Below are 144,179 nucleotides of genomic sequence, written 5' to 3' on the forward strand. Positions count from 1 at the left end.
AAGGGAGTTCATCACCCCCACACTCCTCATCTTATAGGAGCTCATCACCCACACAGTCCCCACCTTATAGAAGGGAGTTCATCACCCACACACTCCCCACCTTATAGGGTGATTTTGATGAAAGCTGTTTGTAAACTCTAAAATGCCAAAGGAAGATATCTAATAATAACTATTGTTAATTTAGGGCCTTCCTCACTGAATTGACAGAGATAATAAACTGATGCCTCATCTGATGGCCTCTTTTTACTATTAAAAAGAGCATGTCAGTTGTTTAGGAAGAATTAGTGTCTCTTTTTGCCTGGAACAAGTATCAAACCTGAAACTCAGAAGGAAGAATAGTGGCGTTTATGATGGTATGTATGATGCCATTTAAAATGTTAGAGAACTCGAAAATGGAGGTTGTTGGTTTCCAGTCATTTCAGTTACATCTGACTCTTTGTGAGTCCATTTGTTTCTTTGTCTGCTTTTTAACAAAATACTGGAGTGGTTTGCCATTTCTTTCTTTAACTCATTTTACAGATGAGAAGACTGAGGCAAACAGGGTTAAGTGATTAAATGCCCGAAGTCACATTTGAACTCAGGAAGAGGAGTCCTCCTGATGCCAGGCCCAGCACTCTAAATGTCCTGGCTATATTTTGAGAGTGAGGGATTAATAGATGGAGAAGAGAAACATTACCTTGGTATCTACAAAATATTAAAAGACAATGAGAGAACCACCTCCTCCCAAGGATCCAGGTTCCATTCTAGGTGTCCCTACTCCTCATTCTCTCACTTCACCATATCCAATCTTTTGCTAATTCTTATTGATTCTATTTTCATAAAGTCTCTCAAATACTCCCTCCCCTTCTCTGACACTGTTACCAACTTGTTGCAGACTCTTATACCTAGACTATTGCTAGAGCCTGTTCTTTGGTCTCCTTGCCTCAAGTGTAACCTCATTCCAATTCATTCTTGGATTGATCTGATCATATTCCATAAACTCTGGTGGCTCCCTATTACTTCTAAAATGAAACATAAAATCTCCTGTTTGATTTTTAAACTCCTACTTTCTCAATCTTCTTATACCTTTCTCTTCTCCATCTATTCTGTTATTAAGTGATTCCCACCCACCTCCTTGCTTTTCCTCCAATAAGAAACTCCACCTCCAGACTCTAAGATTTTTCATTAGCTGTCCCCTATGCCTAAAATGCTGTTTCCGTTTTTTCCCACCTCCTAATTTCTTACAAGTCATCAGATATAGTTCCAGCTTCTTCTCACAACCTTGCCTTGTCCTCCTTAATATCAATGCCTTCTCCCTTCCCCTCCCCCCGAAGACCACCTCTAATTTTATCTTAAATATAACTTCTTTGCCTATTTTCATCAATTCCCCCATTAAACCATGTGCTATTTGAAGACAGGGCCTATTTATTTAGTTGGCTTTTCTTTGTATCCCCTGCATTTAGCATAGTGCCTGAAAGATAGTAGATATTTAAAAAATGCTAGTTGATTGAAAACATCCAGAATGTTGGGTAGATCTGCTATGAAAAATTGACAGATGGCAGGACAAGGAAAAGAGAAACTCACTTTGAGAAAGTTTGACTGGGTTAGCACAATGGATTGAGAACCCACATTGATGAGATCCCAGACTCAAAGGACTAGCAAGGAATATGGGAGCTTGAGGAAATCTACTTGGTTGACATGGCTATTATTTTCTTTGCTACTCCTTTACAATGTAACACTGGGCAATGCCATTGGCTGTCTCTTAATTACCATGTGATAATTCTGGGAGTATTCAGAGCCTCTTAGAGAAATGCTGCTTTGAACAAATCATGTAACTGTTCTGGGCCTCGGTTTCCTAACTGGAAAAATGAAGAATGATTAGATTAAATTCTCTCTAAGGTACCTTCCTGCTCTCTATCTGAGACTCTGTCATCTTAATGTGACATTCTTTTAGGTAAGTATCACCTGTTTAATTAATAGCTAGCATTTATACAACATGTTAAGGTTTGTGAAGCACTTTACAGATATTATTTTACTTGATCCTAACAACCACCTTGGAAGGTAGGTACAATTATTATCTCCATTTTAGAGATGAAGAAACTAAAATAAAGAGAAGTTAATTGATTTGCCCAATCATATAGCTGTGAGATATCTTTGACCCGATTTAAATACGAGTTTTCCTGACTCTGAGTTCAGTGCTATATCCATTTAAAGGATTCCTGAAGATGGGACACTATATCAGAATCTTTCAATAAGCTTTTAAAATGTAATGTACATATGGGTATGTACATATATCTACATATATACACTCATGTATATATTGTTAATTTCAAGGATAATTTTCTTCTCTTTCAATACAAAGAGTGAATAGTGTTGTTTGACTTGGAGTCAGGAAATCCTGAGTTCAAATTCGGCCTCAGGTACTTACTAGCTATTTGATTCTGGGCCAGAAATTAACCTCTGTTTACCTCAGTTTCCTCAGGTGTAAAATGGGTATCATAATGGTACTTATGAGGGCATTGTGAGAATCAAATAGATAATAATTATAAAATACTTAGCACAGTGCCTGTCACATACTAGGTGCTTAATAAATGCTGGTTTTTTTCTTTCCATATATCTCTGACCATAGTCAGAACTTTGCTATTTTAGAATCCAAGAGCAGTGTTACAGATGTAGGAAGAAGTTTTTGATGTAATGGAAAAGGGTCACACCTGGGTTCAAATCTCAGCTTCATTACTTGTGTGATCAGGGACAAATTCCATAACTTTTGAGTTTCACTTCTTCATTTGTAAAATGAGAGGATGGGATCAGATCTTCTCTAGAGCTTTAAATTCCATGAAATCCAAGCTCTACAGGGCTTTTTAGCATTAACTGGTCTTTGTGTAGGTTGCTCAGAGGAGGGAGCAAGGATTCTGAGTTTTCTTAACTTCCTCTCCTGGAGCCTCGCCCCAAGGGCACTCCCTGTTGTTTTGCTGAGGAAACAGTATAATGTGAATGCTGGACCACTTTGGGAACTGAAATTGCTGTTGCTAGCCATCTGGCCTCCTTCACTGGTGTGAAATTCCCTGAAAGAAAAGACCAAGATCTTGTTTTTTCCCCCTCAAATTTCTCAACATTATTTAAGATTTTTAATTCCTGGAAAGGGATTTCTCTTGGGAACTCACCACAAGAGAGTTGACTGCCATTTGTTCTTTCCTCCCACACAGTCTGTTGCCAGCTCTCTACCCAGCTGCACCTCCCTTTCTCTTGTCTCCCCCCCACTCAAAAAAAAAAATCTCTTGTGGTGCTTTCTATCCAAGAGTTTCCTTTGATAAGGTCTTTCAAGTTTGTTTCTGAATCAAGAAGAAAAGACTTATTCTTAATAGATCAGATGAAATCCATTTTCACTGGGGAATGAGCTCTGTATTTTCCACCCTCTTCAGGTTACCTATGATATTCCTTCCATAGAAAAATGACAATTCATTGATGGTCCCATTGTGTTTCACTGGCCCTTAGGTTTAAGCCTGTATTAGGTCAATTAAATGATGCCTTCTTAGTCATCACTCTAAGTCTGATCTCTCAGTGTTTGACTCATTTCTCTCTATTTTACTAACTCACAGGAGGTGAGGGGGCTGGGGAATGGGAGAAATTTTCCACTGCAGAGGAGTCAATCCAGATAGAGGAGATCTAAACTGAGGTCTGCTCTGCTTCATTTGTCCAATCATTTACTATGTTCCATCTGGAGATACTTTTTCACTGACTGATGATGCAAGAATTAGGGAAAAAAACCACAGCTGGCCTTTTGCCGTTAGAAGACGTAATCATTTTTAAAAATTTAAATATAAATATATATGTTTACATATATGTGCATATACAGGCATATATAAGTCTATATGAACTTACATACCAATACATATATAGAAACATATACATTTCCTTTGGTTGTGCATGGATGTATATATGTGTATTATATATACATATACACAATATACACATGCATACACATATATACACTCATATATATCTATATGTGTGTGTGTGTATCCATGCAAAATTAAACATTGGCATTTCACCTTCTTGGTGTTTCAGCATGTTAAATTTCCATTTCTAGCACTTAGAGCATAAGCATAACTGGTGCTCAGCAAAAGCCAAACAGGAATAATGATGTTGGATTATTATTGATGCTGTTTCAGTCTTCCAAGTCCCTCTTGTGCCTGTCAGTACAATTAAGAAACTATATGAGGGACTTAATAAAACATTACACAAAACGAAGGAGCAAAGAAGAGAATAAGAATTTAATGTATGTAGTCCAACTTTGTGTCAGGAACTATGCTAAGTACTTTTCTCAAATATTATCTCAGTTGAGTTTCACAAAACCCCCGTGAAGTACATTCTATAAGTACCCTAATTCTATATTTGAGGAAACTGAGGCAAACAGGGTAAATGGGTCACAGAGGTAATATCCTAGGCAAAATTCAAATTCAGGTTTTCTTGAGTCTTGGCTCTATGTTCTAGCCTCTGTGCCACAAATCTAAATTGTGTGTGTGTTGGTCATATGGATATCATAAGAGCAAATGTTCAGAGCATGGAGGAATTAGTCTAACATCCTTATTTTATAGACAAGAAACTGAGGCCCAGAGAAATTACTCGTTAATTATTCAAGTCACCCAGGTAGCAAGTAGCAGAGCTGGAATTTAAATCCAGATTGTTGTTTTTGCTTAGTTGTGTTCAGTTCTTTGTGACTTCATGTGATTAGTTTGTTTTTGAAAAAGATATTGGTCTTTTCTTTCTCATTTTACAGATGAGGAAAATGAGGCAAATAGGGGTCACCCCAGCTAGTAAGTGTCTGAAGCTGGATTTGAACTCAGGAAGATAAGTCTTCCTGACTCTAGTCCTGATGCTCTGTGCACTATGGCGCCACCTAGCTGCCCCTTAGTTCAGAGTGTCCAACAGCAAATCCAGTGTCCTTTCTACTTTAGCACCCTGTCTCAATAGAGAGCTTGAGAATAATTCTTTTTTTAAATCTCAAAATATGATTTATTGTGATCTTAATAACTAAAAAAACCAAATATTTCAACATAAAAAGAAAAACAAGAAAGAGGATTATGGAATAGACTATGGACTTCCATTATGGGCAGTTTTGTTTTTTAAATAAGTATATATTAACTTTGATAAGTTAATTGTAAAATTGTCCTATTATGTGTCCTTTTGCTCTTCTTTTTGCTTCCTTATTTGCACACTAAAAATTATTGCTGATGCTTTTTTTATACTTTAACCCAATAGCTCTCTCAAATAGAAACCCTCCTTTGTAATAATTTTATATCATCATCAACATATCTCATATCTCAAGCATATCTCAATTGATACCTCTAATCAAAATGGAATTCTTTATCTTTCCTCTTCCCTCTTCTGCCACACTTCCTGGGAGGCCCCCTTACACCTGAAAATAATTCTTAATGAATTTTTTGTATTATTAGACTCAGGTTAGCAGGAAGCTTTACTGTAACTAAATAGAGGCTCTCCTGGAAAGAATGTTGACTTTTTGAGTCAAGGAGCCTGGGTTTGCATCCCACTTAACACATCTTTGGGTCTCAGCATCCAGAATGTAGATGGGGGTGGGGTGGGGTTGGACTAGATGGTTTCTGAGCTTTCAGCTCTAAAATTGTGGTCTTAACACATGGATGCTGATTATGCAGGCTGGCAGGTATAGATCAGATATTTCTAATTCCGATCATTACAGATAAAGCCAGGGAATGTTGTATGAATTAGTCAATCTCAGAAAGTCAGATGTTCTCAGACTCCAGTGTACTATTGGGAATCTTGTTGGGAATCTATTGTACAGGCATATTCTGTGAGGAAGTAAAAAGGGGAAAACAGAAAGAGTGTGTGTGTGTGTGTGTGTGTGTGTGTGTGTGTGTGTGTGTGTGTGCTGCTCATCACAATTCAGGAACAAAGCTGAGTCCTGAGTCTTCTTTCCTTGGTTTCTATGGTATAACATTAGCTGACTTTTCAGTTACAGTGCCATGGTTATCCATCAGTAGTCAAGAACTTTTAATCATCAAAAGAATGATTAATATGTCCATCATAACCTAGTACTAGACAACAATCATGTTGCCTTGGTAAATCATTAAAAAATTATAGCTCTTCACTTATTTTACTTTTTTTTTTCAATTAAAAAGCATTTTTTCTTATCTACTCCCCTCACCTTTACTGTATCTGGAAAAGAGAAAAATAAAACCTTTGTAACAAATACACATAGTAAAAAACAAACAACAACCCCCCCCCAACTTTCTATGTATGCCATAAACACAATTGTGAATCTCAAGCTACATCTTGAGTACACCCTCTTTTTAGCATGAGGTAGATACATGCTTCTTTACTGGCTCTCTAGAATCACAGTTGGTCATTATAGTCATCAGAATTCTTAATCTTTTAAAGTTGTTTGTCTTTATAAAGTTGTTTGTCTTATTGTATAAAGTCCTCTCCTAGTTCTACTTACTTCACTCTGTATCAATCCATACAAATCTTCCCAAGTTTCTTTGAAACTATTCTTTTCATAATTTCTTATGGTGTCATAATATTGCATTACATTAATATATCATTATTTGTTTGGTCATGCTCTCATTGGTGAGCATCCTTTTATTTTCTAGGTCTTTGTGACTACCAAAAGAGCTGCTATAAATATTTTTAGTTCATCTGGATCCTTTTCCTCTTTTTTTTTTTTTTTTTTTTTGATATCTTTGATGTATAAGCCTAGTAGTGCTATCACTGGGTTGACTTTTGGGTCACAGTTCCTAATTGCTTTCCAAAATGGTTGTATCATTTCACATCTCAAGCAACAATGCATTAATGTGTCTCCAACAGTTGTCATTGTCTTTTTTTTGTTATCTTTGCCAATCTGATGGATGTGATATAGAACCTCAAATTTGCTTTAATTAGCACTTCTCAAATTATTAGATTATGAGCATTATTTTTTCCCTTATGGCTGTTAATAGTTGGATTTCTTCCTCTGAAAATTGCCTTTTCACATCGGTTGACCATTAATCAATTGGATAATTTTTCTAAGTTATTGCTAGGATTCATAGACTCAATCCAGCCCAATGAACAGTGTCCTCTCACCATGCCTTCCTCCATCCAAACTGTATGAGTGAAAGAACACATGGCATATGGAAAGGGACTTTTTGTACCAAATTTAAGGAGGTGTGGGTAGGTATAACACACACTGGGTAACCCAGCATGTATTTAGCATAATTTGTTTCTTTCTTATACAGGGAGAATATAGTAGCCTTGTTGTGAATACTTCCCTTTCCCTTTCCACATGTGACATATGAGGTAATTATACTGAACTTTCTAGATGAGATAATTTATTTCATGTCACTGAGATCAGAGATCATAAGTTCAGAGCCAGAAGTAAATTCAGAATTTATTTAGTCCAATCCCAACACTTTATAGATGAGGAAACTGAACTTCAGAGATATTTTAAGTGACTTGTCCAAAATAATTAAAACAGTAATAGAGGCAGAATTTGAATCCAAGTCTTCTATCTTCAAATCTTGTGATGGTTCCATTATATCATGATTCCTCTCTTATAAAACTATATAGGACACTCAGATGATAGGTATAACAAATTCACTTGAAATAAATGAAACACAATTTAATCATTCTATAGATTGGTTAACATAAGTTATACAGAGCACATACTAACGGTGGCAAATTTGGGATCATACTAGTGCCCATATTTCCTCCAGTGGTATAAATGACTAGCATTCCATACCTTTCATTTTAGATGGTTGTTCATTCCCTTCCTCATATCCTTGCACGATGACAGACCTGGCCTGTTAGAGGGCTTCTTTTTTTTTTTTTTTTTAATTATCTTGAGGGAACCAATATAGATCTTGAGTTGTCCATTTGTTTTATTCTTATTCTTATTCTTAATTTGATTATGATTTCACACATATTTTTCACATGGATACAAAATATATATCTAAGCTGATTTTAATTTAATTTAAACTTGATTTATATCATGCAGCTAAGTAGCATAATAGAGTACTATATAGAGAGCCAGGAAGACTTGGCTTAAAATCTGGCCCCAGATACTTATTAACTATATCATCCTGGGTCAGTTATTTAATCTTTTCTTGCCTCAATTTCCTCATCTGTATAATGAAGATAATGATAACATCTACCTCCTGGGGTTCTGAGATAATATTTGTATTATCTTTACCTTAAACCTTAAAATGCTATGTATATATTAAGTATTATTATTATCTTTTTTTTTTCATTCTATAGTAAAAAAAAAAGAAAAAAAGAGTAATCAGATTAAAAGAAAAAACTCTTGGGGTGAAAAATAGGAAAAAGTCAGACTCTTAATCTGCCTTTATGCATAAACATATATATACACTTATACAAATGAATTGCCAAAAATTCAGATGTTAAATAAACTAAATTCCCATCTCATTATTTCCTTATTTCTTCTAGGCACATAGGCAGAAATGTCTTCCAAAGATAAAATAACATTCATCTGAGTATTAGAACATGAGGGAAAGGAGCTGAGAAATACTACCTAGTATATTATATCAAGTCATATGATCACAGATTTAGAATTAGATGGAATGTTATTGCTTGTCTAATCCAATCCTGTCATTTTAGAAGAGGAAACTCACACTTGCCCAATGTCCCATAGTTAATAAATGGTAAAGCCAGTATTTAAACCCATGTCTTCTGGCTACAAATTCTTTTCACTCTTTTCATTATTCTACCCTACCACATTCCTACTCTGATTTTACTTTGAAATCCCTGTGTTCAAAATAAACATGGGACCAGTCTTTTCCTGCCACAATTCTAATCTGCACAGTTGCTATTATTCTAACATTGAGTTTCTCAGTGTGTTGCTTTCCCCCAAATTCCACGTCCTTTACAGTGAAATGAGAATCTAAATGGATTCTGTGAGTATAGTGAAATTGCCAGTTCTTAGTTCTCTATTTTAGCTGTGGTCCCCAGAATAGCAAGTTCAGCCTAGGTCAGGTCCCTGCTTACCCTGTCATTGTTTTCCAGGGTGTCCTGCTCTATTTCTTCCTACTATACCAGCAGTCCATTTCCTGTTGGGGGTCTTTCCTCTTTAGTGCTGTTTCCTCTATTTGAATCAGTCATCAAGAACAGGGGATCAGCAGGAACAAGATAGTATAGTGTTTCATAGATTCTTAGATCATCAGAGGTCAGAGTTCAGAGATCATCCAGACCATTCTTTTCATTTTACAGAGAAGGAAACTGAGATCTATAAATGCTATGTGCCTTACCTCATGTGCTAGGTAATAAATAACTGAACGAGAATGAGAACCTGTATCCTTTTGAATTCAATACTCTTTCCGCTGAGCCAAGTTGCTTTTATTTACACATCCATCTTTTATCTCTGGTGGTGGATTTTCGTTCTCATGACAATTGATTTAGCTTTTTAAATAGAGATTGAGAATGACAGAGAAGATTCCATAATTTTCTTAATTAAAAACACAAAGCACAATTTCAAGGAACATCTGGTTGAAGTTTGACGTCTTTGTACCTCAAGAGAAAAGCAAGCTGAGATCAGATGAGGTCCTGAGCCATCTAATGGGAGTAAACCACCTGCAGTATGGAGTTTGGGCCAAGCTTGTTCTCCTCCTAAGGGACTGGAGCTCTTTAAACTTAGCTTATGACTTGTAGGATATAGTTCCCTGTTTGTGGTGTTGGATACCACATTATCAGTCTTCCTATCTTATATGTTAGTAGCATGCACATTCTCCTCCAAAATCCTAATTCAATTCAATTCAATTAACATTTTTTAATTGGAGCCATATATAAGACATAGTCTGCTTAGCGTAGAAGCTGGATTCAATGATCCCAGGGGTCAATAGAACATATTTTGCAATAGCCTGTTGGGTAACCTGTACTCTTAACTCTTTTCATGGATGGGAGGGAGCATGAATCGCTTGTCATCTGAGGAAAACCTATTCAGTCTGTTCAGCACTAGCTATATGTTCAGTCTGCTTTACAGATAATCTGATATTAGATTGGAAGGAAACCTGTGGGTCTCTGTCAGTCAAGGTTACAGTCTTTGTTTAATGGATGCCCTTGTTTTTTGGTCAGGGCATTTTTATTCATTGCAAAAGTAAAAAGTTGTGTCTGAGCTAGAAGATTTTCAAATGCTGCTTGGACTAGGGATTAGGCAGATCCACCCCACATTGTTGGGACTGCAGATGTAGTTGAATGGCTCATAATTATAGTCAAAAGAATCTGCAGACAGCAACAGAGGCAGTCCAGACCTTCCTTCTCAAGTGTATGCTCTGCTCCTTCCTTCCCTCTACAAATGGCCGTGTGGGTGTCATGAATTATGCTCACCAAAGACAGCATGTACAGTGCAGAGAAGCTTGCTAGGTTTCTATAAATTGAGAGTCTGATCATCTTTCTCTTTCTATGTAAATCATATCCTGCTCCTTGTTTCAATCCTGCCTAGTAACAGACTTAACTGAAAGACAGTAGTTCTTGATGTGCCAATGCTTTCTTCAGAATAGAATAATGTAAATAATAGCATTTTAAAGTCTGAAAAGTTCTTTACACACACACACACACACACACACACACACACACACACACACTATATATATATATATATATATATATATATATATATATATATATATATATATAATGTGTGTGTGTATTTATATGTCTTCATTTGATTCTCACAAGCACTCTGTGAGATAAGTTCTGTTGTTACCCTTCCTCTGACAAGATTCCATTATTACCCCCAATTTATAGAAAAGGAAACTGAGATGGAGAAGTTAAATGACTTGCCCAGGAACATAAAGCCTATTGATAATTGAGGCAGCATGTTTAATTTGAGCTTCCTGATTCCAAGTCTGGCATTCTATTTACCATACATTCTCAAGACCTGAAACAGCTGGCTTCTAATCACAGCTCTTCTAATTACATGACCACTTCAGTTCTACAGTTCTCACTTTACTCACCCATAAAATTAGGAGTTTGTAAAAGATGATCTTTAAGGCACCTTGGTTTGTGCACTAGATAGAAAGTTGGACAGTCAGGAAGATCTGAGTTCAAATTTGACTTTAGAAATGAGCTGTGTGATCCTGAGTCAGTCACTTAACTTCTGCTAGTTTCAGTTTTTTCACCTGTAAAATGGGGACAATAGCAGCACCTATCTCCCAAGGTTATTGCGATGATCAAATGATATAATATTTGTAAAAAGTACCTGGCACAGAAGAGGTATTATATGAGTATTGCATTTTTCCCTTTAAGGTTTCTTCCTGAGCTAGGAAGTTACAACCCAAGAACAAGGCTCCAAGAGGCAAAAACTCAATGGACTAGAATAATCAGGCAAAACTCAAACAACTTCTTTTTTCTTTAAAAAACAAATATTGCTGACTTTTAAAGAAGCATCTTGATAACCCTCTGATTCTAGGCGAGGAATCCTGAAATTCCTCGTGAGGCTGTCTGTTGGGGGGATGCTTCTAGGAAGCCAGGACTAAACCATAAGCCATATGAAGCTCACAAAAGAAAGGCACAGATTATACTCTGGATAAAGACCCTTGTTTCCTGCACAGAGAGGGCCAAATAACAATTTAGATATGTGATAGATCTAGCTTCTTTTTGGGAGGATAGCCACAAAGGTCGGTGTGAGTGAGCCCTTGGTGATTTAACCGGTGCTTCATTCTTTTTATTAGTAATAGTTTGGAAAAAGAAATGGCCTCTGCTTCTCCACAAACCATCTTATACTTCTTATGCTACCTTCCAAATAAACATGGTAAAGAGAGGCAAATGCTATCATTTCTGAAGCAGAGATGAAGTTAGGACTTCAGAAGGTAAAGTAATTCTGACTCACACATTTGTCTTAACCCTTAGGCTGTGTGCATGTGTGTATTTTGGCAGCTCCACTTAAGATTTATTTTAATTCTCTTTCCTCTCCTGTAGAATCTCCATTTTGTTGTTGCCTGACAATTGTAGATATTTAAACCCCATGCATTTTTTCTTCCATAATGTGCTTAGTTAATTGACCACACCTGTCATATGGAAACAACTCACTTTAAACTCAAAGCTCTGAACACTTTTTCTGTGCATGATAGGGACTGTTGTGTCTTCTCAGAGAAAGACAACCACAAATGTAGCAACTCGGCTTGGACAGGTTGTTAATAAGACTTTTTTTTTTTTTTTATCTTGTGCTTATACCAGTAAATTGACATCTGTGAGTCATAATAAGCTCATTTTGGATCAACCGTTAGTGGTCTAATTTTTTTTTTTTTTGCACCTATTTACAATAATATGCTAAATTTTAAGCTAAAACTTAGAGATTTTCCAGTTTGGTAAAGTTCAAGCCCTAGGCAGGATCAAAGAACTTAATATAGATGCTTTTTTTTCCCCTTGGGAAGGAAGAATCCATCTTAAATGACCTTTTGAAATAAGTTTTTATATTAAATCTTCTAAAAGAACTATTTAGGAGAGTGGATGAAGTATTGAAGAAAATATATATCATTTATAATCTTTATGTACTTAATGTTTTTAAAGATGCATTTTTTTAATGGAAGTTGTTTTCTAGACACCATTAGCATTTCTTCTCTGGCATCCTTTTCCTGACCTTGTCAGACATGATGTTATGACTCTAGAGAGTTTCTGTACTTGGCTAGATTTCACTGCTTCTGCATGCATTTGACTCTCTTGCTCATCAGTTTTAAAGAATGTTAAAAATATAGCCTTACTTCCCCTATTAGTTTTTTTTTTCCCTCTGTGTATTTTCTAGAATATAAATTCTATTTTAAATCTAAACCATTCTTGGGACATCCATTTGAGGTAGATAGAAAGCAAGATAAAATTGTCTCTATTTTGCAAGGAATGTAGTCATGTCCTACAGTGAAACCTGACTGAGTTTGATAGAATAGAACAGTTCCTACACAAGAGGGGAAGCTAGGTGGTGAAGTAAATAGTACTGGATCTGAAGTCAAGAAGACTCACCTTCCTGAGTTCAAATTTAGAGTCAGATACTTACTATCTTCATGACTCTGGGCAAGTCAATTAACTATGTTTGACTCAATTTTCTCATCTGTAAAAATGAGTTGGAGAAGGAAACCTCTCAAGTATCTTTGCCATGAAAACTCCAAATCCAGTCAAGAAGAGTCAGACAAGATTGAAACAACTGAGCAATTCAGATTTACTTTTCAAGTATAGAGACCTCCTTTTAACATTAACAGTTTTCACAGACCTTAACATGTTTATGGCTGCAGTAACATTGAAAATTTTGTTGACATTAAATGTAGATTAAAATAGTACTTAGTGTGTTTATGGATACCTATATCCCTTATCATATCCTCATGAGGTCCACAGGTTGGGAAGCAATAAACTGGACATAACTTAAGATTCTGATCTGTTTCAACTAGCAGGAAAGAGCCCAGGGGGAAAAAAAAGCTAACATTTATACTGTGCTTTAAGGTTTGTAAAACATTTTTACATGTTTTCTCATTTGATTCTCATAATTCTGTGAAGTACATGCTATCATTATCCTTGTTTTACAGATAAGAAAATTGAGTCTGAAAGAGGTTCAATGACTTGCCCTTTAGTAAGGCAATTCTGAAACAGAATTCAAATTTGTCTTCTTTGCTCCAGGTCATGTATTCAATCTACTAGGCCATCTAGCTACCAATAGTTGAAGCTATTGTGAAATTCTGTACATGACACCCTAATCTATAGGTAGGCTTTTATGGAGCAATTTCATCATTGATTGATCCTAGTGACAGAGGTAGAGACAGAACTAAGGAGTGTATTCCTTGGTAAGGTATGGTTTGGCCTAGATGGCCTCTGAGGACTCTTCAAGTTCTTATATTCCATGATTTTCTATGACACCTAGTTTGCCATAAGATACAAAAAATTAACCTGCTTTATTGATTTTCCAAAGACATAAATATCATTGAAAATTCTTGTGAGAATTTAGAATAGTTCAGCTAGATTTTTAGAGAAGAGAAGTGGTTTTTAATTGTTCAGTCCAGCCAATTTGAATTGGCAATTGTATATCATAATAGTATAAATTTTATTTGTCAAGAATGTTATAATAATGTACTATTGGGATAGCATCTCTTGGTTAAATGATAAACTAAACTATTTCTGCCTCAGTTAATGATATGTATAGTTTATGAAAGGAGAGGACATTTATTTTTAATCTGATTGATTTCCATCTAAAATAGGAGTTGCTTAACAAAAGATGGGTTGTAATTCATACCTATTCCCTCAATATAACCTCTTTGCTTGCATAGTCACAAATGTAAAACTTTACTTCAGGAACTGGTGACAGAAAAGGTAGTCTGATTCTCTAACTACTATTATTTATACCTCCTATTGAGCAATTAGTGAGAGCCTTACATAATGAATAGAGTATTAGTCTTGGAGTCAGAAAGCCTGGTATTCAAATGTGAGTTATTAATTGTATGGCCAAATGTATAGTCCTTTAACCTCTCAGCTTCAGTTTCCTCATATATTAAAAGGAGATAATACCTATAATATCTATATCACAAGGCTGTTATAAGACTGAAATAAGATAATGCATGCACTTTGCAAAATTTAGAGTTCTACAGAACTGTTAACTCTTAAAAATACAGATCTTCCCCTCCAGAAAAAGAGGTGTTCAAAATTTAAATAGGGTAGCGTTTTACTGAATTGTTTTACCAGGATTTTTTTGTTGTTATTTTTAACCTTAAATTTCTCAAGAAATCTCTGATCAGGGAAACTCTCTTAGGAATTTAAAAGTTTATTAGGAAATTAGAAAAAAAAAAAGATAGGTTTCAGGAAATTTTGTTTGACAGTAAGTAGAAAAGTAAAAATCCACATATGGATATAAGCATCCCAGCATTTATTCTGATTACTAGTACCATTCTTATAAATGGGTGAAAGATGAAAAAATTTCTCCTTAGGGTAGTGTGCTCCTCAGCTTTTGTATTCTGTTAGTAAGTCAATGTTGCTTCTGGGCTGTTTTCCATATAGCACATTCCACCCTGTTCATGTCCAATTCATTCATCAGCTGCTTTTCCCATATTTTCCCAGGATGAGAAAGTGTCTGTTCTTGTCATCTGGGGACCAGCATTGTTTTTTCATACCTTTTGGAAACCCAGATGAATTGCAATGGACTTTGTCCTTTAAAAAACAGGATTTCCACATGCAAATATCTCTCCCTGGTCATTGGAGGGGGCGTAATCTAGTGGTGAGAATAGGGGTCAGCAGAGATTTGTTTTCTGTTCCTGATTCCACCACTGATTTGCTGTGGGAAACCGGCAAATTATTGATGATTTGAGGAGACCAGACTGGTTTCAGATCAAGGTAAAGGAGGTATGTTTCTTATCAGAGACAGAGAAAAAGTTACAGTTGTCAAATGGTTGATAGTCACACAATATGCATAGAAATCAGGAAATAGTTTTTAAAATAGTTCTCTCTGAGTTGTTCAGGGAAACTTAAAAACAACTTTTAGTTAAACAAAGATTGATCTTTCTATTTATATATTTATAAAAAGGCCTAACTACCCATTGTTCAAGTGGAATGAATGCTTTGGGATGTTGTCCTTGGAGTTCGATGAAAGATCACTTCAGATCTGATAGTTATATCATCTTGGAAAAGTCATTTATCCTTTTCTCTTCTCTGTAAAATAGGGATATTACTATTAAGCATTAGACGTGTAATTTATTAATAATAAACATGTAAAATTATGATAACCTTAAAACAGTGTCCAATCTTGAATTAAATGGACTGTTATCTTATCAAGTGCCTGCAGGTTTCTAATTAAAAGGTGATGCATATTGTGATTGCTAAAAGTCTGTGACTGATTTGCCCCGGAAATGCAAATATCTCCAAGCTTTGGAGTTTTCATAGCTTGCCTACTAAAAGGAGATAGAAAAACCTAACATAAGGGAGATGGGTTTGTGAAGAGAAAGTTGAAATTGAGGAAAATAATGTAATGATTAGAAACCAGAACAATTTTAGAAAAATAGCCCATGACCTTCCACAGGACAATTTGGAGGTAATATATTTTAATGAAGAAAAAGGGCTAGACTGCCACTTCGGAGCCTGTTTCTTCCATTCATGACTTGGAGGCTATTTCTTGTGTTTATTTGATACTAAAATTAAACACCACCGAGCTGTTTCTGGATTTGCCTTTACTGGAAAAGGTGAATTCAAGGGCTTTGCTCTGGGTAAAGGGTGCATTGCATATGTGAATTTTCCCAAAGAATGAACTCACCTTCCGAATTAATACTCTAAATCTTGACTCACCAGAAGGCTGGAGTTCATGTTTGTAAAGTTCTCTGAGGATATTGGAGCCGGGGTCTGTAGTCTGAATGCACTGTCCTTCAACCACATGCACTCACGTCCTGTGAGTAGTCTTTATGAATGACTGATTGATCAACACACATTGTTAAAGTATGTGTAGCGTTTAGGGGCAATCCCTGGCGTGCGTCTGCTGCTGGTGACAAAGCCTTTAAAGAATGCATGCAGGGAATGAAATGTACTTTCCTGAAATGAGGTGAAATCACCTCCCCACCCTGAGGTTCTCCGCGAACAGCTCATCCCCGCTTTTTCAATAGGGATTGTATTGATCCGGGGCTTTCTCGCTCCTGGAGGGAGCTTCCCACGCGTCGAATTTAGGAACGCAGGTTCTTTAGTGCAGCAAAGAAGCCGGGAGCCGGGAACCGGATCCGCGGCTGGCTGGCGGGATTGAGAGCGCGCGGGCCAGCCCAGCCCAGCCCAACCCAGCCCAGCCCAGCCGGACTCTCCCGGGGCTGGCCTTGATCCACAACCTTTCCTTTCGCTTTTGGCCGCCCTGGGGGGATTGGTTGGCCGACCATGCGGGCCCAGCCCCCTGCTCTGCTCCGCCCCTCGGTCCCTCCCTCCTCCCTCCCTTGCAGCCTGGGAGAGCTCTCCTGGCTGGCTCTGAGCTTCGGGACGGACGGAGCCGCCGCTACGACCAAGAGCGCTACCCGGAGGAGGAACGCCCTAAAGAGGAGGGGAGGGAGGAGAGAGAAAGAGAGAGAGGGAGAGACTGAGAGAACAGGAGAGGCAAGCCAGCTAGCCAGCCAGCCGGGCCGCCGGAGGCGGAGAGGAGAGGGAGAAAGGGAACGCGAGAGAGGGACTGGGAGCGAAAGCAAGCCAGAGACACCGAGAGGGGCGCGCTCACTTCTCTGCCAAGTGCCAACTTTCCCTGGAGAGTGTTCAGAAGCGCGGACCTTCCTCTGGGGAGAAAGCTAGCCCAACTTGAGATTGGAGAAAAACGGGTTAGCTCCCTTTCCCTCCCCCTTGATTTTAACCCCCTCCCCCAATAAAGAGGGGGGGAAAATCATCTTCTTTACAACTCAATCTGTCCCCACTCCCTGGCACCATGAAGGCGGCGGTAGATCTCAAACCGACTCTCACCATCATCAAGACAGAGAAAGTGGACCTGGAACTTCTCCCTTCCCCCGGTGAGTGGTGGCTGGCCAGGCCCCCATATGCTCCTAACCTCAGCTAGGGGAGGTGGGGTAGCTTCGTTGCACGTCTGTCAATTCTTTTTTTTTTTTTTTTTTTTTTTTTCATTTACCCCACCAATCCTACCCCTTTCCAACTCCCTTCCCCTTTCAGCCCATGTGTTTCTGCAAAAGCTTAGGATGCTGATCTAAGGGACAGGGAGGAGAAGAGAGATAGTGGGCCTGGGACCCGGTATTTCTCCCTAGGGACATTTATTTTCACAGCTGTGTTTGTATGTGTGTGTATGCAGGGGGGCATCTTATATGATTCCCAGTCCACCCCCAATCCCTATTTAGTTCTCCGGAAGTGTGTCCCTGTTCCTTAAACTTTTGTGAGAAATGGAATCTGTAATAAGGAGTTACCCCTTCTCTGACATTGCCTGTTGGGGAATACAGGGATGGTGGAGGGGCTACCATTGAAGACCCTAGGGAGCAGGGTAGAAAGACAATCTGGCCTACTTTAAAGAAAGAAAAAATCAGATTTTTTCTCCTGTCTTCATGATGGCCTCTGTCACATCTCTCTTCTATTTAGTTACTCCACCTCCCTCCCCCCCCCCCCCCCCCCATACACACACACCCTTTCTTTTTCCTTTTGGAATGAGAATAAGGAGATGGGAGGAACTTTTGAAAGTATTCTGACCCCTCACTTGAGGTCACACATTTTTACCAACTCTCCTAATACATCACCTAATTTTGTGTCCCTAGAAAGCCTTCCTGGCACCAAACTGTTATAGCTATTGGGACTAAAAATGCATTGGGTAAAGAGAAGGAAAAAAAACAAGAGAGTCATTTTGGTTCTTTGATTTGATGTTGTCCAGCTTCTTGCTTTGTAAACTATTTGAAATGGAGTGGGAGAGGAAGGGAATTTAATTTTCTTTTGGACATGTAAGTTTGGGCATTAATAGATTTTAACTAACTACAACCCATTACTGGACTTCTGGAAAAGACAGTTTGAGAGAGAAAAATGCTTTCTTTGAAGAAGCAGAGGATTTGATTACCACTTGGGAATTAATGGTTTGGATGTGGGAAGAGAAAAGAAATGGGGAGGTGATGCTTTAAAAAAAAAATGATTACCATAATATGCTATTGATGTTTTGGGTTGTTAATAATAAACTGAACTGCTTACTTGTCTATGTAGATAACATGTCTTTCTTTTGTCATAAGAAAAGTGTTACCATTTCTCTAGATTTAAGCTTGTAACCCCAAGCCAAGTTGATTAACTGTGATGTTTTTGTTATGTAGAGATTCCCCCAGAAAGAAAAATAAAATGACCAGTATTCCATACCAGGAGGTATACTGACTGCAGCAGTACTGAGATTAACTGGAACAGGGAAGGCACACTGATGCAGACACAATTAGAAAGTGAAGTTTCTTTGATAGCTGCATTTTTTTTTTTACTTTGTTATCAAGTTCTGAAGGAGCTAGAGTAGGTTCAACTAATGATAATTGACATAAATGAGAGAGTACAAAGTAAAATGGCAGATGACAGTTTGAATACAAATCCTCCTAATCATTTTGTATGTGTATTTGAGAGACAGACAAGAGATGGAAGGGATAGACTAAGAGATAGAGACAGAACAAGAATTGGAACACAATATTGATCAATCAAGGGGAACATACTTGTATTGTTTTGTAGGGACCAGCAATGGAAATAGTACAGCAAATATCACACTTAGAGGAAAGACCTGAAAAAATAAATTTCAGTTTATGAATTATAAATAGTAAACATTTATAATATGTTTATAATAGATAAAATTGGGATCAAATTCCATTATATTTTATGTAATTACAATGACAATTTCTCTTAAGAAGATTTCTAAGCTACAGTCTCTTTTATTTCTAAAAAATATTCAATGCAGCAAAATTCTAAACTCTCCCTCCCAAAAGTTTGATTTGGACAGCCTTTGGAATTTATCATAATGGGATTTGATTTCTACTAATGTCTTGCATAAAAGTACAACAAATATTGTACAAAATATAACAATCATTATATGTGAATGGTGCCTTCCATTTTGACCTTAGAATGGCTTTTTTAATGACCACTCACCTCATACTACAGAAAGTAAAGAAATATAGAAAAGGTGTCACTTACCCAAAGCCACTCAATAAACCAGTAAATGTGGAAGAGCCTAAGTTTTCTGAGTTCCTGATACTTAACCCCTAACCTCTTCTGGAGCTTGTTCACTACAAGTCCCTAGCATTAGATTCACACCTGAGAATCTCTCAGGTTTTACTTTTACTCAGATTTGGCCTTCCAAGTACAAATAGTGGAAGAAACTCTGTGAATGCCTGTCTGGTGTGTGTGTGTGTGTGTGTGTGTGTGTGTGTGTGTGTGTGTGTGTGTATTTTGATGGTGGGGGTTGGGAGGTGGGGAAGAAGCATTGCATGAGCAAGGATTTGCTTTGCCCATCAGACCATATAGGACTTTGGTTTAAAGTTTAACTTCTCTTCTCACAGTAGTAGCAAGGCTAGACAAGCTTCTTTGTATCCACAGCAGTGGTTTAAATATTTATCAGAAAAACTTTGTGTCATTGCTTTTTTCAAATATGGAGATATACTTAGGTTGGAGGCTTTATCTGGTTTAATTTATTCAACAAAAACTGTCTTAGGATACAGTTATACATGAAGAGAGATAGTGTGGTGAGCTGGGTAGGGTCCTGGGATTGGTCAGAAAGTCTGAGCTCTATTTCTGCCTCCTCTGCTGGAACCTTCCCTAGTATTATTAACAGACATTCTTTTTTCACTTTCCTGGTGCCTCAACTTCTCCATCCTTGTTGAATTCTCATAGGGTTTTTGAGAATTCAAAATATAAATTCCAAGTATAATGACTAAAACTGGTAGACTTAGATTTACTTGATAAATATAAAGAAGACCTTTTATTTTTTCCCTTCAGATTGCAACATATTAGTTGTGACTTGCTTGAGGATTTCATGTAATGAAAAGGAGATGTTTCTTTTAAGTTTGCATATAGTTCCTCTTTAGAGTGATTACTACAGAAAGGGTAATAAAGATAATCAGAAATGAATACATTTCTATGACATTATGACAATTCACCCTACTTTTCTTTCTCCTTTATCTCTATGCCTTAGCTCTTACCCTTCTTCTCCCTCCCTTCCCTGCCCCCCCCCCCCTCAAGTTACTTTCTTGGTAAGATGACTATGTACTTAAAGAAGAACCAAACTTCTAATTTTAGGCTTTTGAGTTATTTTAATCACTTTAAAAATGAACAGAAGAGTCTCAGAGAAAAGTTTTTCTTTTTTCTCTGTCTTTCCCTTCCCCTCCTCTCTCCTCTTCTTTTTTCCTCTCCTTTCCTCTTACCTCTCCCTTCTGCTTCTTTCCTCTTCCCTCTTCTTTTCTCTTCCCTTCCTTTCTTTCTGCTTTCCTCTTCTCTTCTCCTCTCCCCTCCTCTTCTCTTTTCTCTCTTTTCTTCTCCTCTCCCTTCCCTTTGTCTCCTCTCCTTCCTTCTCTTTTCTCTCCTCTTCTTCCCTTCCTTCTCCTCCCCCTTCTCTCCTTCTTTCCTCTCCTCTCCTTTTCTTTCCTTTCCCTTTTATTGCTTCCCAAGCCTACTTAGTCCTGTCCTTTTTCTGGAAATGCAAGATGCCTTGCTTTCTGTGGTACTGAACCCCTATTCATAGTAATTAGATGGTAACACTTCACCTGTTTCATCAGAGGCCATTGGTCCTGGGAAGCACAGTGAAACAGTGTTGGTGCTGGAGTCAGTAGAACCTTGGGTTTGAATGCCATCTATTACTAGTTTTATGATCCTTGAATAAGTCACTTAATCTGTTCTGCTAAATGCCAATCTCTACTTCAAGATAATGGTTATGAGGAAAGTGCTTTACTAACCCTGAAGCTCTTTTTAAATGAGAGTTGTTATTAATAACATCCTATTTATAAAGCTCTATGTTAGGTATTGAGAGAGGTACGAAACTCAGATAAGACAATCTTATTGTGGAGCTTACTTTCCACTAGCAGAAGATATATATATGTAACAAAATTTTATGTAAAAATTCCTTAGTTAAGGGAATTTTGGCATTATTCTTCAAAGAAGGCTTGATGAAGAAAAGCTTGTCTTGGGCTTTTAAGGATAAGTAAGAATTCAACATTCAAAATGTGAAAAGCTTGAAGATTGACGTTCCTTGTATAGGGTCTCAGTTGTCTTTTATCCTCTGCTTTCCCAAGATCTCTTCTATTTTAGAAGTGTCAAAGTAGATAAAGCATTGAACCTGGAGCCAGGAAGATTTAGGTTCAAATGTTGCCTCTGATATTTGCTAGCTTTGGGTTCTTAACATCTCTGTGACCCAGTTTCTTGAAATGTAAAATGAGGATGAAAATGATATCTACCTCCCAGGGTTGTTTGTTGTGAGGGTAAAATGGGATAGTATTTGTAAAGTGCTTTGCAAACCTTAAAGCATTATATAATTGCTATCAAGAATGATGATAGCATTATTATTATATTTTAGGTGGTTCTATTGGGACTCTCTTTTATTTATTCCTATTTGAAAGAGAGGGAAGGATAAACTATGGTGACTTTTTATCATCTTTGGTTCTCTCCTTGTAGAGCTTTACTTGTTTTAGCTCACCTGAGCAAATGCTATTAATCTGAGAGAGTCTCAGCTATACCTCAAGATGCTCTAATTGTTATGGCTAAAAAACTACCTGAGCTAGACACATCATTTCTAATAGATGTGGTTGCTTGGGAAAGGAATAGATTAATTAAACTAGGGTATTTGAGTTTCACAAGGTTGAGAAATGCACCATGTCCAGTTATTATAAGGCATCTCATTTTATTTATTTATTTGGTTGGCAGAACTTGCATTCCTGGCATTTTTGGTTGGTTTGTATTGCTGTTTTTTGTCTATGTAAGTTATTTTTTTTCTCCCTTTAAAGAGGCCAGACCACCCTTGCAGGAGCATCATATCCCACCAAGAAATAATCTAAGCCCCTTGGTCAGACAACCAGAGTCCACTCAGACCATCCCCCCCCAGCAGCTTTCTCTGTACCTCATCAATCTCCCATCCCCCTTGGCCCTCCAAACTATGGGGGCAGTGGAGGTGAGTGAGAGCTGCTGCTTTGTTTATGTCAGAAGTTAGAGAGTCAGGGAGTTTCTGTTACTTTACAGGTCCCAGATAAATCCACTCTGGCTAGAGTTATAACAGAATTTTTGAGGGTCTTCTAATTCGACATAAATAACCTAGGCAATTTCTTCCCTTTCTATGCTACTTAGATTACAATTAAAAACCTTACTATCCAAAATCTTGTACAGCTGAATATATTATATAGCTGAGATTGGCTGCTGAAAAAGAGAGAGAGAGAGAGAGAGAGAGAGAGAGAGAGAGAGAGAGATGAATATTTATTAGAATTAAGCAATAGAGTCATTGCCCATGATGAGATGGCTCCTGGAATCTCCCATTTTGGACATCTCAAAACCTCTATGAAGATCTTTCCCCTCTTCTTATTTATGAAAGGCAGGAAGCCCTAGATATATACTCTAAACAGAAGGGTTACCTTAATCTCAGTGATTCTGAAAATCAGTATGAGGAAGGGGGTGGTTGTGAAGAGTGGTAACAGGGATGGAGGTAATGATGCCTGCGGTAATGATGCCTGCTTGGTGCTTCAGGGGATTAGGGAATGTGTAGGAATTCCCTTCCATCCTAAATGCTTCCTGTGACAACTTGGCCCCATTTAGCCAAATTTGATTTCCTTATTATTACTCGAGTGTTGCTGAAGGCTTGGTGAGGTGACATGTTCCTTGTGCTGTACCAGAGCTGTGGAAACCAGATGTGTTGCATTAAGAAGATACTTAAAAGTCCAAACAGCACTTCCCTGGGATCACAAGGCAGGGAACCAATGCTCATGTTCTCTCAATGACTTCCAGATGCAGTTTGCTGTCTCACAGGTGGAAAGGTGATGCCGTGTACTTCCAGGGCTGCATGTGTATGTCTCCTGAGGCTTGAGAATCTTCATATTCTGATGTCCCTCACCATGGATTCAGACATGTACACTCAGTAAAGAAAGACTTTTGATGGCTGGAGAGGTAGATGAGGTTCTCCATCATTTTGCTCATCAGACGACCTTTGGTTCCTCTTTAAAAATTTTGTCCTTCTTAGGATTTGTAGGAGGATGAATATAGCTGTATTTGTTATTTCTCTCTGTTTTTCTTTCTGGAAATTAGACTCAAAAATATCTATCTCATCTATAAAGGCAAATATTTGGGGTTAAGGCAGCAGTAGTTGAAAAGGGGAAGTCCCTCAACACTTATTTTGCTAGCAGTAACTGACATTTATGTGTATCTCTAGCATTTATATCAGGTTTTAAACTTTGCAAAATATTTTGTGTTTGAGCCTTAAAATACTCAGCTATTGTAGGCCCTAAGGTATTATTATTCCCATTATACAAATGAGGAAACTGAGGATTAGAGAGGTGAATTGCTTATTCATAATTGCAGTTAATAATTGTTGGGATTTTGTATTTTGTCTCCTTTAATAGAATTTAAACTTGAAAAAGGGAGTTCCTTCTTTCCTTCCTTCCTTCCTTCCTTCCTTCCTTCCTTCCTTCCTTCCTTCCTTCCTTCCTTCCTTCCTTCCTTCCTTCTTTCCTTCTTTCTTTCCTTTCTTCTTTTCTTCCTTCCTTCCTTCCTTCCTTCCTTCCTTCCTTCCTTCCTTCCTTCCTTCCTTCCTTCCTTCCTTCCTTCCTTCCTTCCTTCCTTCCTTCCTTCTTGATTAATTGAGGTAGGATTCAAACCTAAGCTTTCTTGACTCTATGTTTAGCATGCTATTCTATATATAATTGTGCATGTGCAAATAAATACTAGATATGTCACATAAATGCATAATATAACATATAAGGACTGATAAAACTCTTTTAAGAATTATTCTGTACTTAGGTACCCAAAAAATTGGCATTTCCATACATTTGGTAGCACAGGAAAAAAAAAAAAAAGAATTATACATGAACCTGTAGATCTCTATTATGAACACCTTGGTTTTCCTTAAAAGCATGCAATAACTTCAGTCTATAATTTTCAAAACTGCTATGCTGGTTTATAGTTCTTTCTGGCTTTTTTTCTTTCTTTTCATGAAAGAGAAAGATGCTTCAATCACTCCTCCTTCTTCCCTAGTCCTACCTCTATTCTTTACTCTTTAACCTCAATCCCTCACTAGAAATTAAGAGAAAAGAAAAACAAAGACACAAGGGCTAGTAGAATAAAAAGGGATCTGCTTAATACTTTTCGTAGGAGATTTAGGATCATAGCTTCTTGTTAATCTTATATTTAAATATAGAAGGAATCTCAAAATCATTTAGCTCAATCCTCTCATTTTATTGTTGAGGAAACCAAAGTCTACAAGAGTTAAATGATTTGCCTCAGGTCACACAAGGAGTATCAGGTACAAGATTCAAACACCATCTTCTAACTCTAGAACTCATTTCCACAGCACCATATTATCTCCTTTTTTGAACTGGTTCTTGCTGGGGAAGTGAACCTTTCTCATTCTAGAATAATTTGACTAAGTGCTGGTAGAAAAAAAGCTTTCATCATTTCCATCTTAAATTTCCAAAGAGTTACAAATTTTGTGGGCTATGCAATCATCATAAGAGAGAAGTTCGTTAATCTCAGACACCCAAAGGAATTGCACCTTTGTTTCATTCACTAGAAATGGAATAATTCTCAAGAGGACCAATATTTGTGTCCATAGTCATCCAAGCCTGTTGACATTATTTCAAATCTAAAGGGATAAAAAAAAAAAAAAGACAATCTTAAATCTAGAATTTATCCTTACCATAGTTCTCTAGTCACTTTTTTTTCCCACTTTGGATGAAAATAAATTCCTTTTAAAAACTCAAAAGAAATTTTTTCAAGTTGAATTTTTCTCCTCAGAGAAGGGCACAAAGGTGACAAGAGTAACCACTTTGCCTATGTATTTGCGACTAGCTGCTTTGCTGCTTTCTAAAATCATTGTATAGTTCCTAATCTTCATGCAGATAAATGAAATAGAGTCTGAAGCCATTCCCGTTTTATTGGCAAGGAGCCATGTTTACAGCCTAACTTAAAATATTGTTGTTTGAACAATAAATATTTATTGATTCTTTGGCCCATTCCTACATTTTCCCCAGGTTCTTTCCAATTTTTTTCTATTTGGGTTCAAAGCTCACCACTTAACCCAGAAGGAAATTATTGCTGCTCTGTTATCTTCCCCAGTTGTCCTTTTCTGTCATTAGGAATTGTGAACTATTGTCGTTGATACAGCTTCTAGGACCAAAGCAGCATTGTTAACTTTTAGGTTAAAGGGTTTCAGATCTCTGAGACCCATTGATCTAGCTTAAGAACTTCTCCCCATTGCTTCTGTTCTGGTAGATTCATATAGGCAAAATTGAGATGCTGAGACAGTTGAAATAAGAGGGTGGTTTCTTCTCCCTCCCCCACTCCCTGATCATGAGTTATTTTTTTAAGTATACTGCTGTTCAATATAATATCTATCAACACCTGAATACATTTTTCGAAAAAGAAACGGCTAAAAATTAACCTCAAGAAAGTTCACTTCAAGCATTTGAAACCTTGGCAGCTTTGTGGAGCTGTGTAAAACCGTTGATATTTACTCTGCAAGTTTCTGTGGGTGAACAGTAAACTCTTTGCATGCCTCGTGTGTGAAAATGAAGAGTGTTAAGTAAGGGGAAATATAATTATTACATTAGTGAAGGCAACTAGATTTTTTTTTTCCTTGCTGTTATGGAGAACACTGAAGGAATGTCACTTCTAGAAGTATAGAAACAGTTTTGTATTTAAAAAGATTTTTTTAAAAAGTCATCAATTACTGCCCCATCATCAATTACTGCCCCACCCTCCCAAACTTTTCTTTTTATTGTAAAATGGAAGATTTGGAGGCAGGATTGCAAGACTTCAAATCTAAGTCTCTGGACAGTTTCTGGGAGCTCAGCATTACACTTAGCTTTGAGTTCTAATATTAGCTAAGTGGATCTTTGGAAACTAAATGTTTTAAATGTTCTTGTCTATAATTACCTTCCCCAAATCCCTCACCATAGGGAAGCTTGTGATCAGGAAAATTGATAAGACACGGTCCTTGTCCTCCAGGTATTTCCATTGATAAAAATATACTAGAAGTGTGTGGGGGGATGGATATCTATATTTTCATAGATATTTAGGTAGAAATTTAGGGAAAACAAATGTGGATGCAGACTATTTGTAATTTATTAAGGGACTTGTTTGCTTCTCACCTCTTTACTTCCACCTCTGATGTGTGAATTCAGGTTTCTTTAATGGTATAGTTTCATGGAAGAAGCAAGATTTTCCAGGAAGCTTTTGAAGGAGGTCAGTTGGCAAAGAAGGAAAGGGAGGGAGTCATGGGGTAAGAATGCTTTCAGTTAGGAGGCTGGACTAAATAATCTCTTATGTTTCTCCCAGTTCTAGCATTCCATGATGATAAATAAGTGTGGGATATAATTTGATAACAGAGAGGAAAAGGTGATTTCTTTCAAGTCCCAGAGAAAATCTCATCTCTATAAAAAGCATTTCCTGGTCCCCCTTAATGCTAGGGCCTTCCCTTTGTTCATTACCTCTAGATTATCCTGTACATATATATTTGGTTTGCATATATTTCTTAGCATATTGTTTCACCCATTATACTGTAAGCTTCTTGACAGTAGGAACTGTGGGGCAGCTAAGTGGCATAGTGGATAGAGCACCAGCCCTGAAGTCAGAAGGACTTGAGTTCAAATCTGCCCTTAGACACTTCCTGGTTATGTGACCCTGGACAAATCACTTAACCCCAATTGCCTCAGGAAAAAAAAAAAGTAGGGACTATGTTTTGCTTGTGTGTTAATTAGCATAGTTTTTGTCACATAGCCGGAGCTAATAAATGCTTATTGATTGGCTGATTGACTATACTAATAAACAGTGAACATTGATAGGGCAAAACAGGAGTGGAAGGGAAATTAAGGGACTGCCTCAGTACAGAAAACTCTTCAAGTTAAAAATGAATTCAAGTTTTATGAGGATAATTGAAGAAATTTTAAGAGTGGGTTACATGTTAAATCAGTAGATAACAAGAATATCTAAGCCTATTTTTCAGATTATCAGAGGACCACTAAATTTAGTGGAACATCACTAATTTCAGCAAGTGGTGTCAAGGCACAAATGGGGAAATGGATCTTAGATAAGGAAATAGAAAATCTAAATGTTATTGTGTGCTAATGTAATTCATGCATTATTAGGTGGCAGCATTCAGCATTTCCCTTTTTAGTTTTTTGGAGAAAAAATGAGTTATTAAATTGGATTTTTTTTAATGAAAAAACCCAATAAATCATTTCATATGATTTTGTAAGGAAGGGCTTACATGAATTTCTATCCATTCAATTTAGAATTAATACAACAGAAACATAGGCTTGAAACATAGACTTAAAACCCAACGGGGGCTTAAAGTTGTTTACTTCAGCCCCTTCATTTTGTAAATGAGGAAACTCGGGTCCTGAGAGACTAAAATTGACTTGACACTATCTAACAGGTAGTAAATGACAGAAAATGGATTCAAACCTGTACTTTATTTTAACTCTAAATTCAATGGGTCCTGCACTGTGTGATGCTTAATATCTTTTCTTAGTAAATGAATATTATGCATTCATGTTCCAAGAACTTTATGTGCCCCCCAAATTATATGTTATTAACTATTTTGTTGTACATCATAGGTTCCATTTTGAATAATCAGGGATTAAAGGAAACATAGAATTAGGTGGATTTTTTCTCCTTGATTATTATCAATTTATGGTTAAAAAAATATATATATATATGTATATATATATATTGATCATGGTGCATTTATTGAGACGTTTCCAAATTCTTTGTAAAATTTTAACCTATCCCCACAGGTTAATAGGATCAGATGAAAGTTGGAAGAAATAGTCATTGTCATTTATTGTTTCATTTTATGGATAGGAAAAGTAGGAAGTTCCTTTTTTTTTAGTAAGAGGCTAAGGGATGTGTTTTCTTGAGATGTTCCTTACATATCCTTCCCAATAGGTTTGGTATATCAAACTGATTGCGGGGGAGGAAGAGGGTTATGAGGAAATTCCCTGTGAGTGACTGCTATCTTCTCTTCTTCCTCCCTTGCCCGCAATTTCAATTTTCCATTAATCTTGAAAAAGCAAATGGTATACCAATTGAAACTCTGCAGGCCTCCCCTCCCCAAACAGTATAAGGCCCTGAATATAGTGCTCTTTTAAATGTAGATGCTGATAATATGTTGCTTGTGTGTCACCCTTTTCCTACTTCTTTGAACATTTATTTTCTCCCTTTCACTTTCCCCTCCCCCCCAAAAAAAAGTTGCATCCTTTCCCTCCATAAACCCCTTGGCCACAGTAGCTTTAGGGGATGAATTATTAGAAAGCTGAGCTTTCAAACTGAGGAGCAAAGGACTCAACTGCTGTGTCTGGTCTGGAGGAGGAAGGAGCTCTAGTTGGGGGTCCAGAAAGGTAATGCAGCCAACCCAGCTGCATGCTTAAGGCTGGCCATGTGATCTGGCTAATTAGCTTATTTCATGCAAGCTGTATTCCTTCCTATCCATAGTCCCATTCATAAACATTTCCCTGCTACAATGAGAATGCACTCTGGTCTAAATCAATCCTGCTAGCTGCTTCCCTGGAAAAATGCAGTGAGTTGGGGACATCTTGGACTATTAGCAGAAAGATATACCTGAGTTTATAGATATAGATATATCTGTGCTGGCTAGTGTTGGCAGTGTTCTATGGGGTGGGATCAATCTAGCCCCCATTCTTTTGGAAAAGGCTGTCTGTCTTGAGGAAGCTGTTCTGTTTGCCTTGATTTTGCCCCATCTGTGTGGATGTGTGATGCACACATAACATTGCTCTTCGTAATGGCTGCCTACTGTTACAGCCTGATTCATACACAGGACTGGTATAGGATTTTGTTTTAATGTGGAGAGAGTCAAGTCAGTATCCTTTTCCTTTAGAAGTGCTTAACTTAAGCAGTGATAGAGAAGTGCTCGATAAGAAGTTGCATTTTTCAGAGGCAGTTTGTGGTAACAGTCAGAAAATGGTGTGCTTAGAGTTAAATGAATGGGTTCAGCTTCTTCCTGTGACCAGGGGCAAGTCATCTGACTTATATCAGTTTCCTTATTTGTAAAATAGGGTACCACCATAGAGATATTGTGAAGAAAATGCTTTATGAACCTTAAAGTAGCACAGAAATGAGAGTCATCTTGTTATGTTCCCCTGTGTCTAGCATAGGATATTTATTGTGCACCCTCCAAGAGCCTCCATTTTGAGGAAGTTCCCAAGCCAGCCATGCTCATCTTTTTACTTCCCCCTCCTTTGTTTTGCACCTGACTCTGGACTTCTCCTTGTTGTACCAGTGTTCTTACCATTAAAGATGCTTCCACTATTGGGGGTGCTTTGTCGATTCCTCCTCCCCTCTTTCTGCCTTTTCAGCCCTTTTGTGTGCTCTCTTCCTCCATAAAAATGTAAGTTCTTTTTTTTTTCTTTTTCTTTTTTCAGTGAACCACTCCAACAACTTTTTTTTTTAATTTATAAGATATATCATGGGTATTTTTTCAGCATTGACCCTTGCAAAACCTTCTGTTCCAACTTTTTCCTTCCTTCCTTCCCTCTACCACCTCCCCCAGATGACAGGTAGACCAACACATATTAAATATGTTAAAGTATATGTTCAATACAATATATGTATATATCTATACAGTTATTTTGCTGCACAAGAAGAATCAGACTTTAAAATAATGTACAATTAACCTGTGAAGGAAATAAAAAATGCAAGCAGACAAAAACAGAGAGAGTAGAAATGCTATGTAGTGGTTCACACTCATTTCCCAGAGTTCTTTCGCTGGGTGTAGCTGGTTCTCTTCATTATTGAACAAATGGAACTGATTTGGTTCATCTCATTGTTGAAGAGAGCAAGAATGTAAGTTCTTTAAGGGTAGAACCTGTATCCTTTTTACTTATTTTGATATTTCCAGTGTTTAACACAGTTTTTGGCACATGGCAAGTCCTTAATATATGCTTATTGATTTGAATACTGAATTCATTATGAATATTAAATAATGAATATGAATAACTAGTTGTCTAAAATCAGCCAACAAGATTATATCCATGAGATTTATCAATTAGTAAGTAGATACATTTCATTTCTTCCTTACATTTCATTTAACTGATAACTAATGAGGCAGCTAGATAGTAGTTGCTGTCGTTCATTCTCAAAGAGGATCAAAATGACATCACTATGTTAGAGTTGAATTACAGGCTGATCAGACAGCTGATCATAAGCACAATATGAGCTCAGAATGCTCTGCCACAGATTGGACACAAACAGTCCCCATGAAAAATTGGGAAGGTTTCTCTAATTTTGCGCATCTCAAGTTTCCTTTGGGCTAATTTAATTCTGCTTTGCTCATAGAACACTATACCTCCTCTCATGCCATACAATCCTTTCTAAATTTCTTAAGAGATATCTTGAGAGTATCCTTGTATTGCTTTTTCTGACTACCTTGTGTGAAATCTCTATAAAATATTTTTTTTGAGGTCCTTTCTCAAATTAAACTGCTATGCATTCCAACTCTATTGCAGAGAGCACAACTTTGTTGGGCTGTCCACATTGTTTGGATGCCAAAAGTACACTTGCCAAAACAAACAAATAAATAAATAAATGGATGAATTATGCAGTTAGGTGGTTGCGGATAGAGTTAAGGCCTGGAGTCCAGAAAATTCACCTTCCTGAATTCAAATAGACTCAGATACTTACTAGCTATGTAGCCCTGGCCAAGTCACTTAACCTTCTTCTGTAAATGAACTGGAGAAGGAAATGGCAAACTACTCCAGTATCTTTCCCAAGAAAAACCAAATGGGGTCATGAAGAGTTGGACATGACTGAGAAATGATTAAATAACAACAGTTTTCATGAGGAGATATTTGTCAGCTTTCAGAAGTAGAGAATGAAAACTCCTGAGGACAAGGACTGTTTAATTCCTGTCTTCATATTTTCACTGCCATGATATAATACTTACCTCCTAGACCTTTAACCAGTGCTTATTAATTGACTTATTGATTCCCTCAGCCTATGCCCATTTCTTGCAGACCTCAATTTTGAGATTATATGCACTTATATAACTTAACTGCATTCATAGCCCTAAGAAGCTCATAATACTTCTGGTTGTGTCTGGCTTGGGCACTTCATCTGAATAGCAGAATCCTTCAGGTTTGTGTGGTATTTTGTAGGTTCCACGTAAAATTTAAATACCCTAAAATGTTTACAAAATTAGGAGTCAACTATATCCTGATTGGCAAATGGAGGTGCTTCTCCCTTAAATGTGAAGGAAGGGAAGGGTTTTTGGTTTAGCATTTCTCAATTAAGAAATAATTTGCAAGCCATACACACATATATATGTATATATATATATATATATATATACACATGCATGAATTACATACATGTATACATGCAACACACACACACACACACACACACACACACACACACTGATTTATTTATTTAGTCAGATCATAGGAGGCTTTTTGCTCCTAACTTATTTGACCATCTCCTTCATAATACATTTTATGCAGTTGACCTTGGCAGTATTATCCTACCATGGCTTTTCTCTTTTTAATCTCCTTTCTGTGCTATAACTAAGGTAAGGTGCTTGGGGTTTTGCCTTAGGGAGATAAAATTTAGAGAGCAATCAAAGCACCTGTAGTACTTTAGGTAGTATTCATGTAATTGTCCTTTGAACCTCACAGTACCCTAAAAAGGAGATGCTGTTATTATCAGAATTTTTGTTGTTGTTGTTACTGAGTTTGTGTGTGATACTATATTGGTTTGCCACTTTTTTACATTCCATTCATTTTACAGATGTAAAACTAGGGCAAACAAGGTGAAGTGATCCATCCAGAATTACACACTTGATAAGCAAAAAGTTTAGATTTATCAGACTTTTACAGATGAGGAAATTGAGGCTGGCAGACAGGTTAAGTGACTTGCCACAATTTGAGATCAAATTTGAACTCTGGTTTCAAGTCTAGAACTCTATCAACTCTGCCAAATATCTGTCCACCAATAGAAAGTTTTTGCATTCCACTTTCAAGGTTTGCAAAGGCTTTACACGTATTATTATCTAATTGAAGTGTCACAACAACACTGGGAGGTAGATGATAACATTATCTCTGTTTTTCAAATGAGGAAAAAGATAGTGGTAATATGGCTTGTCTAGCAGGACATAGTTACTATGTATCTGAAGGTGGATTTAGACTCATCTTCCTTACCTCAAATCCACCACTCTGTGGCATGAGTAATTAGTTAAAGTAGAAGTTTCCAGGTTTTTCCTTCCAGGTAAGACCTTCCCTGGTTGGTCCCACCCTGGTCTCATCTTCTATGGTGGAACTTCTCAGAAGTGCCCTGGGTCCCTCTCTTCTGATCTTAGGGTGCTGTTCCTTGTCATCACCACCCCCAAACTTGAAATCCTGAGGTGTTTTTTACCTCACTTGCTGAAAAGTTGATTGAGGTATTTTTCATATTGTTTGTCCTGGGCATGAATGGGCAGTAGGAGAGGTAATGCTGTTGTTTGGGACACAATCACTTGTTGGTCAGCTATTTGTTTGTTTGTTTGTTTGTTTTTTTAAATAGCCCTGATGCCAGGACAGCTGTGTCCTGTTTCTGGTCTTAGCTGCCTGGCTTTAGTCATATTCTTGACATTTCTTACCTTGTCACAGGAAAAGAAGGAAGAAAATGCAACAAGCAAGTGAGAGAGTTACTGTTTGTCAAGTGCTGAGAAGTCCATGGTGATAACTGAGCATTATTAAATATATGAAGGATGGTTTACAGTAGGGCTGAGAGTAGAGTTGGAATGAGAAATACATGTGAACTCCCTAAGTCATGTACACAGGAAATACATCCTCCACCTTGCATAGCTCAGGGAGACAGTAGTTCAGCATTTTTGCCTTCTTTGCCTCCTTCCAGTAGCAAAGGATTCATTATATCCGCTTTATGTTCTAGTGTTTGTGAAGTCTACTGTAGCCCCCAAATTGTATCTCCCCTTTGGAGATTGCTCCTAGATTCTGGTTTATCCATTATTTGAGAAATTAGTGAGCATTTATTGAGTGCCCTTTATGTGCCAGGCATACAGAAACAAAAAGAGAGTCCCTGACTGCAAAGAAATTAAATTCACTAAAGGGAAGTAATTTATTTATATCTATATAAAACAAGTATATACAAAATATACACAAGGTACTATGGAGGGAAGTACCATGGTACTATGGAAAAGCTACTACCATTTGGTACAGTCAAGAAAGGCTTCGTGTAGAATGGTGGTAGTTGAATTCAACTATAGAAAAAACTAGGAATTCTAAGAGATGGAGGTATGTACAAGGGAGATGAGCACATCCCAGGCATGGAGGACAGACAATGTATGTGTATTGGGGGTGGATTGGGGAAGTGAAGATTGAAGATAAAATATACTAAATAAAGCAAAGCAAGAACAGTTTGGTTGAGCCATAGTGTATGAAGCAGAATATTATACTGTATAACGAGGCTGCAAAGCTAAATTGGGGCCTGGTTGTTATAGCTTTAATTAACAAAAAGAAGGCTTTGTGTCTTTTCCAAGTGCTAGTTAGGGAGCTGCTGAAGTTTTTGGTGAAGGAAAGTGTTGAGAACTGAGAAGGAAGTAGGGAAGTGTGAGAGAATGAAAGGTTCTAATTCTGTAAAGATACTGTGAGATTTCATTTGTGACAGGCCATACTTTAGGTCCCATATTATCAGGAAAAGAAAAAAAAATCAATATACTTTAAAAATCTACTTTATAGGTCTATAATGTAGAGAGGAAAGAGTTCAAGTGGAGGGGAGAAAACATTTCAAAATCAGATTTCTGTCTCCTGTCAGAGTTGATGGTTTGTCCCTCCCTCCCCCATTTTCCAGATTGAGATGCTGAAGAAAGTAGTTAGGAATTTGGTCTTTGCCTAATATCCCTCCAAGTGAGGGAGTGTACATAAACGAGAACTCTTGATGCAAGAGGAATGTTTGAAAAAATATATAAACATAACACACAGAATGAATCAGCGTTTGCTTGATGGACCTGGAGTTAACCTCCAATTTAATTGGAGATTAAAAAAAAAATTCATCTATATTTGGATTTTCAGAAGCTTTCCTTAGGGGCATGAATATATCACCCTATCTTTCCCTTCCCTCTTTGTTCTTCTGCTGCGATTAGGTGGAATCACTTTGAAATTTTGAGCCAGTTACACACTCTTACAAGACCTCAGGCAATGGTCAATGAATGGAATACCTACTTTGAAAAAACAAGATCATATAATTACACTCCTGAGCCAAAGACACATGGTTTCTATCAGCTGTATTGCTTGATGGCTTGGTGTGGAGAGTGAATGATGAACCGAAATGAGTCAAAACTCTAATTGCCCATAACTTTTCTCTTCATAAGAAATGGCTATTTTTTCAACTTTTCCATGAACAGTCTTATCCAAGAAATGACCTTTTGTATTTCTGAAAACTGATGCCATAAACACTCCAGGCTACTCTGAATCCAAAAAAAAAAAAATCCATGTGAAAATTCTCATATTATCAAGACATAGATTTAAGCACCAACTATTTGCTGGTCACTGGAAATACACAGACAAAAAATGAACCAGTCTTTACTTTTGTTAAAAAGTTCATTTAAATAATGGTCATGGAAGAATTCTTTACCTTCAGAGACCTTTAAATTTAATAAAGGACATAAGACATATACATTTAAAAGGATATGACAGATAGAATATAATGAGGTCAAGTTGAAATCCAAAATGCTCTATGATAATTTAAGGAGAGGGAGATAATTTTCACCTGAAAAATCAAGGTTGATTTCATATGAAAATCCTTAAGCTAGGTTTTGAAAGAAGATGAGCTATCAAAAGTTATTACTAAATTCCTGCTCTGTGCTAATGCAAAAACTAAGAAATAGCTCTTCTCTTCAAGGAGATTAGAGTCTTCAGAACTCCTGAAAGTATCTTGGGTTGTGTGTAAATTAGAGCTAGGGATTGGACCTGATTTTTTTCAATAGGAAAGCTCCCCAATGAGGAAACTCCCTCTTCTAATACAGCTCAGTTCTTTCTCTGTAGGTCTTTCTGGCTTCAAGGACAGCTTTCTATCTACTTACTATTCCTTGCTGCCTCATGGTTGGCAAACTGCAATTTAAAAAAAGCTAACAGAAGGTTTTAACATCACTTTCCTTGGAAGCCTTATGTGGCGAGGAAGCTCTATGTGTATCTCCACTGAGTTCAAAACCCTGGAGCACAGAAAAGGAAGCTACTCATTTTAGTTGAGCCAGACTAAGACCGCCTTATTCCCAAATGTCTTTAATCATTATTTCCTAAACCCCCCCCTCCAAAATTTTTTTTCTATCCATTAATAGAAGGAATAAGAATAGTCTTTATCCGTGTCATGCAGAACTTCACATTCTGACTAAGTCCTCATTTTTGTGGGTCATTATCATTAGTACAATAGTTACTTGTAACAACATACATTCTGTGGTTTATGTCTACATGGTAACAAAAAGTTTCCACTGCAGATACCCTGTTAACCAATTAGGCCAGAGTACTCGCTGTGGCCATGTCACATATTCTTTCTTTCTTTCTTTCTTTCTTTCTTTCTTTCTTTCTTTCTTTCTTTCTTTCTTTCTTCTTTCTTTCTTCTTTCTTTCTTTCTTTCTTCTTTCTTTCTTTCTTTCTTTCTTTCTTTCTTTCTTTCTTTCTTCTTTCTTTCTTCTTTCTTTCTTTCTTTCTTTCTTTCTTTCTTTCTTTCTTTCTTTCTTTCTTTCTTTCTTTCTTTCTTTCTTTCTTTCTTTCTTTCTTTCTTTCTTTCTTTCTTTCTTTCTTTCTTTCTTTCTTTCTTTTCTTTCTTTCTTTCTTTCTTTCTTTCTTTCTTTCTTTCACACAAATTCTTGCTAAACTTGAACTTTGGTTGGGGGAAAGTTTCCAGTTCATGATTCTCAGTAATTGACTCCTATCATGTTGTTGAAGATTCAGTATTCACCATTAGGATTTAAGGTATTTCTAGGAGCATTTTCCTGATTACCTTGAACCTTGAAATAACTGCTTTCCCATTTGTCAAGAGAGAGAAACCAATTTAGCTGGTTAACATACAGCAAATCATTAAGCATGGTCAGGCTAACATTAAAACTCGAATCCTCATTTGTAATGTTTTGTGACTTCCTGATTTAGGTTGACTTTCAAATGCTGATGTACCCATGGCATACTGGGATTGTTTGGACATCTCCTTGATTCCTTTCCCTCACTCACCTTCTTTTCCTCTCATACTGGATGCCAAGGGGACCATTCTTGATTCCTGGAGCCTTTTTCTGAGACTCTTTTATGATGGAAGCTTTGTAGCTCTGAGAAGCATGTACCTCTCGCTTTTGCCAGCTGCCAATTGCAATTGTTGATTTAAAGCCAGGATTTGGCCTCCAGAAAAGGGGATCCTGTGTCTTTAAACAGCTGTACACCAGTGTGTGTAAATGAGGTTGGTAATCCAGTGACTAATTCAGTGTATTATAAAGCTGCAAGGAGCATGCTGCCAAGCCAGGGCCCTCTCCCAATTGGACTGCGTGTGTTAGATTCAGAGTTATTTCTTTTGAGTTCTACAGAATGGCCTGTCTCTTAAATGTTTTCTCTTTCATCTTCTTAACCCTTGGAAGTGAAAACAGGACACCTGCCCCCCCCCCCCCCCCCTCCTCCTCCCACACACACTTCTTGCCCTGTTTCACCTTCTTCAAAGCACTTTTGGCTATTGCTTTTCCTAGATTTCCCTTCCTCCTCCTGTCCCCTTCTGTTTCTCCCACTTCATTCCCTATGTCCATTTATTTACTCATCAGAGGGTGGAGAATGCTGACTTTTGAGTCAGGGCTGAGGGACCAATCAGAGCTGCTGTGGTACATTCCAAGAGACAAAACTCATGATCTGTCTTGGAAAAGAATTTTCCAAAAAGATCTCTTTTCAGTTACAAACAACTCGGGGACTGTGCCTTCCTCATAGTAGCATTTCAACTAAGCTCCAGAGTACCTAGGCCATTGTATTTGCTGTGCAAGCTTCAGCTTGTTTCTGTTTTCTTGCTACCTGACCCTCTCTACACATCTTTTGAGCTCTGGGAATGACACTTGTCAGAGGCAGATGGTGACTTTCATCTTCATTCTTTTTCTTTTGAAAACCTCATAAAATGAGCATTAAGTAGAACTCTTTTAAAATAGAAGTTGGGACAGCTATTTTTCTTGTGGGATTAGGGGAGTTTTTGCGATAGATATTGTTTTGATTGATGGTGTCTGTGATACTAATAGCTTCCTCACTTCATAGTGGCCTTGTTGTATTTTCTTGTTCTAAAAATTCATCACTGCCCTATTTATTTTTATAATATGGATTGTATGAATATTATATATCAGTAGACTGATAGAGTGTAAACTTCTTGATGACAGTTTTTCATTTCTGTCTTCCTAACCTTAGAACCTAGCTCAGTGTCCTGTACCTTCTAGGCACCTAACAAAATCCTATCCAATTTAAAAGGTACGATGCAAAGGAATTAAACATTTTGACTATAGGTTGATCACCAGGTGAAGTGAGGAAGGAAACTAATAATATATGTTTGTAGAACTGAAATGAAGGAACTGACTTCTAAATTAAGGCACCTATCTGTCCTCTGTGCTCCTCTGCCTACTTCCCCCTGGTTCTCAGATTTATCATGTGGGTGGCCTCTGCATCTCTCTACTTGATATTTTATACTCATAGGTAAGAGTTCACTTCCTTCTCTTCTCCTTCTAAGCTCAGTTTTTATCCTAATGTTCCTTTTGGTCTAGACTCCAAGTCTTTACAGAGATAATGAGTCCTTTCATTGGCTGCTCGAAGGCATTTTAGTCAGGGTAAAGCTTGAGGCTCTGGTAGCTATAATTTCCTAATAGCTTCCGGATGATATGCAGTCATTTGTTAGCCAGGGAGGAGAGCTCTTTATCCCACAGTCTCTTGCCTTTTCCCACCTGACCCAGGCATAAAGGGAATAGTTGTGGTCCCCTCCCCCAAGATCATTGATCATCTTCCTGTCATCCCTAAACCTATCAAGCATATCGATCTGGAGACTGGAACTGCCTGGCGACTTACCATCCTCTTGGGTTGGCTGCTGAAGAAGGCATCCGGTGCTGTCTGCTTCAAGGCTGGCTAAGGCGAGACTCAGGGGCATCTGTGGAATCAGTGGAGTAGCTGACACCACTTACTTGTCTTTGCTAAAGTCTGGTGGGTTCAGATACCATTATCAAGGAGGAGGAAGAAAAACGTACAGGATCTATACAGTGAGAGAGATTTGTTGAGACAGGGAATTCCCTTATTGCATTTCATCTGATAGGTTAATGCATTGTCTTTGTAGTTCTTCATGACCATTTTCATTCCAGTATAAGGCCATTAGCAAAAAAAAAAAAAAAAAAAAAAAAAATGTATATAGGACTACCTTTGGAACTTTTCTGTTCCAAGGTTGGGATGTGTTAGGAATGTGGCCTTTTTTATAATAGGTTGGCTGTTGTCAGGAGTGGCCAGAATGAATTGATCTACTCTAACATTCCTATAACAGGTTTTTAAAACTTATATCCTAGATCTATCATTAAATTTCTGTCCCTCTTCCATGGAGAGTTCCCATTCCCTTTCTCTGTCTTCCCCTGGGACTCTGTCTCTTTCATTTTTTCCATGACTAATTTCTTCATCTAAAAACAAACAAACAAACCTGAAAGTGCTGAAATGATAAGTGTCCAAGCACCTTGGGATTACTTTATTAGATGCTAGACATTCAAATATCCAGAATCCCCTCTTTTGTCCTTTTGTTTTCAGTTAGAACAAATGTTAATATGAATAGTTCCCATTACTGGGTTTAAAAGTAGAATTTTTAATTTTGGCTAGGGTGTCAAAGTGTATTGAATGTGGTAAAAATTAGGAGGCCCATGACAGATGTCTTAAAGAGCCAATTGTTATGTGATAGCATGAAAAAATGGAAAGCAGTGGCTGTCAGGAGCGTTGGTTCATAGTCTTCCAGTCATTTCAATAACTGAGATCTTGAGAAGGATGCTTGTCTTTTCTGGCCTTCAATTTAATCATCAGTAAAACAAAGATATTAGACTACTTTTTCTCTAAGGACTCATCTACACTCATGAATCTGTGAATGCTTTTTAATCTCTAGTGGGCTATTTGGACCTCTCCCATCAAGAATAGATTTATCCATCATCATATTATGTCCAAAATTGCATCATCACATCCCATCATATCTCACAACCTTTAATGTAAACTCATAACTTGGGATATAAGAAAAGAATATTGTTATGTAGAACCTCAAATCTGGTTGTATGCCTTCTGAACAGATTATCTCAGTAACTTGGTCTTAAGAATCTACTTTGATTTGGTGTGAATATGTCATGGCTAAAATCCAAAAGAAATGACTTTCCTGAATCACAGGAGAATTCGAATATTGGCTGGGTTTGATTGTAAAGGAAGTATCTTGCTGTCCTTTTTATAATTAAAAAATAATTCTGAAATTAAATAATAAAAAATTCCATTTTTTGTATTAAAAACACAAAAATGGATTCTACATGAAATTGCAAACCTCCTTTTTGAAATACTTTCCTTTTTAAAAAAATCTTCTGCATATTTGAAAAACCATTTCAATACTGTTTTCATTTGGAAATAGCACTAATTACCCTTCCTCACCAAATTAAGAAAGAAAAAAAAATCATAAATATAAGCCCAATCAAGCAAAATGAATTCATGTAGTGGTCATATCCAGAAATGTATATTTCTTTCTATACTTTATATTTATCCCCTCTATCAGAAGGTGGATTCTCTGTCTAGTTTCTATGCTTTGAAATGAGGATTCTCATTAAAGGTTAATGAATTATTTTAGGGATAGTGTTAACATACCATGGCATTTGAGAGGTTAGAGGTCGGTCCATAAATCCTTATTTTGTGATTTTTTTTTTTTGAAGAAAAATAATGGTCTACAATTCCTGCTCATTGTCACATATTTGTTCTCCTTTCTTTGCCATTTGTTTGTTCCTTGTTTACCCCAGTTACTCTGAATTGCCAGGGAAGAAAATATTCAGCCAGAAGTAGCACTGTTAAAAATTTATAGCAAATACTATAAATTCCTTTGCTCTGCTATTTGGCCTGAAGTATGATTTTTATGCCTCATGGAGCTTCAATTGCTTCATGTAGGCAGGATGGAGGAAAGGTAAGGAAAACGTGTCAGATGAGGTTATATGGTAATAGTCTAAAGTGATAAGCAGATGCAAAAGCTAAGAAGTTAGATAATAATAATAATAATTAGCATTTTATAGAGTTTTAAGGTTTTCAAACCACTTTGAAAATATTATCCCATCTGATCTTTACAACAACCCTGGGAGTTAGGTGCTATTTTTTATCCCCATTTTACAAAACTAAGATCGACAGGTTAAATGACTTGCCCAGAGTCACACAGCAAGTTAAGTATCTGAGATTGGATTTGAACTCTAATTTCAGATCAAGCAGGCTATCCAGGTGAGTTTGGGAGTAACCTCAACTGTAGTCAAACATCCAACCAATGATCTCAATGATCTATTTGAAGCATAGCTCCTTATATACTAAGTACTTCTTTGACAATCCATGGGAGTGATTCTTATTGGGAATCCTGAATCATTCATTACCTAAATACAGCCAGTTTATAGTAGAATTCCCAACTGTTCTGCAGAGCCAAATATGTGCTTTAAGATAGCCTATTTTATAGATTTCTGAAACTGTTGAGCAGAATGTTTAGTGTGCATGCACACTCTAAAATAACCATCACCCTCCTCTTAAATTAGTCTGGGGATTTGGGATTGGGTTATAAACCAAAGCTAAATTTAAAATTGATGACCTAGAATATGCTGCAGTTTAAGACTCAAAGGAAGGAGTACCTTTAATTATTATCAAACATTTCTTCTGTTGTCAATTCACACCAATCGTACGTACGGCCTATTTCTCACAGTGTAGTTTTCTGTAGATTTCTTTAATTATAAGGGGATAACACCACCAGCAAAGGTGATAGGTAGCAAGTACCAGGAGAGTTAGAGAAAGGGATATTCTTGGAAGCTTATGTTGAGAACAGAAGAATGGAGACATGTCTAGGAAGAGAGGAATCAATACTTGTCAAAGTAAGTCATTAGAGCAGTTCTGTTAGGATGCCAGAGGCTTACATTACCACTCAGAGCTCTTATATTTATGTCATTTTTGTGGGTAAAACAATTTGTTTAGTGCTTTGTTTTCACCAAATTTTCTAACGCAGGTTTGTTCTTTCATTGTTTATATATTACTCCCTTACCTCTATCTCAGTTCCTGGTCCCTTTTGGTTTCCAGATTGCTATATAGATTGTCTTCCTCTTCAGAATATTCATATGAAGTCTGGGCCAATGGAGTAAATTGGGAACGAGGCCCCTAAGGTCCATTTCTAACCACTAACTGCTTCTTGTAGTCTTTGACAACTCACCAGCTTTGTGGCTCAGCTTCTTAATCTATAAAATTGGAATAGTAACACTTACTTGTTAATCCCTCAGGGGACTGATTGAGAAACTAGATGTTGGAGGTAGACAGGGAGATGATATAATTTTCAACCCAGTTGATCTGACTCAAGCTTAGTGTGAAAGTTAAAACTGAGGAAACTTCCTGTTGGGTAATTCTTTTTGCAGATATAAGTGGGACATCTACAGCTCAATACATTTCCATGTTATACTCAGAACATTTGGAAATTTGGAGATTTAAGCTTTGTTATTGGGATTGGAATTTTCAGACGTCAACAGCAGGACCCTTCATTAAACTTTAAGACCACAAGACACAGGATGCTTATTCTACTCAATGAGATGGTATAATGGATGAGTTCAAATATGGCCTCAAGCATATCTGTATGACATAAGGCAAGTCATTTATCTCCCTGTTTGACTCAATTTCTCCATTTGTAAAATGGGGATAGTAATTGCACCTCTCCCCCCATTGTTATGAGGATCAAATGAGGGCAAATCTTAAAGTATTGAAATATTAAATTTGATGTTAGCTATTATCAAATAGAGTAGTCTATTTTGAAAGACTGTTAATGGAGGATCATCATTGAAGTCATAACTGAATATAATGTATCAAGCAAGATTTTTTTTTTTTACCTCACCCAGACTCCTTTTATTCAGTATGTGGTCTCTATCTTACTGTTGCTGGCCTTTGGGCAATTCTCAAGGAGATTAGGAATATTAGTGAAGTATTTAGAGAGGATTAGAGCTGATTATCACTCCGAAAGCTGTTAAAATCAAAGTTTAACTTTCTTGACATCCAGAGAAACTGTCAGAAAGAGAAGAACTAAAGAAAAGGCAAGATGGGTTTTTGAAATCTGCCTTGTAGGTCCTTTTCTATTGATTCCAAAGTAATGAATTTTAACAGTAGTGCATATTTTCCTAGCACTATGGGGTTTACAAAGTGCTTTTCTCGTGACAATCCTATGAAAAGAGCAATACAAGTATTATTATCTCTATTTTACCGAGAAAGAAACTGATTCCTACAGAGGTTAATAGAACCTTGCCCACAGTTTCAGGACTGAGGTCAGAGCCAACATTTCATCTCTGGTCTCCAGCCTTCAGGAGTGTTCTTTCTACTATGTTTGCTACTTAATCAATTAATTTTCTCTACCTCTTGTCATTTGGAGTTTAGTCAAAATCTTTTAGGTATTTTCCCCTGGAAGAAGCTAAGCTTGGAATATTGGACTCATTTTGCCCCGTGTCTTTTCCATTTTCTAAACTGAAAGTTAAAAGAGATCTCAGAGCCCATTGGAGTATAATCGGAGCAAGAATCTCTGACATTTCTGAACATGGGTGGGCATCTGGAATCTACTGTAATCTATATAGTTGAATCTAGAAATCTTGCCTTCATACCTTCATTATACTATGTGATGTTGAATAGCTGTTCCACCCTTGATCTTGGAAATTTGCATTTTCTTCTGAAATTTGCATTTTCTTCTATTATGAATTCAAAATAAAGTAAAATATATTTTCAAAGGCTTCTCCAAACCATCAAATGGTTGACACAAAAACAATCCCTGATCTAAAGACCTAAGGGGATTAAGGACCTGCAAAACCAAAAATTACTTTTTGCTCCCTATCCAACCTCTCTAACTATAGGATGTTTTTTTTTCCCCTCCGTGACCTCTTCCCAACTCAGGTCCAGTTAGAGATGTACATAAAGGGCAGACGTCCAGTTCCTCCTGTCTGGCTGAGACTGACTGGCAGATATAAATAGATTAAGACTTTGTCTGCATCTATTGTTCTATAACTATCCATTGTTCCTCAAAGCTTTTTGTAATCACCACTGTTCTCTTTTTGTACAGCTTTCTGAATTCCAGTTATCCTTTCTGTTTTGGTCATATGTATGTCTTACACCCCTTAGCATGCCAAAGCTTGGCAAGAGTTGTGTGGAAAGAATGATGTGTGTTGGGGTCCCGGAGAAGTCAGTAAGTGAGGCAGGGACATGCTATAAATATGGTGTGTCTTGATTTCAGCAGAACACTTGCTAATTATTTACAAGACCTTGTGGATATTGATGTAATAACAATATTTAATTTCATAACAATGTTTAATTTAACAAAAATCACAATCTTTAACAATTATTTCATTATAAAGTTTGCAAATCACTTTATAGTTATAATTTAATTTTCACAATAAAGTAGATGCTCCAGATATCACTATATGCATTTTAAAAATGAAGAAAATTAATCTCCAAAAGGTGAAATGACTTGTCCATGATGATACATTAAGAGTCAGAGAGAGAATGTAATTAAAAGACCTCTCATTCTTCAATCTGGCATTCCCTCCTTCTAGTGAAAAGAAGCCTAGAAACTGGAAGAGAAACTAGAGGCTTTCTTACTAAAGGAAAGAGCTGGATTTGGAGCCAGAAGACTTGGGTTTAAGTCCCATCTATCACTTACTGGCTGAATAATTTGAATAAATTTTTTATCAGCAGAAGGGGGAATTGAACTGGATTGGCTTTCAAGTTTAATCTGCATTGTTAAGATTTTCTCACCTGATTTGTAGATCTTCAATGCTCATACCAAAAATTTAACAGTTGATTCTGGAGAGTTGGTACTATTTGGCTACAGCATATCATTGCTTCTTAAAGAACCTTTAAGTTCTTTAATTCTGGTTCTCAAGAGAGAATCAACTTAATGGAAGATCAAGATTCACAGTATATTTTTTATTTTTTAAGACAATAACTTTTTATTATTCCCAATGCTTGCTAAGATAGTTTTCAACATTCATCTTTGTAAAACCTTGTGTTCCAAATTTTTCTCCCTCTCTTCCCCTTCCCCTAGACCACAAGCAATCCAATATAGTTTAAACATGTGCAATTCTTCTAAACATATTTCCACATCATTCTGCAGAAAAATTAGATGAAAAAGAAAGAAAAACATGAGAAAGAAGGGAAAAAACCAAACAAACAACAACAAAAGGTGAAAATATGATGCTTTGATTCACATTCAGTCTCCATAATTCTCTCTAGATGTGATGACTCTTTCCATCTCAAGTCTATTTGAATTGTCTTGAATCACCTCATTGTTGAAAAGAGCCATATTCATCACAGTTGATTATCACATAATCTTGTTGTTCCTCATAGAATATGTCATAGGCAAGAAATACAGACTGGATGATAACATCCTCGGATGGATTTGGGATGGGTTGAACCCAGAGAGTGTTCATAGATTAATAAGAACCTGGAAAAAGATCACTTTTGGCCCTGTCCTGTTCAAAACTTTTAAAACCATGTACTTGTATGATAATATAAAAGCCATGCTTAGCAAACTGGGAAGCATACAGATCAAAGAAGGATAGTTAACATATTGAAAGATGGAATCAATATGCAAAAAGACTGCTGAGCTAGAAAAATGAGCTGAAACCAACAAGATGAAATCTAATTGGGACAATTGTAAAATCTTATTTTTAGATTAAGAAAAATGAAATAAAAGATGTGGATCGTGTAATTTGATAGCAGTTCATTTGAAAATATTGTCAAGGACCTACTATACTGTGAGCACAATATTAGCTCAGGTGTAATGTGATTGCTAAGAAGACTAATACAGTCCTAAGCTTCTCATTTTCCTCCTATCTCTTGCATATGAATATCTCTCAAGATTCTGTCCTTGGCCTTCTTTCCCCAATGATAGCATTTATTGCCAGCCATTTGGTTAGCATCTTTATGAGATGATTTCCAGGATATGTGTACCTCTAATTTCTTTCCAAAGCTCCAGTCAATATTTCTAGTTGTAGATCTGGCCACTTGGATGAACTGCTATTACCTCAAATTCAACATTTTCTGCTGAATTGAACTTTTGACCTTTGTCTTCAAATCTCCTCTTCCCTCTAGCTTCTCCATTTCTATTGATGATATCATCTTTTTCCCAGTCATCTAGTCTGAAAACTTATGAGATAACATATATAAAATGTCTTGCAAACATAATAGCATTATATAAATTTTAAATCTTCTCCCTCCTCTTTTTTCTTCTCCTCTCCTCCTCCTCCTCCTCATTCCTCTCCTCTTCCTCTTCTTCCTTTTCCTTCTCTTTCTTCCCACTACCCTTGCTTCCTATTCCCACCACTTATCGAGTCCTCAGTTCTTTTATAATTAAAAAAAATTATTAATATTTTCCAACAATTTTATTTTTGAACATATCCTCCCCTACCAACTCCCTTATTAGTGAGTTAAACTCACCAACATAATCATTTGAGCCTGACAGTACTGGCAGTGTTCCATTCCTCTAGTTCATTCACCTTCCTGCTAGTTCTTTCTCCATAATATCTCATGAATATGTTCTTTCATTTTCATTCTCACTACACTCATCATAATTCAGGCACTTGTGAGCATAACTAACATTTTATATACATTATCTCATTGAATCTCACAAGTACCCTGTGGAATAGGCTCTTTGGAATATTAAGTCCTGTTCATCTTGCAGTTTTAGGAAGCATCAGGACAGCATAGAAAACATGCAAGAGAGGATGACTAGCATAGTGAAGAGTCTGGATCTCCTTATTTACAGAATAGCAGAAAGAAAAGATATTAAGTCTGGAGAAAACAATATTTAGGAGTGCTATAACATCTACCTTTAGATATTGGAAAGACTCCATATAAAAGAAGGATTAGTTTATTCCGTGTAGTGCAGAGGAAAGAATAAGACTTGATATAACAAATCACATTTATATAAACACTTTTTGATTACAAAGTGCTTTCATATCTATTACCTTATTTAGTTCTCCCAAATACCTGTGTAAGAACCCCCTGTTCCTCCTCTTTTTGATAAATGGAGTTCAGTTAAGGAACTCTGCCAAGATCACCTGGTTAGTACATTGGCAGGGCTGTCACTAGAATCCATATCTTTTATGTCCTAAACAAAAAACCTACATATACATATGTGTGTATGTATATGCAAATTAAAGGGAAACAGATTTTGTCTCACAGTGAGAAAGAATGTTCTAATAGTTTGAGCTATCCGTAAATGGAATGGGGTGCCTCAAAAAGTAATGAGCTCTCCACTCCTGGGATGTTCAAGCAACAGTTGAATAACTCTTTGTTGGGGATGTTGTAGAAAAGATTGCTTCTTTGGGTGGAAGATTGGTCTAAATGATCTTTTCTTTCAACTTCTAGGATTCAATGATGGCATAATAATAGCTAGCATTTATATGTGTCAAGCACTGGGTTAGGCATTTTATAAATATTAGGTCATTGGAGCCTTACAACAACTCTGGGAAGTAGGAACAAAGAAACTGAGGCAGAGAGTAGCTTGCTCAGGGTCACATAACTAGTAAATGTCTGCAACCAGATTTGGTTTCAGATCTTGACTCTTGTTAACTGCTCTATTTAGATATAACTATATAAACTTAAAGATACTAGTAGTAATTACTTTTCATGAAGTTGGTAAATGTGGTTGAATATATCCAGGATGCTGCATCCAATTTCTAATGTAATAATAATGATGATGATATTAATAAAAATTATGATACCTACTATTTGTATCACTTTAAATTTTCAGAGTGATTTTCATATATTATCTAATTTGATTCTCAAAACAATTCTATGAGATACATGCTACTCTTGATGGCATATATTTATCTCTGGTTTCAGGCCTGTGGCAATCTTTATAGGGCACTATTTCATCACAAGTAGTTGGCACATTAACAGTCAGCTATCCTCTTCCCTCTTTTTCCTTGGCACTTTCCAGAACTAGTATGAGGGAAATGTGTTTGAAATGGTCTGGATTTTCCATAGGTCAAAAGCAGATAGTTCTACTAGTAAAAATGGATTTGTGTGTATTTTTCTCCTCTTCTGATTTATTTATTAAAAGGAAAGCACATTTGCATACAAAAAGCTTCCGAATGTAAAAATAATTTCCAATTTGTTTTTCTTTTTGAAGCAATAAGATATGGTGTTTTAGTGAACTCTTCAAGGAGTTTTTGAAGACCATCTTTCATTTCTGATTTTCCATTGGAAAAAAGGAACCTTTTCTGGTTTTAAAAATATACACTTGGGAGCAGTTAGGTGGTGCAGTCGATAGAGCACTAGCCCTGAAGTCAGGAGAACCTGAGTTCAAATATGGTCTCAGACTTGTAACACTTCCTAGTTGTGTGACTCTGGGCAAATCACTTAACCCCAATTGCCTCAGCAAAAAAGCAAAAAAAAAAAAATACATATCTATATATCTATATATCTATATATATACATTTTTATATATAATATATATGTATACACACAAATATATATGTATACATATATATATATATATATACACACACACACATTTATGTAACATATAAATATGAGGAAAATAGATGCTTTTGAAAAATATAGACAATGTCAATTTTTAAAATATTATTTATTACAACCAAGACTCTTTCTTGAAAGCATTTTCAAGTAGGATTGATTCATATTTTGTACTTGAATCTCTAGCACCAAAGAATGGTGCTTGTAAGTACTTAATATTGACACATACTGGTGCTTAATAAATGCTTATTAGTTGCTTGAAATATTGAAAACCTATGGGAATTATGCAGTAAGAGAGATTTGCTGAATTGACAGGGCATGCCCTCACTTTTATTGATTTATTTTGTATCTTTGGGTGAATGGCTTGTTCTTGGAGTTCCTTGAGATTCTTAATTGCAAAATGAGGCTGTTGGCAAGAAAGTCTAAAGAAGGCTATTTTTGGAAATATTCTATTCTGGGAATGAGTCCCTTGGGATTAGAAATGTGGCATTATTACTTGGAAGTTCAAAGGTAGGCTGAGAGGATAAGTTCTTTTTTTTTTTTTTTTTTTTTTTTTTTGCTACAGCAATTAGGGTTCAGTGACTTGCCTAGGCCACATAGCTAGGAAGTGTTAAGTGTCTGAGGCCAGATGGGTACATTCTTTAAATTATAGCCTGATTCTGCTATACCAAGATCTCATATGATTTTTCTTCTTTCTCCAGGACATTTTTCTCTGTGCCTCAATTTCCAAATTTCTTTCCCTAGGCAACTGCTCTCTAGCCACATCTTCCCCATTATGAGTTAATCTGTAATTACCTGATAGTATATAATATATAATATAGGGAAAGCAAGCACTGGTCTGGTAACTAGGAGACCTGAGACATTGTCCCAGTTCTGCAAAAACAAAAACAAACAAACAAAAAAACCCGGTGGTATGATCCTGCTTCCCTCACCTATATAAGCTTCAGTTCATTCATCTAGAAAATGAGGGGATTGATCCTGAAGAGACCATGATCATCACTATCCTATTAAAGAAAAAGATGAAAGCATTTGGGGTAGTATAAAGAAGAAAAAACTTGATGAAAGACATGGTAACTATTTTTGAATATTTGAAGAGGGTAGAACTAGGTGCAATTGGTGGGAGTTGCAGAAAGACAAATTTACGTTTTTGAAGTAAGGGGGATTAGGGTTGTCATAAATTTCTGAACAATTAGAGCTATTCTGAAGTGGAAATCACCTACCCCTAGAAGCTGTAGTATCTCTCTCAGTAAATGTTTTTAAGTAGAAAGAACTTAAGCATTTGTTAGGGACATTCTACAGACATAGAATCCAAGTTGGACCATATAGTCCCTGAGTTTTCTTCCAGCTCTTAAGATTCTGTGACTAGATAATATAAATCCTTCTAGTGCCAAAGATTCTGTGATGTATTTGTCTTTCTTGATCCCCTTATTCATCTTCCTTTCTTCCTTCATCTTTGTCTTTCTTCACTCTCTTTTTTATGAATCCTCTGTTATTCTTTCTTTCCTCTGGGATTCTTCAGTTTTGTCTCTCTTCCCCACTCTCTTCTCCTACCTTCTGGCTTTCTGTTCTAATTACACTTTCTACTCTTATTCCCTGACTCCAGATCTCTGTTCTTTTTCTCTTTTTTCCTTGTTCTCTCTTCATTCCCAAATTGTACCTTCTCCTCTTTTTTTTTTTTTTTCCCCCAGGGGTTAGGTCTGGGAGACAGGAGCTCTAGTTGGAAGATTCCTGTCTCTGTGTTTGCTTCCTGCGTAGGAGGGAGAGGCAGGCCTTGAGAAAACAGTTCAAAAGTGCAGAAAAACTTCAACTGGTCCAGCCTAAATAAATGGTCTCTACCCCATTTCTTTTGCCCATGTCGTCTGCTTTGCCCAGTGAGAAGTGTCTTCATTGCCCACCTTGCCCAACTGAATTGAACTTTTAATTTTCCAAACCCCTCCTACTCTCCACCTTGCCTTTTAAACAAAAAGCCAATTGGGCCTGAAGCCCAGCCTTAGCACAAGGCTAACAAATGTTCCTGGTCAGAGAGACTGATTCAGTAGAGGAAAGGGAGCAACCTTTGAGTGTTTCAAGTCTCTGGGCTGTAGCAGCTGTCTCTGTGAAATGTGTGGGGGATTAAGAATCATTCCTTCCTCCAAATAAAACTTTTACTCTAGCAAATAAATAGCAAAAATGAGGAGAAATGTACTTATATTTTCCATCCATTTATTTGTCTTAGCTTTCACAATTTATAAAAAGATAAGGATAGAAGGGAAAAAAGAGAGAGATAGAGACAGAGAGACAGGTAGAGAGAGAGGAAAGACACAGAGATAGAGATTTCTTTAAAAATATATCTGCCCAAATTGAGGAGCACCCCAGAGGGTATGAGAACCTAGAAGTGACAATAGTCTCATACTTCCTCCAAAAAGTGACTTGAAGGATGGAAGCAAGATAGAAGATTTTGAATGTAACATTACTGGTTCTTTGAGTAATATGACACTTTAAATGAAGTTAGGAGTAGAAGATGAATATGACTCAGAATGGATATGACATTTATAAAGCCCTTGGAATTGGAAGGATTTCTTTTGTATTTTTCCATCCAGGTAGAGTAACAATTATTCTTGTGACCTTTATAAGGAGGGAGAATATATTTTTAAAAAATTTTTTTGGGATCCCTCCAGAATAAGGGTAGTATAAAAAATGAATGAGATACTGTATACAGAGTCACTCCAACAGGTGTAAAGCTTGTTTGAAAGATATTATAGTTTTGCCTCAATAAAAAAACTTTCTCCTAAAAGCAAAAACAAAAACTGAAACTTCAATGATTCTTGGAACTATAACATTTAAATGACCCCAGTAAATGAGAATTTTAATGGCTAGAGCAAATATTCCTTTAAAGGACATATAAATGATTTACAAACTTACAGGCAAAAGTGCTTAGGAAAAGATATAGCAGTTTGGTTTTCATCAAATACATAATACGGCAGATAGTTTTAGGAAGCAGAAAGTCACATCTTAGTTCTGTGTCAGAAGTTTGATATTTTTTAAAAGTTTAAAAGATTGATGGGTCAGAGAAAGAGAAGAGAATTTAATTTAGGGTCTAGGATGCAGAATTATGGCAGCCTTATATTCGTTGATGATGGTGACTTAATGATGAAACTGCTGACATATCAAAAAGACCTTGCAGTTACAAAAACAAAAATATCCAATATTTCAGTGTTGCAAGGGAGCTGGGAGGACATAATCTATTCAACTGCATGAATCTCTTCTTAAACATCCCTGACTTGTGATCATTCAGTTTCTGCTTGCATACCACCAGTATCAGGGAGCTCCCCACTTTTCACCTCTCCATTCATTTTATTCTGAACAGCTTTAATTATTAAAAAGACATTTATTATGTTGTTCTGAAATCTATCTCCCTCTCTACCTTTTATCCAAAAATTCTGATTTTTCTCTTATAAAACTATAAAGAGCAAGTCTAGTTTTTTACTATGTAGGCCCTTAGAATATTTGAAATTGGTACTTATTTAATATGTAATGGAAACAATCCTGTATTTAAAGGCAGAGAACCTGGGTTCAAATTCTTTGCTACATTTGACTTATGTAACTTTGGGCAAATTATCTCTTTCCCTTTCAGTTTTCACATCTATAAAAGAAAATGGTTGACATTAGATGGGCAAAGATGAAAAGGGACAACAGGAATAATAATAATAGCTATTGTTGAAATTATGAATTGATAATTTACACTAAAAACTAAGTCACTAAACTTTACATATCCTTTGACCCAGTGATAACATTGCAAGGTCTTCAGCTCAAGAAGGCCAAAGAGAAACAGAGGTACCACATATATATATAATTATTAAGTACTGTAACTTTTGTAGTAGAAAATAAATACAAGGTTGTAAGTGTCCATTAATTGAAGAATAAGTGAATAAATTGTAATAAATATAAAGGAATATTATTGCACTATAAGAACTGGTGAACATGGAGAATTTAGAGAAACTTGGGAGGACTTATAATGACTACAATTTGTAATTTGTTCTAAATATTATCCTGGATTGTTCCTACTATGTTTTAATCGATGACTATCATTTGTAATTTGCTCATATATATATGAGCTGATGCAGAATGAAGTAAGCAGAATCAGAAAAGCAATTTATATAATTGCTATAGTATTTTAAAAGAACAGTGAAACCCATCAAAATTCTGATTAATACAGTCATTAGTCATGACTTCAGAAGATGGATAGTGAAGCATGGCCCCTGCCTTCCAGCACAGATGTTAGAGGATCATAGATTTAGAGCTAGAAAGTCATCTCAAAGTTTGAGTCCAACATCCTAACTTTTATAGATAAGGAAATTCTGGAGGCAAATAGAGATTAGATGATCTGCCATGGGTCACAGATCTAGTTACTGTTTGAAGTAGAATTTGAATCCAGATTTACTTATTCCAAGCCTTGAGTTCTTAAATACTTCAACAATTTTAGTGATATTCTAAATGTGTTGATTTAGTATTTTTTAACAATACTTGTTAGAAAGGAGAGTTCTGTTAAGGATGGGGAATGGATAGAGTCATTGGGAAGAGATGGTAATCTTAAGAAAAGAAAAAAGAACCAAAAAAACTTTTTTTTTTAAAAAGTAAGTGTTGAATTAGATGATCTCCAAGTTCTTGACTAGCTCAAAATCAATGATTTTTTTTTTTGGGGGGGGGATGCAGGAGTCTCATCTGAGTTTTTTTTCATTCAGATTAAGTATCCTCAGTTTCTTCCACTGATTTTCATGTGACATAATTAAAAATCTCTTTACTATCTAATCTTCTCCTTTCTCAAGTAGATTCTAGTTTGTCAATGTCTCTCTAAAAGGGGGCACATAGAATGGAACACAATAGGACAGAAATTTACTTTTTTCTCTTTTTTTATTTGCTTGGAAATAACTTTACTATATTAACAATTAACCTTCTTGAGATGTGTGTAAGATAGTATCTCCATTTTATTGCTTCTCCTTTGAGGAATGGGCCATCAATGGCTATTGACAAATAACATGAGAGCTAAAGCTTCTTGTGAATAAGGACAGCGTGCTTTTGAGGTAGTTTGTAGTACTTAGTATAGGCAGGTATGCACAAACATATGTGGATACATGTTATCCAAGTTATATGGATCGAAGACTTGTCTTTGCTGCTTGAGAAAACCCAATATCCAGAGCCATTCCAGATGGGCACAGGCATTCAGCTGGCTGTTTCCCCTGTGAGGCCATTTGCCCAAAGGAAATGAGAGATTTAACCTGCTCTATGGAGAAACAAGAAAACTTGGCTCCGGGGTCCAGGGGAAGGTTCTGTTTTCTGGCTTGGATCATGAAACGGAAGAGCCTCTTCTGGGTTTCCCTAAACACCTGGAACTGATTTGGGTTTTGCCCTGACTCAGTAAAGTTTGCTGAGGTGGAGGAAGAGGGAATAGGAAAGAAATAAATCCAGCGATTAAAAATAGCTTTCGCATGTCAGGTGCCTGACTGAATTTGGGAAAATGCATTGGAGCTCCTTTGTCTGGCAGATCTGAGTTCTTGCTGCTGAATTACAACTGCTTTCATTTGTTTTTCCTGCTCCCCACCATGTAATGGTCAAGGGCTCATTGGAACCATGTGTGAGTCTAGTGAGTCACCAAATCCTCAGCACTTCAGTGGGAATAATGTGTTAAAACTCCTTTTGGGGAAGGGGAGGGAGATGGACTGAGGTCACTTCCTACAGATGTTAAATCCACATCTATCTGGAGGCTTCTTTCTCAGGCTACTCTGAAGGGGCCAGATGATTTCTCCGTGTAGTCTGGGGCATATGCTGACTTCTCTTAGAACCCTAGTTTTTATTACAGAACAAGCTTCCTTCTAAGAAGTGGCATCTCCCTCCAAGTTGGCATGTTACATCCAAACAGTGTGAATTTCCGTCAGTGGCTGTGTGGATTGGCAGTGGAGCCCAAGAGGTTGTAACAAGAGACCCAAGTTTGCATTTTTGGTCATGTCAGGTCATCAGAGGGTGAAATAGGGATCATCTGTCCATCCTTTTCTTGCCTTTTTTTTTTTTTTTTTTTTTGAGTAATATTCTGCTGACTGGGAACATTAGGAGAGCTTGTGAAAGATGTCAAAAAACAGCATATTATTTAGAAGGAGAGACAAAAATGCAAACTGTACAGAAGAAATAGGACAAACACATTGGTGTTGGATCCTGTTGAGTCTTTGACTGGAGCAGAAATGTAGCCAGATTTCTTAAACAGAGAGGTAGGCTTTGGCTCAACATTAAGAACTTCCCAACATTTAGAATTATCCTAAAGGAGAATGCGTCACTCTGAGAAATAATGATTTGACCATAAAGGAAACATTTAAACAAAGACTGAATGACCAAGAGTCATATCTATTGTAGAGGGGATTTTTGTTCAGCTACAGGTTGGTTTTGGAGTTTCCTCCTAATTCTGAGACTGAAATGTGGCAGCCAAGACTTATAATTATTTCCCCAGTGCTCTGTCCTCTGCTCTTTTTATTGTTCTTACTTTAGGCACACATAATGAAAATAAGATTAAAACATAGGATTTTCTTTATTTAAGAGGAAGAGGTGAAATGAAATGCTATTTTCCCTGTCTTGGATCAAGCATATAAAGAAGCTTTATAAATTTCTCATAATTTTTGCTAGTGCTATGGTGGTGATTTTCCTGCAAAGGTGCTGCTCTCCTTAACTAAAGCAGGTCTGTGGTCCAATTCCTTGGGTGAAGGTAGAGGAAATACTATATACCTAGATTTGCTACAGATCATTTCAAGGCCAGCTTTTCTCTGTCCATCTGATGAAAGAGAAAACAAAAATAGATAACTCCCCAATGCTCATTTATAATAGAAACAAAAGGTTGAACAGATAGAACCCTATAGAATTACAAAATACTCCTAGAAGATATGCATACCCATTTTACAGATAACAAAACTAAGGTCCAGAGAAATAAAGGAATTTGTCAAAGATTACCTTCACTGTAAGTAGCAGAGCCAAGATTCTAATTTGGCTCACCAAAATTAATATTTTGGACTTCAATTCAAATTAAGTTTTTATTTTCCTCTGAACCTATCTTAAGAGTGATAATAAGCATCCTTGGTGGGTAAATCAAGATGACAATTAATTAATAGAAATGGAGGTTTCCTTCACCTTAGCCATGTGTGGCCTAGGTGTTGGGCGAAAGCAGCAAATGGTTTTTTTTTTTTTTTCCATAGTCTGCTGATTTTCATGATTTCCATCCATTTACTGCTCTGAGATCCTGAAATTACCATTTAAGTACTATTATCAGCTCATTCTGTTTGTGGAATATAGGAGTCTGAATGATTATTTTCACCTTTGGCCAAGGGAATTATTAGATAGTCTTATTTTTAGCAATTCAATTTAAAAACACACTTTCCCCCACCTCACTTCTTGAGTTATAGTAGAATTCTTCCTGTCTCTGTCACAAGAGCTGAATGGATGAACATAGGAACAGGCAATCTAAAATGAGAGTCATGGAACCCCATCCCTCAACATTTTTTCTGCTTGCTTAAAATAAAAAGTTGCATTTTATTCTTTCTGGATTTACTTGCATCTAGTAAGTTTTCATGCCAAAATTTTTCTTTAAACAACAATGAAAAAAGAAGAGAGAGAGAGAGAGAGAGAGAGAGAGAGAGAGAGAGAGAGAGAGAGAGAGAGAGAGAGAGAGAGAGAGAGAGAGAGAGAGAAAGAAAGAATATGAATGAATTTGTTTTGGGTTAAAGAAGTTGAGCTACTCATCATTCCTGCAGCAGAGGGAGGGTGTCCTAAAGTCATTTTGGTAAATTATTAGATCCTCCCAGCAGCTAAAGATCTTTGAAATACTAAATGCTCTTTCTTCAGAACTTTGTCTTTTCCAATAAACTACTCATTCATTAAGAAATATTTATAGGAACCAGAAAGCCTCTTCATGGTTTCCTTTTATTTAGCAATGACAATTAAAAACAAAAACAACCCCCCCCCAAAAAAAAAAAAAAAAAGCAGCACACTGGTTTCATTAGCCACAAGTTGTACCATTCCTAATTCAGGTGACCCAGAAAGGTGAACCCAGTATAGTAGAAAAACAAGACATAACCTACCTTCTACTTCCTTTTTTATTCATATGCTTCAAGAGCCAGTTGAGTGTGATTCTGGGTTTTTTAGCTCTAAGAAAGAGTTGGATTTTTTGAATGGCCCCATTTGAATATAATTCTGCCTTTTCCTTGAATTCATATCTTGGTGCCTCTTTGCTGTATAACAAGAATATCTTCTCCTTTTAGGAGAATATCATGCCCTTTGTTCTATGTCACTGCATATACGTTGGGCCAAAGCTTTTATCTCCTTATACTCCAACATGTAGATAAAGGGAGGTTATAGACCATGGTTGTGGAAAGACAGGGATAGAACCAGTGTCCTGGCATCCCTACTCATGGGTATGACATATCAGATGTCCATATAATTCCTTTGATTGTCTCATGGGATCATGCATCAGCCTGTCTCAAGTGGCTCCTTGGAGAAAAATGGGAGAAGGAATCTTGCCAGATATTCAGTCATCACAGATTGAGATTCTGCATAGCATTGGTGACTTGCGGCTTCTTCATTTGAAGAACATTTTCCCCCCAGTGGCACCAGAAAATTCCTTAAAGGGTTCTTCAAAACCAAAAAGTTCTGACCCTCTGAGTTTCATGGGAATGAATTGGAACTCTTGTTTTACATTATCCCAGAAATAGGCATGGAAAGGGGAGAGGAGGGAAAAAGTTGTTTGAGATATGGCTAAAATGAAAAAAATGATATTTTGGTGCTATCAAAATGCCAATCACTTATCCTGCTCCATCCATGTGGATAGATACTTCATAAATCATATATGCTTAGACATGCTGTTTTCATAGCATAAGAACCCTATGGTCCATTTGCTCATCAATTTTTCTACATCAACAGTAATAATATTGCTAATAATAATAACAGTAGCAACAATAATAGTAGTAGCGATAGCACATTTATATCGTACTTTACAGTTTATAAGGCACTTTCCACAATAACTCCTTAGAGCTTTGAATAAGAGTCACTTATGGTTAACACAAATTTGAGGACCAGAAAGAAAGTTAGTCTAAGGCTTAATGACTTCCCATTGCCCAACAAGGGAAGGACAAATGTTGTAGGCTGGCCCAACTCAAGGTATCCTGTCTGACCTAATGCTCCTATCTCTTCCTCATAGCACTTTGTGCTTCTTAGGCATATTTACTATATTCTAATTTGTTTTATAAGTATTTGTGTCCCAGAGATCCTGTCTTATTGATCATTTTTACACATGCTCTTCCTCCTCCAGAACATAGCATAATACCTTAAATATAATTGGTGCTTAAATAAATTATCATAGACATGATGTGAATGTTTCTGATACATTTGCAAATGAATTAATTTGTTTTGGTAACTGATAGAGTTCTGCATCCTGTAATCAAATAGAGATAAAAAATTTAATGACCTCATTTTAAAGAAAAATGTAGGAAGAACTGAAATTATTCTTGCAGGGTATGATAATGATCCTTTGAGAAAGATGATAAAACTTGGGCAGACTGTAACTCCCTCAGACCTATCTCTCAGTCTGTATATGATTCACACTATTGTTATTAATCAGTATAGTATTTAACACCAACTAGGTATCACAGTTGGAGTTTCTTCTTGTGATTTCACAAAAGAAGAATCTGCCTACTTGTAAACACACATATAATAATATGCTTGCTGATAAGCATATTTATTAATTTGCAATTTGAGGTACAAAAGCAAAACCACTGCTGTGTGTGTGTATGTTCATGTTATGCATGCTTGATCCCAACAGGAAAGAGGAACTGATATAGTTGTTGTTATAATTCCTGTCCTAATACTTGGTATAGCATTACTTATGGTATAGCTAATACTTTCTGTCCTTTAGAAATGCTGCTAAGACTGTGATCCCAACTTTCTGAGTCTTTTGGGATCAAGGGATCAGGAGGGGGGGGGGTCAAGTCTAAGTCCAAGTGCAGGTGTCCCCAGTGAGCTTGGTTAGCACTTTCATCAGCTGGGTCATTAGGTATTTTCCAAGAGATGTGATATTTTCCACTCAGAGAGGCAGAGCTGGGCTCAGCTTCTGGAGTTGTGCAGCTGGCACAAACAAGGTAGTAGCTGGGTACATTGGTGATGGCATTGAAGTGGATGGGCAAAAATAATCCCAGCTGCTTCCTATGAAGGGAATGACTGAGAACCTGGAAATGCAAGCTCTCCAGGCAGGAAACAACGGCCCATGTGAAAAACTGTCAACTCAGCAGCACTGTCCAGACCTTCACTTTGGATTCAATTATAAGATGCTAAAGCTAGGGAGCCCTTTTTCAATGTCTGTTGAACCTGTGTGTCTCTCCTTCCTACTCAATTACCCTGTGTCCTTCTCCCCTTCCAGGGGTCAGGTTTCCCAAACTCTTCTGTTTGGTAGATGCCTGAAATCTCTTGGATGACTTCATCCTTCAGCTCCACTTGGCAATCAACCTCAGACCCACTACTCCACCATTTGGCCTGGCCTATATTTTCCACATGTGCTGTCCAGTCCAACTTCCGTCTTCAGTAAAGTCCTTTTCATCGAGTCATAAATCTGAAGAAAGGAGATGGAGGAAACAAAACAAAATAAAACTTACATGGCGTAAACTCACCAATTTGGGAAGGGATTGGGAGTTAAGAGAGGGAAGTTAACCATTTCTATACTGGAGTGATTCCATTAAACAAATAGATTCATTGAAATTCTATTGTACATTTTTATTGTTGCATTTCTCTCTAAAAATAAAAATTTCCTTTACCCTCAAGAAAGTTTTTTAGTTGTTTTATAGGATGCTAATCTCTATTGATAAGGTCTTGATTTCAAAGTTCAAGCATTTTTTGGATAAGATTCATCACTGATATATAAATATATAAATATATATATATATATAAATTTAAATAATTTGTGTGTGTGTGTGTGTGTGTGTGTGTGTGTATTTATGTGTTAGTGACTCACTTACTGATTGCTCATTGTTTGAAGCACTGATGTTTATGTAATCACCATCTTCCCTCCCTCCCCCCACCCCCACCCCACTTACAATCTGGGATTTTCCATCCTTTGTCAGCCTTCCTGGAGGATTGTTGATTTTTCCATTAGATTTGGAGGCATGTCCCAAAGTGACCCAAACCAAAACCACTCCCTGGGACTTTAGGGCCCCAAGTACTGGGACAAGGATTGGGACAACAACTATATCAGTTCTTTTCTCCCATTGGGAACAGAACATAGACCCTTAACGGTTTTCTTGTAGCTTTTCTTGTGGCAAATAAAAGAGAACAATTGTCTCAACTAATTCTCTTGCTTTGGAGTCTTCCTTCACTTTGAGGTTTTCAGACAGTGAATTTGTTCCAGTTGCCATTTCTCTCCCACACCTCCCCTATCCCCAGCTAATACTACTTAATGAACTAAGACCTTATTTAAATCTCCAGAATCAAAAACTTGGTAACTGGGATTGCTTTACCTTTACTTATTGCATCCCTTTAGCTCTAGCAGTTTCATATTACTGACAAGATTCCAGCTTAGGGTAGAGCAAACAATCTCAGACATTAAAGTAGATTGGTGCCAAGGTCTAAGAGAAATTAGTCAGTAATGTTAGCAGAAATTTCCCAATCTTCTGTCTTTACTTACTAGTTTGTCAGAAATTGTACTTTTGGGTGAATTCAAAGGAATTTGATTTCAGCCAGAAAATGGCGCTCTTATCTTTATTTATTTATTTATTTTTAGTAAGAAGTGTTTTTTTAGTCAAGAGATCTTTGAGCTGAGGCTGAAAGGGATCTTAGAGATAATTTATTCCTATTTCTTCTTTATACAGATGGGAAAACTGAGTCCCAAGAAATAGAAATTAATCCTCCCCTCCTCTCCCCCAAAGGGGGGGAAAAAAAAACTAGCTAGGAGCAAGATTCAAATGTGGGTCTTCGGCTTTCGAACCAATAACTTTATTGTTATAGCAAATTGCTTCATTTAATGATATAGGGGCAAGGTGGTGATGCATAGGATGAAGGGGGTCCCAAGTATTAGGACAGGAATTATAACAACAACTATATCAGTTCCTCTCTCCTGTTGGGATCAGAGCATAGACCCTTAACAGTTTTCTTGTAGCATTTCTGATGGTAAATAAGAAAGACATAACAATTGTCTCAACTATTCTCTTGCTTTGGAATCTTCCTTTATTTGAGGTTTTCTTTCTCCTAACAGGAGAAGTAAATAAATAAAGGAAATGATGAGTGACCTCATGGTTAAGACTCTCTCCAATGGGCTCCAATTTGTCTGCCTTTTAGCCTTATTTCACTGTATTCCCCAATAGGTACTCTATATTTTAGACATATTAGTCTTCTAACTAGATTCCCAAAGTCCCCATCCCATTTATGACCTTTTTGTAATTGTACAAGACATCCCTCATGCCTGAAACCCATTCTCTTTTACCCCCACCTCTCAAAAATCCATATTTTCCACCATGACTCACCTTTGGGTGTCACTTTTTGTGTGGAATCTCCCCAGTTGTTAGTTTTTCATTTCCATTCTCCTATGACGAATATAATTTTCTTCTTCAAATTACCCCCTCCCCTACCACCTATTACCTTGTATTTATTTATTATGTATATGTTAAATGTACTGGCATATAGTTCACAGTTAACAAATGCTTATTGATTGGTACTCAATAAAATTAAAATTAAAAATTGAAATTAATGAAAGCACTAATATTTTGTGTTTATATTTGTCAGCAAATAGTATAAAGCTTTGCACATAGGTGCTTCATAGATGATTAATTAATTAACTTGGCAGTGGTTAGATCTTCCATAGTCTGTATAAGGCCTAGGATGTAGTTGTTCATAGCAATGATTTCTTGTTTTGTTTGTTTGTTTGTTTGGTGTTGTTTTGTTCTGGGCCTGAGACTTTAGCTGTCCAGGAAATTTGAGATAAGGAAATGCCCTTCAATACCTATCTATAATTACTCTACAACTTAGAGTCTTAGGGAAGTTCTTGGGGTCCTGGGAGTCTGGGCCACAGAGCTTGTATGTGTCGGAGATGAAGCTTTCCCCTAGGATCTCTCTGGCTCTAAATAGCTCTCCATCCATTAGGTTGTGCTGGCTCTTTGATGTCTCACATATTTCCTTTTAAGTTAAACCAAGTGTTTCCTTGACTTTCTGCCCCTTTCTTAAGCTCGCTCTGCAACCAAGAATCTTCAGGGTTGGTTATTTATTCACTAATTTATTTAATTCTGGTTATTGAATTTGCTTGTGTTTCTTCTGCTTCTTACAGATATGGAATGTGCAGATGTTCCCCTCTTAACTCCAAGCAGCAAAGAAATGATGTCACAGGCACTGAAAGCCACTTTCAGTGGTTTCACTAAAGAGCAGCAACGGCTGGGAATTCCCAAAGGTATGCTTTCATTCTGGGGAGAAAAAGATTGGGCCTAGGCCTGTCAGAAGATCTGGTATTCATACCATCAGTCCTTTCCCAACAATCTAACCCACCCCCTCTTAACCATTAGCTTCTGGGAGACCAGGAATGTAGTATCTCATTTCTCAAAGTCTCCAACGCTATCTTGAATAGTCACTTCCCACCCCCACCCCCACGCCCCACTTTTGACCAGACATGATTTCATCAGGATGGGAAATTCCTGGAGAGGAACTCCTTATATCAATGCAGAGCAGCACCTCCTCTCCTATTCTTAGAAAGTTGCCTGGGACACTGAGAGACTAAGGGACTTGTATAAGGGCCAACATCCCATAAGTCAGAGGCTGGACTCGAATCCACGGCCTCCTGACTTGGAGTCCACCTGTCTCTTTACCCTCTCTTCCTCAGTGTCTCTCTGTGTTCATCCTTTATCACCTCTGGGAAAACTGCAAGTGCCTCTGGACTGGAATGTATCACAGAAGCCAGAATGACTTTGTGCCCTTCCGTTTGATATCTTTGCAATCTCTGTATCATTAGAAGAAATATATGTAAACTTGGCCATCTCAAACTTAGGGACTCTATCTGAAAATATTTATATATTTATATAGAGAGATACTATAAAGACAGGAAAGAGAAGAAGATAGAGGGCACTTCATTAAGCCTTTATAGAGGAAGAAGACATGGAAAACTTAAATCTAGGAGGATATTTTTTTTCAAAAGGGGAAAGGGAAGGGAACAAGCATTCATTAAGCACTTACATAAAGTATTCCAGGCAAATATTGAACAATTTGCAAATACCATTTCATTTGATTCTCACAACAATCCCAGGAGATAGCTGCTTTTGTTACCTCTACTTTACAGTTAAGGAAACTGAGGCAGAAGTGAATTGACTTTTCTACAGCTACCTAGCTAGAGTCTGAGGCTACATTTGAATTTAGCTGTTCTTGATTCCAGGCCCAGCCTTCTATCCACTATACCACCTTGCTGTTATACTATGGCCCCAGAACAGGCTTCTTCTCTCTCTGACAAAGGTGTTATTGTCCACTCCAGGAAAACCCAAAATTTAATAGTATTCTTGGAGAAAGCTTGCTTGTATCAAATGAGATAAGGTTTGTAAAGTACTTAGCATATTGCCTGGTATAGTAGGTGCTTAATAAAAGCTCATTCCCTCCCCTCTCATGTGTATTAACACTCATATGCCACTTTAACATAGACCGCAGTCTAGTGAAAGATAAAGTGGATATCAGTCCCATTGAATTTGCATTTGTAAACCAAAGTCAGAGAGAGATCAAAGTGAGCTTTTGGTGTTGGGCACAGCATGCTGCTTTCTTCTACATTTCATCTTTCCTGGCATTGTCAGTATTCATGAAGGACTGATATGATTATGGGAAATCTGCAGCCATGACCAAGAGTTATATGTTGAGTATTATATAATCTGGGTTGGGGGCAGAAGAAAGGATTTTGTGTGTATTTAATACAATGTAATCACTTAATAGAGATGTTATTATGATTATTGTTCACATGATTTCTGATTGCCACGAATGCTATTCAAACAAGGATTTTTACATTTTAGAATAAGAATTGTAGTTTTACCAAAAAGATAAAATAAAATAACATTGTGATAGAGCAAAGGAAGATTGCTTTGAAATAATATCCATGCCATAGGAAAAGCACTTATTCACTTATCCAGGATGAAAATATGTAGGGTAATAAAAATAAGACAATAAGAAGACTAACATCAATAATCTTGGATTTTTTTCTTTCTCTTCATATTTCATTTTTATTGAAGTCCATGTCTAGAATGGTTACTTTTAGTATGTTAGTTATAGATGGTTTGTGGCATTTTACTTAGTAAGATGGAAGAAACATTTTTTTAAAGTAGGAAAAAATAGGGTGGGGAAGAATAACATTAAGGTGGCATTGATAACTTTTTTTTATAAATTTTACCTATAAAACAGTGTCTTTTCCCCTGGTTATTGGCTTCTAAACCAATAATGTAGTCATAATATTTTCTAAGCTCCATTTATCAGAATATACGCAAAAGGACAGAAACAAAAGGGTAAGATATTAACCTACTGGATCTTGTCCCGTTCTTCTCTCTCAGATCCCCGGCAATGGACAGAAACCCATGTTCGGGACTGGGTACTGTGGGCAGTGAATGAGTTCAGCCTGAAAGGTGTGAACTTTCAGAAGTTCTGCATGAGTGGAGCTGCTCTTTGTGCATTGGGCAAAGACTGCTTCTTGGAATTGGCCCCTGACTTTGTTGGGGACATCTTATGGGAGCATCTAGAGATCCTACAGAAAGGTAACAAAGCAGAAAATGACTGGGCTTGGTGGAGGCTTATTTGGAGGTTATTGATGTGAGAATCAGTAAAATATGCTCATATCACTGGGTATCCAATCAGATAACATTGAATAGAGTCCAGATTACCAGGATATCTAATAATTTCACCATAACACCTTACTTTCCATAGAATTATTTGATAGTAAAATGAGAATTTGAAAATATAAATTTAGATAGTAATCTTTATGCTTTAGGGTTCTTTTTGGGTCTTTAGGTGATATAGGCACCTAATCTTGCTCAAAAAAGGGCAAAACCCTCAGGACTTTATGTTCTGTCCTCTTGCTATGTTTGTCTTTCATGCAGGTCAGGAAAGGGAAGACATCTTTCCCATGGAGAGGTCCTCTTGTTCTTTTCTCATCTTTGGCCATATGGATGGAGAAAAATGTATCAAAACATGTTTGACTTCTTACAAGTAATTTGAAATATGCCTTACTTAATAATATTTTCCTGGCTCCTAAATTTTTGGCTGTTCCTAGGTGCAAAGTAAATTAGTGGAGCCCTGCTTTCCAATGTCTTCAGAGCTCCTTAGATCTGTGTAAAATTATGACTTTATTACTGAGCTGTGGCCAGGTTTTACTTCTCAATGTCAGTTAGTTCTCAGGGCTCTATCCATAGCACTTATCTCTGACTTTAAGCATTAACATTTTTTTCCCTGAAAAAATGGTATTTATAAATTGAATATACACATGTGATTTATGACAGTGACCACATTCAGCCCTCATGCTTAATGTTTTGTCCCTCTCTTCTAAGGTATACAACATTCATACCTGGTCACATTTAGGAGAGGGCTTGGATCCCTGGGGTTCACTAGCAGGTCAAGCCTGTCAACCATTCACCTGATTCTTAGTGGAAGAGTTCAGTGCACCTTTCACATATGGGATAGGAACAGTGGGTCACCTTGGGACACTGTGTTGCAACCTTGTAATGACATGGTCTCCCCTATCAACTCCTTCCAACCTTTTAGGACCAAGTGACTCATGTACCACAGTCCTGGCTGAGTATAGAAATGGCAGCAGGAGGCAAACTTGGGTGTTTTTACTCTTATTTTTCTGAATTTCTTCTTAAAATAAATTGTAGTTACCAGCAGTCAGCAGTGCCCTCCAGTTGACTGTAAGGCTAGAAGCCGACTGCCCTCTCTAACCCAGACCCACCCTTTCCCTGTGGTCACCAGTTCCAGCCCTTGGCAGACTCTGGGGGAGGGGAAAAAGCTCAAGGTTAGCACTTTTATTTTGCATAAGACCTTGCTTTGTTCAAGAATATTTTCCATTCTGCTGTGCCTAGGAGAGAGACCCAAATTAGATTCCTCTGGGCATACTATTGTTATTCTTAGTCCTTTCCCTCATTTTTTGCAAAATAAACAAACAAATGAATAAATAAATGAATTGCAAAGTAAGCAGTGAAGAAATGGGTAAATCTTGTTTCTTCTGTTCTAGTAACTCAACATAGCTGCACACAGACTTTCCTGATACCTTGACAGATTCCCCATGTACTTAGAGAAATGAATGCCCAATTTATGGAAGGAAAATATGTAGCAGGAATATAATTCAATCCATCAATTCATCAGCCACTTATTAGATAACTACTATTTGCCCAGTTGTTTTCTAGGTGCTGGGAACACAAAGACAAAAAAATATACCAGCCTCTATCCTCAAGAAGCTTATTTTACTCAGGGAAGAAATAATAGCAATAGTTTATAAATTGGCTTGGTTATACAACAGCAAATTTGACCAGGCTTGTCAATTGAACTGTAATCTACTAATGTAATTCTTGTCCTCTTTCTGGCTACTAAAACAGAACTGCCAGGATTTGGATGGGGTTTAAGTTTCTCTTTAATGGTGAGATAGCTTGCATGGGAAACCTATTGATCCTTTCAGGCCTCTTGGATACCAGTATTCTCTGGTTGCTATGGCTGTTTTCCATCAGGAAAACTAAACTAGATTCAGATTTAATGTATTTGGAATACAAAAATCTGATCAACTGAATTGACTTTTTAATAAAAGAGTCAGTAAAAGATAGTTCTTGGTCAGAACAAACTAGAATTGGATCATGGCTGTTTATTTGTACACAGGCTAAAGCATTTGGTAAGGGAACTATAATAAATTAAAAATAAAAGTGGAAAACACTCAGACCTTGCAAAAACAGAACTTAAATGTTTGAAGAGGGAAAGATGCAAGACTGAGGGACAGAAGGTGCTGTTGCTGTTTTGATCTGATAAAACACAAACACATGAGTTTAATAATTTTGTTTGAACTTGGAACTGTTTTCCTGTACAGGTATGGGCCTGTCACCTATAACCTTTTTTTGCCCAACATGCTATCAAATATCTGAAGCCAAAACTCCAACAACCTTCCCTCCTGCTCCTCCCTAAAAGCAATTCCACAATATTTTCACAATTCTATCTTACATTATTTGCCTGGTACAGATTTCTTGAAAAAAAATTAAGTATCCCCAGTGCAGAACTGATATGGGGTTTGATTTCTGTCAAGTTATAGAATTATAAATTGACAATAACTGCTCTAAGCAGACATTTTTCTTCTTTTTTTTTTTTATTAAGGATTAATTTCTTGTTTTTAATGTGTATTTTAGTTTTCTCTCTTGTTATTCAGGATTAGTTACATCTCAGTTTGTCTACCATACCTGTGTCCTACCTGGTCCTCTCTCTGAAATATTAGGGTGAAATAAAAGCCCAGGCAGCTTCTTTCTAAGGAGACTAAAATTGGTGCCCAAGAGAGCCTCTGGAATCTGTATACTAGAAGATCCTTAAAAATGAGGAAAATACCATCTTTCTTAGATGGTTCAGAGGATGTCCTGCCTGGACTAAATGGTTTCCTTCAATACATTTTAGTCCTTTGATTGTATGATTGCAAACTTTGCCAGTTTCATCTATGTTGAAAGCCTGAATTTCACTGAAATCCCTTGGAACTCTCTTGAATCTTAAGTCTGATTTCAGAGCTACTGAAATAATAAAATTAAATGCTCTTTTGTGGCCAGTGACCTCACTCCAGACAGGGCCTGGGGGGTAGGAAAAGCCTAGAACAGTATCCTCAATGACTGAAAATGCTGATTTCATACAAGAAGAGTTGAGATCATCATGGTTTTTGCATCCAAGAGTCTTTTGGGCCAAGTATTGCTTCTTTATTGACCTTTTCCTCTTATCTGCTGCAGAGGACATGAAACCATATCAAGTTAGTGGAGTCAGCTCTACCTATCCAGAGACCCGCTATACCTCGGATTACTTCATTAGTAAGTACAATGTCCTACTTGTCCATGAAAATCATTCTTCCTATGATGTGAACCTAGGGAAAAATTCCTACCTTGAGAACTCTTTATACCTCTTGATAATTCTGGAGGTAAGGAAAGACATTTCCTATGATTATTTTTGCCGCAGCATTTTTGTTTCTTAAAGTGAGACTGGTTTTAGATGGCTGGTAGAAAGCCTATTCTATTCCATTTTACTCTAGGAGTAGATTCAGAAACATGTACTATTCAGCTTTAAATCCTATTGAAGAAAGGAACACCCTGTTTTCTAGCTCATGGAGCTTATTTCCTTAAAAAAAAAATCAGAACAATTTTTATAATATTTTAAGTTCCAAACTGTCCCCCTTTCCTCTTTGATTATTTCTCACAGATATACATTCACACAGAAAATATATTATATATATATGAGAAAGAGAGAGAGAGAGATGGGAGGGGATGAACAGGAGGGAGGGAGACAGCATAGATGGAAAGTAGGGGAAAATACTAGCAGTTGGGGCTGGAGGAGAGATTTTCTGAGTCTAAGTACAACTCATCAGTCATTATAAGTTTGACTTTTCTCTGTCCAACTTTTGTACCTGCAGGTTATGGTATTGAGCATGCCCAGTGTGTTCCTCCATCAGAGTTCTCAGAGCCCAGCTTCATCACTGAGTCCTACCAGACACTGCACCCCATCAGCTCTGAGGAGCTCCTCTCCCTCAAATATGAGAATGACTACTCCTCAGTCATCCTCAGTAGGGACCCTCTCCAGGCAGACACCTTGTCTACTGATTATTTCACAATCAAACAAGAAGTTGTAACCCCAGACAACATGTGCATGGGGAGAACCAGTCGTGGTAAGTAGAACCTTATCTCTAGAGCCTCTCCTGTTCCCAAGAATGTCTGTTTTTTTGTCCATGTTCCAAATTCTTTTCTTTTTGTTGGTATTATGGGGACTCTCAGATCTAGTTTTTTCCACTCTGAATAAGGGGGTGTTAAAAAATAAAGTTTTCATGCTGAATTTTCTGGTCTTATTAGTATTAATAGCAAAGCTTGATGATCCTCTTTGGGATTGAAATCTCTTAAGCTGGCTTTCTTATTTTAGAGGGGGAAAAAGTGGATAAGAATTGGAGCTGATTGTTGTAGTGTTTGGATTTGGCTGTTCTCAAGATGGAATTTGCTCTGAGTTGGTGAAAGTCCAAATAAATTAGTCTACCTGAACAAAACATAACAGCTTCATATATTGTCCATTTTTGCTTCCAGAATGTCAGTGGATCAAATTGCAGATTTGTTGTAACCTGACTGTGGGGATTTCTCTTGTCCATAGTGAAATTGTTACTCCTTTGTGAGGATACTCTCAGGACAATTCATTTGGGATCTGTTTGGAGCCAAAAGATTTAGTGTAACCCCCACTGTCAGAGTACACATTCAGCTGGAAAACCATTGAAACAAGCAGTAGGAGAATTCCAAGAGGACTGACTTTTGTTGACATAACTAGTATAATAATGATAAAATAATGCACTGAGAAATAAGAAGTGCTTTAAAAATAGGGCTAGCTGATTAACAGAGGACAAACAAACATAAACTATTCCCTCCCCCAACCCTAAAAGTCAGGATATAGAACACACAGAGAAAAAAATGCAGGATATTAGGCTAAGTGATCAGATGGTTTTAATTTGAGCAAAGTGTAGTCCATTAGGGGTCTAAAAGAGGATTTGATTATTGAGGCAAAACAAATTGGATTGGAAGGAGGAAAGACAGGAAGCTTTTCAGATGAGTTAATAAGGTGTGAATTTGCGTTGGGGGCAGTGGTACTTTCATTATTATGAGGGTAGGAGAATAGGTTGTAGCTGGGCTTTAGGAAAATTTTAGTAGCACCAGGCCAGCTGAGCTTAAGAACGTAGACCCATTATAGAAATTCTCAAGAATTTCAGCAAAGGATCTAGGAATAAAATGCCAAATGACATCTTCTAAATTCTATCTGAAAGCTTTCTCAATGGGCTTCATGGATTGCCCACAATAATGTCTATCAATTTTACTGACTCACTCTTCCCCTTAAGAGGCCTCACAAGTATCTTGCTAAAAAGTTCAAAAAAGTCTTAGAACTATCATACACCTTCTCTCCCATAGCTTCAGAGAATGCTTAAGCTGTTCATGTTTTAAGGAGAAGGGGAATGGATAGAACAACCTTTATCTTCCCTTTTTGGCATCTTCTTTTTGGATTTGTATATCAATATAAATTAATACATCGTGCATATATATGTATGTGTATGTACATATGTATGTATAGTCTTTTCTTTCAATAAGCCAGAACATTAGGTTTTCTTGTGGAGGTTTCTGGTCTGTTCTATTCACAAACTAGACAAATGTGGCAGAGGCTAAAACTTGCGTTTCAGATTACAGATATATTTTATGCAAGTTTGATACACTCAGAAGATTATAAAATTCCTGTCTTTAAATACATCACCCTATTTGACTAATTTCCCTGACTATCTTTGGCTTTTCCTTCCTTCCTTCCTTCCTTCCTTCCTTCCTTCCTTCCTTCCTTCCTTCCTTCCTTCCTTCCATTCTTCCTTCCATCCTTCCTTCCTTCTATCCTTCCTTCCATCCTTCCTTCCATCCTTCCTTCCTTCTATCCTTCCTTCCATCCTTCCTTCCTTCTTCCTTCCTTCTTTCCTTCCTTCCTTCTCTCCTTCTCTCCTTCCTTCCTTCTTTCCTTCCTTCTCTCCTTCCTTTCTTTCTGCCTTCCTTTCTTCCTTCCCTCCTTCCTTCCCTCATTCCTTCCTTTCTTCCTACTTTCCTTCACTATCTAAGTAGAGGAGGAATGGGGAGGGTTGAAAAAGGAGATTCTTGCACTGAAAAAAAATGATCCAATCCTTACCTTTTGACTCAGTCCTGGAAGGTTCAGGCCACAGAAACCTCAGAGGGAGGTCATTGTTGTCACAGGGCTCTTATGTTGGTGTTAACAAGACTTCAAAACAAGTAGACCTCCATTGATCCAGAAATTATTAATCTTGACTCCCCCCCACCCCCAATGAAATTTTATAAATATTAATCCTCATCTTAGCCTATTGAATAGTTGAATGGGACCTCTCCCATTTGCTTCTTTAGATCACTTTGATTTTGATTTGTGTCTGTCTAATTCTGAGATCTGTCATGATGATCCTGGTGACAAGTTTGGTGAGAAATTTTGACTTCTAATCCTCTGAGAAGCCAGCTTTCTCTTTTGAAGGAACATAGTAGCCTAGCTGACTGTCTAAGCTCATTGTGGAAGAAAAGTGATACAAATGAAAAGCTTCCAGCTCCAGAATTGTAAAATGGAGTGGAATATATATGCAGATTACTACTGTAAACAACTACTCTCTACTCTCTCCACCTGCATTTGACTATGATTAGAAATGCAATAACAGCATCAAGAGGGTGGTTTATTGTTTTGCCTTACACCATCTTGTTGGTAGTTCATACCTCCCTAGGGTCAACTCAGTTCTTTATGTTCCTCAGGAACATAGTACATTGTAGTACATTAGAGTCTTTCTAAGTAAGATCTGAAGGATCTCCAGGTCTACATTATGACGGACTGGTTTTGCTGTTCTTCTTGAGAATAGAAATGAATTGGATTTTTTTTGTCCAGTATCTGAGTTGACTTTAAGTTCCTTTTTTCTGTTGGCATGATTGCCCAGAAAGAAAAAAAAATAAAATCCCAAATGACCTCTAACTTTAATGGTTCCATGATATAAACAACTCTCTAATGAGTTACTTATATCTCAAAGGTTCCTATTCACCTTTAGGATTCAAAATTGGATCTGGCATCTGGGGTCATGAAATATGTTGCTAGGTGTAAATTTTCATATGGGAAATCCAATACATTTTAAATGACAATTGAAAGTTTATAACTTTAGCAGTAAAATGATGGATAAACCCATTAATCCTATGGTGAAATTGTTAAGCCTTTCTAGTAAGTCCTTTCAATTTAATTCATTGGAATTTGTCCTCCTTTGAATGACTACAGAATTGAGAGAATTGAAACATAAATGTAGTCAATGCAAAATTATCCATTCTAATGGAATCAGTAGCTCAGATAACACAGGTAGTAATTCTTTAAATCATTTATTTTGTTTTAGAATATATTTTAGTTTTGCTGTAAGACTGGAGTTAGGGCAAAATTTTGAGAGAAGGATGAGGATTTTTCCTTCTATTTTCCCCAACCCTAATATCCAATCAGTTATCAAGTTTTCTTGATTCTGTCTCCATAATTTCTCTTGAATCCATCCAATTCTTTCCATCTTTCCATCTCTTGTTACTTAGGCTCTTATCACATTTTTTCTGGACTATTAGCTAGTTTCTCTACTACTAACTTTCCTCTTCTCTAATTGATCATACTTCATCTAGCTGCCAAAGTAATCTTTCTTTAATCATGTCCCTCAGAAATCTTCAGTGGCTCCCTATTGCCTTAGGGTAAAATACCAATGCCTGAATCTAGCTTTTAAAATCTTTCATAGGCCATCTTCAATTTACACTCCAGTCATATCTCATACTGCTCCCCTTTGGTTTAGCCTAATGGGATTACTTGTTATTTCATGAATTATCATCTCCAGCCTCTATGTATTTGCACAGATAGCCCTGGTATACATTTCCACTTCTCAAGAGTCTCATTTCCTCTACAGTTCAGCTCTGATACTGACTCTTCCAAGAAGCATTCCTCTGTCCTTTCCCGACCATTCCCTCTCTCATTTCTTAGTGCTTTTTCTCATCTTGATATTTCCTAGAGATTTTTGTCTGACCTCTTCTTTCTCCCTTATTCCTTGTCCTGCATTAGATTCATCACAATTCCACTTTGTAGATTATAAATTCCTTAAGAAGAGGTATTATTTCATTTTTCCTTTGTATCCCCAGCATCTAGCACAGTGCTTTGAACTTAAGAGATGCTTTATATACACATATAGTGTTGTGCATATCCACACATTTATAAACAAACATATATGGTATGTATACATATATATATACACATATGTATTCTTATATGTTTATAATATCTATAAATATATTATAAATACACCAATGCATTTTGTTATATACAGTTATGTGTATTTATTGATTTCTAGGGGGAGTGGAGCAGGATTTCTTATATTAGTTCTATTTAGTTTAGATGCTCATTAGCTCAAATTCCCTAAATAACATCAGGGGAGTTGGTTCAAAAGCTTACTGGTTTGCAGAGGGGAAGCACTAAAACTTAGTGTGAATGATCCATAGATGACTAACTGAGAGTTGACAGCATATGTATTTCTATAGTCATAATCACTGCTGCCCTTCTGCTTCCTGATATGTTGAATTAAATGGATCCTATTTCCTTTCTTGGTATCATTCATACACACACATACACACACACACACACATACACGTATATGTGTGTGTGTGTGTGTATATACATATATATATATATGTATATACACACACACACACATTTTTGTAGTAGAACATGGCAGACATTCTGATAACCTCAGCTCTTTCATGCAGCTTCTCTCTCTCTTGAAATTTGATGTCAGTGTTTGTGCTTTGGACAGTTTTGCCAATGGAAATTTCTCCAGGAGCTATTGTGCAATCCCAGCAGCTGTTTTTAACCTGGTTTGGGAAATTAATGAACTTGCATGATCTTGTGGTCAGTGAAGAATGTATTAAGCAACTCACAGAATAAGAAATTTCTGACATTGCTATGGACATGAACTATTTAAATCAGATCTTTAATTTTTTTTTTTTTTTTTTTTTAAGAAAGAGGTGCACTCTCAAGTAAAGAATACAGGGTAGAATACAGACAGGTGGGTGATAGTGGTGGACAAAGGATTCTACAGCCTTATTTACCTGTAGGAGACATAGATCTATACATGTATTTACTATGATATAATTATAAAATGTTGCTGCCAAATAGTATTTTAGAACCAAGGTCAAGGAAGGCACAATGTACTTAGAGTGGGATGGATCTTTTTTTTTTTTTTTTTAAAGGCAGAAGGATTTCGCAAAGTTATGCCATTTTCTTTTTAAAATATTTATGCTGTTTTAATTTGGAATAGGACTCTGCCATGATTTCCTCATTTGGTCTGTAGGTCAAAAGTGCTACGTGGAAATCCCCCCTGTAGGAGTTTCAAGACACAGAAATTGCTTAGTGTTTGTACCTCTGAATCTGAGATCCTTGTACGGGAGGTTTAGACTCTGAGTATGTCCCAAGAGCTGTACAGCAGAGCTGTAGAATGGATTGTACATCTATAAGGATTCCTTGGATTCAGCCCAGAATATCTGACTTTCTCCTGAGTATGGCCAGTCACCCCAGTGGAGCTTCATTTAACCACTGACCTCCTTACAGCTCTAAGCAATACCCTTTTGAAGGATAAAAGGGTTTTCACCATTGTCTTTTCCTGACCCTTCCCTCCCTATCCCCGTTTTCCCTCCTTCCCTACCTCTAGGTAAACTTGGAGGCCAGGACTCCTTTGAGAGCATAGAGAGTTATGAGAGCTGTGATCGTCTCACCCAGTCCTGGAGCAGTCAGTCATCTTTCAACAGTCTCCAACGTGTCCCCTCCTATGACAGCTTCGATTCGGAGGACTATCCTGCTGCCCTACCCAACCACAAACCCAAGGGCACCTTCAAGGACTATGTGCGTGATCGTGCTGAGCTCAACAAGGATAAGCCCGTCATTCCTGCTGCCGCTCTGGCAGGCTACACAGGTAGGAGTCCCTCACCAACCACTCAAGGAGCAAGCGGTTATTTAATTTCTGGTATGGGGCAGATGAAAAGCCCTGGAGTGGAGGGTCTTGGCAGAGGAACCTGATATCAAGCTTTTTCTTTGGTCCTTCTTTGGTTGGTTGATACTCAACTTCTGTGTCAGATAACTGCTGAATGCTCTTCACTGTAGTCCATTAGTTATTGAATAATCTGTTCAAAGCTAGCCTAAAAAGTCCTTTATCTATCAACTTTTCTGTAGACTTGTCTTTGGTGAATCTTTAGGAAACACTAACTTCTTCCTTGCTTTGTCAAAAAGGATATAAAAGAGGGTTTCACTGATATGACTTATTCTTATTTTTTAACTTAATTTCTGATTTAGAGTTCATTATGGTAGTAAAGATTATAGTGATTAAATACAATGATCATAGAGAGACAACTTAAAAGGTCTTTGAAATCATCTAATCCAATCTTGTTTTTATTGATAAAGAAATTGAGACTCATAGAAGTTAGGAGATTTGTCCAATATCACATGTGTGTGTGCTTTGGTTCAAAGGCAAGAAACAAAGTTTTAAAAGGCAATGTTAAATAATTGGCAGTTTGGAAGCTTTCATATGTGAAGCATATGAAAAATAAAGCTAAATATGATCCACAGAGCACTAAGGTTTTAATAATTGGATATTTTCTAAAAGACTTGAAAAATCTTCTGAAGGTGAAATCATTATGAATTTTAACTAATTTTAAATATATTTTTTAGAATATCAAATTTAATTATATTTTAAAATCTAAATAAAATCTGCCTCCTATTTGTTTTACTTTACAACTAATAGGTTGATAAAGAGTAATTATTATATCGATTATCAATCCACAGGACTTAAATCAGCACAGGATATAGACAGGATGAAGAAATACTTGCCTTCTAATGTAGCAGAAAGAGGCTTGGTCTTAGAGCTTGACGATGGATCCCCTTTCTGATTTTTACCAGCACTGTTACTTAGGCAAGTCATTTAAAATGAAGATAATGCTGATTTCAGTAGAGATCTCTCAGATCCTCTCAGTTTCCTCAGTGTAGTTAATGGAAGCTTTCAGGAGGATTACTACAGCACTGTGTTGTGAGAAAAACACTTTATATACCTTAAGACCTAATGCAAATGTGATATAATAGCACTTGATCCTTAGGACAATCCTGTGAGTTAGATGCTACATATTGGTATTATCCCCATTTTATATATCAGGAAACTGAGAATCAAAGGTATGAAGTGACTCGTCTACGTATAATCATGTTATTAGTGTTGGAGGCAAGGTTCAAACTTTTACCTACCCTGATTACAAGTCTAGCACTCCTTATGCTTTCCCATCATGCTTCTTGGTCTTGTTCTTCCTGAATTACACATTATATCTCCAGTATATCTTACTTGCTGCAATGCAATGTCAAATGTCTTGCATCTGTCAGACTTTGATGATTGGATGAATGGAAGGAAAAATCATTTGATAAGAGTTTACTAATACAGAACTTGATGCAAATAGAAAAATAAAACAGTTTCTGTTTTCAAGAAGTAAACATTTTAATGATGGAAGAGGGGGACAACCCGTGGAATGTTTCAGCTGCAAGTCAGATTGAAAAGTACCATGATCCTTAAGATGCAGGGGCAAAGCAGATAGCAATGCCTCTTTAGTGTTATTTCCCATTAATGAAAATCATATCAGTTTCTGATGTTGAACCACTTGGCAGTGCCAAGGAGTTTGATGGGCAAGAACTTTTCTTTCTGGGTCTTCAGTAGCTGAGGGCTGTAGTTTTTGCAGGAATCGTTGCCACATAGCATCTATACAGGGGTTGGCTCCCAGAATGATGTCTGGACCTAGAGCATCATTATTCTCCAAGCTCTTGGAAGCAGAGTCTGGAGCTGCCTTCATAAGGGCCCAAGGGGAGATGAAGGAACTGACTAACTTATCAAATCAACTTCTCTAGTGACTTCAAAGGAAGACTTCCTATTTATCTTACATTCTCCCTGATTCAGTGAAAGAAGATACATTATATGACCTTAAAATGACTTTGTGATTTTAAAGTTCACATTGTCCAATTTCTTTATTTTACAAATGAAACCTCTTACCTCTCTTTTCTTCTGCTTAGTGAATACCAGAGGTGCACATAAAAGTTTTTTGGCTTTTTTGTTTTTTTTAATAGCTAGTTGAGTAAAAATTTAAATAAAAATGGGGTCTCCATTTTTTTTAAATTAAAGCCACCTGGAATGAGGAAAGCTTGGGGGTGAGCCACACCCCTGGTACAGAGTGTGAGCTGATGATTAGGAATGCCTTCCAGATGTTACAAAAACAAGGCACTGAAAGTAAGGGGAAGGGCTGCCTTATTAGAAAGAGGAAAGGAAAGCTAGGAAGAGCTATCAATTGAACTAGTCTCAGGAGTTTGTTTGACATAATCTCAGAGCCGCCCTAAAATGGCTGAACTTGCTTCTGTTCTTGGGTTGGTAATGAGCAAAAACTGTGGCTAGAAAGACCTCACCCCTCTTTTACCCTCCCACTCTCACTTCCAGTACCAGATTCTTGGCTCTGTTGTTCCTCCTTGAAATATAACCCTTCCCCAATCCCAGCAACTAACCAATCACTGGTGAAATAAAAATCATAGAGCATGACCTTAAAAATGTCGATGTGATCTCACTACTGGAATCCTAGACCTTTGGAGCCAGAAAGAATGCTACAGGCCATTTAGGCCCACTCCACTTTACAGGTGAAGCCCCTTGCCTCTCCTTTTCTGTACGTTATCTTCTCAGATAGGGGAGAAGTATTTAAGTGAGAACACAGCTGGCTGTGAATACTACTAAAGATTTTGGATGGTATAAAATTGTATTTCTAGCTCCAGGACTTGAGAAGTACTCATAAGAAAAGCATAAATGAATCTAGGTTGTTCCCTTTGGAGTTTCCTCACAGCTGAGGGGTTAGAAAGAGGGTCAGGGAAACCCTATTTGGCCAGTTCTTTACCAGCCAGTTGCAGAGGTTTGTGGTCAGCCCTCTGGGGTGGGATTCTGGTAGAAATGGATAACTTCAGTGGCAAACATGGAGAAGTGGCTATATCCTCATTCCAAGCTGAAACAGGAACTCTTCTGATTTCATTAAGCATGCTTGTTATTGGGTTTTCTGAATGGGAAATGCATTGAGGCCTACAGGCAGAGAGTACAGAGAGATGACCTGTGTCCTCTCAGTTCCCCAGGGTAGCTTAAGGGAGCTTTCAGGAGGATTACTACAGCACCATTAACAATTTTTTACTGAGACCTGATTGATCTTTTCCAGAGCTACCTAACTTTGGATTCCCTCCGTAGGGAGAGAACATTGAGATGAAGCCTCAGGGACGGAGGATATAACTCAAAGAAGGAATATGAAATTCAAGTTGAGGCAGGGACAAGGAAATAAAACATCTGTAAGGGACAAGGAAATGAGACATCTGTAAGGATGCTTAAACCCAAGTACTTTTTAAGCCAGCCCTTCTGCCAATCAAAGTTCAGAGCCTAAATGGCAAAAGCAAAAACTGCTTAGCACAAATACAGATATTCTGGAGATGTGGACACTTCCTTAAGACTTTCCCCATTTCACTTGATAATAATTGTTATTTTACAGAGAGTATATAAGCAGAAGCCATTCAGTAGTTAGAGAGGGACAAAAAGGAAAATTTCTAGAAGCATTCTTGGATCTCATTGCCATTTAAGTAAAGAATTCCTAATCACCCGTAATCATACCCCAAATGATGATTCCAAATGTAAAGAAGTTATTTCTTCTTTGAAAACAATGAATCGCAGATTCATCACAAATAGACTTGTGATGGAGAGAGCCCTCTGCATCCAGAAGGACTAGGGAGACTGAATATGGATCACAATATAGTATTTTCACCATTTTTGTTGTTGTTTATTTACTTTTTCTTTCTTATTTTTTCCCTTTTGATCTGATTTTTCTTGTGTAGCATGATAAATGTGGAAATATCTTTAGAAGAATTGCATATGTTTAAACTATATTAGATTATTTTCTGTCTAGGGAAGGGGGGAGAGAGAAAAATTTGGAATGTAAGGTTTTGCAAGAATGAATGTTGAAAACTATCTTTGCATGTATTTTGAAAAATAAAAAAAAAAACTTATAATTAAAAAAAATAAAGAATAGCTACAACATGGAGAGAGAGAGAGAGAGAGAGAGAGAGAGAGAGAGAGAGAGAGAGAGAGAGAGTCTCCTGTGAGCCACCTATTAGCTGTGTGATGTTGGACAATTATTTAACCTCTTTGGGCCTCAATTTTGTCATCTACAAAGTGAAAGGAATAGACTCCATGTCCTCCAAAGCCCCTTCTGGCTTTTAATCTACGATCCCAACATCGTGTGAGATCTTGGGCTGATTGGTAATATCTAATATCATCATTTCCTAAATGACAATTCTGTGGGGATCTGATATGACAATGAGGACAACAGTCCAGAAGATAGAGGTCTTTGAGATCCTTGGTCATTAACGTATTCTGTGATCTTGAGAACATCTATTTCTGTCTTGATGCCTCCTTTTCATTTCTGTAAAGGGGAAGGAGAAACCTTATCTTGCTCACAGGAGGTCTCTTGGGGTTTAATGTAAGCTTAAAATATTTTGAGATTGTTTCCTTAATACTGTTGACCTATGTTTTAGTCTTTGACTTGCCTTTCAATGATTCTGGAGCTGGTCCTTCTGGGGATTGTAAATTGCAAGGTATGGATGGGAGACTTGAGTGTAAGGACTGTAGGGAGACTAATTTTTCTTGTGCTCAAAGCCTCTTCCTCCTAGCTCTGTGTCTCCCAATAACTTCCCCTATGATGCTTCCTTTTCTTATTCCGTCCTCTGATGGCTCTGTCATTGTTCAGTTATTTTCGTTGTGTGTGACTCTTTGTGACCTCATTTTGGGGTTTTCTTCGCAGAACAACTGGAGTAGTTTACCATTTTCTTCTCGAATTCATTTTACAGATGAGGAAACTGAGGCAAATAGGATTAAGTGACTTGCCCAGAGTCACACAACTAGGAAGGGTCTGAGACTCATGAAGATGAATCTTCTGACTCTAGGCTCTGTATTCTAGCTGCCTCTCTGGTAGCCCATTTCCCATTTATAATATAGGATTTCCAGTTTCCAGGGACAGTCCCCTTACCACCTCCCCAGGAAGAGGTAGTGAAGGAAGACTTGGTGGAATGTCTCTGGATGAAGTTCTGTTTTTTGTTGTAGCTTGCCTCCAGACTTCTACTGCCATTTTGGCCCACCCAAGTAGGCTCAGATTCCCCAGGCTTAAAGTGTTTGTGTGTGTGTGTATATGTGTGTGTATGTATGTATGTATAGTGGGGGAGGGAGGTACTTTCTTTTCCTTCATTTGATGTCTTACTTGTTTCACTGTAAGTAAAAATCAGTTAGAAACTGAATTTTTGTGTTCTCTTGCACAGTTACATTCTTCTTCCATAGATAAGAAAAATTGCATCAACCTTCTCTGGGCTCCCATGGCAACTTGTTAAATTAGGTCAAGATGTGGGAACAGATAACATGACTTGAAAGGCTGCCTGTTAGCAGAGTTAAGAATACATCAAATGCAATGCTGGCTTCCGCCAAAATGTACCTTCTTACCTTACTGTGAACTGCTTACGGTTATCAGGCTGATAGCATCAGAGAGCTCCATTTTTTCTTGTGTTCAAATGCGTCATGAGCAACTTAAGATCACAAGTTGGAGATGCCTGAGGCAATATTTTCTGTATGTTGTTTAGGCATCAGGGAAATGTTTTCCTCAACCATAGAATATTCTGATAACTTTGATTCATTCTGGCAAACTTAGATTTCTTTCAGCATATTGCCAAAAATTAAAATTCAAATGAAAACAGTGACTTATCCAGGTTAGAACACAGCAGATAGGACAGTTCCTGATTGCTGAACTCCAGATTTTTCACTAAAATTCAAAACCTTCCTCTCTCCCTACCAATATTAAGCAATCAGAATAATATTTGGAGTCTGAGTATTCTCTTCCTTGCTTCCCAAATAAGACAACATGATTAGGAAACTTCTTTGCCATCTATCTTTTTAAAAAAATACTTATTTATTTTTCAAGCAACAAATTTAAAAAAAAAAAAAAAAAACTATCCTTCTCCCTCCCTTTCTCTACTCCAGTTGAGCAAACTTAAAATATAAACAAACAAATCCCTCAATACATATCTACATGGTCTGGCAAAACAAATTCCCACATTGGCCATGGCCAAAAATGTGTCTCTGCAGTTTTAATTCATTACTTTCCAAGAGGCATGGCATGTTTCTTCATTTTTTTGACTCAGAGTTTATCATCCTCATTGGAGCCTCCAATCCCTTGATCCCTTAGTTCTTTTCCAGGCCACCACCCTTGTACTGGCTATACTCCCTCTTCCTACTGCTGTTGAGAGCATCAGCATCCAACCAGTCAGCTAATCTTGATTTAGGTGTTCTGCTTCTTACTTCATTCTCTCCTCCCCCATATCTAATCTGTTGCCAAAGCATATCTATTTTACCTTCATAACACTTCTTGTATTCTCTTCTTTCCTCTGACATTGGAATCACCCTTGTTCAGACCCTCATTACCTCACACCTGGACTCTCATAAGCACTTTACACTAGCATTCACCTGCTGCTTGGACTGTCTGCTATAAGTTTCTCCTTCTGCAGCCACTTCCATTTGGCTGCCAAAACATTCTTCATAAAGCATAGCAACTTAGAAAAGTTGACAAATAACATAATGAGAAACCTTGGAATGAATCATCATTTAGTGGTCAGGAAAAGGGAATAGGAATAATAGTGTGTTTATGATGAGATTGTGAAAGATCTGGGTTCCTTTCTTTAAAAAAAATTATTATTGTTGATATGATCCAAACTCAAATTGATTTATTAAAACTTGTAGCTACAGTGTCTATTAATAGTTGCAGATTAGCTAGTACGTTAGTGATGATCTCTTGGATATGGAATTTTCAGATTCCAATTTAGGATTTTTTTTTTTTAAGAACAATGGATTTTTAAATTTTAAAACAAACTAGGGGATAGTGCTGTGATGAAGTATAGCTTAAGACTTCAGATCATGAAATTTTAGAATTGGCAGAGACATCATTTTATGGGTGAGAAAATTTAGACCCAGAGAGGTTAAATAATTTGGCCAAGATTACTCTAATTGTTAATTGACAAATCAAGTCTTTCCTGAATTCATGAAGAATTCAATAAAAAATATCGCTCAAGCCTCACTCCAGGATTATTTGGGTTGAGATGATAAGAGGAGGCTTGTATCAGGTAAGATTTAGAAAGCAGGGATTTTTCTTCTTAGATATTGGAGGAACATGGGGAAGATAGGCTAGGAAACCAGGTGCTAATAAAAATTTTATACCTGGCAGAGTTTCTTAGGCTAAAGATGGCACAGAATCACAGATTTAGGGTTAAGGAACTCAGAGATCAATTGAGCCACATTATTGTACAAATGAGATAAAAATGAGGCTGGGAGAGTTAAAGTGACTTATTCACAATTTCACAGGTACCATCTTAATTTCCTGTGGTTAAGTGAGATTATAAAACTTCAGTTGGAAATTAATGGTACTTATCTGATGATTTCCATTGTATCATATGTTATTCAATATATAATGTAATTATGTTAATGATATATTAATTATATAAATTTAAATTATGCAGATGTATAATCAATGTCATTTTTATATGGTATATATGCATCTTGTATTGTATTGTAGCAGGACAATTCATATTTATCTTCATCTTTAAAATGAAGGGTTTATTCTGTCTTCTAAGCAGTTACCAGTGGTTTAGGGAATACAATTTACTTGCAAGTTATATCTGAAGTAGAGGATGATTCCTTTTGAACCTTTTGCACACAACTCAGTGGTATAATAGATAGAGTTCTAGGCCTGGAATAAGGAAGACATAAGTTTAAATACTAGCTATACAATCTGGGCAAGGCACTTAACATATCTTAGTTTCCTCATTTGTAAAATGGGCATAATAATAGCAGCTACTTCTGGAATTTTGAGAATCAAATAAGATAGTAATTGAAAAGTGCTTAGCACAGTGCCTCTCACATAGTAAGTGCTATATCCATGTTACCCTATTATTATTCTGGTGATAGCAATTTGGAGCTCTTTAATCTGGTAGTAACTGCCTAACTATTGTCACTGGTAAGCAAAAATGGGGCTCTCTGGGAATGGACTGCTGGTTTGTGGGGTTAGTTTCTAGATAAACTCTCCATGCTTGTTTCAAATAAGGCTTCCCTCCAACACATCCTCCCCTCTCCCACCCAGGAGCCTCTCAGTCTCACACAGCACGACTTTTGTCTTTTGACCTCTTGAATAAAACCTGAAACTGCAATTGAGAGAGGTTGGATATCACCCTGAGATGCTTCTCAGTCTAGACTTCAAAGCTCAATCATTTCTTCTTTGAAGTGAAATGATCCCACTGAGTCAGATCTCCTTAGTTCTGCTGTGATTTCCAGTGTTGGGGTCATCCTTACAAAGTCCACCTCTGATAATTAAAATGCCTGGAAATGCTTTGCCATCTATTAAGAAACAGCCTGCCAAAGTTGGTTGGTTTTCTCTGCTTTTATAATTTGGCATTTTCCTCTTCCTTAAATGAATTTTCTGTGATTTGTTTTTCTCCCCATAGCCTCCGCCACTGCCTTCTCAGATATCCCAAACCATTTAAACATTTTCTTCTCCCTAAAAGCTTTGTAGAGACAACTAGATGGCTTAGTGGATAGATGGCTTGGTCTCAAACATTAGTTCTGTGACTGGGCAAGTCAGTTAATTTGTTTGCCTTAATCCATTGGAAAAGAAAATGGCAAACCACTCCAGTATCTTTGCCAAGAAAACCCCATACAGGGTCATGAAGAGTCAGACACGAATGAACAACAATAATGCTCTTATTGTATTAATATTGAGTATTCTAGCTATCTATGCTGATATTTTATGACTCTGTGACCTGTATGCTTGTTGAGAACAAGAGATATTTTTTCTAAATTTTGTGCCTCTCCCATTATTGACATAGTGCTCTGCACTCAGTAGATGCTTAATAAATGTCTAGATAGTTTCTGTTCAATTAGCTCTAGACGAGTATGGTCTCTCAGAATCTTAAAAGCTAGAGTCAAAATAAGGGAAACTTTCAAGCCTTCCCTATATACTGGATTTAAAGTGGAGGTTTTACCCTGCTTAGCAATAACCTAGAAGTTACTACTGTTTATTAGGGAATCAACAATAATAACCATCACTAATCATATCAGGAATAATCAAGCAGTAAACATTTGTTAAGTGCCTACCATGTGCCAAGTACTATGAAAAGTTCTGGAAATAGAAAAAAAAGATACAAAAAAAGTCCCTGCTCAGCTGAGAGAGTGGAGTGAATCTAATCTGTCAATCTTATTATAGTATCAAGATTTGAGGACTAGGATTAGACATTTTAAAATATATTTGTTGTTCAGTCTTTAAATTGTGTCTAACTCTTCAAGACCCCATTTGGGGTTTTTCTTGACAAAGATACTAGAGTAGTTTGCCATTTCCTTCTCCAGGTCATTTTACACATGAGGAAACTCAGGCAAACTGGATTAAGTGATTTATCCAGAGTCACACAGTTAGTATCTGAGACTGGATTTTATTCAGCAAAGTGAGTCTTCCTGTCTTCAGACTTAGTGCTCTAGCCCCTTGTATTCTTTTGTATTATTCTTTAGTGTCTTGTGTCCTGCCCTCCCAGTAGAATATCAAACTTCTTAATGCCATGAACAATTCTTTTGTGGTAATTCCTCTTATGTATTTGGACACCTGGATTTGCTGTCACATTAGAAGGTACTTAATACTAGCATCATACAATCACAGAGTATTAAATCTGTAAAAAGCCCTGAGAGATCAGCTATTTGCAACTGTTGAATTTTGTAGAAAAGGAAACAGACCAGAGATTGACTTGTCCTCCATTATGAAGCCAGTTAGTGAGTTAATGGCAGAACCTGGGTTTGATAGTACCTCATTTTAAAATATTTATATATATATATTTTTTCCTCAATTACATGTTAAAACAGTTTTAAAATATTAAAAAAAAACTTTTGAATTCCAAATTCTCTCTTTTTTTTTTCTCTTTCCTCTCCCTAGGACCTCAGTTTTGTTGTTCGTTCTGACTAAAAGCATTGACTGTAAAGTTTGTTGATTGGGAAGCATCATGGTACTATGAAAAGACTATTGACTTGGATATCAGAGGACCAAATACTGCCATTGTCACTTATCATCTGTATTACTGGTCAAATCACTTAACTTCTCTCTATCTCATTTTCTTGAGGTGGTTGGAAATGATGGTTTCTAAAAATCCCTTCCAATAATTCATCTACCATTTATAATCTTTTTCCCCCCCTAAGGAGCTTATAGGTTTTTTTTTTCCTTTTCAATCATATTTTATTTTTTCAATTACATGTAAAAATAGTTTTCAACATCCATTTTGTAAGATTTTGAGTTCCATTCCCCCCTTCTTTCTCTCCCTTATCTAACCCCTCCCCAAAATAGCACGCAATCTGATACAGATGATTTATAACATTTTCAAACTGAAAAGTTTTTTTGTCAAGCCATAGTGATGGAACGCAAGATGCTTGGGTGAGTCTCACTGCTCTTCAGATGCATGAGAAATAGAGCCCAGTGTTCAGCACAGAGGAGGTACTCAGTGAATTTTTATTGACATGACCTTCTTTCTGATTCATTTGTGCCTTAGACCTGAGGCCTGAGAGTGAAAGTTCTCCTCTATGACTGAATGTGAAAGTTGAAACTCTGAGACCAGCCTGGTACTAGGTCTGCTTGAATGATGTTCACAGAACCTACTTCTGTAGAGGCACTGAACTTTGGCAGCTGAGATGGTTGGAAAGTTTCTCAGAGATTCTCTGAAGCATGGATTCTTTAGTAACTATTTCCTTTCAGGGGGAAGGTGCCTAATGTATAACATTGTTATGACAGAGAAGAGATTCCCATTATTTTCTTTGATCCAGCTTCTACTACTCTATTTTGTTATTAATGTTATTCTATTCTCAGCTTTGCTACTTATTATCTGTGTGAATGTGGTCAAGTTGTTTAACTATTCTTCAGAGAGATCTCAGTTTCTTCATTTGTAAGATGGGAACAGGTTGGACTAAGTGACTTCTTCTGAGTTTCCTTTTGCACCAGATGTCACTTTTCTTCTTACTCCTGCGCTTATCAGTAGGTACTTGCTGAATGAATGAATAAATAAATGAATGAATGCAAGAATGAATGTGGTTTCACAGCACCAGAATTTTCTCTTGGATTTAAATCACCTAACCAAGAATTCTAAAGGGTTTTCTCAGTCTAGGTTTTTTAGAAAGCTCTATAACCCAGAAAGATTCAGAAACTTGCAGGAAGATACTAAGAGTCATTACTGAAAGAAAATGTAGAACTCAGAACCTCATTAACTCTGACTACTGAATAATTTCTTATTAGCTAGTTTTGTAGAACACTAACTTCTAGTTGTCCATATTAACATAAATTACATTGTTTTTAATAAAATCCTCACTCCAAATCCAACTCCACCCTACCTTCAAGAGCTTTTTAAAAGAAAGTTACCTAGAAAACATTTATAGAACACTAACTTCTAGTTGTCTATATTGTTAACATGAATTACATTGTCTTTAATTACACTCGAAATCCAACTCCACCCTACCTTTAAGATCTTCTTAAAAGAAACAGTTACCTAGAAAACATTAGTAAGAAAAGACATAAAGAAACCCACTTCCTGACATTAGCTTCACTGCTCCAGTATCAAGCATTGAGTCAGTGCTGGGTTTGACATGGTTAAAAAGAAATATTTGTGGGTTTAGAGGAAAGAAGTAGCTGTACTTGAATATACTATCTCTTTAAGAGAATTACAGCTTCCCCTCTTTCTCCCTTCCCCCTTTTTGTCTTCCACCCCCATTTGAACACTCAGGCAGTGCAGGTGTGAGGAGATAGGACAAAAATAAGTGTCTTTTCTCCAAAACTTTAAAAATCTCCTGTCTTGTTGTTAAGCCCTACAAATTTACTAAGTGAGCCATAATGAGATATGTCCCAAGTGGGACAGCCCAACCAGACCCTACATAGAGTTGGTGCCTATCAGCCCATGAGTGGTATTTATCCCAAAACAGCCCTAAACAGTCCCCTAAAGCTTTACTCTTCCTTTCAGGGAAGTGTTGGAAGCTAGGTTTCTTCTCTAGTAGAAAACTGTAGAATCTTCATAGCATTGAAGTATAGGAAGGTTTCTCTGTAATAATCTGGGGCATGGACATGAGGAGAAACAAACACCTTTTTGGAGAAAGAGGATCTAGTTCTCTCTGTGGCTAAGATCTCCCCAGACACTTTCTGTAGCACTTTTACTTGTAAAGTGGTTTTTATTTTTTCATTCATGGACTAAACAAAAGTAAATTTATGGGGATGTTTGTGTTTTAAAAAATTTTTAATGTGATTATAGTCTTATTTATCATACTTTTCCATACATTTTATGACTTTTAATAATTGTATGGTCTCTGTTTTCCCCAAATAGCTATGTCAAAATCTACAAAGTAACTCCCAGAAACTCATTTTCCTTCTTATCCCTTTGTATCTTTTATTTACCTACAATTCAAAATTTTCCTCTCAAAAAAATTAAAGAAAATTTCTTCAATTTCATGTGATGTTTTTGTTCCAATGATTTTTATAGTATCTGTATCCATTCCCATCATTTATCACATTTTTATCCTTTCCTCATACATGGGTTCTCCAATTTACAACATTACTATAAAGTAAAAAAAACACAGAATTCTTGCCTTTATTTTTATGACTAAAGCAACTTAAGATTGTTGAGGTTTTATGATTTGTCCAAAATTGCACATCAAGTCAAAAGTCAGAATTGAAACTGACTTCCTAGTCACTTTGCTACTTTATTTTTTAAAGCAGAATATAAGATCGTGTCATGTCTAAATATTTTATTTATAGGGCTTAATCTGTGACCATATACTGCTTAGGCTCATGCTAACTCTTGGAGTAATAATGTATTTATAGTATTGACTAGGCTACAAAAATTACTTTTGGTTCATCTCTCAGTGATGGCTGCTTTGTTGGTTTCCATCTTTGGTTTAACGTGGGTCCTAGAGAGGCATTTTATATTTTACTGAGTCCTTACAATTCTTCACCATTACTAAATATATTCAATAAATAATTACCCATGTTTTTGTGCTTGGTAAGAGCAATGCATAGGTAAACAAGTCTTGTCCCTAATTAGTTAGTTACATGACAGCTAGTTACATGACCATAGATATGTTAATTAATTACTCAGTCCCCTGAGTAATTTCCTAAGATTGTTGAAGTCAAGTTCCTGATCTGTTTTGGTGAAAGAATTTGCCATACCAGAAATACCCAACATCAATGAAATCATACAGTTAGACTCTTCCCCAATCAAGTAAAAGAAAAGTCTTAGTTCCTGCCTTCTGGGGACTTAAAATCTAAGAGGGACAAAAAAGAGAGAGAAATCCATTTTAAGTCCTATATGCAGTAGAATCAATTAGTGGGTGAGATTTATGTAAAATACAGGTAACACTTCTTGGACTATTCTTATACTCTTCTGTTTCATGTAGAAGCTTTCTCTATTGATTACATTCCCTCTTTTATTCTGTGTCTTCAAACATGCTCAGGTCCCCCTTATCTTAAAACCTTCTCTTGACCTCGTTTTCATTCAGCCATCAAATTCTTTCTCTCTTCTCCCTCATACTAAACTTCTGCAGAGAGTAAAAATCTAAACCACCCATTCACTATTCATCAGAGCCCCTGTAGTCTGCGTTCTTTCCTTACTGATCTTTCAATGGAAAAGGGCTATCGAAGGGACTTGTAATGAATTCTTAATTCCAGTATCCATTAACCACATTTTAGTCCTCATTTTCCTTGATCTTTCTGCGACACCTAACTACATATTGTATACTTCTTGAAAAAGTGTTTCTGGGATCCCCCTTAATTCTAATCTCTCTGTTGGTTATCTCCAATAGAGATTGGTTGTTTTATTATTGTTTTGTATATAATTGTTTTCATGTCATCTTCCTCACTAGACTATGTTCTCCTTGAGAGCAGAAACTGTCTTTTATCGTTCTTTCTATTCCCACAGTGCATGACACATAGTGTTTTATAAGTGTTTATTAACTGACTGATATTCTCTCCTTTCTTAGTCCTCTGTGATACTGCTTTCTCCAAATGCTTCTACCTCTATCACTACTCCTTACTTTCCTTCAGTAGTTAGTTCATCCACCTCCTTTAATCCTTTAACTAGGGTTGCCTTCCAAGCCTCTGTCCTTGGCTTTCTCTCTACACATTTTCTCTGTTGGTGATCTCATCCATTCACCTGGCTTCAATTATCAATCCCAAGCAGATAACTTCCAGATTTGTATATTTAGCCCTGCACTTTCTCACTAGTGCACCATATCTTACTATCACCTAAAACTTAACATGTTGAAAATTTAACATGTCAAAATGGCACTCCTAATCCTCCCTCCCCCACTTAAAATTTTCCCCTTTTACTTTCCCCATTTCTTCCTGGTCAAATCTTGGAGGCATCTTTGACTCCCTTCTTCACCCCTCCCCATCTTTTGCATCCAGTCAATTATTCAGTCTTGTTGATTGTCTCAGCAATGTCTCTCACTTTGATTGTAAAGAACCTCCTAAAGGATTCCCTTTTCCCAATCTGTCCCCTCTCCAAACCAGCCATCACATAGCTCTTGAATAGAGCTGGCTAGTCTTCTTCCTGCTTACAGGTCTTCAGTGTCATATAGGATAAAATAGAGATCTCATTTTCAAGGATCAGGAGAGCCACTCAAGCTACAGAAAGTGTTCAAACTCTTTTTTCCTAACCTTTTTTGCCATCACATGCCAAAGTGGATTGTGATTTAATTGTTATTTTCCCTTGTTCTTCTCTCTTCTGACTGTACTTCATTTAAGCTGGCAGCATGGTACAATGGGAGAAAAAAACAAAATAGTTTCCAACTGTAAGATATGGGGAGTTTAGCTTGTGATAGCCTCTGAAGTCCCTTTTTCAATATATCTAAAACAAGGGCTCTTAATCTGGGTCTGTAGACCCCTAAGGGGTCCATGCATAGATTTCATACTGTACTAGATTGTTAAAGTCATTGACACACAAAAAAGGTAAAGAGTCTCTACCGGTAAACTAATGTCCTAGGAACATAGTCATCCTATGGACTGTGTCCATTTTCTTCTTGCCCTACTTAGATGTCACATTTTTTCTTGAAACCTTCCCCAACTGCCCATAATGGAAAATTCACATAGCTACTTCTTTCAACTTTCTTATAACCCTTGCCTGGTTCTCTGCTGACACATTCTTCTTTATTTCAATTCCTACTCACATTGAGCTTGCATTTTAATTAGGGAGATAAGTTCATATAATATATGGGTATGCGTGTATATATAGATATATATGTGTGTATTATATATAAAATAAAATATATATCTATATTATATATACATACAAACATTACTTATCTATATTATATATGTGCTTATCTGTATTATATTTACATAAACAATATATACATGTATGTGTTTATATGTGTTTCTATCTATCAGTTTACCTATCACCTGTAGTAGATATTGAATAAATGTTTGGTTTTGAAATGAATTGTAATCAAGGTAATTTTAATTTGGGAGGGTGGCCATAGGGACCAATTTGAAATAACAGCCTTTCCTTTTTCTTCCTCATTTTTTTCCTGTGGCCTAGAAGCAGTTTGGTTCACCATTCAGGTGGTAGTATCTTACCTTGAATTATGTGTTCTTTTCTACAGACGGAAGAAAGATAGTCAGAATGTTTCACATGAGCATCATCTTAAATTTAGGTGAGATGGAGCTAAGTCAGTGAGAGCCATCTGATCTTTTCTGTTCAATATGAAAGGATTTCCAAGGAGGAAAAGAATTTTCAGGTTCTATTTAATTTATAGAAAGACAGAGAATTTGTAAAACAGAGAATGATCATTCAGACATAAGAATTCCTCTTTCCTGAGGAATGGAATAGAGGTGCAATTGTACCAAATGATGCCTTGTGAGCAGATGGGGTCATTTCTAGATCTTAGTGTTCTGTTTTTGCTATCATTGTTTGACTGTGGGTTGAGACATCTGGTTAGAAGGGAGGGACCAGAAAAGGCTGTTTCTCTGTTTTAGGGCCACCTGCCAGATGTGTACTGATCACAGAGGAGTCAGCTCTTGTGCAAGGCTGGCCAACCATGAGAGTTTCATAGGTTAAAATAAAATCTGGTATCCTCCCTGCACAGAGAACTTTAATGTAGCTTAACTTATCAACAGAGCAGCAATTTAACTCCCAGTTGTCAACAAGGTATGGAACCTTTTAGTTCAACAAGGATGGCGATGAGTTGGGATTTAAGAGTCCCAATGTTGCTTTCCTCCCAAAGAGAGAGAAGCAGGATGTTTAAGGTTTTCATGCGACCTATAGTCTTTTTTTTTTTTTTTTTTTAGTAGCAATCAGTTTTTATATTTGAGATGATGTCTCAAGAAACATCTTGAGATGTTTCTCATTTTAAACTTTCAGCTTCCTTCCAAGTTTGAAATTTCCATGTATATGAAAGTGACCTCTTGCAAATTAGTCCTTCCTAGGGTACAAATAGCAAGACAGCTTTGGTTAATGAGAAATGAAGAATTAAACAGAGAACCTAAGAGAGTCCCTAAGCTAGCTTCATCCTGATGTTGACATACTTACAGCAGAGGGGGCCTAGAGGAAGGGGTAATTGAAGTTATGAAAATATTGTGCTAAGTGTTTGGTTCAATTAAAATCGGCCACAGAAGAAAGGATTAGAGGCTGTCAGTTTGGTGTGATTGGCAGATGTCAAATGAGCAGATTTTTTTTTTTTTAAATCAAAGAGGAGATAAATGGTTGGTCATTCAACAGAAACAGATAGCATTAGCTTTGTGGGCTTTGGAGCTAGTTCTCCTTAGTCATCTTAGGCTTCTACTAGGTTGGCAGAGATCAACTTTGCTCAGAAAAGCTATGGGTTAGTGGGGAAAAAATGTTATCAAGACCTGCTTGATGATGGTGGTACTTCATCTTTGCTTAAAGGTTTATATTTTCATAATAGCAGAGAAGCCACTATTGAGATAGAATCAAAGTAAAAACAAAAATAAATCCTTCAAGATCTTTAGGAACCCTCACATGGTCAGGATATGTAATATACCTTTTGCTTCTGGAAGAATTTAAAGCATTATCTGAGTTTCAAAGGCCTAATGATGGAAGGTATGGTAGAATGGATAAAACACTGGCCATGATGTCAAAGAATCAAGGTTCAAATCTTACTTCAATATTTACTACTTATATAACTATAGGCAAGTCACTCCTTGGGTCTCATTTTTCTTATTTATAAATAAGCTTTTGAGGAAGAGGAATGCTTAATAAATGCACCTACTAGGTGATAAATTTAACAGAGCTCTGGGTCTGGAATCAGAAAGAAATAAATTCAGATCCATCCTAAGATACTGTGATCCTGAGCAAATCACTTAACCTTGTTTGCCTTGCCTCGTCTGTGAAATGAATTGGAGAAGGAAATGGCACATCATTCCAATATCTCTGCCAAGAAAACATCCTTCCCCTAAAAGGGGTCACTTAGAGTTGTAAGTGACTGAAATAACTGGACAACAGCAAACTATACGCTGAGCCCTATGCTAAGTGCTTTACAAATATGTCATTTTATGGCCCCTAAGGACATTTCATCTCTAGTTCTATGATCCTGTGATGATAAAGCTGGATTATTTGAGGGGCCTGAAATTCCCTTCTGTGGAAAGAAAACATTTGCAATGTGGCTTGCCAGTTGGTTTGATTCCTGTTCTCAAGTAGTCCCATGAGCTTCTATTATTAGAACCTTATCAGTGCCCTCAGATCAATAGTTTTAATATTGAGCCAACCACCTTCCTGAAGAGAATAATGACAATAATTAATAATTAATAGTAATAATAATAAACTCCCTCAGAGTCTAACCCATTGTTCAAGTCTTAAAAAGAATGTCAAAGCTGGGAATTGTCAACCATAACAATGAAGCTAAAGAACACAATGGGAATTTATCTAATACTTAAAGATCTTCAGAGCACTTTACGTGTCCTATCTCTGATATTACTGCTATTATTTCTCCTATTTTATAGCTGATGATCCTGAACCCTGGAGAGACTGAGTAACTTGCTCACTATCACAAAACTAGTAAGAGAGGAGGAGGCAGGATTAAAACCCAGATTTTCTCGATACTTAATCTAGCATTCCATCTAGAAGGAAAACACTTAAGATACCAAGAAATCCAAAGCCAAAAAGGAAATATCAGTCAATAGAGGGAAAGGACGGAAGGAACTATGGGATGGGGTGACTCCTTATGTGGTATGCATTTGTCCAGGGTGTGCTGTTAGAATCCCCTTCCCCTCCTCCTGCAGAGACTTTCCTCTAACAGGGACCCCACTGTAATTGTGGCTCTGTGCTCTGACTTGAGAAGCATAGTTTCCCAGTGATGCCAGTGAATTCCTGATGTGTGACACTCTGGAGCAGTTGTGGCAAAGGACTCTCTTGACTGCCAATGGGGGCCTTCAGACAGGGCCACCATTGTGAGTCACATTTAGCATATGAGCTTCCCCCTTCCCATGACTGACGCTATTCTTAGTAGCCTCTTTCTCCCCCCAGGACAGGGGTCATCAGGCCACAAGCAGGGCCAGGACTGCGTATTGGGGTGGGGGCCAGGGGGACTTCACAATTTAAAGAAATTCTAGGGCAGAATGGTTTGTAACTGAATGAGTTTGAGCAAACCTATGGGGATCACAACTGAAACATCCTCCAGCTGAGGTTGCAATTAGAGTCTGCGGTGCTCATTTGGGGAGGCCTGGAACTGTGACCTAGGATGTGGAATGCTTGGTCCACTTGCAAAAAGCACCAGTATCTGTAATTGAGCAAAAGCTGTTGTTCAAGCTGTTGATTTCCAAGTCTTTATTTTTGTTGTTGTTTGTTTGTTTTTTTAACTCTATCTTAAACTTGGGAGGACGAGATTGCCCATTACAAAAATAAAGACTTATGTTATACAATATTATAAGAGTTCTGTGTGGGAAGGTTTAATCATTGTAACCAAGGATATGTCAACTACCTATAAGGGAACCAACTTGGTTGGAGGCAAGGTCAGGGCAACCTTGCTGGAATTATCCATCTTTCTAGGCATCCTCTTTCAGGCACTTAAGAAATGTGTTTTGTGTCATATTGAACTGAGTTGGGTCGAACTGAATTATCTGGCAGAAGACTGAATGTTGACATTTTTTCTCCTTATTCCTTCCTATAATAGAGGATACAAGCCTTGAACTCTTAAAAAGGAATCACAAATTCTGCTTCCTCTCTTCTCCTGTCCCCCCACTCTTTTTGGTATCTGAAGGCCTGGATTTCAACTTGCTACCTGTGTGATCTTGCAAAGCACTTAACTTCCTCATCTATAAAATGAGGACATTGAACTTAAATGACCTCTAAGTTCCCTTCTAATACACTTTACCTGTGGGCATTTTTTTTTTTTTTTTTTAGTGAAAGAATAAAAGTTTTATAAAAGGTAATCAATAACCTTTCTAAAAGCCAAAGATATGACGCCTAAACTTTCGCTCATCCTAGAGTTGGATATATTTCTTTATTAAGGATTAGGGCTTGCAAAGGCAGGTATTTGGACAGAAGGAAGCAAGCAAGCATTTTTTTTAAAGTGCCTTCTCTGAGCCAGGCACTTTATAAATATCATCTCCTTTGATTCTCACAGCCACCCTAAGACATAAGTGCTATGATTATCCTCATTTTTCAGTTGAGTAAACTGGGTAAAAGTAAAAGAGGCCATGTGTCTGAGATCATATTTGAACTTGGGTCTTCCTGGCTCCAAGGACAATTCTCTATCCACTGTACTACCTTCAGGCCTTTTTGGGGATGGAGGAATAGGGGCATGCTGACATCATCATGATTTTGACCAAGGTTTACTTTTATTTTAATCCTCTGCACTTTTTGCACAATGTCTGGCACCTAGAAAGGGATCAGTAAATACTTTTGCCTTACTGATTTATTCTGAGGCCAATCAGACTTTGTTTGTCTATTGCAAATTTCTTTCTCCAAACTAAATTTCTTCATTGTAGATCAATGGGTTTTCTCTGAAGAGTAAAAATACCTTTTCATGTTTTCTTCTCTTCAGTGAGCAAAAAAGAGAAAGCAACCAAATGAAGCCTCAGTGCCTTTACATAAAGCTTTTTGTAGTCCTTTTGGAGCAAGGAAAAAAATCTCTGTGAAAGGAGGCCCAGACAGGACCCTCCCTTTTTCTCTTCCCCCCAATTCTACCCATATAAGCGGTCAAATGTTTCCTGGAAAAGGGCATGTACACACAGGAAGACTTGACAAATGGTTCTGGCAGCACCAGCAAGAATAACCTTCACTCTTTTTCCTCCCTGGCTTGGTGCCAACAGAGATTGAACTGCAATCCCCCCTTTTTTTTTTCTGTGTTGGGGCAAGCACCAGCCAAATGTCATATTCAACTCTGCTTGCTCCACCCTGATGAATAGTGTGCTTCAGGGGCTATAGGGAGCCCAGTCTTGCCTCCCCTTTCCCCATCCTGATATGATTTATCCCTTTCACCTTATGTTTTTACACTGCTAGTAAGCCTCTACCTGCATGAGAACTCCTAATGACCCACCAAACCCATGACTACTACATAGTTAACTCAAGCCCATGACAGCCTTGACTGAAAACTTTACATCTTGGTTGTGTCCTTTGAATCATTTACATTTTTCAGACTTGAACACTATTCTGCTGCGGTAAATCCCCAATCTTCCTTTTTGTATTCTGGTCTTTCCCCACTAAGATGCAAGCTTCCTAAGACCAGGATTGTTCTCTTTACTTGTATTTGTACCCCCAATGCTCAGCACAGTACCTGGCACATAGTAAGCAATAAATTCCTCTTGCTCTAAAATAGTTTAGCCGCATTTTTATTATTGTTGTTTAAGAGAATTTAATTGACAATTTTTTTTAATATTGCCAATGTTTTCCCTGTATATTTCATTTTCTCTGGCTCAGAGAACCATTTCTTCTAACAAAGAAAAAAAAAGGAGGAAAAATCAGTTGACTTTGTATGAAGTGTTCCACACTCATGCTTTTTGGGTTTGGGAAGAAACAGGGAAAGTACCTTCTCTTATCTCTCCTTGGAGTCAAGTTCAATGAATGCTCCTTTTAACACTCTGTAAGGTGTTGTTTCAGAGCATATAAAAGTGCTCTAACACACATTCCTTCCCTTTGGCAACCTTAGAGTGTAGTTAAGGGAAAAGCTGAGCATGTAACGTCTTAGTTAAGTCAGAATGAACCTAAGGGTTCGGACTGCCACAGGCAGTCTGTGCTTTATTGACACATGAGTGATGTTAACAAATGAGTCAGGGCAATGAATTCTGATGTGGGTGAGATCACTTGGGACAAGAAAAGGCTTCTTGGAGGAACTGAGAGTTAAACTCAACCTTGAAAGTAATTGAAACTTAGTATGAGAATGGCCAGTGGAGACCTGGAAGGTAGAGAAGAATCACAGTGGTCATGAGAAAGTTAGATGATATCGTAGAGTGGAGGAAATAAATTGCTTTAAAAAAAAAACAACCCCCAAAACAAAAAACAAATCAGGGGCTTCTTGTCCCTTAAAAGGCCATAGCTGAGGAGGAGAGCTGCTGCCAAGACCTATGGGGACCACCTCTGACTGCCTCATGGCATTCCCATGGTGTAAGGATGCATGAGTTGTCCTGTAGAACAAGGTGTCCTCATAGGGCCTACCAAAACCTTCTTCTTCTTCCTTCAGGTTCATTCTGTGGCACAGGAAATAGTCCCCAGATTCCTTGGTGTAGTCTGGAGGCTCACCAAGTCATCAACCTTCATGCACTCCCTTGTAGGCCCCCGTGGGTCACACTTTTCATCAGCACGCACAGACCAAGGATGTTTATACCTCTAGAAATCACAGAAGCAAAGAATGTTAGAGTTGGGTGGGACCTGTAACAGCATGTTATGCTCAAGAGTTCTAGAATAAACAATAAGGACGACTGACCGCCTCACCTCCCTTTGCTGGTACATCTCTGGGAATTCTTTGCGATTGCTCATCTTTTAGTTTGGCATTTCAGTCAGGGAGTATTCAAGTGATTTTTATTAATTTCCCTAGAAAAAGTTATATATACCCATTAATTCCGTTTAAGCCAGCAATCTGTCTTTTGATGGGGAAAGACTTCAGTGCGACTTAGGTACTTTCCTCAAAGGCAGATATTGGTTGTCTTTTTTACCCTGTGTAAACTTTCTTGCCTTATTTATAGGGTTGTTTTTTTTTTTTTTTTGGTGGGTTTTAAAGTAACATCTTGAAAACTTTTTTTTTTAATTTTGTCTTATTTTACTCTAAATTTCTTCTCACAAAATAAGATGAATGTAAAAATTATAGCTTACAGTGTTTAAAAAATTCTCCTCAATTTGAAAAAAAAATTCTAAATGGAATTTAAGTTTTGCCACATATTAAAAAAGAGGAGTCGGGAGCTGGCTTCAGAAATAGGAAGACCTGGCTCTTGGTCCTCTTTTGCCAATATACTGATTATAGGACTTTGGCCAACTCACTTAATCTTTCAAAGCCCCTAGGCAGTTTTAAGACTAGATCATAGGGCAGGTGCCATTTATATTTGTTGAGAATATTTCCTCAGTGAGAAATGTACTTACAAATGTACTTATAAAAGGAAGGAAGGAGGAGAGGAGAGGAAAAGGAAAAGTGGGAGGAAAGGAAGGAGGAAAGAAGGAAGGAAAAGCAACAACAAAGAAGCTTTGTAACAATTATGCATTGTTAAGCAAAGGAAATTTCTGAATTGGTCATGTCTAAAAGTGTATGTCTTATTTAATTTCTTAGTATGTAGAGTGTTGGGAATTGAAGATGGAGTCATGTCTAATACTCAAGAAAGTGATTTAATGATAGAGATCCTTCCAATTTGCAAGACAGAAAGCCAAATCTAAGACAAAGAAATATTTATCCCATTTTCCCTCCCTCATATTCTAATATTCTTTCATGGAAAATAGTGACTTGATTTTTTTGAAAATCACAGTAAGAAAGATACTGGGTCATAGTAAATCTTGAAAAACAAATAAATCATTATATATGTTGTTTAACAATAAATGATATAGATTAATCAGAAACAATAAGGCCATTGATGTGTCTTACAGTTTTTGGAAGAAAACTTTGCCTTTCTTTTCACCTAGTATGATCATACCTGATTATAATATTTGTGCCAGGTATATCTTTGTTTTATCCTGGGGATGAATGGAAAGTAGGAGGGGAGTAGAAAAAATTCTGCAATTCAGTTACACTTGTGAGAAATGGGATGCATCTGGTATAATGCTTCCAATCATTTGTATTTCTAGGCAGTGGACCAATCCAGCTGTGGCAGTTTCTTCTGGAGTTACTCACAGATAAATCCTGTCAGTCATTTATTAGCTGGACAGGAGATGGCTGGGAATTCAAGCTCTCTGACCCAGATGAGGTAAGAAGGGAAGAGGTTGAGATTGCTTTGAGAAAGAACTCTGGGCAAGAACTAGGTTGGAGCTGGATGCCACATTGGACTTTTCCAGTGATAAGAATTCTTGAGCATTTGGACATCATAGCATCTAGAACTTAAAGAGATCTTAATGATCATCTTATCTGCCCTTATTTTATAAGTGAGAAATTTAAGGCCTAGCAAAGGAAAGTGATGAGTCCAAATGGAAGTTTATGAAACCTTGGAGTTCTTCTCCATCTTAAATAAGGGATATTGTTGTAGTCATGTGAATGATTTGATGTTTTTCTCAGAACTTTGCATATTGATAGTAGGACTTACCTACCTCTTTAAATCAGTTGATTTAATTAAATAATTAAATACTGTTAACAATATTGATGCCAGAATAGGGGTTTTGCTTTTGTTCTTTTTCCAAATTGAGAAGTGTTGCACCCTACTCATTAATTAGGGTACTAGGTTAATTCCCCTTCTTCTTCTAGATCAGTATTCATTGCTGACTGAAACAAAAATCTATTAACTGGCTCTGGCCCTTAAAAAAAATATCATTTACCAAAATGTCTTCTAACTTTATAATTCTTCTTTAAAATTTAATTTAATTTTTAATTAATATTTTAAAAAATAAAAACACTTTTAATAAACATTTATGAATTTTATTTTAAAAATAAGTTTTTCAACTAAACATTTACTTTTTCCCCTTCCTTCCTATTTCCTATCCCCACCCCCAAAATAAAACCAAAAAATCAGGTAAAAGGAAGCCCCACAACTGAACAAAGCAAATTTCTGAATTTATTGTGTTTAAAAATGCACATCTTATTCTGAATCTTGAATCCATCACATTTCTGTCATGAAATGAAGGGGATGCTTCATCTTTGGGCCTCTGGAACATAGTTTCTAATTAATTACCTTGACCAGAGTTCTCAAATCTTTCAGAAATTTTTTTTTATAATATTATTACATTAATTGTTCCCCTGTTCTTCCCAGTTTACTCTGCATCAGTTAATATAATTATTTTTCTCAGCTTTATTTTTTTCTGAACAGTCCAATTCTTTTTTTATGTTCAACAATAATATCCTGTTGTTTTCATATGCTATCATGTTTTTAGCCATTTCTCAATAGGTGGGCATCACCTGAGATAATTTTTTTTCAAAAGTACATCCCAATTCTTTATGATGTTATATGCTACATATCAGTGTGGGTAGATGGGCATATTTTAAAACTACAGTTTTAATCATTTTTATTCTATTATATCCTTCCAGGTGGCCAGGAGATGGGGCAAAAGGAAAAACAAGCCTAAGATGAACTACGAGAAATTGAGCCGGGGCCTGCGTTACTACTATGACAAAAACATCATCCACAAGACGGCTGGTAAACGCTATGTTTATCGCTTTGTCTGTGACCTGCAGAGTCTGCTTGGGTACACACCTGAGGAACTCCATGCCATGTTAGACGTCAAACCTGATGCAGATGAGTGACAGAGATGGAAGGAAATGGGAAGAACTTTGCTGAAGCATTTCAAAGATCAACTGCATCAGTCGGACTCTTGATTTTAAATTGTTCTATTTTTTATTTTTGTTTTTTATTATTATTATTTTCCAGATATGAGGAAACTCAGTTTTTACATTCAGGGGTGGGAAGCTGAGCCGAAGCTATAACTGATGGTAGTGTGGCCACCACGAGAAGGCAAGGAAGGACTTCTGAACTAGAGAAGGACAGATTTTTAAGGGGAAGGGAGGGTCTTCATAGAAGCCAGAAGAATCTGGTTTAAATGAGGAAGAGATTCCAATATTGAATCCTTTATAGAAATCATTCATTGAAAATATGCCACTTTAGTTATGGCCTTATTAATAAGCAAAACAAACTGACACTTCAGGAAGTCAAAAGACTGAAAGGGTAGATTTTTTTTTTTTTAAGGGCTGGGAGGGCAAAAAGGGTGGGATAGAAGATTCTGTTCTGGGGATGGACCTTGGAAAAACACAAGGATTTTATTCCTTGCCTCTTACTCTGCTTTTGCAGCAAAAAAATGGACTTAAGTGGGGAGGGGACCAAACTTTTTTGTGTTTCAAATTTATTTTATTAAATTTTGTGCCAGTATTTTTTTTTTTTCTTAAAAATCGTCTTAAGCTCTAAGGTGGTCTCAGTATTGACATTCTGTGTGAGTTTGTTCTATGTGCTGGCTGAGAATTCAGTCACAGTGAAAGAAAACTGTTTATATAGACCCCACTGGAAAAGTATAGCTTTGTCATTGAGATTCAGGAGTCCAAAACTTAAGACTCGTATATGTAGGAAAAATAAGGCTGATTTGGGTATCAGGGATGGAAAAATGTTCTTCAGTGCATGTGAATCTCACCCGTGAATATTTCTTATCATCATATCTCTTTTCTCATTTGCCATTAGCAGACTCTTGGGGTTTGTACTTAATGCAGAACTAAGAAAATCATTAAGTCTTTTAACTGAATGTATTTCACAGCTGTAACCTGGAACTGCAGTAATTGTAGTAGCACTGGCCTAATAGTAGAAAAGAAAGTTGGGGGGGGGGGGAATGAATTTGGAGATGATTCTGTTAGTTCTAAATTATATTTGTAGATTCAAAAAAATTGAAGGTATAGCATGTAAGATAGCTATCAGATGTAGAGAAATGAGTTCTGAATGCATTGAGTTCCTAGTCATCCACCCAAGCACCCCCACTTCCCTATTCCTTGCTGTGATCATCACACATAATTCTTCTGTTATCTCTTCTCTTTCCCTCCCCCTCTGTCTCTCATTTCTCAGGAAGGAGAAATTTGTAATTTACTGAATGATGAATGAAAGGAAGCTACAGGAGAGAGGGCAAGAGCTGGAGATTTTTAAATTAAGCCATTTTGGCTGGTTATGTTTTAACAAGGAGGGAAGTTATAGAAGTTTAGATAGTAGTGCAAAACAAACAGTTTGGTATAGAATTACACAGGGGGGAAAGCCTGAGGCTTTCCTTTAAAGAACGGAAGTCGGCTGAGACTAGGGATGCTAAGCATGTAGCCAGTATATGTCTTCTTATACTGGTCCTTGGATATGTGATTTTGTTATAGGAGAAGTAAAGATGGATAGATGGTGTAGAGGAGAGGAAAGGCTTGCAGGTAAAGGAAGCATGATGGAAGGAGACTAGATTTAGTCAAAAAAAAAAAAAAAAAAAAGACAGTCTCTGTGTTGTGAGAGTACCTCCCCCCTCCCCCAGACACAAAGAATTCAGTGCTTTTCATATCTCTGTTACTTAGGCATGGCACTTGAGAATCGTTGTCTCATTCTGGGGTAAAAATGTGGTATTGGGGGGAAATGAGCAGCTAGAAAGGGAAAAAAGTGCCTGAGGATAGGATAAGTACCTTGTTGGAATATCTGATAAACAAAATGATATTGGAGAAAATGAAAGGAAGACTTGAATTTAGCTTTCAGTAAGTGAATGGAAATGAAAAAAGAATTCAAGATGGGTTGATTTCTGGCCAGCCTCTTCTAGACTCTCAGTGATAAATTGGATGCTCAAACTACCTTGTGGTATACATACTAGGAAAGAGAAGACTTACTTTTAGGTCAGTTCCCAAAGTCTGGATCATCAAAAAAACGAGCTTTGTGATCAACCCATGATTGACCCAAGCTTGCTAAAGTATAGACAGGAAATAGTAGACAAAGTGGAGTTATGTCAGGCCATTATGCATTTTGCCTGTTATGCCAGGTGCCTTAAAAAAAGCTCCCATTGTGATTTTTGGGGCTGCTCAGGGAGGTTTTTGGTGGAACAAGTTGGACTATGTTGCTTTCCCCTACATTTTATTGTCTTGTTGGTCACTGGCAAAGCTCTGTGTGTGTGTGTGTGTGTGTGTGTGTGTGTGTGTCTGTGTGTGTGTGTATGTGTTACTTGCATGTGCTGCAAAATTTTGAAATAATGTCTGAGTTTTCCAGTTCAGTCTTTTCCTGTTTCAACAAGTGGGGGAAAGAAGAACCTGTGGCTTACCATAGCTCTTTGCTTGCTATTTGCAACCTGGCATAAAATCATGTATTCATCTCATTACCCTTTTCCTTTTGAATTTAGGCTGAAAATAGCTGCTTTTCAAACAATTCCATAATTCTTACAGTTGTATAATAAACATAAAAGAGTGCTGATATACCTAGTAGTTCCTAGACCTTATAAACCTTACTTTTCATGAGGGCCATTTCACCCCCACCCCAAATCCCTCCTTAATGGCACCATATTCAGTATTTGCAGCTTCTGCTTTTGCTCAGATTCTTGTTCTCCCTCTCTCTGTCCAAAAGACAGGCCATCCCAGGATGAAGGTGGATGGTTTATACACTGGAAATGTACCTGAATTGTTACCTTTTTGCTTTTCTTTAATTAAAAAAAAAAAAAAAAAACACGTTAACTCTAGAGGAGGGATGGGCAATTCTGGTTCAAGTTGATGTCACCCTGATTTTTATGGAGATGTCTAATTTACTGTCAATGGATTTTGGCTTCAGGTTGTCTCCTGTTCCCTCTTCTCTCTAGGAGAAGGATAACCCTCGATTTAGCCCAATTCCATGACTAAGTGGTTGTAAGGAACATCAAAAGGTTGGGGCCTTCTCTAGAACAGGACAACTGAATGTCCCCCAGTATTGCCTGTCCTCACTTTGGTGTTGAACACTCTGGGTTTTTGGAGCCTTAAACCTACCTTTTCTTCGTGGTGGATAAACACACCATCTCTACTCTGGTCATGCTGTGCATGCTGCTTTCTCTTTTGGGGTCTATATAAATCCGTTGAATTATTGTCTACATTCCAAAGAAGTTTCAAGGAACAATAAATATATGTATACATATACATATATAATATAAAATATATATATTGTAATGGAAATATCTCCACCAAGAATACTGCCTCAGTTATTGAACATTGTTGTTTTTTACATAAGAATTTTTTTAAGCTGAGAAGTGTTGGGGGGAAATGTTATATTTGTGTTTGACTATTTTCCAACTTGTATTTTCATATAATTTATATTTTTTAAAAGTGGAAATTTTAAAAGCAAGATTAAAAAAAAGGAAAAGCAGGTGCTTTTTAAAAAATTGGAGCTGAGGTAGCTTAGAGATGTAGCGATGTACGTGTCTGTGTTTTATTGTGTTTTTTTTTTTTTTTAAGAAAATGCAAAAAAGCCATTTCTTATGGGGGAGATTTTTTTTTTCCATGTGTTTTAGTAGCTGATGCTGGCACATCATTTTGCTGGAGAGTTTTTTATATACTGTAGCCTGATTTCATATTGTATTTTAAACTGTGTGAGATTAAAAAAAATCATTCATAATGATATGGCTTTGGCTTAATTTTTTCCTGTCTGGTTCATGAATTAATTTAAAAAGTGCACTTTGACCAACAAGAGTCAAGTGCAAGAATGAAGGCATTTCATGACAAACTAACGGAACTTTAATAATTTTGTTTTAGAGCTTCAGAAATCTATGATTTCACTTTATGTGAGTATTTTCCCCCCATAGATTTAGAACCATAAGTGATCTTTAGGGGTCACTTAGTGCAACCATTCTTATTCTCTTCATATTTCATATGAGAAACCCTAAGTACAGAAAACTGAATCATCCGTGGTCACACCATTAGTAAATGGTAGAGCAAAAATTCAAACTCAGGTCTGTCTTTTAATTCTAAATATAGAATTTTCCCCACCATGTCACACTGCACAAATCATAGTCCACATATCTTATGAGTTATTATAGCCCCCCAAAGTTTATTTACTTTGTGTCCAATCTTTATCATTTAGGAAGTGACTTTTCCAAGGTCACAGGGTTACTAAGTATCAGAGGGAGAATTTGAATTCCAGGTTCAATACTCTATTCACTGACTCCTAGCTGTTTTCCTAAGAATAATGTAAGGAAAACCACTGAAATCAGAATCCTTGAATATATTGTCCTCACTAAAGTACATTTTGGTCTAAATTCAGAAAGGGAGGAACATGTTAATAAACATTTAAAAGCTACTTAAGTAAGATAAAACTCTTGATTTTCTATCGAAATTCCTAACAATAATTTTAAAAAATTCATTTACCAGTGAATCCATTGGTCTAGAAATCAAGAGATTTACTTTCTTCTTCCCCTCTTCACTACTCATTTGTAGTATGTAGACCTATGACATGAATTCAATTTTGTTTACTAGGAAAATTGAGCTCTTTGGAGAAAAGGACTCTAAGATAAAATCCAAGGTAGTAGTGTTTTATTTTTTTTTTGCGCAGTGTAGAAGTTAGATGCTGATAATTAACACCAGTGTTCCTGAATCCCAACCTACTGCTAGAATGTGTATGTATAAGCATATGTATATTTATCCATACATATAGCATGGACATATACACACACATATATTTACATACATATACATTTGGGCTGAAATTGTTCACAAAAAGAGCTCTGTTTTGGGAAGATCTTATTTCTCCAATCCAGGAATTTGAGGTTTGCTGAGCATACATTAAACATTGACTGTGTGGTCTAGTGGTTAGGGAACCTGACTAGTAACTGGGAAGAATCTTGGTCTCTAAATCCCAGCTGAGCAGCCACCACCCACCGGGTGACCTGGGGGAAAGTGCCTGACATCCTTGTATTTCTGATTTCTCAGCTAGAAAACTGGGCAAAACCTCAAATCTTCAGCAGAATCCAAGGCCACATCTGAACAACTCTACCCTGAATAAATAAAAGCAGGTTTCTTTCTCTCTCAAGGATTTGGGCTTGGAGGGTTTCTGAAATAATGTATCTGCTATCCCGCATTGTGCCTATTTTTCTTTGAGATGGAGGTGGGGGGTCTGTGTCAGGAGTTCTGTTGGGAGAGGGCTAGAGACAACTAACAATTGCGTGTTCTTCAAGAAAGAGGCAGGACCAATTGAAGCACTGAAGTGGTGATGATGGGATGTGCTAAAAAAGCTGCTTGCCACTTTGGTGGTTTTGTTGCTGTGTTTGCTACTCTAAAGTGGTGAAGGAATGAATTTGAGACAGGAGATGTGATGGAAAAGACGGTAAAGGACTTGGTAGAGAATCTTTAGTTCCTTTGAAATGCCATTGTCACTTGCTATTACCAAAAGTTGGGGATTGAAGAACAATGGAATTCACACCAAAGAAAGAATGAATGAATGAAAAGCATTTATTAAATTTTATATGATAACAAAAGAAAGAAATGATTTTGAAATAAAGATATAAAATTTTTCTTACCAAATTCACAGACCCTCTCAAATTACAGATCCCAGTTCAAGAACTGCTGCTTTAGAGAATGAGGAAATAGCTTTACTTTCTTTCCCAAATTTTCTTTCATATATGGTTTTCCTCAAAATCACCGTTCTAGATTGTGATTCAGTGATCACAAAAATAATGTGATCACAATTAATAATAGCATCCATATATCTCTAGAAGGTCTTTCAAAGTGCTTTGCATTTGTTATCTCATTTGATTCTCCCCTAGAGAGTTCTTGGAATTCCTCCCAGTCTTCAGATGAGAAATCATTGAAACAATAGCACTCTAGGTATCTAGCTGGCCCCAGGGTGTTGCTCTGCCTTTTCACAGCTTTGCTCATTTCTTCTAACTTTCCCCCACATTCATTACTCTAACCTTTTTTGACTCTGATGACTCCGGAAAGAAAAGTGAGGTTGGTGACTTTGCTTAGCCCACCCTCACTTAAATCCAATTCACCTTTGCATGTCATGACATTACCTCCCTGATGTCATGGTTTTCTTTGAGAATGAAAGACAAACAACAATCTTTGTGAAAGTGAGAAATAGCTTATAGATCAGCGAGGGCTAAAGAAAAAGTCTCCTTCTTGGCACTTTCCAAATGCTGAGTGGAGAAGAACTCAGGATCTAGGCAAGGCACAGCCTTAGGAACCCCTTAAACTTTTTCCACTCAAGATCCCTTTTCACCTGAGAAATTTTTATGCTATCTGGGGGGATATATAGGCATCAAAATAGCATGCAAATAAAACATTTACTGATAATGAGTTGTAATTTCCTGACTCCCCCCTCCCACATTCAATAACAAAATCCCACATGGAGTTAGTTGCGACCTACAGTTTAAGAAGCTTTGCCCTGCTAGAAGCTGGAAAATGAAAGGATGTCCATCAATCGGAGAATGGTTGAGTAAATTGTGGTATATGAACGTTATGGAATATTATTGTTCTGTAAGGAATGACCGCAGGATGAATACAGAGAGGACTGGCGAGACTTGCATGAACTGATGCTGAGTGAAATGAGCAGAACCAGGAGATCATTAGATACCTCAACAATGATACTGTTTGAGGATGTATTCTGATGGAAGTGGACCTCTTTGATAAAGAGAGCCTTAATTGATCAAAGATGGACAGAAGCAGCTACACCCAGAGAAAGAACACTGGAAATGAATATAAACTGCTTGCATTTATGTTTTTCCTCCCGGGTTATTTATACCTTCTGAATTCAATTCTCCCTGTGCAACAAGAAAACTGTTTGATTCTGCACACATATATTGTATCTAGGATATACTACAACCCATTCAACATGTAAAGGACTCTTGCCATCTGGGGGAAGGGGTGAAGGGAGGGAGGGGAAAAATCGGAACAGAAATGAATGCAAGGGATAATGCTGTAAAAAAAATTACCCTGGCATGCGTTCTATCAATAAAAAATTATTTAAAAAAAAAAAAAAAAGAAGAAGAAGCTTTGCCCTGGAGTAGGTGAGAACAGCTAACTAGCAGTGGAAATCAACTATATTCTAGCTTTGCTTAGAATTTTTAAGTAGTATGCAGAGATAACCAAAGGCTATCTGTCCTTTAGTCTGCTGTTACAGCACAAAATGACTGAGGAATCAGATTCCAGTTCCACCATTCTCCTTGTTCCACTCTCTCTCCGATGCCTTCCCCTCTTTTCATTTTTCCTGCCAAAGGAGAAAGCTGGTTCTCTTAGATTGGGGCTGGCATCCTCCTGAAGTATTTTAATCCAGCATCTGGATTAAAAGACCCTTCTTCCCACATATACTATACAGCCAGGAAATTAACAGTGGCCAACCGTCATGACTCATTGGAAGATTCTTAATGAAAATAGTCAGCTTCGACTTCTTGCTACCCCATCTTCCAGCTCTCATCCTTCTCATTCATGTCTCCTCCCCACCTCTCACTATACTCAGGACACTGAGGTCAATTAGGGCTGCCTCAATCTGACTGGACACAAAGAATCATGCAGGCTGTCAGCGGCCACTTGTTAGAGATGGAGAAGGGTGTGAAAGATAGCCACTATCTGTCTCCTGTCCACTCCATATAGTGTCAGGGCAAACAAAACTCTCAAAATAACAGTCTTAATCCTTTGTCAGACAGACCCCAGGAACCTCCATCACTGATTCTTCAACAGAGGTCACCGCAGATGCAGCGGACATCAAGAGATAACAGAAAGGCGATGAAGGTCTCTTTAAACTTGGTCAGCAGTCATTCCTCAGACAGGAAAGTTAATTTTTTTTCCCTTTGATTTGGAAGTGTCACTTAGTCACTCTTGCTCCCCATCAGTTAGATGTGCTTGTCTCTCATTCCTACGTACTCTTTGGAAAGGGAAAGCCCATAGCCTTCATGGATGAATAATGTAGTTGGGAAGTTTTTTCTAGAGCAGTTTTGGTCCATTTCTTCTTTTTTTTAGCCAAATTAGATAAAGTATTAATTAAGTTCTTAATAGCAGTCCCTGTATTGAGTGCTAGGCATCTAATCGAGTTAGATACTTTGAAAATAAAAGAGATGTAAAACAGAATGAACAACTATATCTCCCTTATAGCATTATATGAGTCTGAGAATATAAGTGTTAGGACAGAAGAATGAATACTATTTTAAAAATAGTGTAATGGAAAGAATTGGAATTAGGAGACCTGACTTTGAATCTTAAATTTTCTACTTAATTACCTTTGTGATCTTGAGCAAATCCTAGCAACTGTCTGAACTTCAGTTTTATCTAGAAAATGAGATCATTGAACTGATGCTTAAGACCTCTTCTAGCTCTAACATTTGGTGAGCCTGTGGGGAGGAAGAAGGGGAGGGAACTGCTGGTCTCCTGGGTAAGGATTAATTGATAAGCTCAAGTAGTGTATTTGAACTCAAAGAAGAATGTAAAATCTTTTCCCTACTGTTTCTTGTTGTTTGTTCTGGAAGAGTACCAAAGACCTCAGGAAGATAATCCAGAAGATGATACAAGTCAAGCCATCACCTTGACTTGAAAGTGATTTAAGTGAGACAAGGCTGCTCAAAGTTACTAGTCTCACTCTCTCCCCGGGAGCCATCTGGGTCCAGTAATTGGAAGTAGATAAGAACTACTGGAGATCTGTATCCTTCAGTGGAGAGGCTATGAAACATTGGGGTGGGACCAGAACTCCAAGGTCTTGTGTCTGAGGACATTCTAACTCTTCTCTAACAAAGAGGAAGCCCTGCCCCACTTGGAAAGGAACAAAGCAAGTCGGAAAATGAATGGGAACTCCTCGGGACTTAGCCTTGAGGAAATTCCCGAATTGAATTCTCACTGCTTATGCTAATTGGTCTCCTTTCTGAACTTTGCAAATAGATAACGGGAGATAGGTATGTCTTCAACTCTTCGAGAGTTAACTAAAACCCTAACTGACCTTGGAGAAATCAAGAACAAACACTCAGAATTTTCACCGAAGACTTTCTGATGGACTGTTTTGTTTTTATTTCATTTTGTTTTTTTGCTAGCTCAGGTCATTTCCCTTAAAGGCCCAGTTTATTCTGAACAGCCTTAGGTAGATTTGAGAGACTCACGTGAAGTCTGAAAGGGAAGTTGTGAAATATTTAAGCCGCAAATGATTCTGGAGGCTAATTACAGTAACTAGGGAGTACTTGGACTGGTTGTTTGCCTTAGGCTATTCCTGGGAATCTCAGAATTCTAGATTTCAGAAGGGGAAGGAGTGTTAGATATCAAGTCCAGGAGCTCTTAACCTGGAGTCCAAGTGGCTCATAGATAAATTTCAGGGGGTCCAAGAACACACATTTCGTACTTTAAACAAGTTTTTTATTCTGCTATACTTGTACTTTAGGAGAGTCTAAAAGAAGCCTATCTGCCTTCTATAACATGAGTTTCTAATCAAAAAGCTGATCTCAGGTGATTATAGATTTATTTTGGAGGCCAATTAAGTCCAACTCTGGTAATTTTATAGATGAAACAAATTCAGAAAGTTTGACTAATAATAACAATTATTATAGCCAGTATTTATGTAGTGCTTTTAGGTTTGTAAAGTGTTTTTGTTTTACTTGTGCTTTCTCATTTGATTTTTCACAATCTTATAAGGTAAGTGCTATTATGCCCATTTCATGATGAAGAAACAGGCTGAATGAGGTGAAGTGACTTTCCTACCTAATATCTGAGGCAGGATTCAAATTCAGATCTTCCTAACTCCAAATATTATGTCACTTATAGATGACTTGCCTCAGGTCAAACAGTAAATAATGCCAGAGGGCAGGATTTAAACCCAGTGCTTTGAAACTCTTAAATCTAATCCTCTCTCTACTCTACCATTATGATGACTTTTCCCCTTCCTTTCTCATACGGCTCTAGGAAAGAACTTAAGAAAGTGATGTTGAACAATTGGGACCTGAAAGAAATCACTGATGCAGAAATTTTGTGCTATAACAGGGTGCCGAAGCATGAATGTTCCAAGCCTCCCTGGAAGCATATTATTTTGTTCAGTGTGGTCCTATAGCAAAATCCACAACACTTATTACCTTTTATGTTACCTAATGAGGAATGGTGATTATTGCTCTGAGATGCCCTCAAAAAGATAAAAAAAAAAAAAAATAGTTTCATCTTTCTAGCTGTGGTGGGTCATTATGCATTCCAGACTTCTCTACTTCCTTTTCCTTCCTTTCCTCCTTCCGAGAAAAGCCATTTGATCCATAAATGGATCTGACCCAAGGCCCTTCTGTAGCTGACACCAGCTGTCTCTTCCAATCAGGATGCTAATCACTCCTTGGAGCCCTGGGCACCTGCCTCCCAAGTAGGCTGTAATTGGAAATGGACTTGGAGGGGAAGGAGAAAGTGGTTATCCCTATTCCGTGGCAGCTGTGTTCCTCAATAGCCACCCTAGCGCTTCCAGCACGTGGCTGTCATACCCTTTCTGGGTTTGATTCTGGAGTTTGGTTGTTTGCACTGTGTCACTGCAAACCCTTCCCCCCCAGTCTCTGTCCTCCATAACAGCTCCCCTACCAGTCCCCAAACTAGACCCCTGGCCTGGGAACTAGGGTCGTGGGGAAAACCTGGGATCAATGCCAGATCAATCGTGGGGATCAGTGTCAAAGAGAGTTTTCAGCTGGTTCCCAACTTTCCCACAGTGAGCCGGCTGCCAATAATACCCACAGTAAGATTAGTCCTGGCTCTCCCTAAGTGCTTATTTTTGACCTATGCTCTCTGAGAAACCTTCTCTGTTGTGGTTCTGAAGAAAGATAACGGAATTTAGCATCAGAACACTGAAATTAAAATCCTGGCTCTGCCATTTGCTCCTTTGGTATCTGTACAAATTACATCAATTTTGTGGGTCTTGCTCTTCTCATCTTTAAAACATGAAGCTTGAATTAAATGACCTCCAAAGTCCCTTACTGCTTTAAATGCTGTGATCCTAAATTGGAGGTCCTTAACAGTTTTTGTGTCATAGACTTCTGGCAAACTGGTGAAGCCCATCCACCCCTTCTTAGAATAATGTTTTTGAATAACTGAAAGAAATGTTGCGTTTGGGGCAGCCAGGTGGCATAGTGAATAGAGCACCAGCCTTAAAGTCAGGAGGGTCTGAGTTCAAATTTGTCTCAGACACTTAACACGTCTTAGTTGTGTGACCCTGGGCAAGTCACTTTACCCCAATTGCTCAAAAAAAAAAAAAAAAAAAAAAGCTAGATTTCAGTCAAAGGTCAGTGAGAATAAAGGTGTATGTTTTCTCCTACTTAAATTCACAGATTATGCCAAATCAAACCCCTAGGGAGTTAGAACCTGGCATCCCTTCCTTTCATATTTTACTTATTGCTCAACAAAACTTAGCTTGCTCCTGAAGTAGCCACGTTTCTTTGCATCCTCTTTTCTTGGTCCTGATTTTAGTTTAGAAGAAAAGGAAATAAGAAAAACCTGTTAGCTAAGTGATCTGGGAACATTGCTCTCAGTTTATTTTGGGGGGAATAACAAAATAGTTCTTCCATTGACATAATTTTGACTCTTTGTCATCAGCTAAGTGTATTGTTTAAATTTTAATCTTACATTCCTTCTTTGGATCTTTTCTACTTCCTTCCCCCCACCCCTTCTTCTTTTTTAAAAAAAATAATTTGTGGAATAAAACAAGCATTTCCATAACATGGTATAATAAAAAGATGATTGCACATGAAACTAAAAATCTGTTATATACAACTTGTTATTCCTTTTAAATATATACTAAATGAGAAGGAACTGGAAAAGTGAGTGGATGCCCATCAGTTGGGGAATAGCTGCATAAGTTATAATATATAAATGTTATGGAATATTATTGTTCTATAATAAATGATCAGCAGGAAGATTTCAGAGAGGCTTGGAGAAATTTACATGAACTGATGTTAAGTGAAGTGAGTAAAACCAAGAGAACATTATACACAGATACAAGAAGATTATGTGATGATCAACAGTGATGGACTTGGCTCTTTTCAACAATGAGGTGATTTAGGCCAATTCCAATAGACTTGGGATTGGAGAGAGAGCCATCTACAACCAGAGAGAGGACTATAGGGACTGAGTGTGGATCACAATATAGTATTTTTACTTTTTTTGTTGTTGTTTGTTTGCTATTTTTTCCTTCTTATTTTTTCCCTTTTTGATTTGATTTTTCTTTTGCAGAATAATAAATGTGGAAATATGTTTAGAGGAATTGCACATGTTTAACCTATATTGGGTTACTTGTTACCCATATATTGGACTACTTGGAAGAGGGAGAGGGAGAAGAGAGGGAGAAAAATGTGGAACACAAAGTTTTGCAAGGATGACTATTAAAAACTATCTTTGCAAGTATTTTGAAAATAAAAAGCTATCATTAAATAAATAAAATGTTAAAAGTGCATAATAAACAAACAAATAAATAAATGCTAGAGTTATGACATTTTCCTTTTTTTTCTTCCATTCTTCCTTATCCTGCCCTAGAGTTGGCTGTCATTAGATACAAATAGGTATATTTATGTAAAATTATTCTATACATACTTCTATTTATCAGTTCTTTCTCTGGATGCAAACAACATCTTTTTTCACAAGTCCTTTATTTTTAATTTACATATTTATACCAGTCCAAAATGATCTAGTCACTCAAAGTCACTCTTAAAACAATACTGCTGTTACTGTACACAATGTTCTCTTTATTCTGATGGCTTCACTCTTCACTATTTTGTGTAAATCTTTTAATGCCTTTCTAAGATAATTGAGTTGTCATCTTATAGCACAGTAGTATTGCATCAAAACTGTACATCTCAACTTGTTTAGACATTCCAATTGATAGGAATCCTTGCAGTATCCAGTTCTTTGCCACCATAAAGAGAATTGTTATAAACATTCCATTCACAAACTGAATTTCCTTTCAACTTATTTTTACTCACTATTTTCTTTCTTACCCTCTCTTTTTGCCTTATCCCCGTTATCTTATTTTCTCTCCCCATTTTCCCACTCCTCAACCCTCCCACCCCTCCCAAAGTCCTCCCCATGCCTTCCCCTTTCCCTTCCAATCCCAATACATACTCCTCCAAAAGATCTGCTTCCTATTCTTAATCTTTTTTCCAATCTTAGAATCACAGAGATATAGCATTAGAAAGAATCTCAGAAGTTTTCTTCCCAGAGCCATAACTAGGAATTCTGGCATGTAGGGCAAATCCAGTTGAGTTAGGTGTCCGCTCAAGTTATATATATATATGTGTATATATATGGGGAAAGTGTGATATGCAAAATATAACCATTTCTGTGTGTCTATATATGCTAGTGTGTGTGTGTGTGTGTGTGTGTGTATGTATGTGAGAGAGAGAGAGAGAGAGACAGAGAGAGAGACAGAGAGAGACAGAGAGAAATGTCTTGGAGTGAAGAATTGGGAATACAAAACATTTGTAAAGGGCAGAAGAAGACAGTGAGCCAGGAATTGATGACCTTATTGGGGAGGGAGAAAGTGACTGGGATATTCATGGATGATAGTAATAATGATTTGGACAAGATGAAATCAATCATTAAGAAAAAAAAAGTGGTAACTAAGTAATGTCCAAAAGTAGCAGTGAGGAATAGAGAATGTTAATACCTCCTCTCAGCCTTATGGATCAGCAGGTATGATAGAAGCACCAAACCTTGAATTAGGTACTAGGAAATGGGGTGTTTCCATTAGAAAGTGAGTTTTCTATGAGCATCATAAGAAGTAAAGAATGTGGAGGGTCTGAGGATGAAATGATCCTAGTTTTAAATCTGAAAAGGACCTTCAAAATCCTCAAGTCCAACTCCCTCATTTTAAAGATCAAGAAACTGAGGCACAGGAAGGTCAAACTCACCCAAGGTCACTTAAGTGAAACATTTTGGAGTCATCTGAGTCTAAGTCCAACCCCATATTTTTGGTATCACAATAGAAACAGCTTCCCCACCTCAAAGAACATAGTGGAAAATTACATCAGAGGATTGTGACTAAGATACAGTTAAGACACAGGAATTTTTGGCAACCAGCTGGAAGCTGCTTTTAATATTGATCTCCCCAGCTGATCCTGCCTACACTGAGTTGAAACAGTAGTCTTGTGACTTGGGTACCCAACTTATTCACCTGTCTGGAATCTGGGTAGTGTACTGGAGAGGAGGGTGGAGATGGCTTAGGGAAGTGTAACCCATCTGACCCTGGTGGAAAGGCAAATAGGAGAGGATATGGCAGCCATGGGACCCTGGGGGTGTGATGACCCAGCTGGGCAAAAGAAAAGACCAGTAATAACAGGATTGGGGCTGAAAGAGGGTAGGTGTGGAGCAGCAATCAACACCTTTCTCTTCTCCCCACCTATACAGGTAGATAACCACTGAATAGGAGTGACCTCAAACAACTAAGACCTGAGAAAAAATTAGTTTAAAAAGACCCATGTCTCCCACTGTATTTTGGGCCTTCTTCAAATGTCCTAAATTATAGTTTGCTACTGGATGCAGATGGCCCTGGAGGAGTCAGGTTGGTGACTTTGCATTGCTCAATTAAATTCAATTTTTTGCAAGTCAAGATATCACCTTCTTGATTTCATGGATCATCTTTAGGAAAGAAGGACAAACAACAGTTTGTGAGTAATTACCCTATGGACCCAATTGGTTAGTTCCAGTTGAGTAATGCTGTTCCCTCCCTCCTTTCCTCCCTTTCTCCCTTCCTCCTTTCTTTGCTTCATTCCTTCCTTCCTCCCTTCTTCTCCCTTTGTCCAATAGGGAATCATACCCTTACCTATGAGTGCTCTGCCTAAAGGAATATAAATTTTGATAGCTGAAACATTTTGGGGTTTACAGGATAGATTCCCCCCTCCTCCTCTTCCTTCCCTACTTATTTATCATATTATCTTAAAAAAAAAAAAAAAAAAAACCTGGGAAAATTAACACTTCCCTCCTCCTCCTGGTGTAATTTTATTTATAATTTCTTAAAATATAGCCCTGGAAAACCAGGTTTAGATAAATCCCATTTGGATTAAAATGGCTCTATTTGACCAAGCCTTAAATCTAAACTGATCTTTCACTGATTGGCCAGCTGTAGATCCCTGCCCAAGCCTCACCCAGTTTTTGTTTTTGTTTTTGTTTTTGATGGCTCAGAATGACTGTAAATAACAATTGCTTTGGTTCTGGCCAAAAACCTTGAAGGTCTTCCCCTCCCAGGTTGATTATTATTTTTGAGTAGATAAAATAGACTTTTTTTTTGCTTCATTTTTAACCTAATCTTTATCATTGAACACATGTGGCCCAACTCAGACAAACTGAGACTTGGGAAAGAACTTAGTTTAAAAAGACCTAGGTCTCCCACTACATCCAAAGCTGTTTCCAGTCATCTTGATCTATGTCTTCCCCCTAGACCCAGATGGTTTCAGAGGAAAAAGAGTAAGGCCCTTCTTCACTTAAATCCATTTCATTTCAAATCAAGACATTAGAAGGAAGGACAAAAACACAAAAACCTATAGCAGTGGTTCTCAAAGTATGGTCTAGAGAATCCTGGGGAATTTCTGAAACTCTTTTAGAGGGTCTACAAATTCAAAAATAGTTTTTATTTCCAATATGGTAAATGTCTATAAATAATAACCCAGATAAACAAAAATGCTTTGGAGAGATCCTCAATAATTTTTAATAGGATAAAAATACTGAAAACAAAAGTTTGAGAACCATTGACCTATAGGGTTGTTATGAAAATCAAATGAGATACATGTGAAATGCTTTGTAAAACTTAAGGCGCTATACCAGTGTCAGTTATTGCTATACTCTGACTAAAGCATTATTCTTTTATCTAATGGCCCCTACCCACTAAATCTTTACTGAAAAGTAAATACTCTAGTAGTTTCTTCCAGGGTTCTTCTCATAATTGCATGGATACCATTTCTTTCATCATTTTCATCATCCTCCTCTGGATTTCTTTGTTCGTTAATATCTAATTATTATGTAGTTAGATAGCTAATGAATATTTTAAAATATGGTACCACAAACTAAACACAATGTTCTAGATATGTCTGACCAGGGAAGAAGACATTATAATATCCATGGCCTCATTTGGGTTGAACACCACGCAGCGTAAGATTGCTATAGAAAGATAGTGTGAAGTAGAGAAAGGAAGGGAAAAAGGAAATATTTAAGTTTCTACTATGCACCAGGTACATAGAACTAAGCACCTTATAAATATTACCTCATTTGATCCTCATATCAATCTTATGAAGTAGATGCTACTGTTATTCCTATTTTACAGATAAAGAAACTAAGGCAGAATGAGGATAAATTCTTTGCCTAGTACTATACAGCCAGGAGATATGTATGGTCACATTTGAACTTATACCTTCCTGACTCCAGACCCAGTACTCTACCCGCTGTGCCCCATGATTGCCCTGTTTGAGCATTTACATCTCAGAAACTGGCAAATGCTACATAAATAATAATAATATTAAATTCTAGTTTTAGTTAATTAAATAAGTTAATTAATTAAAGCTAGAATTTATTATTATTAAATATTAAAGCTGGAATTTATGTAGCGCTATAGATTTTACAAAGCACTTTGCACATGTCATCCCATTTTATTCCCACAGCAACCCATTGGATAGGTGTTTTTATTATCCTCATTTCACAATTGAGAAAAAGGCTGAGAAAGGACAGGGACTAGACCAAGATCACACAGCTAAGGAAGTGCCTGAGTACATATTTGAATTCAGGTCTCACTGACTGTCTCCCACAATGAGAAGGTGATCAGCACCAGAAGGTATTCCCACACCAGGAGTTCCCCACACTGATTCAATCACAGGTCTAGACCAAAAATAAATAAATAAATAACATGCTTTAACTTTTGGTTGTCATTTAATAATGTTGACTCATACTGAGTAATTCGTCCATTAAATCCCCCAGGTCTTTTTCACCTGATCTGTTTAGTCATGTCTTGGAAATTCTGGTGCTCTCCTTCTCTCCCTTTTTTTCTTATCTTTATGATTTTTACTGTCTGGCTTGTTCTCCCCGCCTCCCCATCTCCCTCTTCTCCCCTGTTCCCCTGCTCCTCCAGAACACACACACATCTCAGATTTCTTAAGTTAGCACTTGCCAGAAGGAAAATATCAAAATTCTTCCCACTGTCCCTTCTTCCCTCTTTCCCACACCTCATAGCTCTTTAACAATCCAGTGCCTCAGTTTCTCTTGAATTTCTGAAAGGAAGGCAAAACTTAAGTATTTCAAGCAAAAGTTCTTCTAGATCCAGGATGAAGAGAGGGGAGTTTCCCCTTTCTTGCCTGTCTTGCCTCATTGGCACCAGGGTCCCAGGGCCAGGCCTGGTGGCTCCTGAAATTGCAGGTGGGCAGCCTCAGCTTCTGGCTCTGAGGGGATGGAAAAGCAGAATGTTGCCAGGACAAGCTCTGACACTCAGCATTTTCCACTCCTTGTACTGCTTGTTTTCCTCTCTGGGTCTCTACCTCCTCCCTTGAGTAGGGACTTCTGAATGGTGTCCAACAGCAATGTTTGGCCCCATCCAACGTGGTCTCCCCCTACCAAGCTTCTGAGCCCTCTTGTCTCTGCTTGCCAGTGGGCAGAATGGGGAGTGGGGAGACTGGCTGGCCCTTGTTGAAAGTCCCTCACACAAAGTGCCATTGTATGGGTCTAGTCTGTGGGAGAAAAATGAAGGGATTTCAAAATCAACGGCAAGTTATTTTTATCCATGGAAAGGCTGAAATGCCTTTATTTTCCATTCTGGAAAACAAACCTTAAGGGATCTTTGTGCTGCCAATAGTGTTTTCATTTACTCTGGTATTTAAGTATTTGGGAGGCTTCTGGTAAGATGTGGGCACAGATATAGAATCTCAGAGTTCTGTTTCTTAACATGTACCTCCAACTGAGAGGCTTGCTGGGAATAAATCATTAATAAGCAATAATTAAGTACCTTCTATGTATTAGATATTGGGTCAGATGCTGGGAATACCAAGCTAAAAAATGAGACAGGCTCTGCCTTCAAGGAGATTATATTATAGAAGAAGCTGGTCAGGTTACTCACTCACAGTCTCTATGGTTCTCCCAAAGTCATTCACCTGACTCGAAGGTTCTATAGAGCCCCAAAAGAAAACTTACCCCTGTATTAGAGGAAGCGCCTCTTATTCCAGTTCACACCATCATCCTCTTATACTGATGGTTAATCATCCAAGGCACAAGTTCTTTCTGTTCCTCCTCATTTCACATCATTCAGTCCTTGGAACTGAATAGGAACTGAGATGATCACTTAGTACTTCAACAGAATTTTTAAAAATTGCTCAGGTTTAGAAGCTGTTAAAAAGCTGAAGAGAATGTTTTAAGTAGTGGTCATTGGTTCCCTTTTTCTTGGAGTTTTTCAAACAAGGGCTTCATGAGCACTTGCTCTGTACTTTGGGGAAGGGATTCTGGTTATATATGGGATAGACTACTAGATAGTGGCTGAGGTCTCAGCTGGTTCTGAGATTCTATGACAATTTCTACAGTACTTCAAAGTTTTCAAAGAGTTTTCTTCTTTTCAAATTCTGTAAGTATATGTCTTATTGTCAATTAAAAATCTCTTGCCATGTTTTGTATCATCACTTAACATTTTTAAAATTAATGCCTTTTATTTTTATAACAATTGTTTCCAGTTCTCTTTTATCTTAACATACACATAGCTTTCTCTTCTAACAAAAGAAAACCATTAGACAAAACCAATCAAAACTAGATAAACAATGTGGTACAATGGAAAGAATAATAAACTGTGTTTGAGTCCTGCCTCTGACACTTTATTTTTGTTAATTGGGGCAAATTATTTCATTTCTTTGGGTTTGCCACATTTGCAAAGTGAGAAGTTAAAACTAGATCAGTATGAGGTCTCTTCTAGTCTTATGATTCTATATCATATCTGATAGCATATGCAATATTCTTTACCCAATCCATGGCCTTTCACCCCTCTTTTAAAGGAAAAAAGGTACACTTCCTCATCTCTTTTCTGAAGTTAAAGATTCATCATTGTCATTTAACATCTCTGTGTTCCTTCATTTGTAAAATGAAGGGTAGGATTGATGAGTCTATAGATCTAAATCTATGATCTTAAGAATTTTTGTATCATTTTAGTGTTTTTTTTACTTTCACTATTAGAGTCATGTATATTGTTTTTCTTGGTTCTTCTTGCTTCATTCTGCATCAATTCATTCAAGTCTTTATTTGCTTCTCCAAATTCCTCATATTTGTCATATTTTGGGAGGCAATAATATCCCACTATATTCATACCATCTCTAGCTTTTTCTTAGTGGACATCTAAGTTTTTCTTTTTCTTTTTATTATGACAATAAAGGACTACTACTACAAATACTTTGTTATATATGAGATCTTTCTATCTTTGATCTCTTTAAGAATGTATATGCCCAGTAGTGGTGCTTTTGGAGCAAAGTTCCTTCTAGAAGCAACCAGGGACTTATAAAAAGGTTCCTTCTGTTCCTCCCCAACAAACTCTGTTATTGACACTTAAGAAATGGGTGGTGGTAGTGGTATGATGGTGGGTGGGAGATATCCATGGATGGAGAGTGGTACTGAGCCTATATTCTAATACACCACTGAGTAGATGGTAAGAGGTCCAAGGATGTAAGGGTGTATGTGTGTGTGTTTTGTGTATATGTATATGTGTGTGTGTATTTGTGTGTGTTGAATCTCCAGCTAGTATGTAATAAAGGGCTTTCTGCGGTTGAATTTGTTGGTTCCAGTCCAGTTCCCAGCAGACAAATATACTCATCATAGAAAAAAGCACAACGCTCCCACAATTGGCAGTAATTAGGCCCCAAATCTAGGCAGCCTAGCCAACAGACTCAGAAATGAATGAACCATGCAAACTGAAGTCCCTTCTCCACCCTGTTGGCAGTTTCTCTGAGCCAAGGCCTTGGCCCTTTGTCAGAAGGAAATATAGTGGGAGTGTAGGGAGGGTGGATATCTGGAATGATGGAGCTATGTCAATAAAGAAAGAACCTCAGCGTGATTCAGAGTCAAAAGAAGCAGGGAATTCTCTTTAGACAGGGAATTCAGGGAAGATCTGGAGACGTAAGAAAAGGCAACCATAAGCCCATACTTGGGGCTGTTGCCAGAATTCAAAAGAGATTAAAATAAAAAGGTCTCAATTCTAGGTCAGGAAAAAGATCCCAGGCCCTGAGAATAACAACTTTAAAATTCACAGACTGCTTTCTTCACAGTGACTTTGTGAGATAAGTAGTGTTAATATTATTACTCCATTTTACACATGAAGAATCAGAGGGATTGTGAAGTTGAAACCTGCCCAATTCTTCACAAGCTTTCTAGCAAATTGTTGAACCAAGACCCAAATCCAGCCCTCTTTCTATTAGACCACATTGCACTGATCTGAAAGTTCCATGCCCCAATTCTTGGAAGCCTGAGTAGAAATTCAGGCCTGTACTCTTACTCTGGGACCTTCACCCTAATATAACTTTCTCAATTAGTCAGGGATCAACTCCCCATGAATCTTCAGAGAATCCTTTTCTGAGATTTTTTAAAAAGTGAAATTGACCTTGGACAACTGATATATCCTGATATATATCACTCTGTTAGATGCAGAAAAAATGGACTAAAAACTATTCACAGTCACCCATTAACACTGTCAATGTGCGGATTAAAATCTATTTCATCCCTCATATAAGAGTAGTAGATTCCTACAAGGGTCATTTTTCCTAGAGAGGATAAGGTTGGGCCTGGAAAAGACAGGAGGGAAATTTACCTGGTTTATATATCCATAGATGACATCATCCACATGTCCTTCTGCAACTATTCCAGACAGGTAAAGAGAATCTGAGTCATAATTTCAGTAAAAGGCAGCACCCAGTAAGGATAATGTTACCATCCTTTCAGCCTGACTGTGCCTGTGTCTCTGAGCTTAGAGTGATGCCTTTAAATACAAAACAGTCTTGAGTTGTGAAAGTGTTCCTCATGGTTGGCAACAATCCCTCCTCTCCCCCTTCCTCCATATTCCTGGCATCCAGCATATAATTGACACAATAAATTCTTGTTGATTGACTGATTCTTAATGTAGGACTCCACTCTGAGGCTATTTCCCCAACTCTTGATTGCATTGGTGGACATACACTACTTCTCCCCAGAATTCTAGGGGTAACCATGGGGAGATGATTTTCTCGGTGACTCATGAACTCCAACTGGTACACTTCCTATTGATTATCAGACAGTATATTCAATTAGCTTTTTGTTTTTTCCTGAGGCATTTGGGGTTCAGTGACTTGCCCAGGGTTACAAAGTCAGGAAGTGTTAAATGTCTTAGGCAAGATTTGAACTCAGGTCCTCCTGACTTCAGGGCTGATGCTCTAGCCACACCAATTCAATTAGTTTTTACAAAAACTATTTACTGAAAAGATGTAGCAAAAAGAGTTGATACCAAAACCCACAGTGCATTTGAACTCTTCCCCCTTGGACACATAAAATCTCTGAGGAAAGTTGCCTCAAACTTAAGGCATAAAGTTAATGAAGTATACATGTAAAAAAGACATAGCAAAGGGATACTTCTTGACTCTTCCTCCTCAAAGCCCTTTTCTTTCATTGTAGAGTCCTCATGAAGTTGACTTTAAGGGATTGAATTAGTGATAAATCAGTTGTTCTTCTGGGATGACTCTTTGCAGAGTGAGTCATCTCTAAGTTTATACCAGCTTGGAAAAGCTAATCATTAAATTTCAGCAGGAGTATTTATATCTTGGAAATTAGCAAATGCTACAAACCAGGGCTTGATTTCTTTTTAATTGTCTAGACTTAAGAAAATAATGGAGAAAATGTTAATAATGAGATTAAATTTAAAAGTGCACCATGTGCTTTCCCTCCACCCTCTGCCTCTGAGAGCTGGTTGTTAAACATTTAGCAGTGTCACTTTTTAGTATCAGTATAGTTATTGGTTGAACTAATAGGCTGATCTAGTATCTGGTCATTTAGATACCACTCTGCAATCTCCACAGACCCAGCAAAGTTTACAGAATTGCTATCCAAGTTCCTACCCAGTTACCCTCCAACTCCTGTGTTTATTACTAGTGACTTCATTAGACTCATACAGACTCCAGCTGCTGATGGGACCTCAGCACAACACAGCCTGGGGTGGGGGAGAGGATGAAACAGAGGGAAAAATTCTTCTATGTAAGCAATTTTTTCTTAGAGACTTGCCTAGATGAAGCTTTTTCACTGCTAGGCTGATGCCTGTTGTTAGACTGCAGTTCTGAAGTGATTTCCTATCTTGTTAACTCTACTTTGTGGGAAGGGGAAAAAAAAAAAAAAACACAGGCAATATATAGGCCCAGAGGTGAGTTTGATTATTTTCATCCAATCACAAGATGTTTCCTGTATGGCAATCATCCATATTCAATGATTAAACCACTTGATTTTTCTCAAATTAAGGACTTGTTCAAACCTAATTTATGTTGTTGATTGATTGATTCAATCAAGATATCTATGACTTTTGTGATTATATTAATTGTGGTTTGGATGAAACCCTTCTCCCTTTACATGTAGACATTTTGAGTTTACCAGGTTTTTTTTTTTTTTTTTTTTTTTTTTTCCTCCTTCCCAGATTTGCTGCCCGTAGTAGGAGAGAAACAATGCTTCATTCATCAATCTGAAATCTGAAATGCTTCACTGGTCCTGTTGGGGAGCATAGCCACAGAGTGTATTTAACTCTCCTTGTCTGTGGGGCAGGGCTAAGCTAAGCCCTTCTTGTTCGTAGCTCTTTCTCTCCTATGCATCTTGCTCAGTCTCTGGCATCTAGCTCTCCTGCTGGGTGTTATTTTAGACCAGGAAATTAGTAAATGGCCCTTGTTTATGTATCATCAAAACAATTTGATTTAGTCAATCTACTAATCAGCCAATTCAGTGGGGGGAAAAATCAGTGAAATCAGTTGTTTGGTGCCATGTATGCTAAACAGACCGGTTATTTAGACTGTTCACTTGTTAACCTGTATGAATTCGGACAAATCGTTTAACCTCTCTGGGCCTCTATCAAATAAGTGGGGGAGAAGCAGAGGGGTTAAGATAGATTGGTTCCATTATCTCAGAAGTTATTGATGTCGGCACAGAGGTGGCTGAGACAATTTGAGCTAGGTGGGATTATTTAAAGGACTCATAATCAAGGTAAAGGGAAGGTACAAAGATCTTGGGGCTATATCAGGAGTCATGATTTCTTATTAAAAGGAAGTGATAATCCTGCACCCTGTCCTGGTTATACCATGTAGTCCATAGTATTTCATTCAATTTGGAATTTGTTACTATTTAGGAAGGACATTGATAAGCTGGAAAGGGGCCAGAAAAAAGCTAATCAGAATGTTGAAGAACTTCAAATTCATGATTTCTGAAAATCATTTGGAGAAACCGGGGATATTTAAAAACAGAGATGATGGGGATGGGGAGAAGGTCATAATATCTATTATTATATACTTGAAAGACTGGCATGTAGAAGAGGGGTGGGACATTCCATTTGGACCCAGAAATTAGAACCAGGAGCAACAGATAAAAATTGAAGAAAGGCAATTTTAGACTTCATATGGGAGAAAACTTGTTAGTAATTAGAGCTATTCCAAAGTGGAATGGGCAGTCTTAGCTATTTTTAGGTTCCTTTCTTGTAGAGTAGACAACAACTTGTTAGTGGTATTTTACAGGGGATTCCTCTTCAGATGGCCATTGAATTCTCACTGGATTCTGCAGGTGTAGATCCAGATTCTATAAGTGCTCCTCTGCTTTGGGATTATTTCTTATATGGAACATAAGAGATTTTTTTCTCTTCCACTGAGAGAGAACTCATTGTGGAATCAAGATCCTAAGGCTCTTTTCCTTAGTTTTTCTTTTTTGTACATCCGAACTTGATACATAAATATTTCTATAATCAAAAGAAAATATAAAAACTTTGCATATGAAACTGTGGATCTCTGTAATGTACAACTTGATTTTTGAAAATCAAGATTTTGATACTAACTAGCTAGGCAATTTCACTTAATTCAGACTCAAATTCTACATCAGTAAAATGGGGATAATGATTGCATGTACTAGAAAAGTGCGAAGATCGAATAAAATACTATTTGTAAAGTGTTTTGCTAACCTTAAAATGTTCTAGAAATGCTAGTTATGCTAGCTAAATTATAAATTTAAAATTCGGTGTTAAAAATGTTTTGTTTCTCTGTTGCCCACTGGGGCTTCCTTCCATTCTCTTCTGTGCACTAAATAAAAGTTTCAATGACAGTTTTCTTTTTTTAGCATCCCTATTATTAGCTTTCCTTTCCTTCCTAATCCCCCACCCTTCCAAATTAAAAGAAAATCTATCTAGTAATTAAAAAAAAAAAGAAGCAGAGTTTACTAAAACAAATCAACACACTGGCCATATTTGAATATATATGTCACATTTTTCACTTTTACTTCTCTGTTAGGAAGTGACTAGCTTGCTTAGCTAATATTAAGGACTGCTACCAAGTCACTTTCTATTTTGAACCCAACCATGGATTAGACTGAATTTAGTTCTGAGGAGTTTGGCTTCTGATTCCTTTTTCTTTCACTTTTTAGCTCATTAAACTCCTACTGTTGCTCAGTTATATCTGAATTTTTATTTGGGGTTTTCTTGGTAAAGACTGTAGTGGTTTGCTATTTTCTTCTTCAACTCATTTTACAGATGAGGGTGAATTATGTAAATAAATATAATGACATATATAATAAAGAGAGACGGAGACAGAGACAGAGAGAGGAAGGGAGGGGGGGAGAGACAAAGAGAGACAGAGAGAGCTAGTAAGTGTCTGAGGTTGAATTTGAACTCACAAAGATAAGTCTTTCTGACTTCAGGCACTATCCACTGTGCTGCCTTGCTGACCCCAGAATCGGATTTTACTTATTGACTCAAGGGTCTTCCCCTAAAAATAAGTAGGCAAGATAGAAGATACCTGTAATCTCTATTACTAAGGGGAGACTTATGCTGGCAAATCACTTGAATTTTAGGGTTCTGAACTGCAACAGGCTTAAAATTGATCCTAGTGTCCCCACCACATCGTAAGGGCATATGGGACTCAGGGAGTGAAGGGCCAGTAGTTTGACAAAGGAAGAGTCAATTGTTTTGGCTCAGAAAAGTTGGAATAGATTAAAGTTTCCATGATGATCAGTATTTGGCTTAAGTTCAATGTACTTCCCGCCTGAGTGAAATGGGGATCCCATCTTAAAAAATAAAAAAGGGGAAATAGAAATGGCTCTAAATAAGCAAACAAATGAAGTATAGGGCAAGTAATTTTTCTTAAAATGCTAAACATGAAAGATTAAAAAGTATGCATTAATAGAAGAGAATTCAGTAACATACCTATTGATCCTGACAGGTACTTCCTTGTTTTCCAGTTCTTTGAAAGAATCTTTTGGGTTGAGTTCCAAAGCTGAATGTCTTCAGAGCTCTATTAACAGTGCATAAGTGTTTTCCCACATGCCCTCTAGTAATTGTTAATTTTCTTTTCTGTTATCTTTGCCAATAAGATATATATGAGGTCGAAGGTCATAATTCTTTAATTTTTACTCCTCTTATTATTAGTAACTTGGAGCAATGATCTTATGATCATTGATAGCCTGGATTTCTTCCCTTGAGAATTCCTTCTTCATATCCTTTGATTAATTTTCTTTTGGGGAATAAGTCTAGTTATGGTTGGATTTTCCTTTATATTTCATTATGCTATTTTCTATATCATTTTAGCTCAATCTATTCATAATCATAAGTATAATTAATTATTCTGTATTTTCCTCTGCCTTCTTATCCTCCTCTTTAATTTACCTTTGCTTCTTTATGAATAAGAGAGTGATGAAAATGAAGGAATGGGATCAATATCAAAGAATTTTCTTCTATCACATAATTCATTTATTCCTCTTGCTCAGATTTTTTTTTACAGGTACCCTTTTTTTATTCCCCAATTTGAAATAGAGGATCCACCTTCTAAAGTTAACATTTGTTTTGCTTGTAACTAGACCTTCCTGACTTTAAGGCCTCCAGGTTTCCTTTCTCCCTTCTTTGCTGTTGCCTAGTACCATGCTAAATTTAATGCATTTCTACACCAAACTCATTATATAAGTTCAGTCCTACTTTTTCTGATTTCATTAAGCGTGAAGTTCACATGTTAACTACTCATGTTTTTCTCCTGGCTTGTATACTCTTTTTCTCACATACCCCAATTATGAGAATTTTAAAATTCCACATCCTTCTTCCATATCTTCTCTAGTATATTCCCCTTCCCTGCTTTAAAAATATGCTTTTCCTCCTTTTCCTTTCAGTACTATCAAAAATTACAAAACCAGGGGTCTGGACTGACACTTATTTCTTCTTTCCCTTTTTAGAATGTAAGCACTTCATCATTGTTTTGCACCTTCCACTTTCTTAAAATGATTTACCTTTCTAGTTTTCTCTTGGATAACTTTTGTGTAATCCTAGACTAGATGAAGATGGTTACTGCAGCTTTTGGAATCTCTTATTCATTATTCAATCTGACATATTTGCCAGAATAAATTGAGATAAGTGGACTCCTTAATAATTTTTCATACTGCCCTATATAGCGAGAAATAAATATAGATACACACACATGTAAAAATCCATATATATGTGTATATAGGTATATTTATACATATGCATAAATATGTAATATTTACCTTTACATAAAATATATGTATGCTTTATGACTTAAAAAAAAAAACATTATCTTTATTTCTTCTAGAGATCCATTCCTTACAATAAATATTTTTTTTAAAAGAGGAAAAATAGTTTAGCAAAACCAATCAATACATTATAAAAGATTTGACATATGCAATGTTTCACATCTGTGAACTTCTGCAGAGGAATAGAGGGAAGCCATGCCATTGAAGCTATGCTATTATCTTAGCCAGAAGTCCTTCTTCCTGAGTTCTTGAAGATTATGCTAATAGACTGCAAATTCTACCAAGCTAGAAAAGCTTAAAATGAAGACCATGTATCTATTGTTTGAGGACAAGTCTATATTACCTCAGAGGGGCTCCACATCAAAGTTTTTGTCTCTATTTTATTTTATTTTAGTTTTTTTTTTTTGGTCACAATGACTCATGAAACCATCTATTAAAGTATGGATGGTTTTAGAACTTTTAGTAGATTTAATATTTGTTCAGTTACATCTGACTCTTTGTGACTCCATGGACATAGTCTATCACTAATCTCCACTATTTCTCAGTTTGTTCATTGTTTCCATGACACTATCTATCCATCTGATCCTCTGCCATCCCCTTCTCCTTTTGCCTTCAATCTTTCCTAGCATTGGAGAAATCTCTTCAAGAAAATTAGATATATCAAAGAAATGTTTTATGCAAAAATGGTCATGATAAAAGACAAAAATGGTAGGGTCTTAGAAGTACAAGAGATTAAGAAGTGGTGGCAAGAATATACAAGAGAATTATAAATAAAAATCTTAATATCATAAATAATGACAATGGTGTAGTTACTGATGTAGAGTTAGACATACTGGAGACTGAAGTCAAGTGGATCCTAGGAGGCATTGTTAACAACAACAACAATAGCAATAATAATAATAATGCTAGAGGAAGTAAAGAAATTCCATGTGAGTTATTCAAAATCCTAGAAGATGATGGTACTGCACTCAATATGCTAGCAAATTTGCAAAACTCAACAATAGTTCCTGTTTTGGAAAAGTTCAATTTATGTCCCTATCTTAAAGAAATGAAATGCCAAATAAAATGTTCAAATCACTCAACAATTGCACTCATTTCACAAGTCAACAATGTTATGCTTAGGATACTGTAAGCTAGACTTCAACACTATATGAAATGAGAATGATCAGAAAGATGGGCTGGTTTTCAAAGAAACAAAGGAACTAGAGACCAAATTGCCAATATTCATTGATTATGAAGAAAGCAAAAGAATTCCAGAAAAAAAAGTATCATTGATTACACTAAAGCTTTTGAGTGTTTGGATCACACAAAATTTGGTAAGAGATAGGAATATCAGATCATTTTATATGTCTTCCAAGGAATCTGTATGAGTGTCTAGAAGCAATATGGAACATGGAACAACTGATTTAAGATTGGGAAAGAATTATAAAAGGCTGTTTATTGTCATCTTATTTATTTTATCTATATGCAAAGTAAATTATATGAAATGTCAGGGTGGATGAATCAAAAACTGGGACTAAAGTTGCCAGGAGAAATATCAATGCTCTTAAATATGAAGATATCACTCTGATGCCAAAAAGTGAAGAATTAAGAAACTTCTTGATGAGGACAAAAGAGGAAAGCATAAAAGCTTGCCTGAAGATTAACATTAAGAAAAAAATATATAATCTAAGATTTTTGGCAACTGGACCCTTCATTTCCTGACAAATAGAGGGAGAAGAAATGGAAAGTGTCAGATTTAATATTTTGAAGTTCAAAGATCATTATAGATGGAACATGCACAGTTGATAAAACTTCCATTCTTTTGAACTCATCAACAAGATCAGAATTTTCATAGAGGTCTCCACTAATTGTCCAGTCTTTAGTCAGTCAGGCAATAATCATTTAATTAACACCTACTATTTGTCAGTTACTTGCTAAAGACTGGGAATAGAAAAGGAAGAATACTTGCCCTCAAAGTATTCCCAGTCCAATGAGAGCATTCTCCATAACAAAGTATATGCTTGTAGAACTAGGGATAGTCTTAAATTTAGAAGTTATAGATCCTTAATAAACTTAACAGTCTCTTATTTTTTGTTAATGTTCAATGCCATTGTCTGACAACATAAATTAAGTTCTTCCATGCAAACTTTAGAAAAATCAAATTCTTATGATATTTAATTATTCAAATAACATATCATTTCCCCTTAGTAGAATATAAGCCTATTAAGAGTTGGGGCTTATTTATTTTTGTTTTTGGATCCCCAGTGCCTAGCACAATGTGTTACAGACAGTAGGCACTTAAAATATATGTTGAATCCAGTTAAATTGAAATGGCACAACTTCTTTACAAGAGAAGTAATTGGGTCTCCTATACAGGAATCCATCAAGTTACTTTAGTCACATTAGCACTGAATTTTAACCAACTGAACCAACCAGTCACAGACAGTATTGGGATGTGGTCAGAATGATTAAGGAGAAGTTGGATATAGGCTAGCCTCTTGAGTATCCTCCTTGCTTGATGGTCTAATCAATAGTGTCAGATCAGATAAGAACATAGTGGTGACATGGCCAAGTCCTGTGAGACCCATGGATGAATGTAACTGAATAGATAATGTGCAATGATGGATTCTTATTGCTTTTGTTCTGCCAGGAATAGAGTGGTATTGGGACACTTTAATATTACTCTGTGTGTACTTAGGTTTTTTTTTTTTTTTTTTTTTCAAAGTGCTTTCATAGGCATTATTTCATTTGAGCTTTATCATTTCTGTCCATGTGTAGTAGATAAGGAAAATATTACAATTCCTGTTTTACAGATTAGGGAACTGGTGCATTGAAGAGTGAAATAACTCCCCCAATTTCACACAGATTTACTGGCACAGCTAGGATTACAGCTGCTACTCCAGTTGTTCCCCACTATACAATAAGATACAATGAAATAAGATTGGTGGGGGGGATAAATAATTATGGAAGGAAAAAATAATCATCTACCAAGTATTGGAGAAAAAATATTTTCTGATAAACAGAGATCCCTCAAAGTGAATTGAACTTCTTTTTCAGGTAGTAAGTTCCCCATTCCTCTTCCAAGCGGAGTTTGGCTGATGAAGTGTTAGGGACATTGCAGAAATAATTCCTAATAAGATACAGATTGTACTTGTCAGTTAATGTCTGAAAGAGCTTTCAACTTTGAGATACTGCAATTCTTTCTGAGCCTCGATTTCTTCATCTATAAAACAGGAACAATGATATCTGTGCTATTCATCTCATGATGTCACTATAACAAAAAAAAAGTTTTGCAAATGTTAAAGTGATGAATAAATGCTAATTAATATTTGTCTGTTTCCCCCCTTCAACATGTGCTTTGAGAACATGTGAAAGGCTGGGATTATGTGTAATATACATCTTATACATGTACATATAATATACATATAGTTCTACTATGCCTAGCACTTAGCATGATGAAGATTATCTTCATTAATTGATTAGCTATATCTAATACAAAATTTACTGGGTGGATTTCACATAATTTTTTTTTAAACTCCCTTGTCACAGTAAATTAAATGAAACAAAGGGATAAGAGAGATGCTTTTGTTACACTCATGGAATGTTTACTTCTTATGTGAAAATGGGCAAATTGCTAAACCTTCCTGGGTCAGAGTTTCCTCCTTGATAAAAGAGGGAATTTGGATTCTTTGGCTTTATAACTCTGGGTCTATGGTCTCATGATCCTAAGGCAACAACTAGAGATTAATGGGCAATTCTTTGGATGGCAGTGTAAACAATGGAGTTCCTTGGGGATTGGTGCTAGAACTGTCCTCAAGTCCCATTTTGATAAATTATTAGAGGAAATTCACAGTGATATCTAAGTCGTCAATTAGTATAACATATTTCAGGTTAGTAAGTTTCCAAATAGTTTTGGAAGCGTATTTCCAGAAGATAATGGGGTCATAGATTTTCAGGTGGAAGGAAAATTTAGAGGTCACTCTTTATCTAATTCTATCATTCTGAAGGGGAGGAAATTGAGGCCCTGAGAGATTAAGTAATTTTTTCAAAGTCACATGGGTTATAAATGGCACTTCTGGGATTCCAAACCAGGTCCTTTGATTCAAAATCAGGAAACTTTTGGCCTAAAGACAGTAGCTCAAAGTAATAGCTGAGGTCAAAAAAGTGTGAGAAAGTGGCTACATAGCATCTGTTGGAGAGTGGGTAGGGGATGTGAGAGAGGCCCTGCCAACCCATATGGCTGTAGAGAACACATGAAATCAAAAAGCAAGTGCAGATTCCTTCCTTTTTTTTTTTTTTTTGCCCCAATTATTTCAGATTCTCTGAGTTGTAATCATCTCCCCACCAGTGAGTTTGTTTATTTTATGAGGTTATGGTTTTTTTTTTTGTTGTTGTTGTTTGTTTTTTGTCAAGGGCAGGCAGCCTTTGAGTTTCCCTTTGGCCAAGGCCTCATACCTCTGGGATGACATCAGGCTCCCTGCAGCAATCTTCTAGAACTGGGCTTTTATCTTTTCAGCGGGACTGGCCTTTAGAGCCGGTGAAGTAGGCCAAAAGGGTTGGAAAGACTTTGGGGGTATTCTGGAATGGGGGGAACGTGTATGTTTTGGGGGGGAAAGAGTAGGAGACTGACTCTTCCCTATAGACAAATCCCCCTTTCTCTATTTCTCTAAATCTCTTTATTCTGCCCTTAAAGATGCATTTCTCTGACCTTGAAAGATCTGAGATTCTTAAGAATCCCCTTTTTAAAGAAAAATATCCCAAGGGAAGTTAACATTTGAAAGCTAATTATATAAAACTTTTTGAGGTCTGGGTGATAGTGAGAAATACAATGGAGACACTAATAGTCAGGGACAGAGATGGGGGAATTGACTCCAACCCCAGTATGATCTGCAGGTTGGGTGTCTACATGGCAGATGGCCAGGAACCTGGAAAAGAATGGACTCCCAGGTAAGGAAATGATGTTGGTGGGAGGGGTTGGTTGTGGAATGATGATGGCTGTCCAGGGACAACCTTCCTTCTGGTCTCCTGGGGGTGGGAATGGGGAAGCTAGGGGGGAAATTCCCTTCATACAAGCCTCCAAACATCTGTTTCTCATCTCCCTAGCCATTTATGATTCTCTCCCCCAACTTTCTCCCTCTTACTCCCAGGGTCAGTTGCAGTGGGAAGCCCATGTGGAGTTAAGTTCTCAGTAAATCACTAAGGAGTCTCTAGGGTCCTAAGGCTCCCCCCCTCCTCCCCATCCCCAAACAGAGGCTAAACCATGGGAGGTTGGTGAGGGTAATAGAGGGGAAGTCCGAGACCTCAGAGCCCCTTACCCTAGCAAAGCATGAGAGAGATCGAGTCAGCTCCCTAGCCCTGGCAATCCTGCTGAGGACAGGACTTTGCTCAGCCATGAGAAAGCATCCCTGAGCTCTGCTCCGGGCCACTGCTGTGGCTCTGAGGTCTGAGAAGCCAAGTTTCCCACCCACAGCCATGAAAGGAAAGTAAATAGAGGCAGGGAAGAGCACTTAAGGAATTGCAAGAAATGGCCAAGTTGGAAGAGGACTAGTCAGGAAAAACCGTGAGACTAGGAAAAATAAAAGGAGGGGGTGGAGTAGGAGGGAACAGGATATGGTGCCTTTTAAAATCACTGCAGGGAATAATTGTCAAATCTAATTTTATATTTTTTAATATTCTCTCATGTCGTATTTTATACTTTTTTTTGGTGGGGGTTAGGGATGGGGAATTGGGGAGGAATGGGGAAGCATTACCTCATTTTGTCTTAAGATAAACTCCACAAGGAAAATTGGACAAGTATTGTTATCCTTATTTTGCTTATCAGGAAATCAGACCACAGAGAGGAGATGTTAGTAGGTTCAGAACTTTGAAAGAAATAGAACTCATGCCTTTTGATTTTTAAATTCTCTTCCAATCCAGCCCAGTACAGAAGTTCCAGCACTACTTTCTATCATATCCTAGAAGGCAAGTACTTTTTGCCTCCTATTTTCTGGTTCCCAACCCTTTTCAGCTCCCTTTATGTTTTATCTTCTTCCATTAGAATGGAACTTCCTTGAGGACAGGGGTTTGATGTGTATTCTCAACACTTAATATAATACCTGAATAGAAATTTGTTACATAATTTCAACTGGATCCTTCCTGCCACAAAGCTATCATTTTACCTCCCAAATTGATTCACTATCTTATTACATTGACTTTTCCAAATCTTTTATGCCTCCTCAATCCTTTCATGGCTTTCTTTTTTTCTCCACACTCTGCTAAATTACTTTGCCTCATATTTCATGGAAAAAAAAAAAGTCATTCTGCAAAAGCCTCTGCATCTCATATCACTCAAATGGAGAGAGGTTTACCTTGATAAAGACCATTTTCCCCATCATCATCACCTCCTTCACCCCTGATGTAATTCCCAAGCTACCCCCCTCAACAAACACTAGTGGTCCCATTCAATCCTATCTTCTCCAGTAGATACCCCTCTATTATCTCTGTCACTATTTTTCAATCTCTCCCTATCTACTCATTGATCTCCTACTTCATTAAAACATGTCCATGTGTCCCATTCCTCAAAAACCTCTCATTTGCTCTAAACTCACTCATTAACTCTCCTCTCTATCAGAACTAAACTCTGTTGAAAAGCCTGTCAATTGCCAAGGCTTTCGGTTCCTTTCCTCTCTCTTAATTCTACATTTTAGCTTTGGACTTCACTGAATTCAAACTGGTCTTCAAAGTTACCAGTGATCTCAAGAACTGCTAAATCTAACAGCCTTTCTCCAGTCCTCTTCTTTCTTGATCTTTCTGAAGACTTGTCACTGTTGATTACTTCTTCTGATACTCTTATTTCTATGTTTTTATTACACTGCTCTTTCTGGGTTCTCCTATCGGACCACTCCTTCTTGATCTCCTTTTCTAAATATCCTATAGGCCAAAGCTTCCTAACTTGTGGGTCATAATCCCATATGAAGTCACATAGTTGAATGAGAAAAATTTGGCAATAGTTAAAGGTTTTTGAAGGCAATGTCCAAAAATTAATTCAAAGTCAAATGTGTAATGAATCTGTGATGTTTCTGGCAGCATTTTCCTGTGATAATCTTACAACTTCACTTCAGCCTTGGTTCTGAAGATGCAATAAGCTCAATTTGCACTGCTCATGCACAAACATTACCCGAATCACCTCAGCTCAGATTTGAGACAGTTGCATAGAAATTTAAGAAGCCCTGCTATAGACATCATAAACTCAGTGTGTCCAAAACTGAATTCATTATCTTTTTCCAAAAGTCCTCTCCTACTTCTAACTTTTCTATTACAGTTGAAGAAGGAAAAAATCCCTAAGCTTCAAACTTCAAGACCGTAGTTAAACTGAATGATTTCAATGACAGAATTTATTTATTTCAATGACAGAAGTTATTAGGAGAAATAATTTTTTTTAAATGGAAAGGAAACCTGAATAATACAAAACTATTCGGCATCTACCAGAAGCTATAGAAAGCAAGAATATATTCTTTTAAAAATATATTCTTTTGAAAATTTTCTTTTTCTTTTAAATTTATTTGTTGACTTTTAATATTTAAAATTTTGTTGAGTTCTGAAATCTCTCCCCCTCTCCCTCTCTCTCTTTCCCTCTCATTAAGAAGACAAGAAATATGATATCAAATATACATTTGAAATTATGTTAAACATAATCTCATATTAGCCATGTTCCAAAAAAAAAAAAAAAGACAAATAAGATAAAATAAAAAATTATGCTTCAATTTGCATTCAGATTCTTTCACTTCAACTAGGTCCCCTCCCTCCCTGCAATTGCAAGTGCTAACGTTCTTCTTATTACTGGAACTGTGACCCTGAGCTACATATAGATAATACAAGAAGGTCTCACATCCTTTGTCAGCAAAAGCTTTCTTGTAATCTTTTAATGAGCAGTTACTGTCCCTAAGCTGAGAGCTCCCAAAGCTCCTGCAGCTGCTTTTGCTGCTGTGTGTTCTGGGCTCTGGGCTGAGTCCTATTCTGGTGTCAAATACCTCCCCTGCCTATATCCTAGGCGATTATGGCTGAAAAAAAGTCTCCCTCCACTTTTTTGTTGATTGTTACTACAGAATTCGATTTGAAGTGTTATTTTAGTTATTTGGAAGGTAATTTTGGAAGAAGTCAATTGAAAAGCTGCTTTACTCTGCCATTTTGGCTCCTAATACTATATTCTAAAAAGCAATTAAATTCAGTGTCTAACACAACCTCACATTACCTGCAAACCTGAATCTAATAATCCATGGGGGAAAATTTAAAAAGATGGAAATTTATGAAAGGAGGTATTTGAAAGATTTCTGTAAAAAAAGATGTGAGCAGATTATTTAACTTGCAAGCACCCCAAAGAATAGAAACACAAGAAAGGTAAATTAATATAACTATGAAGGAAAGCACAATAATGGAATAAATTATTTCATTTCTAGAATTATAAAGAAAAAATAGTAAGAGAAAGACAACTAGAGGTTTAAAAAAAGAGAAATAACTTGGGGAACATTAGGAGCTTTCTAAAATTCTAAAATTACACAAGGGCAGAAAGTTGTGTGTAGAACTTAAAGAAATAAAAGTAATGATGGAAAAACAGGCTTACCTGAAATACCATGGGCTATCATCTCCCTCATCAATTAATGGACTTTGTGGGATTAAAGTAGATAATGGGAAGGAGAATGAAAGGGGAGAGGGAATATAGAAGATAGAGTGGAATATGTAATATACTCTAAAGTCAAATAGTAGGTAAAACAGAGCTTCTGGGGCCAATAATAAACCACTCAGCAGAACTGATTCCTGTTTTCTCTCAGCAAGAAGGGGAGAGAGCAAAATGAGATGAACAAAACATAGGAAACAGAGAGAAAGAAAGGGGGATTATAAAATCTATACATATAATTGCATGTATATTTTGTAATAGAAGATGAGTACAATGGAGAAATTTACAGTGATTTATTTGGTAATCAGAATGGCTACTTCTTCTGAGAGTGTTTTGCTTCTGGGACAATAGAAGCCTTCGGAGAAGGAAAAACAGAGCTTCTTGGATCAGCCAACATTGCCCACAGAGTACTTTTCATGGCAAATGAGAAAGAAAATGATCTTGAGAAGGGCAAGGGATAAAATTGGATTCCATAATCTGGACTTATGGAAATGTCTGGCATGTGACAAAGTTTCTATTCTCATTACCTGTCATAGGAACTGATATTTCAAAGAGTTATATATAACAGAAAAAAAAAAAGAGAGAGAGAGAGGGAAAACTCTTTTCAAGGCAATGACATAGAAATTGTTTAGAAAAAGGAACTCAAGATTAGGGATTTAACAAGTTTTCATTCTATGAGGAATACAAAGAAACTTAAGAAGGAACAAATAAGCATAGTGACTGAATCAAAGATCAAAATTCTACAACGGATAGAAAAGGAAGTAAAAAAAAATGAAAAGCACAAGGTTAAGGAAGTTAAAGGAGAGAAAAACTCGAGATAGAAATTGTTTTTAGTAAACTAAATAAAAGAAAATTTACATATACACATATTCATACATACATACATACACATATGTATTATATATATATATATATATATATATATATATATATATATATATGTATATAGATACATAAAAAACAGGGAAAAGGATTTTGTCTGCCAGAGACCATGTCCTTAAGAACATGGTCTCTGGCATACTGAATATGGATGCCGGCCACATAGCCTAAGACAGGCCTCCCACCCATATATAAATAAAGAAAGGGGGATATGCCAGAGACCATGTTCTTAAGGACATGTCAGAGACCATGTCCTTAAGAACATGGTCTCTGGCATTTGTCCATCAGGAAGAAATAGCTAGCCATTTCATTAAGTGCTTGTTTGTGTTGCCTTCTGAATTCTATGTGAATGTCTCCTAAGATTGCATGTATCTCTTACACTTAAGACAGGCAATGTAACACAGTGGATAGAGAGCTGGATTCAGTTAAGAAGACCTGGATTCACATCTTGTCTCTGATCCATTCCAACTGTGTCATTCTGGGAAAGTCACTTAAACTTTTCAGTCTCTCAGTAATTCTCTAAGACCATAAATTGCATAGCAGGTACTGATTCACTCTTCTTGAAGGATGTTCATCTAAGGAGTTCCTTATACCTACAAAATCTCATATCCTTCCCCCATCTCCTATTCCCTATCTTCCTTCTCTTCAGTGTTCAATTAATAAATATTTATTTTCTCTCTGTCTTACCTCCTAATGCATTGAAAAAATAAAAATAAAAACAAAACTCTCATAACAAATATGTTTAATTAGCAAAATAAATTCCCACATTGGCCATATCCCAAAACATGTGTCTCATTCTTCATATTTATAGACCATCAACTCTCTGTCAGGATGTGGCCAGCATTCTTCAGCATTAGTTTTCATTGAATCATGGTTGGTCATTATCTTGGTCAGAGTTCTTAATTAATTCTTTTTCTCTCTCTCTCCTCCTCCCTCTCTTCTTTCCTTCTTTCTTTCCTCCCTTCTTCCCTCCTCTCCTTCTCTCTTTCCCTCCCTCTCTCCTTCCTTCTCTTCCTCTCTCTTTGTGTCCCTCCCTCCCTCCCTTTCTTCCTTCCTGCCACTCTGCCTCCTATCCCTTCCTTCCTTCCTTGATTTCTTTTATAATTACCTTAAAATTTATTATTACATTCAATACATTTGTGAATGTCAACATTAATTAGAATTTTAATGTAAATTAGGTGATTAACAAAGTAAAAACACCCATTACATATTTAGTAGAAACATTTTATTACTATAATAATCAGATACTGCAATTTCAATAAGAAATCCAGTAAATGAGTGATTTTCAGACAAAAGAGCATAGCAGACCAAGGCATTGCTATATACTATCTTCTTTTTTTGCTCATATAATTTTATAGTATTTATTATCATATGTTATACATTATGACATGTAACAATATATAGTAAATTAATTTTATCCATATTTTGTATATATACACATATGTACATCTTATTTTTCAAGCTTCCTTCATATATATTTTCACTTTATCATTTTATTCAGCCTAGCTTTTTTTTTCTTATAGTACTACAAGACATAATTTTAAAAAATCATCTTTCATTTTCTTTTAATATTCTTATCTTTTTAAATTTTGGGTTTCAAATTCTCTTTCTCCCTTCTATCTCCTGCTCATCCACTGAGAATGTAAGCAATATGATGTCAACTATACATGTGAAATTATGAAAAGCAGATTTTGATATTAGATATTTTTAAAAGCAAAAAAAAAATAAAGTAAGAAAATTATACTGCAATTTGCACTCAGAGTTCATCAGTTCTCTTTCTGGAGGTGGAAAGTATTTTTTCATCTTGAGTCTTTTGGAATTGTCTTGGATCATTGGATTGATCAGAGTAGCCAAGTCTTTCACAGTTGATTATTAATACAACATTGCTGTTATTATGTATGATGATCTCCTGGTTTTTCTCACCTCACTTTGCATAAGTTCTCATAGGTCTTGTCATAATTTTCTGAAACTACCCCCTCATCATTTCTTAAAAAGCAAAAAAAAAAACTTATTAATTTATTAAATATTTTCCCCAATTACATTCAAAACAATTTTTTAACATTTGTTTTTTAAATTTTTGAGTTTTAGATTCTCCCTTATCCCTGCCCATAATTAAGAAACCACATGTGAAGTTATGCAAAACATTTCCATAAAAGTCATTGTGAAAGAAAACTCTCTTACCCTAATGAAACTAAAAACCCTCAAGAAAAATTAAATTAAAAAGAAAGAGAGAAATAGAGAATGTGTCTGTATTCAGACACAAACATTTCCTTCTCTATGGATAAGATTTTTTCAGTATAAGTACTTCAGAGTAGTTGTGGATAACTGTACTACTGAGAATAACAAAGTCATTTACAGCTGGCCATCCCAGAACATTGTTATTACTTTGTATACAGTATATTTTATTTTATTCATGGAAGACTTTCCAGGCTTTTTTTTTTTTTTCCTGACTGCATCCTGCTCATCATTTCCCAGAGAATAATAATATTCCAACACAAACACATATCACAGTTTATTGAGCCATTCCCCAATTGATGGGCATCCCCTCAATTTCTATTTGTTTTTTCTGAGAAGAGAGTTGCTATGAATATTTTTTGTACATACAGGTCATTTTCCTTTTCTTTCTTTTCTTTTCTTTTTTTTTTTCTGAATCTCTTTTGGTATTCATTCCAGGAGTGGTGCTGTTAGATCCAAGGATATTATGAATTTGCACCCCTTTGGGCACAGATTATATCTTTCGATCATTTATCAATTGGGACATGCTCTCATTTATTTACTTATTTAATTTTATGAATTTGACTCAGTTCCTTCTATGTTTGGGCAATGAGGTTTTATCAGAGAAACCTGCTTCAATTTTTTAAAAAATAATTACTATTGCTACTTGTATTTCTCTCTATTTATTCTCTCTTCTTTCACCTTGTCCCTTCTCAAAAGTGTTTTGTTACTGAACATTCCCTCCCCCAATATGCCCGTTTTTTTTTTTATCATCCTCCCCCTTTTCCATCTCATTCCCTTACTACTTTCCTGTAGGGTAAATTGATTTCTATATCCCCTTGAGTATGTATATTATTTCTGATGAGAGTAAGGGTCACTCACTTGCTCTTCCTTCTCTTCCCCTCCTGTAAAAGCTTTTTCTTGTCTCTTTTTTATGGTAGATAGTTTGCACCATTCCACTTCTCTCTTTCCCTTTCTCCCAGTACATTCCTCTCTCACCCATTAATTTCATCATTCTTGAGAAAAAATATTATCCCTTTATATTTAACTCACACTCATACTCTCTGTCTATATATCCTCTTTCTAACTGCCATAATAATGAGAAAGTTCTAATAAGCTACAAATATCACCCTCTTATGTAGGAATGTATATAGATAAATCTTATTAAGTCCCTTATGATTTCACTTTCCTGATTACCTCCTAATACTTCTCCAAGTCCTGTATTTGAAATCAAATTTTCCATTCAGTGATAGTCTTTTCATCACAAATGCTTGAAAATCCTCTGTCTCATTGAATACCCACTTTTTTTTAAATTTTTATTTAATAATTACTTTATATTGACACTCGTTTCTGTTCCAATTTTTTTTCCCTCCCTCCCTCCACCCCCTCCCCTAGATGGCAAGCAGTCCTTTATATATTGGATATGTTGCAGTATATCCTAGATACAATATATGTTTGCAGAACCGAACAGTTCTCTTGTTGCATAGGGAGAATTGGATTCAGAAGGTATAAATAACCCGGGAAGAAAAACAAAAATGCAGATAGTTCACATTCGTTTCCCAGTGTTCTTTCTTTGGGTGTAGCTGCTTTTGTCTGTCATTTATCAATTGAAACTCAGGTCTCTTTGTCAAAGAAATCCACTTCCATCAAAATATGTCCTCATACAATATCATTGTCGAAGTGTATAATGATCTCCTGGTTCTGCTCATTTCACTTAGCATCAGTTCATGTAAGTCTCGCCAGTCCTCTCTGTATTCATCCTGCTGGAATACCCACTTTTTTCCTCTGAAGGATTATACTCAGTTTTTCTGGGTAGGTGATTCTTGGTTTTAATCCTAGATCCATTGCTCTCTGGAATATCATATCCCAAATCTTGTAGTCATTTAATGTAGAAGTGCTAAATCTTGTGTTATGGCTCCACTATATTTGAATTGTTTCTTTCTGGATGCTTATATATTCTCCTTAACCTAGGAGTTCCAGAATTTGGCTATAATATTTCTGGGAATTTTCATTTTGGGATTTCTTTCAGGAGGTGATTAATGAATTCTTTCAATTTCTATTTTACTCTCTGATTTTAAGATATCAGGACAGTTTTCTTTAATAATTTTTTGAAAGGTGATGTTATGTCCAGGCTCTTTTTTTGATGATCAATTTCAGATAGACCAGCAATTTTCAAATGAGCTCTCCTGGATCTATTTTTCAGGTCAGTTGTTTTTCCAATGAGATATTTTACATTTAAAAAATTTTTGTTTTGTTTTGTTTTGTTTTGCTTTATTTTATTTTGACTAGGGCTCCACTGACTGGGGCTGCACTGGGAGTGTACATCAGACCTTTACTCCATTATCACAAAACCTCTCCAATGACTTTCTGAGTCCTCCCTGGTGTCCCCACCTGAGAGGTCCAGAAACCTCCAGCACTGCTGCTGATTCAGGCGAAAGCTTGATCCAGACTGTACACTGGACTCCCACTCTGGTGTCAGAGACCTTTTCTTCTGAGCTTCTAAGTTGCCTTTGGCTGGAAAATGTTCTACTTCTTTTTGGATATTCTGATGCTATAACATTTGTTTAGAGTCATTATTTAAAATAATTTGGAACAGTTTGGGGGAGAGGTTGGGCAAATTCCTGCCTTTATTTCACTCTCTTGGCTCTGCCTCCCCTCTCATCATTTTTTATAGCACAATAATACTCCATTATGATCATATTTCACACTTTGTTCAGCTCCTCAATTGATAAATATCTCCTAATTTTCCAATTCTTTGTCATCACAAAAAGAACTGCCATAAATGTTTTTGAACATATAGATCCTTTTCCTTCTCTTTTGATCTTTTTGAGATACAAACTTACTAGTGGTATTGCTGAGTCAAAGGGTACACACAGTTTTAGGCACAATTCCAAATTGTACTCCCGAATAGTTGGATCAGTTCACTACTGCACCAATAATTCATCAATGTATCTATTCTCCCTTCATTTCTTCCCTTATTTATCAATTCTGATAAGTATAAGATGCTATCTCAGAACTGTTTTCATTTGTATTTCTCTAATCAATAGTGACTTAGAACACTTGTATATTCTTTGTATCCTTTATATCCTTTGACCATTTATAAATTGGGGAATAGCTTCTATTTTTATAAATTTGACCCAGTTCTATGTTCAGGATATGATTAAGAAATGAAGCCTTTATCAGAGACTTGCTGTCAAATTTTTTGATGTTGCTTTATTGTTTATAGTAACTTTTATCAAAATAGAATTTCCATGATTATCTCTTGTAATAGGTCTAGTTATGCTTTTGCTTTGTCTGATTTCATGATCACCACCCTTGACTTTTAGTTCAGCTAAAACATTAGAATCTGAGCTACTTCTTTATATTATATATTTTTAATTCTATGTTTATTATAAAACAACAATAACATTATTGGATTCTGGCTTTTAACTCATTTTGCTACCCATTTCTGTTTTTTTAGGCAAGCTCATCCCATTCATCTTCAAAGTTATGATTAATAACTATGTATGTTCTTCTATCATATTTTCTTCTGTTTCTTCTTTTCTCTTTTTTATTTCCTTCCTCAAAAGTCTATTTTGCTTCTAATAATTGTCTCCCTTATTCTTTTCTCTTTTTTATCATCTTCCCACACCCCCTTTTTTATCCTTTTCTCTTATTTCCCTTTTGGATAAGTTACTATACACAACTGAATATGTGTTTGTGTATGTGTGTTTTATATATACGTTTATCTATCTCAAGGATTATATATAAGGTGCTGGATGGGAAGTGGGAAGATCTGAAGTAATAGCTCCTCTCTCCCATATTCAGAGTAGCAGCTTTGCACAGTGGCAGTACTGTAGCCAATGAGGTTTATCCGAGGCACAATTATTATTATTTGAAACCATATTCAGAACAGCTTTTTTATTGGCTAGTGCATTATGTGACTGCTATGTCTCACCTCATGCTCAGACATGCTACTGTTATATTTATTTATTTATTAATAACTTTTTATTGACAGAACCCATGCCAGGGTAATTTTTTTTACAAAATTATCCCTTGCACTCACTTCTGTTTTGATTTTCCCCCTCCCTCCTTCCACCCCCTCCCCTAGATGGCAAGCAGTCCTATACATCTTAAATAGGTTACAGTATGATATATTTATTTTTGCTTGTAGGCTAGATTACACAGAAAACATGACCAACAAGTGAATCAATTAAAAAAAAAAGTAACTTCTCTAATTTTCTAAATTCTCTAATTTCCTCAAAGAAATTAGTTACGTGCCAGATACAGAGAAACTCTAACTTACTCCAAGATTAGAAGAAATCCCCATACAAAGTTAAGAATCTCTGGAATTAATACTAGAAATACATAGAACTCTCATTTCATACCTTTAGCCCCGGCTGATTATCTACTATAGTGAGCAAAAACAAACTTGTAGGCTTGCAATCCAATTTCTATCTGTAGGGATTTTTTTTTTTGGTAATAGTAACTCTGACTAAACCATTCTACCCTTCCCATTCCCAAAAGAAACAGCCCAATTATATGAAGGGAAGGAAAGAAGGAGCAGAAGATTTTGGAATGGCAGAAAATGGGCTTAGAGGAAAAGGTTAAAAGGAACTGAGTGTTGGGCATATGGATCAGAAAAGCTAACTTGGTCCAGATTCTCCTACTTGTAGATTATGTGACCAGGCACCTAAATTACTTAGTTTTCATATTGAGGAACCTGACCTGAGAAACCTGAGATCATCTGACACCCAGTCTTAAAGAATTATACTATAGCATAAGGGGAGGAGAGGCTGAAAAGAAATGAATACAAGAGAAATACTCAAAGATCAAAAATCAATTTTTACAAGATTAAATAAATTACAGTCCACAAGCAGATAAAGCAACAAAAAGAAAGACATAAATAGAAGAATGAGTAAAATCTGAAAAGGAACCAAGGCATTTTGAATAAATAATATACTAAGAAGGAAAATGAACCAATATCACTATATGAAAGAAGATCTTATAGATTTCATAAAAACTATAAAACAGTAAGAAATGTTATAATGATTCAAAAGAAAACTAAATCTCAACAAATTTCTCAAGAAGAAGAGATGATGGCAAAGATAAAAATTTAGAGCTAAGCCCAGCATCAATAAGAAATGGGCCCCATAGCAAAAATGAAAAAGAATGCCAAATGAATCAAAAACCTAAGGGTCACAGTAATAATCTGCTCTCTCCACTTTAGAACCAAGTAAGAATACAGGTAGAAAATTATAGATGCATTGAAGAAAAGCAAAAACACAAAATAGTTATTTAATTAACTAAATAGCTAATAAAAAGAAGGAAAGGGGAAAGGAAAGAAGAAAATGAAACATATGCCCAACAGAATGCAGAATATCAGAGAATCAATAAGAAGATTTTGTTAAATGCAAACAATAGAAGATGCAAAGAACAATGCAAAGAAATAGAAGAAAACATTGGCATGGGAAAGACAAGAGATCTCTTTAAGAAAATGCTTCATGTAAAAATGGATATAATAAAAGACAAAAATGCTTCAGCTGTAAGTAGCTGAAGAGGTTAAAAAGAGGTGGCAAGAATACATAAAAGAATTATATGAGAAAGATTCTACATCAATGATAACCACATTATTTATAAATAATCATGCTAGAGTGGTTACTGATCCAGAGCAAGACATTCTTTAGAATGAACTCAAGTGAGCTTTAGGAAGTATTGTTAATAATAAGGCTAGCAGAGTTGATGGAATACCTGTTGATTTATTTAAAATCCTAAAAGATGATGCTGTTTTTTAAATTTTATTTTTATTTTTTTAAATTAAGACTTTTTATTTACAAAACATATCATGGGTAAATTTTCAACATTGATCTTTGCAAAGCCTTCTGTTCCAACTTATCCCCTTCTTTCCCTCACTCCCTCCCCTAGTTGGAGATAGTCCAATACATGTTAAATATGTTAAAACATATATATATTGCTTTACCCCTTTGACTAAACTAAAATACATATTAAAACATTTCTGAGATATCACCTCATACTTATCAGATTGACTAATATGACAAAAAAGGAAAATTATAAATGTTGGAGAAGATGCGGGAAAATTGGAACACTAATTCATTTAATTCATTTGAAGGGATGCCCATCAATTGGGGAATGGCTGAACAAGCTGCATATAAATGTAATGGAATATTATTGTTCTATAAGAAATAACGAGCAGTCAGATTTCAGAAAAACCTGGAAAGATTTACACAAACTGATGCTGAGTGAAATGAGCTGAATTAGGAGAATGCTATACCCTGTAATAGCTACATTGTGCTATGATTAACTTTGATAGTTTTCAGCAATACAATGATTTAAGACAATTCTGAAAGAATCATGTTGGAAAATGCTGTCCACATCCAGAGAAAGAACTATGGAGTCTGAATATAGATTGAAAGCATACTATTTTCGCTTTTTTTTTTTTTTTCTTTGTCACGGTTTTTCCCTTTTGTTCTAATTTTTTTTTAAAGTATGATTAATG

The 144,179-nt window shown here is 36.8% G+C and overlaps 1 protein-coding gene and 1 pseudogene across 1 annotated transcript; both read left to right on the forward strand.

Moving 5' to 3' along the window:
• Positions 1–16,871: 16,871 nt before the first annotated feature.
• Positions 16,872–100,724, forward strand: ETS1 (ETS proto-oncogene 1, transcription factor). The gene is made up of 8 exons (XM_051986699.1): positions 16,872–17,435; positions 61,621–61,740; positions 63,863–64,063; positions 67,268–67,345; positions 67,942–68,193; positions 73,792–74,052; positions 97,497–97,615; positions 98,884–100,724. The coding sequence occupies exons 1-8, from the start codon at positions 17,354–17,356 to the stop codon at positions 99,097–99,099; spliced, it is 1,329 nt and encodes a 442-aa protein (XP_051842659.1). The 5' UTR covers positions 16,872–17,353; the 3' UTR covers positions 99,100–100,724.
• A 40,772-nt stretch (positions 100,725–141,496) lies between these two features.
• Positions 141,497–141,665, forward strand: LOC127558586 (uncharacterized; annotated as a pseudogene).
• The last annotated feature ends 2,514 nt before the right edge of the window (positions 141,666–144,179 follow it).

Source organism: Antechinus flavipes, chromosome 3 (assembly GCF_016432865.1).
Source record: "Antechinus flavipes isolate AdamAnt ecotype Samford, QLD, Australia chromosome 3, AdamAnt_v2, whole genome shotgun sequence".
NCBI classification, from domain to species: Eukaryota; Metazoa; Chordata; class Mammalia; order Dasyuromorphia; family Dasyuridae; genus Antechinus; species Antechinus flavipes.

Coding starts and splice junctions, on each gene's coding strand:
- ETS1 (XM_051986699.1), top strand. CDS start 17,354: ATGAAGGCGGCGGTAGATCTCAAACCGACTCTCACCATCATCAAGACA. Junction 67,346..67,941: donor TACCTCGGATTACTTCATTA/GTAAGTACAATG, acceptor TTGTACCTGCAG/GTTATGGTATTGAGCATGCC. Junction 68,194..73,791: donor CATGGGGAGAACCAGTCGTG/GTAAGTAGAACC, acceptor CCCTACCTCTAG/GTAAACTTGGAGGCCAGGAC.